This window comes from Aegilops tauschii, chromosome 6 (assembly GCF_002575655.3).
Source record: "Aegilops tauschii subsp. strangulata cultivar AL8/78 chromosome 6, Aet v6.0, whole genome shotgun sequence".
NCBI lineage: Eukaryota > Viridiplantae > Streptophyta > Magnoliopsida > Poales > Poaceae > Aegilops > Aegilops tauschii.
The window spans coordinates 2788049-2932227 of NC_053040.3; the positions used below are offsets into that span (position 1 = coordinate 2788049).

A 144179-nucleotide genomic window follows, 5' to 3' on the forward strand; every position below is an offset into this window, starting at 1 on the left:
AACTCTGTAGAGAGGTCGTAGTTTCGATCTTAGTGCCCTGAGGGGCTGTTCGAGAGTGCCTCCCGAAGGGCTGTCCAAGTGACGGTCCGAGTTCTGTGGGTCCTCTCGGAGGGCTGTCCGAGTGACCGTTCGAGTTTCGAAGGTCCTCCCGAAGGGCTGTCCGTGACAGCGTCCGGGGGACTGTTCGACCGCCTCCCGGAGGGCTGTCCGTATGGCGGATGAGGGTATACATCCTCGCGGTTGGGAGGTTGTAAATCCTAGCTGCGGGGATCTGCACCGCCGATCGTCATCGACTCTACTTCCCGCTGCGCTACGAGTCGGTAACGAAAAAGATCAAACCTTGTATGCAGTCTCCATAGTGGTCCTGGGCTGGTGCGTAGGTCAGAAATTTTTTGTTTTCTGCTACGTTACCCTACAGCAAGAACATTGCATAACGACGGGACATCCGAGGCGACGTTGGGAAGGAATTGGGCTACGTGAAGACGAGTGTTTTTCCTACGAAAAACCAACCGACTTCCGTACGCCCAACCGGGAGGACCCCTCCTCCCCACAATACCGGAGGGTTTTAGCCACCCATGGGAACCGTGCCCTTCGGTTTGTGAAGGAGGGGTACACTGTTTTGAAATGTTGCAGTGGCAGCGTTTTTATGCCATGACATAGGTTTTAGTCGCCATGGCAGCGTTTCTGGCACTTTGGTAGCTAGTTTTGGCGTGGTTTCCATGGCGTATGAGCCGTTTTTCCCGGACCCCTCATACCTTATTTTCCAACAACGTTTCCACAAATCCAGAATGGTTCTCACATTGAAAACATAGTTTGAGTGACATTGCAACATTGTGTATTTATTTGATCATATATTTTCGGGGGAAAATTCATGTTTTTATGATTATATATTTTTGAGGGAATACTTATGATTACTTGGTTTACACTTGAGACGTCCTAAAACGAGGGTTGGCTTGTACCGTGGGGTGTTCGCGTGGGCGGACCTATCCTAGCGAACTAAAATGTTCGCTTGCCCCCCCCCCCCCCCCCCCCCCCCCGGGTGGATCGAACAAATCATTCAATCAGACACGCTCCCCTGGCGAACTTCATGCGTATTTTGCGGTCCTATTGTAAATCTCTTGTTCAAATTCTAGACCTAACTAATGTTATTGCTAAGAGTAATACAACATTTTCTCTAAAGAAAAAGTTGCTAAAAGTACTACACCATACAAGGCAATAAATATTGGAGAATTGATTACAATTCAGAAACATACAAATGTACACATAGGAGATAAGTCCGACAATCCTAACCCGCAAACGTATTTTGGCCGCCAAATTCAGGAACTTGTCTAAAAAAAGGAGAAAAATAGTCTTACTTGATTTATGCTTTTAATGAGGGTTCATATTATGGGATGAGATTAAATACAGTAAATCCAATTTTCTTGCTAGATGTTTACACGGCATAAGGATGACCGGTTCTCTCTTCTCTCAATCTCTCTATATATATGATCGACTCATGTGCTGATTGGTAACCCAACATTTCTCATCGACAACCATTACAAATTAAAAAATTGCCATTTAGAGAAAAAACTCATAAAATTTTCAGTTTTATTTTCAATCATGGCAAACCATGTGCACATTGTATATTTTTTATTTTCTATACACAATGTTTTTGCCATGTTATTCCTAACTGTTTTTTGCTTTGCACATGGAAAAATAAAGAGAAAATTATTTCACATAAATCATGGCTATTTTTGGCAAAACCGCATGGTAATTTTTTAGGATTTTTATAAAACATACAATCAAAATGGCAAATTTATTTGTTGTCACATGAAAAAGCAACTTTTCTTGATTTTTCATCTTGGCAAATTATATTCCAACCATAGCAAAGTCCTTCTGTTCTCTTACTTTTCCCATGATGGCAATTTTATTTTTGGTAACATGGCAAATTATACTATTGGACCATGGCAATTCTTTATTTTCTTACTTTTCATGATGGCAAAATTATTTTAGTTACATTGCAATTTTATTTCTTGTAACATGGTATATTATTTTCGTGTACTATGGCAAACTCATATTTGTACATACCTCACCATTTACATTTTTTGATAATGTCGTCGTAAATTCCTTTTTTAGTAAATTATTTGGAAACAAACAATGGAAAATTGATTTTCCTATTACCAATGGAAATTATTTGAACATGGCAACTTTGTGTTTTGTCTGTTTAAGATGAATGTTTTTAAATACATGAATCTTCAACATGGCCAAAACAGTTTTTTCAACATATAGGTGATTTTTATCATGGTAATAAAATCAAGGTAATGGCGGTTGGGCTGGACCGCTGGAGGACAAGTGAAGACGAATGATAAAACGAGGGTTGGACTGTATCGAGGGATGTTTGCGTGGGCTTACCTATCCTAGGGAAGTAAAATGTTCGCTTGTCCCCCCCCCCCCCCCAGGTGGATCGAGTGAATCGCTTGGTCGAACACCCTCCACTGGCAAACGCCAGGCGTTTATTGTGGTCCTAATATAAACCCCTCGTTCAAAAAATAGACCTAATTAATTCTATTGCTAACAGTAGTACACCGTTTTCTCAAAAGATTTCTTTTGCAAAAAGTACTAGACCATACAAGGCAATAAATATTGGAGATTTTTTTTGACGGATAAACCAAGTTTTATTCACCAAACACCACAGAATGCGGGATATAGTTCTAGCCATGGGATTGGTCAAGCCAAGTGTGATGTCTCGGACCTAACAAAAGTGAAAACCTGACTAGACTATGTGCTTCAACATTGACAGCATGACCTTCAAAATTAAAAATACAGTCAAAAGACGACGCGTGTAACTTGATCTCGCTAATAATTGATCCTTTGCTCGTCTCCCACCTTTCTGGATGTCCCCAATCACCTGTTTATCGTCAGAAGCGATGACCAACCGGTGGAGGTGAAGATCTGCAGCCAATGCTAATGCCTCACTGCATGCGATGGACTCGAACATTGCTGGATCGTCCACTCCTCCAATGATAAGTGCAGTACTTCCCAGGACCGTTACATCTCTATATCTACACACTGTTGTTGCCTGTTCCTCCTACTCCCTTTCGAACACCAACATCGACGTGTATCTTTGCATAGCCCATTGGCGGGACCTTTGGACGTTGGGCTGTAGTGACTGGAATGGAGGGTCACCCCTCCGTCGTTGATGTCGGCACTTCCTTGATCATCTCAAGCTCGTCAATAAATATGTTAATGAAACAATGAGTAGCTTGTGGACTTTGAAAGATACCATCGTGAATCGCCTTCCATCGAGCAGCCCATAAGGCCCATAGTGTGACTGAAAGCTTTACGAAATGCACATGTGATAATGAGTTCATCAGTGAGAATAGCCAATGACCAGCATTTGGTTCGGTCGTACAAATTATGGATTGAGCTAGCTCGTCATCGACCAGCGCCCACGTGCATCTAGCGATCGTACATTCAACAGGGGGTGACTCCATGAGTAAGTTGATCCACAAAAACCGCATGAGCTAGAGTCCGCCATATGCCTGTGTGCCCCAACATCATTTGTTGGTATAGAATGTTTGGATAGATGCCAAAGGAACATCCTCACCTTTCCACCTGAACTTTCCATAAACTTTTCCATGAGCCCTCTTCAACAGCCGAGGTGGAGGAACCATCCCTTTCCTCTAACCACGACTATTGGAGAATTAATTACAATTATGAAATATACAAATATAGACATAGGAGATAAGTCCGACCAAATTTGGGAACTTGTCTAAAAAGGGAGAAAATTAGTCTGACTTAATTTATGCTTTTAATGAGGGTTCATATTATGGGATGATATTAAATAAATCCAATTTTATTGTTTGATGTTTACACGGGATAAGGATGACCGGTTCTCTCTTCTCTCAATATATACGATCGTTTCATGTGCAGATTGGTAACCAAACATTTCTCATCCACAACCAAAGTGATCTGAGTGCCTGTGTAGCTAGTGTTGTATCTGGTTGGGCATGGACAAGTACACGATTCGCATTCTTGCAATAGCAGCCCTAGTGTGTCTACATCTCGTATGCTCTGCTACTGTTGCTCAATGTAAGGCATCTAGCACACCAATATTTCTCTATCTTCACAACGCTTAATTTTTTCTTCACTTCTCCTTGCTGGAAGTATGTACGTAGTATAGCTATCGAATGCCTTTCTATTTTGCTTTGTAACCGTTTGCGTTGTTTATAACGATGGTTGTTCGTTTGTTATTATTCCATAATATACAGGCCGAATCATGGCTGACATGGACAGCAAGAAGATCGAACTACCAGACGGGCTATGCGTTGAAGTAGCTCATGAGGATTGTTGGAACCGCGCTGGTTGCTTCCATTGTTTGGTAACTGACGTCTTCTACCCCACTATGGATGACTGCAAGAGCAAGTGTAATACATCCTCGTCTTTACAAGACATGCTAGTTGCCATGACGACCTCCCCTCCTCCTCCTTTACCTGCTCCTTAATTTTCCGGCCTAGACAATGGTTATATGTACAAGATTGTCCCCTGAAAATAATGCCTATCTGCGGAAACCAGTTATGCAATGAGAGTAATATACTGCAGCAGTTGTTGCTGAGTATTTTGGTTTGGCAAATCGCATTTGAACCTTTACTAGCAATTGTTGGGAGAGCGATGAAATGACTCGCAAGCGCGGATGCTCCGGAAATCTGAGTGGTATAGCTTAGCTTGGGATCTGTGTCAGTTAACTCTTGTCACATATACATTTTAGAATACATAGGTGAATACATCTGCAGGTGGGCCATACTGGACCGTAGTACTCAGTCCTCGCACGTCTCCTCTCTTCAAGTCCATAGATATCCCATGCAAAATAAAATAAAAAAACTCCATCGATCTCTCGCTTAAAAAAAGTCCTATGGCTATGGATGACCAGGGGAGGCCGCCCTTGGCCAATATCCGGCGACGGTGAGTTCTTCTACCCTGTCATGGAGGGTTTCGCATCTATCCTGCCTCTCATGAGGCGTCCGGTTCTTGTCTTCCCCGAGCTCACATTCCCAAATCAGCCCTCGGCCAGCCTTGGCGATGTCATCTTCATCCACTCCCGTGCTGCACACACCTATTTCTCTGATCTCTTAGAGCAACTCTAGCCGACCCCTTAAAAATTAGAGGAGTATTTGGCCGAGTAAACCTTAGTGGAGTAAATTTACACCACTAAGTTTTGGTCGGTTCTAGCCGATCCCCTAAATTTAGCGGAGTAAAAATCAAATTTGGTTAAGATGAACATAGTTTCGATCTAAAGAAACTTTTAAACCGAAATTCGACACATAATTTACATTACCATCCGCCGAAACATAGTTCAAACCGATACTAAAACTTGAACTTAAACATAAACTAATTTAAATCTAACGAAAATTTTTAGTCGCTATTCGACTTTGCGAGGGAGAGCCAGTCCTCCCTAGAGATGCCACCGCCCATGGGGTCAGTCCCTAGGCCGTCGTCGTCGCAGCCGGGAAGGTCCTTCACCACTCTTCGATGTTGAAGTTGTCGTCATTGCCACCTCCGCTACCACCATCATTGCCGCCACTGTCGTCCTCCTTGTCGCTTCGAGAGGACGATGATGTTCGCCCCAGCCGTCCGGTCGCTCCTCGTAGAGCTTGTGCTCCGCCTCCACTAGCTCAGGGTACTTCTAGCGGAAGTCAGCCATGTACGCCTCGGCGGCGGCCTCCGGCCCGAGCCACCGCAGCATTCACCACCCCCAGCAACAGCGGATCGAGCAACGACATCTCGCCCCACACAAAGTTCAGGCGGGCATCGAAGCCGTGCTGCTGGACCGACCAAAGGTCGTACTCGCAGGCGGCAAACTCGGCGGAGTGAAACGACCCAAGCCAAAGCTTCTTGTGGGTGCCCGGTCGGTGATTTTAGCCACCCATGTCCCCCACGCCCGCTGCCGAACTCCACGGTACTTCCTCTGTGGCAAAGACGGCACAAGGAGATCGGGAAAGCCGGCGACCCGACCGTATGGGGTTGCAGTGGCGTGGCGGCAGCGGCGTGAGGAGGACACGCCCGCGCTGCTCTTGTGGCGGCATGGATCCACGCTGCGGATGGGCGGCGGGGAATGGCGGCCATGGGATTCGGCCATGGCGGCAGCGATGGGGGTGCGGGAATGCAGGGATTAGGGAGGAGGAGAGGCAAACAAGGAGTGGGGAGTTTTACTCCGAGGCCGAGCAGTGGAGTATATTTACTCGCCGGTTAAGTGGTGGAGTAAATTTTATACTCCTCTATGGATTTTAGAAGATCAGCTAGGTCCTGGTTAGAGTTAAACTGGAGTTTTACTCCTCTAACATGTTTTAGCGGATCAGCTAGAGTTGCTCTTAGCCGCTATCTCATAGGAAGCGACTGATAATCTAGAGGATGTTGTCAAAAAGCCATCTTCTTCCAAAACCATGCTCACAGAATATTTTTGGTTGAACCGGAAGGATCCTTACATGAAGTACTTCTTGTACAAAGAGTTCCTAGAATTCTTCCGGTGTATTAAGAATAAGAAAAGGCGACAAAGAAGAAAACAGAGGGTACAAGTTGATAAAATTGTGTATGCGAAGCCAGCTTAAGGCGAAAGATACTTCTTGGGAGTTCTCCTTGGTCATGTAAGAGGTGCGACTTGTTAGACTTCGTATTGTAGTCTTACTGTGTAATCCATACCATATTGGTATAGGACTTGTATGACACCATTATATATATGTGATAGGCCACCCCATAGAGGGTTGAGCCAGTTCCCCCAAAACCTTTGTTTTACATGGTATCGAGTCTAACCTAGGTCCTCCACCCCACCCCACCGCCGCTGCCGCCGAAACCCTAAACCCTAGGGCCGCGCCGGCGGTGCCATGACTGCTTCCGCTTCGGGCGCCGCCAGCTCCGGGTCGATCCCCGCGTCGCTTGCCGCCCTCCTCAACCTACCACCCCATCCCCTGGCTCCGTCGGTGCCCCAGTTCTTTGGCACCACTACTGTTGGCTCCATGTTTTCGGCGCCGATCCCGCCGCCGTCGCCCGCAACCTCCGGTGCCGCGTCGACGGGTCTTTCCGCGCCACCTGCGGCCTCCACCGGCTCCTCCCCGACACTCGCCATCATCCCGGCGGCCTCGGGGGAGGTACTTTCCGCGGTGCCACCCGCGGCCTCGGTCCCGGCCCCGCCCGCCGCTCCGATGCCACCCGCGGCCTCGTCGTCACCCGCGGCGTCGGTCGCTGCCGTGGTTCCTGTCACGGTTCCGCCGCCCATCGCCCCTGCTGCTGGCGTCATTACGCCCACCGGGCCATTCCACTTCGACAATTTGATAGCCATCCGCCTCACGCCGGACAACTACTTGTTCTGGCGCGCCAAGGTCTTACCGCTGCTCCGCAGCCGGTCTCTCCTAGGGTTTGTCGATGGTTCTCTACCGTGTCCTCCGCAGGTCATCCCTACCGTCCACGGTCCGACCATCAACCCGGAACACCGTATGTGGGTGCAGCAGGATCAGGCGATTCTTTCTGCCATCCAGGGTTCCCTCGGCGACGGGGTCGCCTGCCTCTGCCTCTTCCCTCGGCAACGGGGTCGTAGTAGTTAGGTCCATGGAGCCCGGTTGTGAGGACCGGGTGGAGGACCAAAACAAGCCTAAACGCAAGTGGAAGCGGAAGATCTATCCTGCGTCGGCGGTGCGTAGGAGTGCTAGGATCCGAACTACTAAAAAATTTCATGATGGAATATGAAAGGAATCTTTTGGAATAGCAGAGGTCTGAAAGACTTGGCTAAGAGAAGGTTCCTTGCAGATGCGTCTATCGAGCATAGGTTGGATTTCATTGCACTTTCGGAAACTGGTAGAGATAATTTCTCTCCCCAGTTTCTTAGTACTTTATCGGGCGGTGTCGATTTTGATTGGCATTGCTTGCCTCCGAGAGGAAGATCGGGTGGGATCTTACTTGGAGTTAGATGCAATTCGCTGGAAGTCCGAAGTGTAGTGATGGGTGACTTTGCAGTTAAGTTCTGGGTTAAGTCGAAGGCCGATGGGTTTAATTGGGCTCTAGTGGCGGTTTACGGTGCCACACAGCCCAAACTCAAACCAGAGTTTTTGGCGGACCTTGTTCGAATTTGCGGTTCCGAGCAGCTTCCAATCCTGGTTGGGGGTGATTTCAACATTATTAGAAGAAGAGAGGAAAAGAACAATGATAACTTCGACGACAGTTGGTCGTTCATGTTTAATACCATTATTGAAAGCTTGGATCTGCGAGAGATAGAGCTTTCGGGTAGAAAGTATACCTGGGCTAATACTTTGCCAAATCCGACGTTTGAGAAGCTGGATCGAGTCCTTGCGAGCGTCGAATGGGAACAGAAATTCCCTTGGTTACGGTCCAGGCGCTTTCGCGCGGTATTTCTGACCACACGCCTCTGCTCGTGGACTCTGGTGAGGCCACTCGCATGGGGAACAAAAAATCATTCTCGTTCAAAATGGCTTGGTTTGAACGTGAAGGATTTTTGGATCTGGTAGCCAGGGAATGGGCTAAGGATGCAGGAGGTAGGACTGCGGTCGAGCGTTGGCAGAATAAGATAAGGCACTTGAGAAGTTTCTTGCGTGGGTGGGCTAAGCATCTTAGTGGGATTTATAAGGTTGAAAAGGAAAGGCTCCTTACACTTATTCAGTCCCTGGATCTAAAAGCCGAGTCCACGATTCTTCAAGCCACAGAGCTTCATGCAAAGCTTGAGGCGAAGATGAGATTGAAAGAGCTTCTCCGTAAGGAGGAATTGAAGTGGGCACTGCGGGCTAAGGTTCGCAAAGTCGTCCAGGGGGACGCAAATACTCAATTCTTTCACATGATCGCTAATGGCAAGCATAGAAAGAAGAGAATCTTTCAGCTTGAACAAGACGAAGGGATGATTCTAGGACAGGAAAACCTAAAACTTTACATAACCGAATACTATAAGCATTTGTTTGGGCCTCCGGAGTATAATTGTGTATCCCTGGATGAGTCTTGGATTGAGGATGTGCCTCAACTTGCTGTTGATGAGAATGAACTTTTGACCGCTCCATTTTGGGAGAAGGAGGTGTTTGAAGCTATTTCTCAGATGAAAAATAATAAAGCTCTAGGGCCGGATGGATTTTCGGCGGAGTTCTATAAAAAGTGCTGGCATATTATTAAGGGGGATTTGTTACCGATGTTCCATGATTTATTCTCTAGACAACTTCAGCTATTTCACCTGAATTTTGGAACGATAACCCTGGTTCCTAAGAAAATAGAGGCTGTGAGGATTGAGCAGTTCAGGCCGATCTGTCTTCTTAATGTTAGTTTCAAAAATTTTACCAAGGTTGGGACTAATAGGCTCACGTAGATTGCACATTCTGTGGTGCAGCACTCCCGAACTGCTTTCATGCCTGACAGAAACATCCTAGAAGGGGTTGTGGTCCTTCATGAAACGCTACACGAAATCCCCATGAAAAAACTCGATGGAGTGGTTTTTAAGGTGGATTTCGAGAAGGCGTACGATAAAGTCAAATGGCCTTCCCTTCAACAAGCCCTACGCATGAAAGGTTTCGACGAAGCCTAGCGACGCCAGGTAGAATCTTTCACACAAAAAGGGAGTGTTGGAATTAAAGTGAATGACGACATAGGTCATTATTTCCAGACACATAAGGGCCTGAGACAAGGTGACCCGATGTCTCCTATTTTGTTCAACATTGTAGTTGATATGTTGGCAATTCTAATAGGAAGGGCTAAAGAGCTGGTCAGGTGGGTGGTCTGGTGCCTCACCTAGTGGATGAAGGTGTCTCTATCCTACAGTACACCGATGATACAATCATCTTTATGGAGCATGACTTGGCAAATGCGAGAAATATGAAGCTGGTTTTATGCTTATTTGAACAATTGACCGGGTTAAAGATTAACTTTCATAAAAGCGAATTGTTCTGTTTTGGAAGGGCCAATGACGAACAAGAGGCTTATAAGAAATTGTTTGGGTGCGAATTGGGGACTCTACCTTTTACGTATTTAGGTATACCAATTCACCATCGTAAGCTAACAAACAGAGAATGGAAGTGCATCGAGGATCGATTCGAGAAGAAACTGAGTTGCTGGAAGGGCAAGCTTATGTCATACGGAGGACGATTAATTCTTATTAATTCGGTTCTCACGAGTATGCCTATGTTTCTCTTGTATTTTTTTGAGGTTCCAGTTGGAGTAAGGAAAAGGCTGGACTTCTATCGATCCCGCTTCTTCTGGCAGAGTGATGAGCTAAAAAGAAAAATACAGACTCGCCAAATGGGATATCATTTGTCGACCAAAAGACCAAGGGGGTCTTGGTATTGAAAATATTGAAGTCAAGAACAGATGTCTTCTCAGCAAGTGGCTGTATAAGTTATCTGTTGAGACCAAGGCCACATGGGCGCAGATTCTCCGTAGTAAGTATCTTCAGTCCAAAACATTGTCCCAAGTGACAGAGAGACCGATGGACTCGCCTTTTTCGAAAGGGATCATGAGAGTCAAAGCAGCCTTTTTCAATAGGACAAAGTTTATTATCGGAAATGGCGCTAACACGCGATTCTGGGAGGATACTTGGCTAGGAGAGTCACCTCTAGCGCTTCAATACCTGTCTCTTTATAGTATTGTTCAACGACGCGATGTTTACATTGCAACAGTACTTCAGTCTGCCCCCCTTAATATTCAATTCAGAAGGACGCTAGTTGGCAATCGTTGGGAAGCGTGGCTCCATCTAGTGAGTAGACTGATGGAGGTTCAGCTGTCTCAACAGCCCGATAAGTTGCGCTGGAAGCTTACTAGGAATGGGGAGTTGCTACCTCTTGAGCACTGCGTTGGTTTTCCCTTGAAGAGGAAAGGGTGATGCAGTAAAGTAGCATAAGTATTTCCCTCAGTTTTTGAGAACCAAGGTATCAATCCAGTAGGAGGCCACGCCCAAGTCCCTCGCACCTACACAAACAAATATAAACCTCGCAACCAACGCAATAAAGGGGTTGTCGATCCCTTCACGGTCACTTACGAAAGTGAGATCTGATAGATATGATAAGATAATATTTTTGGTATTTTTATAATAAAGATGCAAAGTAAAATAAAAGGCAATGAAAATAACTAAGTGTTGGAAGATTAATATGATGGAAAATAGACCCGGGGGCCATAGGTTTCACTAGTGGCTTCTCTTGAGAGCATAAGTATTACGGTGGGTGAACAAATTACCGTTGAGCAATTGATAGAATTGAGCATAGTTATGAGAATATCTAGGTATGATCATGTATATAGGCATCACGTCCGTGACAAGTAGACCGACTCCTGCCTGCATCTACTACTATTACTCCACACATCGACCGCTATCCAGCATGCATCTAGAGTATTAAGTTCAAAAGAACAGAGTAACGCTTTAAGTAAGATGACATGATGTCGAGGGATAAACTCATGCAATATGATATAAACCCCATCTTGTTATCCTCGATGGCAACAATTGAAGGAAATATGCCCTAGAGGCAATAATAAAGTTATTATTTATTTCCTTATTTCATGATAAATGTTTATTATTCATGCTAGAATTGTATTAACCGGAAACATAATACATGTGTGAGTACATAGACAAACAGAGTGTCACTAGTATGCCTCTACTTGACTAGCTTGTTGATCAAAGATGGTTATGTTTCCTAGCCATAGACATGAGTTGTCATTTGATTAACGGGGTCACATCATTACGAGAATGATGTGATTGACTTGACCCATTCCGTTAGCTTAGCACTTGATCGTTTAGTATGTTGCTATTGCTTTCTTCATGACTTATACATGTTCCTACGACTATGAGATTATGCAACTCCCGTTTACCGGAGGAACACTTTGTGTGCTACCAAACGTCACAACGTAACTGGGTGATTATAAAGGTGCTCTACAGGTGTCTCCGAAGGTACTTGTTGGGTTGGCGTATTTCGAGACTAGGATTTGTCACTCCGATTGTCGGAGAGGTATCTCTGGGCCCTCTCGGTAATGCACACCACTATAAGCCTTGCAAGCATTGTGACTAATGGGTTAGTTGCGAGATGATGTATTACGGAACGATTAAAGAGACTTGCCGGTAACGAGATTGAACTAGGTATTGAGATACGGACGATCGAATCTCGGGCAAGTAACATACCGATGACAAAGGGAACAACGTATGTTGTTATGCGGTCTGACCGATAAAGATCTTCGTAGAATATGTGGGAGCCAATATGAGCATCCAGGTTCCGCTATTGGTTATTGACCGGAGACGTGTCTCGGTCATGTCTACATAGTTCTCGAACCCGTAGGGTCCGCACGCTTAAAGTTTCGATGACGGTTATATTATGAGTTTATGAGTTTTGATGTACCGAAGGTAGTCCGGAGTTCCGGATGAGATCGGGGACATGACGAGGAGTCTCGAAATGGTCGAGACGTAAAGATCGATATATTGGACGACTATATTCGGACATCGGAAAGGTTCCGAGTGATTCGGGTATTTTTCGGAGTACCGGAGAGTTACGGGAATTCGCCGGGGAGTATATGGGCCTTATTGGGCTTTAGGGGAAAGAGAGAGGAGAGGTTGGGCGCCCCCCCAAGGCCTAGTCCGAATTGGACTAGGGGGAGGGGCTGCGCCCCCTCCTTCCTTCTCTTCTCTCTCCCCTTTCCTTGACTCCTACTACTTGGAAGGGGGGGGGGGAATCCTACTCCCGGTGGGAGTAGGACTCCTCCTAGGCCGCGCCATAGAGAGGGCTGGCCCGCCCCCTCCTCCACTCCTTTATATACGGGGGGGGGGGGGACCCCTTGGAGACACAACAATTGATCATTGATCTTTTAGCCGTGTGCGGTGCCCCCCTCCACCATAGTCCACCTCGATAATATCGTAGCGGTGCTTAGGCGAAGCCCTGCATTGGTAGAACATCATCATCGTCACCACGCCGTCACGCTGACGAAACTCTCCCTCAACACTCGGCTGGATCAGAGTTCGAGGGACGTCATCGGGCTGAATGTGTGCTAAACTCGGAGGTGCCGTGCGTTCGGTACTTGATCGGTCGGATCGTGAAGACGTACGACTACATCAACCGCGTTGTGCTAACGCTTCCGCTTTTGGTCTACGAGGGTACGTGGACAACACTCTCCCCTCTCATTGCTATGCATCACCATGATCTTGCGTGTGCGTAGGAATTTTTTTGAAATTACTACGTTCCCCAACAGTAGCATCCGAGCCTGGTTTTATGCGTAGATGTCATATGCACGAGTAGAACACAAGTGAGTTGTGGGCGATACAAGTCATACTGCTTACCAGCATGTTATACTTTGGTTCGGCGGTATTGTTGGATGAAGCGGCCTGGACTGACATTACGCGTACGCTTACGCGAGACTGGTTCTACCGACGTGCTTTGCACACAGGTGGCTGGCGGGTGTCAGTTTCTCCAACTTTAGTTGAACCGAGTGTGGCTACGCCCGGTCCTTGCGAAGGTTAAAACAGCACCAACTTGACAAACTATCGTTGTGGTTTTGATGCGTAGGTAGAACGGTTCTTGCTAAGCCCGTAGCAGCCACGTAAAATTTGCAACAACAAAGTAGAGGACGTCTAACTTGTTTTTGCAGGGCATGTTGTGATGTGATATGGTCAAGACATGATGCTAAATTTTATTGTATGAGATGATCATGTTTTGTAACCGAGTTATCGGCAACTGGCAGGAGCCATATGGTTGTCGCTTTATTGTATGCAATGCAATCGCCCTGTAATGCTTTACTTTGTCACTAAGCGGTAGCGATAGTCGTAGAAGTATAAGATTGGCGAGACGACAACGATGCTACGATGGAGATCAAGGTGTCGCGCCGGTGACGATGGTGATCATGACGGTGCTTCGGAGATGGAGATCACAAGCACAAGATGATGATGGCCATATCATATCACTTATATTGATTGCATGTGATGTTTATATTTTATGCATCTTATCTTGCTTTGATTTACGATAGCATTTTAAGATGATCTCTCACTAAATTATCAAAGTATAAGTGTTCTCCCTGAGTATGCACCGTTGCGAAAGTTCTTCATGCTGAGACACCACGTGATGATCGGGTGTGATAGGCTCTACGTTCAAATACAACGGGTGCAAAACAGTTGCACACGCGCAATACTCAGGTTAAACTTGACGAGCCTAGCATACACTAGTAGAAAACTGGGCTTTGGTCACAGGGCAATATTCACATTAGTCCCGGTTCAGTCATGAACCGGGACTAATGTGAGCATTGGTCCCGGTTCGTGCAGCCAGGGGCCTCCCGGGCCTTGTGGGGGCATTGGTCCCGGTTCGTTCGGACCCTTTGGTCCCGGTTGGTGGGACAAACCGGGACCAATGGGCCACGCTCCTGGCCCACCACCCTTTAGTCCCGGTTCATACCACAAACCGGGACTAAAGAGCTGGTCCTAGTTGCGGCCATTGTTTAGTCCCACCTCGCCAACCGAAGGGCGCTCACACCAGTTTATAATCCCGTCCCTCTCTGCCTTGTTGAGCTCCCCTTAAAGTGAAAATAGATGCCCTTATACAGGGAATTTGACCTAAATTCACAGTAAATTTCATAGAAATTTATTATGAATTTAGGTTGAATTTCCTCTATAAGCGCATCTATGTTCATTTTTTTATAGTAAATAAAATAAATAAACCTTAATAAAATAAATAAAAATAAATAAACCTTAATAAAATAAAATAAACTATAGTAACTAAAATAAACAAACCTTAATAAATTAAATAAAAATAGTAGCAGTAAAATAAATAAAAATAGCAGCAGTAAAATAAATAAAAATAAAATAATTAAAGTAAAATACATAAGTAATTAGAAATAAAATAAATAAGTTTTTTGTTGTAAGTAGAAACAAAACAAAACAAATAAAGCAAAAGAGAAAACAAAAAACAGAGAAAAAAATTATGCCACCTACTGGGCCACCACGGCCTGAATACGACTTGAAACCCATCACTGGGCCATGATTCAGGCCCGCAGAAGGCCCAGTAGGCCCCACAGGCAAAGAGAACGGTTAGGCCCGAAAGCCTGCAGTTGAGAGGAGCTCGAGAGGGTGGGCGCAGCAGCGCTTATAAACCACTCTCGATCCCTCTCAACTAGCGAGGTGGGACTAAACTTTTGACGCGGGGCAGCACAAGGCCTTTGGTCCCGGTTGGTGCCACCAACCGGGACTAAAGGGGGCATTGGTCCCGGTTCGTGGCACCAACCGGGACCAAAGGCCTTTAGTCCCGGTTGGTGCCACGAACCGGGACCAAAGAGTTCCCTATATATACCCCATCGCCACAGCAGAGCACTCCACAGTGCTCTGTTTTTTCTGGCCAGCGAGGGGAGGGCATTTGGGTGCTCTAGCTCACCTCCTATGCACATGAGGTGTTCGATGAAATGTCTGAGCCACACTAGTTAATGTTTCTCCTCTCGAAACTCGACCTCCGAGCTCCATTTTCCCCGAGATTTGTCTAGGTTTAGCGGTCCGTCACGTCCCGTCCCCGTCTTCACCGCCGTCGATCGCCCGCACCGATCTCGTCGCCAGCACCACCGTGGTGAGCCTCTTGTTCTTATCTTCTTTCTGAAAGGAAAAAAATTCTTACTTTAGATAGTTACTTGTCTAATTTTGTTACTTTTATTATTCCTTCTTATTACATAGTGCGATGGTTTTGGTATCCGCCCCCGTCGGCCCTCGTCCTGTCTATGATTCGGATGTGGTATATATTATCTTTTTATAACTATTTGGTTCATTTATTGTTTATGACAAATATACCGACCAACGTGACATAGATTTTATTTATCTAGGAGGTGGTTGAACCGGAAATTCTAACCGACCCTATTGTCGAGAGGTTAAATTTAGTTGAAGAAGAAAACAATTACTTGAAGGAAAAAATAAAAAAAAATTGAGGAGGAGAAGATGATGTTGGAGTTGCATGTTGCGGATGTCGTCGATGATCACAAGATCAAGATGGATGCAATGCTCTTGAAGATTAGAAAGATTAGAAAATATGCCATTCATACCGAGGCTTGGTATCATTATGCCGTTGGATCAATTGTTACCTTGGTTGCGATTATGATCGCATTTGTTTTCGCATTGAAATGTTTTACATAGTTTCAATGTATGGTTTAATTAATTAGATGCTCTGGAGAGCTATATATATGTTGTTAGATGAGAACTATGTATGTACTTTGGTTTTAATGTGATGATGAACTTCTATTAATTTGGTCACTTAATTATCTATTCATGATGTTCTGTAATGGTTTTTGACACACTTAATTATATATAATGCACGCAGATGAACTGGCAATGGATGTACGGTGACAGACACACCTCCGAGTACATTAAGGGCGTGCATGATTTTCTCGAAGTGGCTGAGGCAAACAAGCAGAATGGTTTTATGTGTTGTCCATGCCCTATATGTGGGAATACGAAGTCTTACTCTGACCGGAAAATCCTTCACACCCACCTGCTTTACAAGGGTTTCATGCCACACTATAATGTTTGGACGAGGCACGGAGAAATAGGGGTTATGATGGAAGACGGCGAAGAAGAAGAGGACGATGACAACTATGTGCCCCCTGAATACGGTGATGCTGCAACGGGGGAAGCTGCTGAAGATCAAGAGGAACCAGACGATGTGCCCAATGATGCTGCAAGGGGGGAAGCTGCTGAAGATGAAGATGAACCAGTGCCCGATGATGATGATCTCCGCCGGGTCATTGTCGATGCAAGGACGCAATGCGAAAGTCAAAAGGAGAAGCTGAAGTTCGATCGCATGTTAGAGGATCACAAAAAAGGGTTGTAACCCAATTGCGAAGATGGAAACACAAAGCTCGGTACCGTACTGGAATTACTGCAGTGGAAGGCAGAGAATGCTGTGCCTAACAAAGGATTTGAGAAGCTATTGAAAATATTGAAGAAGAAGCTTCCAAAGGATAACGAATTGCCCGACAGTACATACGCAGCAAAGAAGGTCGTATGCCCTCTAGGATTGGAGGTGCAGAAGATACATGCATGCCCTAATGACTGCATCCTCTACCGCGGTGCGTACAAGGATCTGAACGCATGCCCAGTATGCGGTGCATTGCGGTATATGATCAGATCAGATGACCCTGGTGATGTTGACGGCGAGCCCCCCAGGAAGAGGGTTCCTGCGAAGGTGATGTGGTATGCTCCTATAATACCACGGTTGAAACGTCTGTTCAGAAACGAAGAGCATGCCAAGTTGATGCGATGGCACAGTGAGGACCGTAAGAAAGACGGGAAGTTGAGAGCACCCGCTGACGGGTCGCAGTGGAGAAAAATCGAGAGAAAGTACTGGGCTGAGTTTGCAGCTGACCCAAGGAACGTATGGTTTGGTTTAAGCGCGGATGGCATTAATCCTTTCGGGGAGCAGAGCAGCAATCACAACACCTGGCCCGTGACTCTATGTATGTATAACCTTCCTCCTTGGATGTGCATGAAGCGGAAGTTCATTATGATGCCAGTTCTCATCCAAGGCCCTAAGCAACCCGGCAACGACATTGATGTGTACCTAAGGCCATTAGTTGAAGAACTTTTACAGCTGTGGAATGGAAACGGTGTACGTACGTGGGATGAGCACAACAGGAGGAATTGAACCTGCACGCGTTGCTGTTTGTAACCATCAACGATTGGCCCGCTCTCAGTAACCTTCCAGGACAGACAAACAAGGGATACCACGCATGCACGCACTGTTTAGATGACACTGAAAGTATATACCTGGACAAATGCAGGAAGAATGTGTACCTGGGCCATCGTCGATTTCTTCCGACCAACCATCAATGTCGAAAGAAAGGCAAGCATTTCAAAGGCAAGGCAGATCACCGGAAGAAGCCCGCCATGCGTACCGGTCATCACGTACTTGCTATGGTCAATGATTTACACGTAATCTTTGGAAAGGGTCCCGGCAGACTAGCTGTTCCGAATGACGCTGAGGGACACGCACCCATGTGGAAGAAGAAATCTATATTTTGGGACCTACCCTACTGGAAAGAGCTAGAGGTCCGCTCTTCAATCGACGTGATGCACGTGACGAAGAACCTTTGCATGAACCTGCTAGGCTTCTTGGGCGTGTATGGGAAGACAAAAGATACACCTGAGGCACGGGAGGACCTGCAACGTTTGCACGAAAAAGACGGCATGCCTCCGAAGCAGTATGAAGGTCCTGCCAGCTACGCTCTTACGAAAGAAGAGAAAGAAATCTTCTTTGAATGCCTGCTCAGTATGAAGGTCCCGACTGGCTTCTCGTCAAATATAAAGGGAATAATAAATATGTCAGAGAAAAAGTTCCAGAACCTAAAGTCTCATGGCTGCCACGTGATTATGACGCAACTGCTTCCGGTTGCATTGAGGGGGCTTCTACCGGAAAACGTCCGATTAGCCATTGTGAAGCTATGTGCATTCCTCAATGCAATCTCTCAGAAGGTGATCGATCTAGAAATCATACCAAGGCTAAGGAGTGATGTGGCGCAATGTCTTGTCAGTTTCGAGCTGGTGTTCCCGTATTTCTACACAATATGTTCCCCTTTGAGAGGTTCATGGGAGTCCTAAAGAAATATGCCCGTAACCGCACTAGGCCAGAAGGAAGCATCTCCATGGGCCATCAAACAGAGGATGTCATTGGGTTTTGTGTTGACTTCATTCCTGGCCTTAAGAAGATAGGTCTCCCTAAATCGCGGTATGAGGGGAGACTGACTGGAAAAGGCACGCTTGGAGGGGACTCAATAATATGCAGGGACGGATATTCTTGGTCTCAAGCACACTACACAGTTCTACAGAACTCTACCTTGGTGACCCCGTATGTCGATGAACACAAGAACAGTCTGCGCTCCAAACACCCGGAGCAGTGTGACGACTGGATTACATGTGAACACATCAGGACTTTCAGCAGTTGGTTGGAAACATGTCTCAGAGGTGACACCACTGTTTGTGATGAGTTGTACTCGTTGTCCAGGGGACCATCTTCGACTGTATTGACTTACAAAGGATACGAGATAAATGGGAATACATTTTACACGATCGCCCAAGATCAAAAGAGCACCAACCAAAACAGCGGTGTCCGCTTTGATGCAGCAACCGAGAGGGGAAAGGACACATATTATGGTTACATAATGGACATATGGGAACTTGACTACGGACATGATTTTAAGGTCCCTTTGTTTAAGTGCAAATGGGTCAATCTGTCAGGAGGCGGGGTACAGGTAGACCCACAGTACGGAATGACAACAGTGGATCTGAACAATCTTGGGTACACTGACGAACCGTTCGTCCTAGCCAATGATGTGGCACAGGTTATCTATGTGAAGGACATGTCTACCAGACCGAGAAAAAGAAAAGATAAGGAAGCGAATACATCATACGATGAGCCAAAGCGCCACATAGTTCTTTCAGGAAAAGGGACATTGTGGGAGTGGAGGGCAAGACAGACATGTCTGAAGATTATGAAAAGTTTCATGAAATTCCTCCCTTCAAAGTCAAGGCTGACCCAAGCATCCTGATAAACGATGAAGATTATCCATGGTTACGGCGCAATAAGCAAATGACACAAGCGAAGAAAAAGTGAAGACTTTCTCCCGCAACTATTATGATGATACCATGCCAACTTTGTAACAGACGAGTATGATACCATTGTCCGTTTTGTACACGAAGTGCATCTAGTTTTTGCCGTAACCCTCTCAACTTTCTTGCACATGCTATGTGGATGAAATGATGATACCATGCCAACTTTCAACCTTTTCAGAGTTCATTTGAAATGCTTTTCAATTTTAGGGTCTTATAGCTCAAAATAATTAGTAAATGCATGAAAAATAACAGGCAAAAAATTAAAAATTATGCCACCTACTGGGCCACCACGGCCTGAATACGATTAGAAACCCATCCATGGGCCAGGATTCAGGCCCGCAGAAGGCCCAGTAGGCACACAGGCATGTACAGAGAGGTTAGGCCCGTAAGCCTGCTTTAGAGAGGAGCTCGACAGCTCAGGCGCACCGCACCTTATAAGCAGGTGCGGCTCTCTCTCAGCTAGCGAGGTGGGACTAAACTCACCACCACGCCGCTGTGCAAGGCCATTGGTCCTGGTTGGTGGCACGAACGGGGACCAATTCCACCGTTTGGTCCCGGTTGGTGCCACGAACCGGTACTAATGAGGCTGTGGCCCCACGAGCACCTTTAGTACCGGTTCGTGGCACGAACCGGTACTAGAGTTTCTTACTAAGCAGTTTTTTAGTCCCACCTCGCTAGCTGAGAGGCACTAGGAGCGGTTTATAAGCCCAGAGTGCAGAGACGATGAAGAAGAGGCGCAATGCTCACGTTGCTTAGCTTCAAGCCTTGAGGAATAAAGTAGACTGCATGGAGCTATGTGCGGTGCAGTCTACACTATTCCGAAAGGCTTGAAGAAAATCAACGAGCATTGCGCCTCTTTTTTATTTTTAATAACTTATTACAACTCCGAATTCTTGTGTTCCGACAAACACTAGTAGAAAAAGAGGCTTCCATACGCCCCATTAGTCCCCAAAACAATCGAACCGCGACAAAAGGGGCCTTTAGTCGCGGTTCGGGAGGAGACCCGCGACCAACTATCTGGGCCCAGCGCGCTCGGTCGACAGCTGGCGGACGGGAGGGGCTTTAGTCCCGGTTGGCCTGGCCAACCGGGACTAAAGGTCCCCGAAGGCCTTTAGTCGCGGTTGGCCAGGCCAACCGGGACTAAAGGCCCATCCAGCTGGCGGACGGGAGGGGCTTTAGTCCCGGTTGGCCTGGCCAACCGCGACTAAAGGCCCATCCCTATATATAGGACTCAGCTCACTTCACTTCACTCAGCTCACTTCACAATTTTCAGAAGGGGGTGGTGGGTTTGCTTTTGGTTTCTCCTATGCACACAAGGTGTTTGATGAAATGCCCGAGAGCCTGAAACAAACATGATATGAAGTGTCCGAGCCACACTTGAGCTTTCTCATTTATTTTTCCTCCGCGATCGCGGTTAGCAACTTGAACCTTTCATGTGTCATTGATAAAATACGCATGTGTGTAGTTCATTGTTTAATTTGTATTATTTCTAGCTAGTTAGTTTAACAAATGCATGATGGTTAATTATATAGTTTATATAATAATAATGCAGATGAATCGGCAATGGATGTACGGTCCCCGACTCTCCGGCGAGTTCACTACGGGTTTGAAAGATGTCCTCGTAGTGGCAAATGCGAACAAGCAGCAAGGTTTTATTATCTGTCCATGTGCTGTCTGTAAGAATCAGAAGGGTTACTCCTCCTCAAGAGACGTTCACATGCACCTGCTTCGGCACGGTTTCATGCCAAGCTATAATTGTTGGACCAAGCATGGAGAAAGAGGGGTTAGAATGGAAGAAGATGAAGAAGGGGATGATATCGATGACAACTATCATGATCATTTCGGTGATACTTTCATGGAGGATGATGCTGAAGGTGGGGAAGGGTTAGGTGAAGGTGAAGAAGAGGCACATGATGAGCCCGCTGATGATCTTGGTCGGACCATTGCTAATGCACGGAGACGCTGCGAAACTGACAAGGATAGGGAGAATTTGGATCGCATGTTAGAGGATCACAAAAAGTCGTTGTATCCAGGATGCGATAATAGTATGAAAAAGCTGGGCTGCACACTGGATTTGCTAAAATGGAAGGCACAGGAAGGTGTAGGTGACTCATCATTTGAAAATTTGCTGAAAATGTTGAAGAATATGTTTCCGAAGAATAACGAGTTGCCCGCCAGTACGTACGAAGCAAAGAAGGTTGTCTGCCCTCTAGGTTTAGAGGTTCTGAAGATACATGCATGCATTAACGACTGCATCCTCTACCGCGGTGAATACGAGAATTTGAATGAATGCCCTGTATGCACTGCATTGCATTATAAGATCAGAGGCGATGACCCTGGTGACGATGTTGAGGGCGAGAAACCCAGGAAGAGGGTTCCCGCCAAGGTGATGTGGTATGCTCCTATAATACCACGGTTGAAACGTCTGTTCATGAACAAAAAGCATGCCAAGTCGTTGCGATGGCACAAAGAGGACCGTAAGTCCGACGGGGAGTTGAGACACCCCGCTGATGGAACGCAATGGAGAAAGATCGACAGAGTGTTCAAAGATTTTGCAGCTGACGCAAGGAACATAAGATTTGGTCTAAGTACTGATGGCATGAATCCTTTTGGCGAGCAGAGCTCCAGCCATAGCACTTGGCCCGTGACTCTATGCATCTACAACCTTCCTCCTTGGTTGTGCATGAAGCGGAAGTTCATTATGATGCAAGTGCTCATCCAAGGTCCAAAGCAACCCGGGAACGACATCGATGTGTACCTAAGGCCATTAGTTGATGAACTTTTACAGTTGTGGGCCAGACCTGGTGTACGTGTCTGGGATGAGCACAAAGGAGAGGAATTTGACCTACGAGCGTTGCTTTTTGTAACCATCAACGATTGGCCTGCTCTCAGTAACCTTTCGGGACAGACAAATAAGGGATACAATGCATGCACGCACTGCTTACATGAGACTGAAAGTGTACGTTTGGTTAATTGTAAGAAGAACGTGTACCTGGGTCATCGTCGATTTCTTCCCCGAAATCATAACGTAAGAAAGAAAGGCAAGCATTTCAACGGCAAGGCAGATCACCGGCCGAAGCCTGCGGAACGTACTGGTGCTGAGATATTTGATATGGTCAAGGATTTGAAAGTCATCTTTGGAAAGGGTCCTGGCGGACAATCAGTTCCGCGGGGAGTTGACGGGCACGCACCCATGTGGAAGAAGAAATCTATATTTTGGGAGCTAGAATATTGGAAAGTCCTAGATGTCCGCTCTGCAATCGACGTGATGCATGTTACGAAGAATATTTGCGTGAACCTGCTAAGCTTCTTGGGCGTGTATGGGAAGACAAATGATACAAAGGAAGCACGGCAGGACCAGCAACTTTTGAAAGACCCAGATGACCGGCATCTGTAATGGTTTCAAGGTCGTGCCAGCTACGCTCTTACCAAAGAAGAGAAGGTCATTTTTGTTTGAATGCCTGAGCAGTATGAAGGCCCCGTCTGGCTTCTCGTCGAATATAAAGGGAATAATAAACATGGCGGAGAAAAAGTTCCAAAACCTGAAGTCTCACGACTGCCACGTGATTATGACGCAATTGCTTCCGATTGCTTTGAGGGGGCTCCTACCGGAAAATGTTCGAGTAGCCATTGTGAAGCTATGTGCATTCCTCAATGCAATCTCTCAGAAGGTAATCAATCCAGAAGATCTACCACGGTTACAGAACGATGTGGTCCAATGCCTTGTCAGTTTCGAGTTGGTGTTCCCACCATCCTTCTTCGATATTATGACGCACCTCCTGCTCCACCTAGTCGAAGAGATTTCCATTCTCGGTCCTGTATTTCTACACAATATGTTCCCCTTTGAGAGGTTCATGGGAGTATTAAAGAAATATGTTCGTAACCGTGCTAGGCCAGAAGGAAGCATCGTCAAGGGCTATGGAAATGAGGAGGTAATTGAGTTCTGTATTGACTATGTTCCTGACCTTAAGCCGATTGGTATTCCTCAATCGCGGCACGAGGGGAGACTAAGTGGAAAAGGCAAGATCGGAAGGAAATCCATGATATGTATGGACGGTCATTCTATGACTGAAGCACACCACACAGTTCTGCAAAATTCCAGCTTTGTGGCTCCGTACTTCGAGCAACACAAGAATATTTTACGCTCGGACAACCCGGGGAAGCCTGAATCCTGGATTAGAAAGGCCCACATGGAGACTTTCGGCAGTTGGTTGCGAAAACATTTAATGAATGACAATGATGTTGGAGATCAGCTGTACATGTTGGCCAAGAAACCATCTTCGACTATAACGATTTTCCAAGGGTATGAGATAAATGGGAATACATTTTACACCATCGCCCAAGATAAAAAGAGCACCAACCAAAACAGTGGTGTCCGCTTTGATGCAGCAACCGAGAATGGGCGAAAGGTCACATATTATGGTTACATAGAGGAGATATGGGAACTTGACTATGGACCCTCCTTTAAGGTCCCTTTGTTCCGGTGCAAATGGTTCAAGCTAACAGGAGGTGGGGTAAAGGTGGACGAGCAATACGGAATGACAATGGTGGATTTCAACAATCTTGGTTACCTTGACGAACCATTCGTCCTTGCCAAAGATGTCGCTCAGGTTTTTTATTTGAAGGACATGAGTAGCAAACCGAGGAAATCGAAAGATAAGAAAACAATCAGTACATCATGCGATGATCCAAAGCGCCACATTGTTCTTTCAGGGAAAAGAAACATCGTGGGAGTGGAGGACAAGACAGACATGTCAGAAGATTATAATATGTTTGGTGAAATTCCGCCCTTCAAAGTGAACACTGACCCAAGCATTAAGTTAAATGATGAGGATGCTCCATGGATACGGCACAATCGTAAGCAAGCAGGGACACAAGGGAAGAATTGATGTGTAATAATTTATTGTACCAAACTTTGTATTTGGTCGATGAACTGAATGATGTATCAAACCTTTTGTCAAACCTTCAAGGGATTTTAAAATGAATTAGTTTTATTTTTCTGATTTTTTTGATATATAATTGTATTTTTAAGATTTTAAAATGAATTAGTTTTATTTTTCTGATTTTTTGATATATTATTTGTATTTTTAAGATTTTAAAATGAATTAGTTTTATTTTCTGATTTTTTTGATATATAATTGTATTTTTAAGATTTTAAAATGAATTAGAAACAAAATAATATAAACTTTAATAAAATATATAAGTACAAACAAAATAAAATAAATTTTAATAACATAAATAAAATTTATGAAACTAAAATTATCAAAGTATTTTCTGTTCAAAACATTATAAGCAACCTCTAGTATTTTTGAAACTAAAATTATATAAAATGATTCAACTAAAATTATCGAAGTATTTTCTGTTCAAAATCATTGAAAGGTAAAAGAATTTTCATAAAGAACTTTTTTTGTTAGAAACTTTAATAGCAAAAATAATTATCATAAAGTAAAATAAATAAGTAATTAGAAACAAAATAAAATAAAATAAATAAGTTTTTTGTTGTAAGTAGAAACAAAACAAAATAAAGCAAAAAAGAAAACAAAAAACAGGCAAAAAATAAAAAATATGCCACCTACTGGGCGACCACGGCCTGAATACGACTAGAAACCCATCGACGGGCCAGGATTCAGGCCCGCAGAAGGCCTAGTAGGCCCATCAGGTATAGCAGTGACAATTAGGCCCGTAAGCCTGCAATGGAGAGGAGCTCAAGAGGGGAGCGGCAGTGGGGATTATAAACCACTGCGCGCCCCTCTCAACTAGCGAGGTGGGACTAAACTTTCGACGCGGGCGTAGCAGCACAATGCCTTTAGTCCCGGTTGGGGAGGCGGACCGGGACTAAAGGGTACCCTTTAGTCGCGGTTGTTGTCCCCAACCGCGACTAAAGGCTCTTTCTGCGCGGGAACGAAAGCGGCGCCAAAACCCTTTAGTCCCGGTTGGGGAGGCGGACCGCGACTAAAGGTACCCTTTAGTCGCGGTTGGTGTGGCCAACCGCGACTAAAGGGTACCTTTAGTCGCGGTCCGCCTCCCCAACCGGGACTAAAGGTATGTGTATATATACTGCACTTAGCAGTTTCCGCCACTTCCCATTCTCCTCTCTCGACGCCGAAGCCCTGCCCCGACGCCGAAGCCTTGCCCCGACGCCGACGCCGACGCCGAAGCCCTGCCCCGACGCCGACGCCGACGCCCTGCGCGCCGACGCCCCCGTCCCCAGTGAGCGCCGCCGCCGCCCCCTGCCCTTCGCGCTCCGCCGCCGCCGCAGCGTGCCCCTACCCTTGCCCGCCGCAGCCCCTGCCCTTGCCCGCCACCCGCCGCCCGCCGCCCGACGCCCTGCGCGCCGCCGCCCCTGTCCCCAGTGAGCGCCGCCGCCGCCCGTGCCCTGCCGCCCGCCCGCTGCCCCTGCCCGCCGCCCGCCGCCCGCTGCCCTGCCAAAAGAAACCAAAAAGAAAGAAGAAAGAAAGAAGATTGAAAAAGGAAGAAGAAAGAAAAAGGAAGAAGAAAAAAAAGAAAAGAAAACAAAACCAAAAGAAAGAAGAAAAAAAGGAAGAAGAAAAAAAAGGAAGAAGAAAAAAGGAAGAAGAAAAAAAGGAAGAAGAAAAAAGGAAGAAGAAAAAAAGGAAGAAGAAAAAAAGAAAGAAGGAAGAAAGAAGAAAGAAAAAGGAAGAAGAAAAAAGTGAAAACAAAACAAAACCAAAAGAAAGAAGAAAAATAAAGGAAGAAGAAAAAAAAGGAAGAAGAAAAAAGGAAGAAGAAAAAAAGGAAGAAGAGAAAAAAAGGAAGAAGAAAAAAAGAAAGAAGAAAGAAAGAAGAAAGAAAAAGGAAGAAGAAAAAAAGAAGAAAGAAAAAGGAAGAAGAAAAAAAATGAAAACCAAAAGAAAGAAGAAAGAAAAAGGAAGAAGAAAAAAAGAAGAAGAAAGGAAGAAGAAAGGAAGAAGAAAGAAAAAGGAAGAAGAAGAAAGAAAGAAGAAAGAAACCAAATGAAAAAAGAAGAAAAGAAAGAAGAAAAAAAGAAGAAAGAAAAAGGAAGAAGAAAAAAGGAAGAAGAAAGAAAAAGGAAGAAGAAAAAAAAGAAAAAAAAACAAAAGAAACCAAAAAGAAAGAAGAAAGAAAACCAAATGAAAACCAAAAGAAAGAAGAGAAAAAAAAGGAAGAAGAAAAAAAAGGAAGAAGAAAAAAGGAAGAAGAAAAAAAGGAAGAAGAAAAAAAGAAGAAGAAAGGAAGAAGAAAGGAAGAAGAAGAAAGAAAGAAGAAAGAAAAAGGAAGAAGAAGAAAGAAAGAAGAAAGAGGAAGAAGAAAGGAAGAAGAAGAAAAAAAGAAGAAAAAAGGAAGAAGAAAGAAACCAAATGAAAACCAAAAAGAAAAACAAAGAAAACAAAACAAAATACTTGGCAGTGCTCAATAATCTTATTTTTTAATTCCTCCTCCTCTATGTCCCCTTAATCTTATTTTTTAATTCCTTTATACTTAAAGAATTTTTACTACATGCAGGAGTGACATATGACGGACGATAGAGCCGAGCCGCTTAGGGATCCGGAGGCTGAACGTTATTTAATGGGCATCATCAACAACGAGATTCCTTATGTGCCGGGCTCAGAATATGAGCAAGAAGAGGATGTAGTCTCTTCTTTTCTGAACCTTGACTGTGGAACAGAGATTTTCGATGATCAAGAAGGTGAAGGAACGGACATTGTCGACGGAGGTCAACCATCAACAAACGACGATCTCGAATTGCAAGTAGCAACCACCTCCGGCGAGGTATATATATACATTGAGCCTCTCGTGATACAAACTTACTGAAATGTGAATACATATGTATTAACGCGCGCGACTCTCTTTCTTTTTTTAGCCCTCCGGATCGAGTACGACAAAGCGTGGCAAATCCAAGGCGATGAAAACAGGAGAAACATATGCCATTGAGTTTGTCAGTGAAACCGGCAAGCCCCTACAGCACACCTCAAAGTTTATCAACCAATGCGGAGTCGTTGTTAGAGACAACGTCCCGATCACCGTCCAGGAATGGAAGGAGCCAAAGAAGGCACGTCTTGGTTTCAGTTTTGTCGACAAGAGAACGAAAAAGGATTGCTGGAGAAAGCTTATGGAACATTTCATTCTACCTCCGGAATACAACAAAGTCGATGAATTCGGTAACGAGGTTCCGGGTGGACGTCAGAGGAGGAGGCTAGTTAAAGAGTTCGCTCTTCAGAAGATGGGCGAAGCATTCCGGAACTTCAAGAAAAATTTAACCCGTGACTATGTCAACAAGGGCAAGACTCCGGATTTCAATGGACAACATGAGAAACTGAAAGATGATTGGCCAGAATTTGTGAGGCAAAAGCAATCGGAGCATTTCAAGGAAATATCGAAAAAAATAAGGATAATGCGAGTAAGAAAAAGTTCCATCATATTATGGGGCCAGGAGGATACCGCCTTTCGGAGCCTAGGTGGCATTAGATGGAGGAGGACCTGAGGGTGCGAGGAATCCCTCTAGGTACAGAGGGATGGGACCCAAGGGCCAAAAGCTGGTGGTACGGGCATGGGGGATCGCTAGACCCGGAGACAGGGGTGTGCGTTCACCGGCAGAGACAGTTTGCTCCCACCCAAGCCCTTATTGATGCAATGACCCAAGCTCAAGAGGGCTTGATCAAGTTCAACAGAGAGAAAGACGCACTGACAACACCCCTCGGGAATGATGAACACGGAGGACGTGTACGAGGCAAAGGCAAAGTTCCGTGGAAAGTAGGGTTTTCCCAGGACAATGACCCGTACTGTTACAGAAGCCGTAAGAGAAAGACGGACCGGGATGCAGATCTTATGACGAAGTTTGCATCGGAACTCCATGAGTTGAAGCAGACCGTGCATGAACTAGTAAAAGAAAAATCGGCTGCAGGGCCGCATGAAGATCATGAAGCGGATCGCGGAAGCCAGCAGCGGAGAAGCAGCGTGGCTTCCACGGATGCCCCGCCTGGTGCTAGTGCACCGATGATCGAGATTCGTGCACCGGAGCCTCACTACCCCGTGGATGATGTAAAGGAGATGAAAGAATGTGATCTGCATTATCCCGTGGGGAACGTTTCCACGAAGGTAGCTAGCGGCAGTGCTTTACCCTGTACACCTGGAGCACTCCACCACAACAACCCCATTGCATATGGCTATGCTCGTGTCATGGTGGAAGACATAGTCCAAGGGTTTGAGGACCTGGAGATTGACAAACCTACACTCGAAGGGGAGAGAAGACTTGGAGATGTCAAGCGCCAGATCATTCTATGGAAAAAGAAGTACATAGTGTTTCCAGGCGAGGCGCCAAGGCTAGCAAGTCCACCCCCCTCCGATGGTGGTGGTGGTGGTGGTGGTGGCGGTGGTGGCGGCGGTGGTGGTGGTTCACCTACACCTCCTTCACGCCATTCGACGCCGTCCCCCGATCCACAACCTCCGGCGGGTACGGCGCCCCCCAATCCTCCTCCGGCGGGTACGACGCCCCCAATCCACCTCCGGCGAAGAAGCAGAAGCAGGCGGACAACAAGGAAACCCGCTCCTGGACTATTAACCCGGACCCTTATGTACCTAAGACCACAAGGGTACCGGAGCCATCACTGAAGCCTCTCCTCCCAAGGCCTGGGGAACTTAGTGAAGCTGAAACCAAATTGGCCGCGTCTGCTGATTTTGAGAAATGGAAGGCGGATATGAAGGCGATAAAAGAGCCTGAGCCTAAGCAAGTATTCACTGAGAAGCAAAAGAAGTGGGCTAAGGATTTTTTGACGACACCGTCCCAAGCCGAGCTGAATATGCCTGACGACTATGGACATGAACTTCGTAGGCAAGCAAAAATATTGAAGGAGGAGAAAGAAAAAAGTAAAAAAAGCGGGAAACAAGTTGACCAGCTCGGGATGCAGAAGAAACAATCGATCCCCCCGCTCATAGTGAAAGCCGGTCCGGAAGAGGACCCCGAGATCATAGCAGCTGCGGCAGCACTTGGATTGACTGTAGCGAGTGCCATGAAACAAGTGTCCGAGATGGGTTTGACTCTTCATGCCTTCTTAGGCCTTGAGGATGCGCCAGTATGTGAGATAGCATTACAATATGTGCGGAATGGGCCTCTCATCGAGCCTGCGCGGGAAAAGAGTCTACCACCACAAATGCGAAATCTGCTACGTTGGTACAAGCAATTCATAACATGGGCCGACAAAGAATATGTTTATGCGGATGTTACAGATGAGCATCACACCAAACGGTACTCTGTACAAGTTCATATGAGTGAATTGTTCCAGCTGTTCAATCTGCGCGACCTCGACAAATCTATGCTGAGTTGCTACGTTCTGTAAGTGATTTATTTCTACCTCATCTCGTTCTTCATTGCCTGCACTATATATATATATATATATATTGTCCTAACTATATTGTTGCGTACGCTATTATGCAGATTGAAGATTTGGGAATGCAAAATAAGAAACATCCATGATGTTGGGTTCATTGACCCACATATCGTTAATGGACATGTGTTACAACATCACCCCGAAGACGTGGAGAAAGACTTGTACAAGTTTCTTAGAAAGCATCAACTCAAAAGTCATATTCTATTTCCTTACCATTTTGGGTGAGTGTTTCTCTCTTGTGCCCATTCTCTTTTGTTTACTCCATGCATGGTATGTCTAATCGATGAGTTATGCATGACTGTGCATGTAACGTGTCCGCAGGTTCCACTGGATTCTGCTAAATATTGAACTTCACACCTCCAGAGTTCTAATCATGGACTCTATGGATTCGGATCCAAAGCGTTGGGCCGACATGAGAAAAATGCTGCAAAAGTAATTATTTTCAATCATTTGAGCTCTATATCGATCGGTCTCTTTCGTTCATTTCCTAATATCAAGTAACTAATAACTCCCTTGTTCATTTAATTTTCTTTGCCCTGTAGGGTTTGGAGACGGTTCTGAGAAGAAATTGTCGGTGAATTCAAACATGAGCTAGATTTCAGAAGGTTAGTTAATGTGGATAAGCAGCCACCGGGGACCAATCTATGTGGATACTATGTTTGTGAGAACATCCGGAGACACACCTCTGAGCGGAAGGCATCGGATAGCGTGCGGAATGCGACGGATAACTTCCGGAGGAGGCTTAGTCCAGAAGCTCGCTTCCGACCAATTCAAGAAGAATTAGCAGGATTTTTCATGAGGGAAGTCATCAATCCTAAAGGAGAACACTATACCGAGGACGAAGAAATTTATATGCATACCCGAGATTGAAACTTGTTCGAAGTTGTATATGGTCATCCATCCTAATTGTGTATGGAAACTTGTTCGAAGTTGTATATGGTCACCCGAGATTGAATATATATTATATATTCTTCTTGAATTCTTCTTGTTTGAAATTTCATATGCATGTATATAGTAGCATAGAATATGTGTACTGAAACTTCATCAAAATTAAAATAAAACACAAAATAAAATATAAAAGAAATAAAACACTCCAAACTAAAAAGAAACCAGGTTTAGGGGGGCTAAAACCCTAAACCTGCGGAGGAGGCCTTTAGTCCCGGTTGGCCACGAGAACCGGGACTAAAGGTCCTCCGCCCCGACGGACCACTGGCGCCCACGTGGACGGGCCTTTAGTCCCGGTCAGCCACAAGAACCGGGACTAAAGCCTTTAGTCGCGGTCCGTAAGAGGCGCGACTAAAGGGGGGGGGGTCTTTAGTCGCGCATATTTAGTCCCGGTTGCACAACCGGGACTAAAGGCTGTTGCGAACCGGGACTAAAGGGCTTTTTTCTACCAGTGAAAATAAAATAAACTTTAATAAAATTTATGAAACTAAAATTAACAAAGTATTTTCTGTTCAAAACATTATAAGAAACCTCTAGTATTATTGAAACTTAAATCATATAAATTTGATGCAACTAAAATTATCGAAGTATTTTCTGTTCAAAATCATTAAAAGCAAAAAGAATTTTCATAAAGAACTTTTTTTATAGAAACTTTAATAGCAAAAAGAATTATCATAAAAGTAAAATAAATAAGTAATTAGAAACAAAATAAAATAAAATAAATAAGTTTTTTGTTGTAAATAGAAACAAAACAAAATAAATAAAGCAAAAAATAAAACAAAAAACTAAATACAGCAAAAAGAATTTTCATAAAGAACTTTTTTTGACAGAAACTTTAATAGCAAAAAGAATTATCATAAAGTAAAATAAATAAGTAATTAGAAACAAAATAAAATAAAATAAATAAGTTTTTTGTTGTAAGTAGAAACAAAACAAAATAAATAAAGCAAAAAAGAAAACAAAAAAACTAAATACAACAAAAAATATTGTTGGGGCGCTGTCCGCTGGGCCCTCCAACCCTCGGGTTTGCAAATACAGGCCAGAAGGGCTAGAGGGCTCAATGGGCAGCGCGCCAAAGTTAGGCCCAGAAGCCTGCTATAGAGAGGAGTTGGAGACAGCAGCCGCAGCGGGGCTTATAAACCACTCCGAGCCCTTCTCAACTAGCGAGGTGGGACTAAACTTTTGGCCGCGACGCGGGCAGCAAGAGGCCTTTGGTCCCGGTTGGTGGCACCAACCGGGACTAAAGGGGTGCATTGGTACCAGTTCGTGGCACCAACCGGGACCAATGCCCCCCCTTTAGTCCCGGTTGGTGCCACCAACCGGGACCAAAGGCCGCCGCTTCCCGCCCTTTGCGCTGCTGAAAAGAGGGCGCCACCAACCGGGACTAATGCCTACCTTTAGTCCCGGTTGGTGCCACGAACCGGGACTAAAGGCTTTGCTATATAAGTTCACACTTAGGAAATTTTCAGAGTTACCTACCAGTTGCCACCCCGACGACGCCGACGCCGCCCGCCGCCCCCGCCGTCGCCGTCGCCGTCGCCGTCGCCCGTGCCCGTCGTCGCCGTCGCCGTTGCCCGCGCCCTCGCCGTCAGCCGCGCCCCTGCCCCGACGCGCGCCGCCCCGGCCCGTCCCTGTCGTCGCCGTCGCCCTGCCCCGCCCTTCGCCGCCGACGCCTCTGCCCCTGCCCCGACCACGCCGCCGCCTCTGCCCCTGCCCCGACGCGCCGCCGTCGCCTTGGTCAGGGCCGGCACTGCCCCCTAATTCCTCCCTATTTTTTCTGCACATTTATATGCTTATATGTATATGTATGAGTATATGTATGTGTGTATATCTGTTTATATGTCCTTTTTTAGATCTTTTTTTGCATTTTCTCTGTGTATATGTATGTATATATGTTCTCTGTGTATATATATGTTCATGTATATATGCAAAAGATAGATTTTTAGAAAAGTTAGGATTTTTTTTCTGTTCATAGATTTTTTTGGTGATATTAATTATTGTAGAATATGCAAATGTTTGTATATTCATATGAACAATGCATTAGGCAAAACCTTTAATTTTTTATCGAAATTTTCTATTTGAACATTTTTTTATGAATGAGAGGAAAAAGGAAAATAAGAAGAGGGAGAAAGGAGAAGAAGAGGAGAGGAAGAAGAGGAGAAATAAATAAGAAGAGGAAAAAGAAGAAAAAGAAGAGGAGAAGAAGAAAGGAATAGAAGAGAAGAAGAAGAAAGGAATAGAAGAGAAGACAAAAAATAGAAAAAATTCTATTTTTTCTTCTTCTCTCCTCTATTCCTTTCTTCTTCTCCTCTTTTTTTTTCTTCGATCTTCTCCTCTATTCCTTTTCTTCTTCTCCTCTTTTTGTTTCTTCTTCGTTTTCTTATGTTTTATCGGGTCTGTCGTCGTCGATATACCCCTCTCCCGATAACTTCAACACGAGGGGGGGTCGATATACCCCCTCCCCGATAATATTGTTTTCCCATGTACGTTCATTGTCGTTGTCGATATAACCCCCTCCCGATAACTTCAACACGTGGGGGGGGGGTCGATATACCCCCTCCCCGATAACATTATTTTCCCATGTATGTATGTCGTCGTTGTCGATATATATAACTCCCTCCCAGATAACTTCGACATGATGGACGGTCGATATTTATACCCCCTCTCGACGGTGATAACTTATACCACGGGAGCACCCCCCGGCCCTCTCGCTCGACCAAAACTCTCGATCACACCCAAACCATAGAAAAAAACGATGTCGGTCTCCTACCCCCTCCCGCCGCGCCCCTACCCTTGAAGCATTGCTGAGGCCACCCCAAACCCGGAATAAGCTAGGTCTACGTTTGCACTAACCACCTGCTGTCATGTTTGTGTAATGATTGCCATGTTATAATATTTGCAGAAACAATGGAGCACGGACGAGACGAGCAAGCAGAAGAGGTGTTGGGGGACATAATCTTAGCCGGAGGTGATATCTTGTCGTATCTTAACGACAATGATGGTCTGGAAGAACAGGGTGAAGAAGCAGGCTATGGTGATCGAAGAGTGGAGGAGGAAAGACATGATTATGATGGCTCCGGTGACCCAATGCTGGTGCAAGAAGGAGCCCGTGGTGACGGCTCCGGTGACCGAACAGAGTCCGGCCAGGTAAATATATTAGTTAAGCCTGTGCTGACTAGCTAATTGATGCATTCATTGTTTTGGTATGTACACATATTAATTAACACTCGTCTTTCTTCTTTTTTCTAGCCCTCCGAATCGAGCACAACTGCGGTAAAGAGACGAGGCCCGAAGAGAAAGTTGCGCTCGGATGAAAGGTTTGAGATCACAGCAATCGCGCGCGACGGCCAACCGATTGAACCCATCCAGACAAAGGATGCATTTGCTGCTCAGTGCGGGGTTCTAGTTAGGGACAAGATCCCGATCAGCATCCACCAATGGTATAAGCCTAAGAAGGAAGACCCTGAGGTGTCTTATGTCAATGATATGCAGAAAGATGATCTTTGGACTGAGCTGAAGGCAAATTTCACCCTACCGCCAGAGGAGGATCCGGAGAAGCCAGTTAAAGAGCAATTAATCAAGTCTCATGCTCTTAAGAAGATGGCAGACCTATTCAGGAGGTGGAAGAATGAGCTGAAAACGTTTGTCGACAAAGAAGAGACACCAGAATTCATCGGCCGGTATGAGAAGATCAGAGATCACTGGCCCGCATTTGTGGCCCACAAGACATCGGAAAAGAGTAAGAAGATGTCAGCGACAAACAAGAAGAATGCTGCGAAGAAGAAGCTTCACCATCGCACGGGGTCAGGTGGCTACCTCAAAGCCCGGCCTTAGTGGGCCAAGGCTGAGAATGATCTGCTTGAAAAAGGGATCGAACCATAGACAATGAACTGGACAGACCGTTGCCGGACTTGGTTCTTCGGGGCTGGCGGAACCTTGGACCCTGTATCAGGGAGGTGCGTTTGGACGAACGAGCTTTTGAGAATACCAGTCAAGAAGATTCAGCAATATATCGATGCAGCGCAGGAAGGGACGTTCGTTCCAGACAGAGAGAACGACGAGCTCACAATGGCCCTCGGGAATCCTGAGCACCCTGGACGGACACGAGGCACGCCAGGCTCCGTTCCGTGGAAGGCTGGTTTTCCGGACGCAGGCGGTTACAAAAGCCAGGAGAGGAGGAAAAAAATGGAGCAGACCCAAATTCAGAAGCTACATGAAAGGGTTCAAGCGCTAGAGGAACGAGACAGCAATCGACATGCCGAAACTACCCCCGAAGCTACCCTGCCATCTCAGCGGAGAAGCAGCGTGGCTTCCACCGAGCTGCTTCAGCTGGAGCATGTCTTGACGGCTCCTGCTAGCTACCCCGTGGATGCTATCACGGAGTCTCAACATTGCCATCTTATGGTGCAATGGCAGAACTTCAAAGTCAAGGTGGCTGTTGGCTCTGTTTTACCTCCTGAACCCGGCGCAACCTACCATTGCTGGCCGATTCCAGAAGGATATGCTAGGGTGATGGTGGATGAAATAACGGAGGGATTTGAGGACCTCCAGCTTGACCACCCTACCGGTGAAGGGGAGACTCGGCTGGGTTTAGCTCTGAAGACTCCGTGCCTATGGCGGAAGGAGCTCATCAACCTTCCGAACTGGACGACTCCGGCGAGTAAGGGCAGTCCGCCTCCTCCTCCGCCTCCTCCTCCGGCGAGTGATCAGGGCACTCTGCCTCCTTCTCCGGCGCGTGGCGGCACTCCGCCTCCTCCTCCGCCTCCTCCTCAGGCGAGTGATCAGGGCACTCAGCCTCCTTCTCCGGCGCGTGGCGGCACTCCGCCTCCTTCTCCGCCTGCGCCGGCGCGCCAGAGCAGCCAGCCTCCTCCTTCTCCACCTCGTCAGCAAGGGCGGAAGAGACCCGCCGCCGCTGCGGCTGCTCCGACGCGTCGTAGTCCTTCTCCTCCGCCTCGCAAGCAAGGAAAGAAGACAGCCGCAGCCGCTCCATCTGCTCTGCCGGTGTCTAGCAGTACAGCTGCCAGAGGCGGGAGGCAATACAGATTCGGTCCTTCTCTGAAGACTCCAGAGAAGTTACCATACGAGAGGACCGAGGAGGAAACCAGGAAGATCGTGTGAGCCGAAGTGACAAACTTCTTTGAAGGGGTGAAAGCAAAGAAGCATCCACCTCCGGAGGAGAAGGTAGATCCGGTGAAAGCAAAGCGCACTCTGGCTGCCCTGACAAAACCAGCAAAGTCTCCGCCGAGAGGCAACTATGAGCGCATTCTTGCAAAGACATATGCCAAAGCGGAGCGGTCGGGAAGTACTGTCAATGATCAAAGGTTAAAAGAACGACGAGCTGGGAAAAAATTGCCCAGCTCGGCCAACAAGCGAACCAATCGTGCCCCCCGCTCAAGGTGTCAAAAGACATCGTCGCTAATGATCCGAGGATGGTGCCCGGTTATAGCAATCTTGGAGATTACCTGCCCGACGATGTACATTATGAAATCATGGAGGTGGACGAACACAAATACCATTACGGGAAGCCTCTCGTCAAAGATGAAAGATCTCTAACAACGATGATGCGAAGATTACATGATTGGTACATGAAAACCTGCAGAGAGTCTGATGGGACGAGTACTTTGACGCTGAGAGTTAAACCGGAGCATGACCTCATTGGAATTGAACTGCTGAATGTTCCATTTGAGGATTTCTTCCAGATTTACAATCAAAAGGCCCTCGATAAAACAACGATCACTTGCTACTGTCTGTAAGTAGTACTACTTCTGTCATTAAGGCTCTCTATATAGGTCAGCTCTTTCATTGCATGTATTTATAATTATCCTCACTATATTATGCAGATTGAAGATCGCCGAATTGAAGAAAAGACAAATCGGTGATATTGGGTTCATTAACACAAATCTCATAGATGCATATACGGTTGAAAAACATCCCAAAGAAGCCGAGGCCAACTTGCTATAATCGTTGGTATTAAATCAAAACAAAGATATAATACTCTTTCCTTACAACTTCAAGTGAGTGTTACTGCCTTGTGCATATTCGGTTTCCCTTATTAGTCCAGGTTATGGTAATGTAATTGATGACTTATGCATGCATGCGCAGCTTCCACTATATTCTCCTAGAGATTAAGCTTGAGCAGGGAGTAGTAACCGTCTTAGACTCGAGACGAAAAGATCCCCAGGACTATGCGAACATGACTCAAATGCTCGAGAAGTAAGTTAAATCGATCATTATCCACCATATCAGCAACTTTGTTCATTTCCTGATATCAAGTAATTATTTTCTTTGCCTGGCAGGGTTTGGAGAAAATTCACCACAAAAGCTCCGGGACTGCCGAAGAAGCTGCAATTTAAACACCCGAAAGTAGGTACTATAGTAGCATGTTCCGCGCATCTCCTAGTGATTCAAGCGCTAGTTTCATCAATACCATTTAGCATGCTTGCTTATCAGTTTGATTGACCTCTATTTCTTGTAAAGTGGTTGTGGCAGGAACTCGGGAATAATTACTGTGGATACTACGTTTGCGAGTCCATCCGCTACACGACCTGTGAGCGGGGCTACTCTGAAGAACAATATGAAGTGCGTAAGCAATAATATTCACAATTTTATTTTATTACCATCATTTGTGTTGAGTTTCATTTATTCATATATATATGTATTGACCCCCTTCTTCAAATTAGATGTTTCGGAAGCGGGATGAACTCCTAGCACCAGATCGTATGCGAGGAATTCAAGAGGAATTGGCGGCATTCTTCCTTGACCACGTGATCGCTGAAAACAGAGAATACTATGTGGACCCTGTGTTCTTACAATTTAGTTACGAGATTGTATTGTAAGAGATAATTATTGTATATATGTAGCCGGTAGTGTCGGATAGATATACGAGAACTTGTTGTTCGACCAATCTCTCGGAGAAGGAGAGGTGGTCGATATCACTTCTCTCTGTATGCATATGTTCATGACGATCTTCTGTTTCCTTCATTTGATTACTAGCTAGCGTGTCTAGTCCTCTCCATACGTATATAGTACGTAGCGTTGACCAAGCACGGAGATAAGAGAGGACACTTCTCTCTATTAATTAGCTAGCTAACACAATATATGAAACACCTAAATTAACCCCCCAACCCCCCCCCTTTCAAAAAAAAAACAAAAACCCCAGCCCCTGAAATGCTGACGCGTGGATGCCTATTGGTCCCGGTTGGTGACACCAACCGGGACAAAAGGCCCTTCCTATTGGTCCCGGTTGGTGGCACCAACCGGGACCAAAGGCCCCCCTGCCTGGGTTGGCAGCAGCGGCCATGTGGAGGACCTTTTGTCCCGGTTCGTGTAAGAACCAGGACTAAAGGGTTAGGGCTTTAGTAACGACCCTTTAGCCCCGGTTCGAAAACCGGGATAAAAGGCCCTTACAAACCGGGGTAAAAGCCCCTTTTCCTACTAGTGATATAACAGATATGGCCTCGGAACACTGAGACCGAATGATCGAGCGTGAATCATATAGTAGATATGATCAACATAAATGATGTTCACCATTGAAACTACTCCATCTCACGTGATGATCGGACATGGTTTAGTTGATATGGATCACGTGATCACTTAGAGGATTAGAGGGATGTCTATCTAAGTGGGAGTTCTTAAGTAATATGATTAAATTGAACTTTAAGTTATCATGAACTTAGTCCTGGTAGTATTAGCATATCTATGTTGTAGATCAATAGCTCGCGTTTAGTTCCCCTGTTTTAATTTTGATATGTTCCTAGAGAAAAACTGAGTTGAAAGATGTTAGTAGCAATGATGCGGATTGGATCCGTGATCTGAGGATTATCCTCATTACTGCACAGAAGAATTATGTCCTTGATGCACCGCTAGGTGACAGACCTATTGCAGGAGCAGATGCAGACGTTATGAACGTTTGGCTAGCTCAATATGATGACTACTTGATAGTTTAGTGCAACATGCTTAACGGCTTAGAATCGGGACTTCAAAGACGTTTTGAACGTCATGGACCATATGAGATGTTCCAGGAGTTGAAGTTAATATTTCAAGCAAATACCCGAGATGAGAGATATGAAGTCTCCAACAAGTTCTATAGCTAAAAGATGGAGGAGAATAGCTCAAGCAGTGAGCATGTGCTCAGACTGTCTGGGTACTACAATCGCTTGAATCAAGTGGGAGTTAATCTTCCAGATAAAATAGTGATTGACAAAGTTCTCTAGTCACTATCACCAAGTTAATAGAACTTCGTGATGAACTATAATATGCAAGGGATGACGAAAGTAATTCCTGAGCTCTTCGCGATGCTGAGATCGGCGAAGGTAGAAATCAAGAAAAGAGCATCAAGTGTTGATGGTTAACAAGATCACTAGTTTCAAGAAAAGGGCAAAGGGAAAGAACGGGAACTTCAAGAAGAACGGCAAGCAAGTTGCTACTCAAGTGAAGAAGCCCAAGTTTGGACCTAAGCCTGATACTGAGTGCTTCTACTGCAAAAAGGACTGGTCACCGGAAGCGGAACTACCCCAAATAATTGGCAGATAAGAAGGATGGCAAAGTGAACAAAAGTACATTTGATATACATGTTATTGATGTGTACTTTACTAGTGTTTATAGCAACCCCTCGGTACTTGATACTGGTTCAGGTTCTAAAGAGTAGTAACTCGAAATGGGAGTTGCATAATGAACAGAAACTAGTTAAAGATGAAGTGACAATGTGTGTTGGAAGTGGTTCCAAGATTGATATGATCATCATCACACACTCCCTATACTTTAGGGATCAGTGTTGAACCTAAATAAGTGTTATTTGGTGTTTGCGTTGAGCATGAATATGATTTGATCATGTTTATTGCAATACAGTTATTCATTTAAGTTAGAGAATAATGGTTGTTCTGTTTACATGAATAAAACCTTATATGGTTACACACCCAATGGAAATGGTTCGTTGGATCTCGATCGTAGTGATACACATATTCATAATATTGAAGCCAAAAGATGCAAAGTTAATAATGACAGTGCAACTTATTTGTGGCACTTCCGTTTAGGTCATATTGGTGTTAAGTGCATGAAGAAACTCCATGCTGATGGACTTTTGGAATCACTTGATTATGAATCACTTGATGTTTGCGAACCATGCCTCATGGGCAAGATGACTAAGACTCCATTCTCCGGAACAATGGAGCGAGCATCTAACTTATTGGAAATAATACATACTGATGTATGCTGTCCGATGAGTGTTAAGGCTCACGGCAAGTATCGTTATTTTCTGACCTTCACAGATGATTTGAGCAGATATGCGTATATCTACTTGATGAAACACAAGTCTGAAACATTTGAAAAGTTCAAAGAATTTCAGAGTGAAGTGGAGAATCATCGTAACAAGAAAATAAAAGTTTCTATGATATGATCGCAGAGGTAAAATATTTGAGTTACGAGTTTGGCCTTCAGTTAAAACAATGTGAAATAGTTTCACTACTCACGCCACCTGGAACACCACAGTGTAATGGTGTGTCCGAATGTCATAACCGTACTTTATTAGATATGGTGCGATCTATGATGTCTCTTACCGATCTACCACTATCGTTTTGGGGTTATGCATTAGAGACAGCTACATTCACGTTAAATAGGGCACCATCTAAATCCGTTGAGACGACACCGTATGAACTATGGTTTGGCAAGAAACCTAAGCTGTCGTTTCTTAAAGTTTGAGGTTGCAATGTGAAAAAGTTTCAACCTGATAAGCTCAAACCCAAATCAGAGAAATGTGTCTTCATAGAATACCCAAAGGAGACAGTTGGGTACACCTTCTATCACAGATCCGAAGGCAAGATATTCGTTGCTAAGAATGGATCATTTCTAGAGAAGGAGTTTCTCTCGAAAGAAGTGAGTGGGAGGAAAGTAGAACTTGATGAGGTAACTGTACCTGCTCCCTTATTGGAAAGTAGTTCATGACAGAAATCTGTTCCTGTGACTCCTACACCAATTAGTGAGGAAGCTAATGATGATGATCATGTAACTTCAGATCAAGCTACTACCGAACCTCGTAGGTCAACCAGAGTGAGATCCGCACCAGAGTGGTACGGTAATCCTATTCTGGAGGTCATGTTACTTGACCATGACGAACCAACGAACTATGAGGAAGCGATGATGAGCCCAGATTCCGCGAAATGGTTTGAGGCCATGAAATCTGAGATGGGATCCATGTATGAGAACAAAGTATGGACTTTGATTGACTTTCCCAAATGATCGGCGAGCCATTGAGATTAAATGGATCTTCAAGAGGAAGACGGACGCTGATAGTAGTGTTACTATCTACAAAGCTAGAATTGTCGCAAAAGGTTTTCGACAAGTTCAAGGTGTTGACTACGATGAGAGTTTCTCACTCGTATCTATGCTTAAGTCTGTCCGAATCATGTTAGCAATTGCCGCATTTTATGAAATCTGGCAAATGGATAAACAAAACTGCATTCCTTAATGGAGTTATTAAAGAAGAGTTGTATATGATGCAACCAGAAGGTTTTGTCGATACTAAAGGTGTTAACAAAATGTGCAAGCTCCAGCGATCCATCTATGGACTGGTGCAAGCATCTCAGAGTTGGAATATAAGCTTTGATGAGTTGATCAAAGCATATAGTTTTATGCAGACTTGCGGTGAAGCCTGTATTTACAAGAAAGTGAGTGGGAGCACTACAACATTTATGATAAGTATATGTGAATTGATCGGAAATAATGTAGAATTATTCTTCAAAGCATAAAGAAGTGTTTGAAAGGAGTTTTTCAAAGGAAGACCACGGTGAAGCTGCTTACATATTGAGCATCAAGATCTATAAAGGTAGATCAAGACGCTTGATAAGTTTTTTTCAATGAGTGCATACCTTGACAAGATTTTGAAGTAGTTCAAAATGGAACAGTCAAAGAAAGAGTTCTTGCCTGTGTTACAAGGTGTGAAATTGAGTAAGACTCAAAGCCCGACCACGGCAGAAGATAGAAAGAGAATGAAAGTCATTCCGTATGCCTCAGCCATAGGTTCTACAAAGTATGCCATGCTGTGTACCCGATCTATTTTATACCCTACCACTGAGTTTGGCAAGGGAGTACAATAGTGATCTAGGAGCAGATCACTGGACAACGGTCAAAATTATCCTTAGTAGAATAAGGATATGTTTCTCGATTATGGAGGTGAAAAAAGGTTCATCGTAAAGGGTTACGTCGATGCAAGTTTTTGACACTGATCCAGATGACTCTAAGTCTCAGTCTGGATACATATTGAAAGTGAGAGCTATTAGCTAGAGTAGCTCCGTGCAGAGCATTGTAGACATAGAATTTGCAAAATACTTACGGATCTGAATGTGACAGACCCGTTGACTAAAACTATCTCACAAGCAAAACATGATCACACCTTAGTACTCTTTGGGTGTTAATCACATAGCGATGTGAACTAGATTATTGACTCTAGTAAACCCTTTGGGTGTTGGTCACATGACGATGTGAACTATGGGTGTTAATCACATGGTGATGTGAATTATTGGTGTTAAATCACATGGCGATGTTTACTAGATTATTGATTCTAGTGCAAGTGGGAGACTGAAGGAAATATGCCCTAGAGGCAATACTAAAGTTATTATTTATTTCCTTATTTCATGATAAATGTTTATTATTCATGCTAGAATTGTATTAACCGGAAACATAATACATGTGCGAGTACATAGACAAACAGAGTGTCACTAGTATGCCTCTACTTGACTAGCTCGTTGATCAAAGATGGTTATGTTTCCTAGCCATAGACATGAGTTGTCATTTGATTAACGCGGTCACATCATTAGGAGAATGATGTGATTGACTTGACCCATTCCGTTAGCTTAGCACTTGATCATTTAGTATGTTGCTATTGCTTTCTTCATGACTTATACATGTTCCTATGACTATGAGATTATGCAACTCCCGTTTACCGGAGGAACACTTTGTGTGCTACCAAACGTCACAATGTAACTGGGTGATTATAAAGGTGCTCTACAGGTGTCTCCGAAGGTACTTGTTGGGTTGGCGTATTTTGAGATTAGGATTTGTCACTCCGATTGTCGGAGAGGTATCTCTGGGCCCTCTCGGTAATGCACATCACTATAAGCTTTGCAAGCATTGTGACTAATGGGTTAGTTGCGAGATGATGTATTACGGACCGAGTAAAGAGACTTGCCGGTAACGAGGTTGAACTAGGTATTGAGATACCGACGATCGAATCTCGGGCAAGTAACTTACCGATGACAAAGGGAACAAAGTATGTTGTTATGCGGTCTGACCGATAAAGATCTTCGTAGAATATGTGGGAGCCAATATGAGCATCCAGGTTCCGCTATTGGTTATTGACCGGAGACGTGTCTCGGTCATGTCTACATAGTTCTCGAACCCGTAGGGTCCGCACGCTTAAAGTTTCGATGACGGTTATATTATGAGTTTATGAGTTTTGATGTACCGAAGGTAGTCCGGAGTTCCGGATGAGATCGGGGACATGACGAGGAGTCTTGAAATGGTCGAGATGTAAAGATCGATATATTGGACGACTATATTCGGACATCGGAAAGGTTCCGAGTGATTCGGGTATTTTTCGGAGTACCGGAGAGTTACGGGAATTCGCCGGGGAGTATATGGGCCTTATTGGGCTTTAGGGGAAAGAGAGAGGAGAGGTTGGGCGCCCCCCAAGGCCTAGTCCGAATTGGACTAGGGGGAGGGGCTGCGCCCCCTCCTTCCTTCTCTTCTCTCTCCCCTTTCCTTGACTCCTACTCCTACTACTTGGAACACTGGTAGAAAAAGAGGCTTCCATACGCCCCCATTAGTCCCCAAAACAATCGAACCGCGACCAAAGGGGTCTTTAGTCGCGGTTCGGGAGAAGACCCGCGACCAACTATCTGGGCCCAGCGCGCTCGGTCGACAGCTGGCGGACGGGAGGGGCTTTAGTCCCGGTTGGCCTGGCCAACCGGGACTAAAGGTCCCCGAAGGCCTTTAGTCGCGGTTGGCCAGGCCAACCGGGACTAAAGGCCCATCCAGCTGGCGGACGGGAGGGGCTTTAGTCCCGGTTGGCCTGGCCAACCGCGACTAAAGGCCCATCCCTATATATAGGACTCAGCTCACTTCACTTCACTCAGCTCACTTCACAATTTTCAGAAGGGGGTGGTGGGTTTGCTTTTGGTTTCTCCTATGCACACAAGGTGTTTGATGAAATGCCCGAGAGCCTGAAACAAACATGATATGAAGTGTCCGAGACACACTTGAGCTTTCTCATTTATTTTTCCTCCGCGATCGCGGTTAGCAACTTGAACCTTTCATGTGTCATTGATAAAATACGCATGTGTGTAGTTCATTGTTTAATTTGTATTATTTCTAGATAGTTAGTTTAACAAATGCATGATGGTTAATTATATACTTTATATAATAATAATGCAGATGAATCGGCAATGGATGTACGGTCCCCGACTCTCCGGCGAGTTCACTACGGGTTTGAAAGATTTCCTCGTAGTGGCAAATGCGAACAAGCAGCAAGGTTTTATTATCTGTCCATGTGCTGTCTGTAAGAATCAGAAGGGTTACTCCTCCTCAAGAGACGTTCACATGCACCTGCTTCGGCACGGTTTCATGCCAAGCTATAATTGTTGGACCAAGCATGGAGAAAGAGGGGTTAGAATGGAAGAAGATGAAGAAGGGGATGATATCGATGACAACTATCATGATCATTTCGGTGATACTTTCATGGAGGATGATGCTGAAGGTGGGGAAGGGTTAGGTGAAGGTGAAGAAGAGGCACATGATGAGCCCGCTGATGATCTTGGTCGGACCATTGCTGATGCACGGAGACGCTGCGAAACTGACAAGGATAGGGAGAATTTGGATCGCATGTTAGAGGATCACAAAAAGTCGTTGTATCCAGGATGCGATAATAGTCTGAAAAAGCTGGGCTGCACACTGGATTTGCTAAAATGGAAGGCACAGGAAGGTGTAGGTGACTCATCATTTGAAAATTTGCTGAAAATGTTGAAGAATATGTTTCCGAAGAATAACGAGTTGCCCGCCAGTACGTACGAAGCAAAGAAGGTTGTCTGCCCTCTAGGTTTAGAGGTTCTAAAGATACATGCATGCATTAACGACTGCATCCTCTACCGCGGTGAATACGAGAATTTGAATGAATGCCCTGTATGCACTGCATTGCGTTATAAGATCAGAGGCGATGACCCTGGTGACGATGTTGAGGGCGAGAAACCCAGGAAGAGGGTTCCCGCCAAGGTGATGTGGTATGCTCCTATAATACCACGGTTGAAACGTCTGTTCATGAACAAAAAGCATGCCAAGTCGTTGCGATGGCACAAAGAGGACCGTAAGTCCGACGGGGAGTTGAGACACCCCGCTGATGGAACGCAATGGAGAAAGATCGACAGAGTGTTCAAAGATTTTGCAGCTGACGCAAGGAACATAAGATTTGGTCTAAGTACTGATGGCATGAATCCTTTTGGCGAGCAGAGCTCCAGCCATAGCACTTGGCCCGTGACTCTATGCATCTACAACCTTCCTCCTTGGTTGTGCATGAAGCGGAAGTTCATTATGATGCCAGTGCTCATCCAAGGTCCAAAGCAACCCGGGAACGACATCGATGTGTACCTAAGGCCATTAGTTGATGAACTTTTATAGTTGTGGGCCAGACCTGGTGTACGTGTCTGGGATGAGCACAAAGGAGAGGAATTTGACCTACGAGCGTTGCTTTTTGTAACCATCAACGATTGGCCTACTCTCAGTAACCTTTCGGGACAGACAAATAAGGGATACAATGCATGCACGCACTGCTTACATGAGACTGAAAGTGTACGTTTGGTTAATTGTAAGAAGAACGTGTACCTGGGTCATCATCGATTTCTTCCCCGAAATCATAACGTAAGAAAGAAAGGCAAGCATTTCAACGGCAAGGCAGATCACCGGCCGAAGCCTGCGGAACGTACTGGTGCTGAGATATTTGATATGGTCAAGGATTTGAAAGTCATCTTTGGAAAGGGTCCTGGCGGACAATCAGTTCCGCGGGGAGTTGACGGGCACGCACCCATGTGGAAGAAGAAATCTATATTTTGGGAGCTAGAATATTGGAAAGTCCTAGATGTCCGCTCTGCAATCGACGTGATGCATGTTACGAAGAATATTTGCGTGAACCTGCTAAGCTTCTTGGGCGTGTATGGGAAGAAAAATGATACAAAGGAAGCACGGCAGGACCAGCAACTTTTGAAAGACCCAGATGACCGGCATCCGGAATGGTTTCAAGGTCGTGCCAGCTACGCTCTTACCAAAGAAGAGAAGGTCATTTGTTTTGAATGCCTGAGCAGTATGAAGGTCCCGTCTGGCTTCTCGTCGAATATAAAGGGAATAATAAACATGGCAGAGAAAAAGTTCCAAAACCTGAAGTCTCACGACTGCCACGTGATTATGACGCAATTGCTTCTGATTGCTTTGAGGGGGCTCCTACCGGAAAATGTTCGAGTAGCCATTGTGAAGCTATGTGCATTCCTCAATGCAATCTCTCAGAAGGTAATCAATCCAGAAGATCTACCACGGTTACAGAACGATGTGGTCCAATGCCTTGTCAGTTTCGAGTTGGTGTTCCCACCATCCTTCTTCGATATTATGACGCACCTCCTGCTCCACCTAGTCGAAGAGATTTCCATTCTCGGTCCTGTATTTCTACAAAATATGTTCCCCTTTGAGAGGTTCATGGGAGTATTAAAGAAATATGTTCGTAACCGTGCTAGGCCAGAAGGAAGCATCGTCAAGGGCTATGGAAATGAGGAGGTAATTGAGTTCTGTATTGACTATGTTCCTGACCTTAAGCCGATTGGTATTCCTCAATCGCGGCACGAGGGGAGACTAAGTGGAAAAGGCAAGATCGGAAGGAAATCCACGATATGTATGGACGGTCATTCTATGACTGAAGCACACCACACAGTTCTGCAAAATTCCAGCTTTGTGGCTCCGTACTTCGAGCAACACAAGAATATTTTACGCTCGGACAACCCGGGGAAGCCTGAATCCTGGATTAGAAAGGCCCACATGGAGACTTTCGGTAGTTGGTTGCGAAAACATTTAATGAATGACAATGATGTTGGAGATCAGCTGTACATGTTGGCCAAGAAACCATCTTCGACTATAACGATTTTCCAAGGGTACGAGATAAATGGGAATGCATTTTACACCATCGCCCAAGATAAAAAGAGCACCAACCAAAACAGTGGTGTCCGCTTTGATGCAGCAACCGAGAATGGGCGAAAGGTCACATATTATGGTTACATAGAGGAGATATGGGAACTTGACTATGGACCCTCCTTTAAGGTCCCTTTGTTCCGGTGCAAATGGTTCAAGCTAACAGGAGGTGGGGTAAAGGTGGACGAGCAATACGGAATGACAATGGTGGATTTCAACAATCTTGGTTACCTTGACGAACCATTCGTCCTTGCCAAAGATGTCGCTCAGGTTTTTTATTTGAAGGACATGAGTAGCAAACCGAGGAAACGGAAAGATAAGAAAACGATCAGTACATCATGCGATGATCCAAGCGCCACATTGTTCTTTCAGGGAAAAGAAACATCGTGGGAGTGGAGTGGAGGACAAGACAGACATGTCAGAAGATTATAATATGTTTGGTGAAATTCCGCCCTTCAAAGTGAACACTGACCCAAGCATTAAGTTAAATGATGAGGATGCTCCATGGATACGGCACAATCGTAAGCAAGCAGGGACACAAGGGAAGAATTGATGTGTAATAATTTATTGTACCAAACTTTGTATTTGGTCGATGAACTGAATGATGTATCAAACCTTTTGTCAAACCTTCAAGGGATTTTAAAATGAATTAGTTTATTTTTCTGATTTTTTTGATATATTATTGTATTTTTAAGATTTTAAAATGAATTAGTTTTATTTTTCTGATTTTTTGATATATTATTTGTATTTTTAAGATTTTAAAATGAATTAGTTTTATTTTCTGATTTTTTTGATATATAATTGTATTTTTAAGATTTTAAAATGAATTAGAAACAAAATAATATAAACTTTAATAAAATATATAAGTACAAACAAAATAAAATAAATTTTAATAACATAAATAAAATTTATGAAACTAAAATTATCAAAGTATTTTCTGTTCAAAACATTATAAGCAACCTCTAGTATTTTTGAAACTAAAATTATATAAAATGATTCAACTAAAATTATCGAAGTATTTTCTGTTCAAAATCATTGAAAGGTAAAAGAATTTTCATAAAGAACTTTTTTTGTTAGAAACTTTAATAGCAAAAATAATTATCATAAAGTAAAATAAATAAGTAATTAGAAACAAAATAAAATAAAATAAATAAGTTTTTTGTTGTAAGTAGAAACAAAACAAAATAAAGCAAAAAAGAAAACAAAAAACAGGCAAAAAATAAAAAATATGCCACCTACTGGGCGACCACGGCCTGAATACGACTAGAAACCCATCGACGGGCCAGGATTCAGGCCCGCAGAAGGCCTAGTAGGCCCATCAGGTATAGCAGTGACAATTAGGCCCGTAAGCCTGCAATGGAGAGGAGCTCAAGAGGGGAGCGGCAGTGGGGATTATAAACCACTGCGCGCCCCTCTCAACTAGCGAGGTGGGACTAAACTTTCGACGCGGGCGTAGCAGCACAATGCCTTTAGTCCCGGTTGGGGAGGCGGACCGGGACTAAAGGGTACCCTTTAGTCGCGGTTGTTGTCCCCAACCGCGACTAAAGGCTCTTTCTGCGCGGGAACGAAAGCGGCGCCAAAACCCTTTAGTCCCGGTTGGGGAGGCGGACCGCGACTAAAGGTACCCTTTAGTCGCGGTTGGTGTGGCCAACCGCGACTAAAGGGTACCTTTAGTCGCGGTCCGCCTCCCCAACCGGGACTAAAGGTATGTGTATATATACTGCACTTAGCAGTTTCCGCCACTTCCCATTCTCCTCTCTCGACGCCGAAGCCCTGCCCCGACGCCGACGCCGAAGCCCTGCCCCGACGCCGACGCCGACGCCCTGCGCGCCGACGCCCCCGTCCCCAGTGAGCGCCGCCGCCGCCCGTGCCCTGCCCTTAGCGCTCCGCCGCCGCCGCAGCGTGCCCCTACCCTTGCCCGCCGCAGCCCCTGCCCTTGCCCGCCACCCGCCGCCCGCCGCCCGACGCCCTGCGCGCCGCCGCCCCCGTCCCCAGTGAGCGCCGCCGCCGCCCGTGCCCTGCCGCCCGCCCGCTGCCCCTGCCCGCCGCCCGCCGCCCGCTGCCCTGCCAAAAGAAACCAAAAAGAAAGAAGAAAGAAAGAAGATTGAAAAAGGAAGAAGAAAAAAGGAAGAAGAAAGAAAAAGGAAGAAGAAAAAAAAGAAAAGAAAACAAAACCAAAAGAAAGAAGAAAAAAAGGAAGAAGAAAAAAAGGAAGAAGAAAAAAAGAAAGAAGAAAGAAAGAAGAAAGAAAAAGGAAGAAGAAAAAAGTGAAAACAAAACAAAACCAAAAGAAAGAAGAAAAAAAAAGGAAGAAGAAAAAAAAAGGAAGAAGAAAAAAGGAAGAAGAAAAAAAGGAAGAAGAGAAAAAAAGGAAGAAGAAAAAAAGAAAGAAGAAAGAAAGAAGAAAGAAAAAGGAAGAAGAAAAAAAGAAGAAAGAAAAAGGAAGAAGAAAAAAAATGAAAACCAAAAGAAAGAAGAAAGAAAAAGGAAGAAGAAAAAAAGAAGAAGAAAGGAAGAAGAAAGGAAGAAGAAAGAAAAAGGAAGAAGAAGAAAGAAAGAAGAAAGAAACCAAATGAAAAAAGAAGAAAAGAAAGAAGAAAAAAAGAAGAAAGAAAAAGGAAGAAGAAAAAAGGAAGAAGAAAGAAAAAGGAAGAAGAAAAAAAAGAAAAAAAACAAAAGAAACCAAATGAAAACCAAAAAGAAAGAAGAAAGAAAACCAAATGAAAACCAAAAGAAAGAAGAGAAAAAAAGGAAGAAGAAAAAAAAGGAAGAAGAAAAAAGGAAGAAGAAAAAAAGGAAGAAGAAAAAAAGAAGAAGAAAGGAAGAAGAAAGGAAGAAGAAGAAAGAAAGAAGAAAGAAAAAGGAAGAAGAAGAAAGAAAGAAGAAAGAGGAAGAAGAAAGGAAGAAGAAGAAAAAAAGAAGAAAAAAGGAAGAAGAAAGAAACCAAATGAAAACCAAAAAGAAAAACAAAGAAAACAAAACAAAATACTTGGCAGTGCTCAATAATCTTATTTTTTAATTCCTCCTCCTCTATGTCCCCTTAATCTTATTTTTTAATTCCTTTATACTTAAAGAATTTTTACTACATGCAGGAGTGACATATGACGGACGATAGAGCCGAGCCGCTTAGGGATCCGGAGGCTGAACGTTATTTAATGGGCATCATCAACAACGAGATTCCTTATGTGCCGGGCTCAGAATATGAGCAAGAAGAGGATGTAGTCTCTTCTTTTCTGAACCTTGACTGTGGAACAGAGATTTTCGATGATCAAGAAGGTGAAGGAACGGACATTGTCGACGGAGGTCAACCATCAACAAACGACGATCTCGAATTGCAAGTAGCAACCACCTCCGGCGAGGTATATATATACATTGAGCCTCTCGTGATACAAACTTACTGAAATGTGAATACATATGTATTAACGCGCGCGACTCTCTTTCTTTTTTTAGCCCTCCGGATCGAGTACGACAAAGCGTGGCAAATCCAAGGCGATGAAAACAGGAGAAACATATGCCATTGAGTTTGTCAGTGAAACCGGCAAGCCCCTACAGCACACCTCAAAGTTTATCAACCAATGCGGAGTCGTTGTTAGAGACAACGTCCCGATCACCGTCCAGGAATGGAAGGAGCCAAAGAAGGCACGTCTTGGTTTCAGTTTTGTCGACAAGAGAACGAAAAAGGATTGCTGGAGAAAGCTTATGGAACATTTCATTCTACCTCCGGAATACAACAAAGTCGATGAATTCGGTAACGAGGTTCCGGGTGGACGTCAGAGGAGGAGGCTAGTTAAAGAGTTCGCTCTTCAGAAGATGGGCGAAGCATTCCGGAACTTCAAGAAAAATTTAACCCGTGACTATGTCAACAAGGGCAAGACTCCGGATTTCAATGGACAACATGAGAAACTGAAAGATGATTGGCCAGAATTTGTGAGGCAAAAGCAATCGGAGCATTTCAAGGAAATATCGAAAAAAATAAGGATAATGCGAGTAAGAAAAAGTTCCATCATATTATGGGGCCAGGAGGATACCGCCTTTCGGAGCCTAGGTGGCAGAAGATGGAGGAGGACCTGAGGGTGCGAGGAATCCCTCTAGGTACAGAGGGATGGGACCCAAGGGCCAAAAGCTGGTGGTACGGGCATGGGGGATCGCTAGACCCGGAGACAGGGGTGTGCGTTCACCGGCAGAGACAGTTTGCTCCCACCCAAGCCCTTATTGATGCAATGACCCAAGCTCAAGAGGGCTTGATCAAGTTCAACAGAGAGAAAGACGCACTGACAACAGCCCTCGGGAATGATGAACACGGAGGACGTGTACGAGGCAAAGGCAAAGTTCCGTGGAAAGTAGGGTTTTCCCAGGACAATGACCCGTACTGTTACAGAAGCCGTAAGAGAAAGACGGACCGGGATGCAGATCTTATGACGAAGTTTGCATCGGAACTCCATGAGTTGAAGCAGACCGTGCATGAACTAGTAAAAGAAAAATCGGCTGCAGGGCCGCATGAAGATCATGAAGCGGATCGCGGAAGCCAGCAGCGGAGAAGCAGCGTGGCTTCCACGGATGCCCCGCCTGGTGCTAGTGCACCGATGATCGAGATTCGTGCACCGGAGCCTCACTACCCCGTGGATGATGTAAAGGAGATGAAAGAATGTGATCTGCATTATCCCGTGGGGAACGTTTCCACGAAGGTAGCTAGCGGCAGTGCTTTACCCTGTACACCTGGAGCACTCCACCACAACAACCCCATTGCATATGGCTATGCTCGTGTCATGGTGGAAGACATAGTCCAAGGGTTTGAGGACCTGGAGATTGACAAACCTACACCCGAAGGGGAGAGAAGACTTGGAGATGTCAAGCGCCAGATCATTCTATGGAAAAAGAAGTACATAGTGTTTCCAGGCGAGGCGCCAAGGCTAGCAAGTCCACCCCCCTCCGATGGTGGTGGTGGTGGCGGTGGTGGCGGTGGTGGCGGTGGTGGTGGTGGTTCACCTACACCTCCTTCACGCCATTCGACGCCGTCCCCCGATCCACAACCTCCGGCGGGTACGGCGCCCCCCAATCCTCCTCCGGCGGGTACGACGCCCCCAATCCACCTCCGGCGAAGAAGCAGAAGCAGGCGGACAACAAGGAAACCCGCTCCTGGACTATTAACCCGGACCCTTATGTACCTAAGACCACAAGGGTACCGGAGCCATCACTGAAGCCTCTCCTCCCAAGGCCTGGGGAACTTAGTGAAGCTGAAACCAAATTGGCCGCGTCTGCTGATTTTGAGAAATGGAAGGCGGATATGAAGGCGATAAAAGAGCCTGAGCCTAAGCAAGTATTCACTGAGAAGCAAAAGAAGTGGGCTAAGGATTTTTTGACGACACCGTCCCAAGCCGAGCTGAATATGCCTGACGACTATGGACATGAACTTCGTAGGCAAGCAAAAATATTGAAGGAGGAGAAAGAAAAAAGTAAAAAAAGCGGGAAACAAGTTGACCAGCTCGGGATGCAGAAGAAACAATCGATCCCCCCGCTCATAGTGAAAGCCGGTCCGGAAGAGGACCCCGAGATCATAGCAGCTGCGGCAGCACTTGGATTGACTGTAGCGAGTGCCATGAAACAAGTGTCCGAGATGGGTTTGACTCTTCATGCCTTCTTAGGCCTTGAGGATGCGCCAGTATGTGAGATAGCATTACAATATGTGCGGAATGGGCCTCTCATCGAGCCTGCGCGGGAAAAGAGTCTACCACCACAAATGCGAAATCTGCTACGTTGGTACAAGCAATTCATAACATGGGCCGACAAAGAATATGTTTATGCGGATGTTACAGATGAGCATCACACCAAACGGTACTCTGTACAAGTTCATATGAGTGAATTGTTCCAGCTGTTCAATCTGCGCGACCTCGACAAATCTATGCTGAGTTGCTACGTTCTGTAAGTGATTTATTTCTACCTCATCTCGTTCTTCATTGCCTGCACTATATATATATATATATATATATATTGTCCTAACTATATTGTTGCGTACGCTATTATGCAGATTGAAGATTTGGGAATGCAAAATAAGAAACATCCATGATGTTGGGTTCATTGACCCACATATCGTTAATGGACATGTGTTACAACATCACCCCGAAGACGTGGAGAAAGACTTGTACAAGTTTCTTAGAAAGCATCAACTCAAAAGTCATATTCTATTTCCTTACCATTTTGGGTGAGTGTTTCTCTCTTGTGCCCATTCTCTTTTGTTTACTCCATGCATGGTATGTCTAATCGATGAGTTATGCATGACTGTGCATGTAACGTGTCCGCAGGTTCCACTGGATTCTGCTAAATATTGAACTTCACACCTCCAGAGTTCTAATCATGGACTCTATGGATTCGGATCCAAAGCGTTGGGCCGACATGAGAAAAATGCTGCAAAAGTAATTATTTTCAATCATTTGAGCTCTATATCGATCGGTCTCTTTCGTTCATTTCCTAATATCAAGTAACTAATAACTCCCTTGTTCATTTAATTTTCTTTGCCCTGTAGGGTTTGGAGACGGTTCTCAGAAGAAATTGTCGGTGAATTCAAACATGAGCTAGATTTCAGAAGGTTAGTTAATGTGGATAAGCAGCCACCGGGGACCAATCTATGTGGATACTATGTTTGTGAGAACATCCGGAGACACACCTCTGAGCGGAAGGCATCGGATAGCGTGCGGAATGCGACGGATAACTTCCGGAGGAGGCTTAGTCCAGAAGCTCGCTTCCGACCAATTCAAGAAGAATTAGCAGGATTTTTCATGAGGGAAGTCATCAATCCTAAAGGAGAACACTATACCGAGGACGAAGAAATTTATATGCATACCCGAGATTGAAACTTGTTCGAAGTTGTATATGGTCATCCATCCTAATTGTGTATGGAAACTTGTTCGAAGTTGTATATGGTCACCCGAGATTGAATATATATTATATATTCTTCTTGAATTCTTCTTGTTTGAAATTTCATATGCATGTATATAGTAGCATAGAATATGTGTACTGAAACTTCATCAAAATTAAAATAAAACACAAAATAAAATATAAAAGAAATAAAACACTCCAAACTAAAAAGAAACCAGGTTTAGGGGGGCTAAAACCCTAAACCTGCGGAGGAGGCCTTTAGTCCCGGTTGGCCACGAGAACCGGGACTAAAGGTCCTCCGCCCCGACGGACCACTGGCGCCCACGTGGACGGGCCTTTAGTCCCGGTCAGCCACAAGAACCGGGACTAAAGCCTTTAGTCGCGGTCCGTAAGAGGCGCGACTAAAGGGGGGGGGGGTCTTTAGTCGCGCATATTTAGTCCCGGTTGCACAACCGGGACTAAAGGCTGTTGCGAACCGGGACTAAAGGGCTTTTTTCTACCAGTGAAAATAAAATAAACTTTAATAAAATTTATGAAACTAAAATTAACAAAGTATTTTCTGTTCAAAACATTATAAGAAACCTCTAGTATTATTGAAACTTAAATCATATAAATTTGATGCAACTAAAATTATCGAAGTATTTTCTGTTCAAAATCATTAAAAGCAAAAAGAATTTTCATAAAGAACTTTTTTTATAGAAACTTTAATAGCAAAAAGAATTATCATAAAAGTAAAATAAATAAGTAATTAGAAACGAAATAAAATAAAATAAATAAGTTTTTTGTTGTAAATAGAAACAAAACAAAATAAATAAAGCAAAAAATAAAACAAAAAACTAAATACAGCAAAAAGAATTTTCATAAAGAACTTTTTTTGACAGAAACTTTAATAGCAAAAAGAATTATCATAAAGTAAAATAAATAAGTAATTAGAAACAAAATAAAATAAAATAAATAATTTTTTTGTTGTAAGTAGAAACAAAACAAAATAAATAAAGCAAAAAAGAAAACAAAAAAACTAAATACAACAAAAAATATTGTTGGGGCGCTGTCCGCTGGGCCCTCCAACCCTCGGGTTTGCAAATACAGGCCAGAAGGGCTAGAGGGCTCAATGGGCAGCGCGCCAAAGTTAGGCCCAGAAGCCTGCTATAGAGAGGAGTTGGAGACAGCAGCCGCAGCGGGGCTTATAAACCACTCCGAGCCCTTCTCAACTAGCGAGGTGGGACTAAACTTTTGGCCGCGACGCGGGCAGCAAGAGGCCTTTGGTCCCGGTTGGTGGCACCAACCGGGACTAAAGGGGTGCATTGGTACCAGTTCGTGGCACCAACCTCGACCAATGCCCCCCCTTTAGTCCCGGTTGGTGCCACCAACCGGGACCAAAGGCCGCCGCTTCCCGCCCTTTGCGCTGCTGAAAAGAGGGCGCCACCAACCGGGACTAATGCCTACCTTTAGTCCCGGTTGGTGCCACGAACCGGGACTAAAGGCTTTGCTATATAAGTTCACACTTAGGAAATTTTTAGAGTTACCTAGCAGTTGCCACCCCGACGACGCCGACGCCGCCCGCCGCCCCCGCCGTCGCCGTCGCCGTCGCCCGTGCCCGTCGTCGCCGTCGCCGTTGCCCGCGCCCTCGCCGTCAGCCGCGCCCCTGCCCCGACGCGCGCCGCCCCGGCCCGTCCCTGTCGTCGCCGTCGCCCTGCCCCGCCCTTCGCCGCCGACGCCTCTGCCCCTGCCCCGACCACGCCGCCGCCTCTGCCCCTGCCCCGACGCGCCGCCGTCGCCTTGGTCAGGGCCGGCACTGCCCCCTAATTCCTCCCTGTTTTTTCTGCACATTTATATGCTTATATGTATATGTATGAGTATATGTATGTGTGTATATCTGTTTATATGTCCTTTTTTAGATCATTTTTTGCATTTTCTCTGTGTATATGTATGTATATATGTTCTCTGTGTATATATATGTTCATGTATATATGCAAAAGATAGATTTTTAGAAAAGTTAGGATTTTTTTCTGTTCATAGATTTTTTTGGTGATATTAATTATTGTAGAATATGCAAATGTTTGTATATTCATATGAACAATGCATTAGGCAAAACCTTTAATTTTTTATCGAAATTTTCTATTTGAACATTTTTTTATGAATGAGAGGAAAAAGGAAAATAAGAAGAGGGAGAAAGGAGAAGAAGAGGAGAGGAAGAAGAGGAGAAATAAATAAGAAGAGGAAAAAGAAGAAAAAGAAGAGGAAAAGAAGAAAGGAATAGAAGAGAAGAAGAAGAAAGGAATAGAAGAGAAGACAAAAAATAGAAAAAATTCTATTTTTTCTTCTTCTCTCCTCTATTCCTTTCTTCTTCTCCTCTTTTTTTTTCTTCGATCTTCTCCTCTATTCCTTTTCTTCTTCTCCTCTTTTTGTTTCTTCTTCGTTTTCTTATGTTTTATCGGGTCTGTCGTCGTCGATATACCCCTCTCCCGATAACTTCAACACGAGGGGGGGGTCGATATACCCCCTCCCCGATAATATTATTTTCCCATGTACGTTCATTGTCGTTGTCGATATAACCCCCTCCCGATAACTTCAACACGTGGGGGGGGGGGTCGATATACCCCCTCCCCGATAACATTATTTTCCCATGTATGTATGTCGTCGTTGTCGATATATATAACTCCCTCCCAGATAACTTCGACATGATGGACGGTCGATATTTATACCCCCTCTCGACCGTGATAACTTATACCACGGGAGCACCCCCCGGCCCTCTCGCTCGACCAAAACTCTCGATCACACCCAAACCGTAGAAAAAAACGATGTCGGTCTCCTACCCCCTCCCGCCGCGCCCCTACCCTTGAAGCGTTGCTGAGGCCACCCCAAACCCGGAATAAGCTAGGTCTACGTTTGCACTAACCACCTGCTGTCATGTTTGTGTAATGATTGCCATGTTATAATATTTGCAGAAACAATGGAGCACGGACGAGACGAGCAAGCAGAAGAGGTGTTGGGGGACATAATCTTAGCCGGAGGTGATATCTTGTCGTATCTTAACGACAATGATGGTCTGGAAGAACAGGGTGAAGAAGCAGGCTATGGTGATCGAAGAGTGGAGGAGGAAAGACATGATTATGATGGCTCCGGTGACCCAATGCTGGTGCAAGAAGGAGCCCGTGGTGACGGCTCCGGTGACCGAACAGAGTCCGGCCAGGTAAATATATTAGTTAAGCCTGTGCTGACTAGCTAATTGATGCATTCATTGTTTTGGTATGTACACATATTAATTAACACTCGTCTTTCTTCTTTTTTCTAGCCCTCCGAATCGAGCACAACTGCGGTAAAGAGACGAGGCCCGAAGAGAAAGTTGCGCTCGGATGAAAGGTTTGAGATCACAGCAATCGCGCGCGACGGCCAACCGATTGAACCCATCCAGACAAAGGATGCATTTGCTGCTCAGTGCGGGGTTCTAGTTAGGGACAAGATCCCGATCAGCATCCACCAATGGTATAAGCCTAAGAAGGAAGACCCTGAGGTGTCTTATGTCAATGATATGCAGAAAGATGATCTTTGGACTGAGCTGAAGGCAAATTTCACCCTACCGCCAGAGGAGGATCCGGAGAAGCCAGTTAAAGAGCAATTAATCAAGTCTCATGCTCTTAAGAAGATGGCAGACCTATTCAGGAGGTGGAAGAATGAGCTGAAAACGTTTGTCGACAAAGAAGAGACACCCGAATTCATCGGCCGGTATGAGAAGATCAGAGATCACTGGCCCGCATTTGTGGCCCACAAGACATCAGAAAAGAGTAAGAAGATGTCAGCGACAAACAAGAAGAATGCTGCGAAGAAGAAGCTTCACCATCGCACGGGGTCAGGTGGCTACCTCAAAGCCCGGCCTTAGGGGGCCAAGGCTGAGAATGATCTGCTTGAAAAAGGGATCGAACCACAGACAATGAACTGGACAGACCGTTGCCGGACTTGGTTCTTCGGGGCTGGCGGAACCTTGGACCCTGTATCAGGGAGGTGCGTTTGGACGAACGAGCTTTTGAGAATACCAGTCAAGAAGATTCAGCAATATATCGATGCAGCGCAGGAAGGGACGTTCGTTCCAGACAGAGAGAACAACGAGCTCACAATGGCCCTCGGGAATCCTGAGCACCCTGGACGGACACGAGGCACGCCAGGCTCCGTTCCGTGGAAGGCTGGTTTTCCGGACGCAGGCGGTTACAAAAGCCAGGAGAGGAGGAAAAAAATGGAGCAGACCCAAATTTAGAAGCTACATGAAAGGGTTCAAGCGCTAGAGGAACGAGACAGCAATCGACATGCCGAAACTACCCCCGAAGCTACCCTGCCATCTCAGCGGAGAAGCAGCATGGCTTCCACCGAGCTGCTTCAGCTGGAGCATGTCTTGACGGCTCCTGCTAGCTACCCCGTGGATGCTATCATGGAGTCTCAACATTGCCATCTTATGGTGCAACGGCAGAACTTCAAAGTCAAGGTGGCTGTTGGCTCTGTTTTACCTCCTGAACCCGGCGCAACCTACCATTGCTGGCCGATTCCAGAAGGATATGCTAGGGTGATGGTGGATGAAATAACGGAGGGATTTGAGGACCTCCAGCTTGACCACCCTACCGGTGAAGGGGAGACTCGGCTGGGTTTAGCTCTGAAGACTCCGTGCCTATGGCGGAAGGAGCTCATCAACCTTCCGAACTGGACGACTCCGGCGAGTAAGGGCAGTCCGCCTCCTCCTCCGCCTCCTCCTCCGGCGAGTGATCAGGGCACTCTGCCTCCTTCTCCGGCGCGTGGCGGCACTCCACCTCCTCCTCCGCCTCCTCCTCAGGCGAGTGATCAGGGCACTCAGCCTCCTTCTCCGGCGCGTGGCGGCACTCCGCCTCCTTCTCCGCCTGCGCCGGCGCGCCAGAGCAGCCAGCCTCCTCCTTCTCCACCTCGTCAGCAAGGGCGGAAGAGACCCGCCGCCGCTGCGGCTGCTCCGACGCGTCGTAGTCCTTCTCCTCCGCCTCGCAAGCAAGGAAAGAAGACAGCCGCAGCCGCTCCATCTGCTCTGCCGGTGTCTAGCAGTACAGCTGCCAGAGGCGGGAGGCAATACAGATTCGGTCCTTCTCTGAAGACTCCAGAGAAGTTACCATACGAGAGGACCGAGGAGGAAACCAGGAAGATCGTGCGAGCCGAAGTGACAAACATCTTTGAAGGGGTGAAAGCAAAGAAGCATCCACCTCCGGAGGAGAAGGTAGATCCGGTGAAAGCAAAGCGCACTCTGGCTGCCCTGACAAAACCACCAAAGTCTCCGCCGAGAGGCAACTATGAGCGCATTCTTGCAAAGACATATGCCGAAGCGGAGCGGTCGGGAAGTACTGTCAGTGATCAAAGGTTAAAAGAACGACGAGCTGGGAAAAAATTGCCCAGCTCGGCCAACAAGCGAACCAATCGTGCCCCCCGCTCAAGGTGTCAAAAGACATCGTCGCTAATGATCCGAGGATGGTGCCCGGTTATAGCAATCTTGGAGATTACCTGCCCGACGATGTACATTATGAAATCATGGAGGTGGACGAACACAAATACCATTACGGGAAGCCTCTCGTCAAAGATGAAAGATCTCTAACAACAATGATGCGAAGATTACATGATTGGTACATGAAAACCTGCAGAGAGTCTGATGGGACGAGTACTTTGACGCTGAGAGTTAAACCGGAGCATGACCTCATTGGAATTGAACTGCTGAATGTTCCATTTGAGGATTTCTTCCAGATTTACAATCAAAAGGCCCTCGATAAAACAACGATCACTTGCTACTGTCTGTAAGTAGTACTACTTCTGTCATTAAGGCTCTCTATATAGGTCAGCTCTTTCATTGCATGTATTTATAATTATCCTCACTATATTATGCAGATTGAAGATCGCCGAATTGAAGAAAAGACAAATCGGTGATATTGGGTTCATTAACACAAATCTCATAGATGCATATACGGTTGAAAAACATCCCAAAGAAGCCGAGGCCAACTTGCTATAATCGTTGGTATTAAATCAAAACAAAGATATAATACTCTTTCCTTACAACTTCAAGTGAGTGTTACTGCCTTGTGCATATTCGGTTTCCCTTATTAGTCCAGGTTATGGTAATGTAATTGATGACTTATGCATGCATGCGCAGCTTCCACTATATTCTCCTAGAGATTAAGCTTGAGCAGGGAGTAGTAACCGTCTTAGACTCGAGACGAAAAGATCCCCAGACTATGCGAACATGACTCAAATGCTCGAGAAGTAAGTTAAATCGATCATTATCCACCATATCAGCAACTTTGTTCATTTCCTGATATCAAGTAATTATTTTCTTTGCCTGGCAGGGTTTGGAGAAAATTCACCACAAAAGCTCCGGGACTGCCGAAGAAGCTGCAATTTAAACACCCGAAAGTAGGTACTATAGTAGCATGTTCCGCGCATCTCCTAGTGATTCAAGCGCTAGTTTCATCAATACCATTTAGCATGCTTGCTTATCAGTTTGATTGACCTCTATTTCTTGTAAAGTGGTTGTGGCAGGAACCCGGGAATAATTACTGTGGATACTACGTTTGCGAGTCCATCCGCTACACGACCTGTGAGCGGGGCTACTCTGAAGAACAATATGAAGTGCGTAAGCAATAATATTCACAATTTTATTTTATTACCATCATTTGTGTTGAGTTTCATTTATTCATATATATATGTATTGACCCCCTTCTTCAAATTAGATGTTTCGGAAGCGGGATGAACTCCTAGCACCAGATCGTATGCGAGGAATTCAAGAGGAATTGGCGGCATTCTTCCTTGACCACGTGATCGCTGAAAACAGAGAATACTATGTGGACCCTGTGTTCTTACAATTTAGTTACGAGATTGTATTGTAAGAGATAATTATTGTATATATGTAGCCGGTAGTGTCGGATAGATATACGAGAACTTGTTGTTCGACCAATCTCTCGGAGAAGGAGAGGTGGTCGATATCACTTCTCTCTGTATGCATATGTTCATGACGATCTTCTGTTTCCTTCATTTGATTACTAGCTAGCGTGTCTAGTCCTCTCCATACGTATATAGTACGTAGCGTTGACCAAGCACGGAGATAAGAGAGGACACTTCTCTCTATTAATTAGCTAGCTAACACAATATATGAAACACCTAAATTAACCCCCCAACCCCCCCCCCTTTCAAAAAAAAACAAAAACCCCAGCCCCTGAAATGCTGACGCGTGGATGCCTATTGGTCCCGGTTGGTGACACCAACCGGGACAAAAGGCCCTTCCTATTGGTCCCGGTTGGTGGCACCAACCGGGACCAAAGGCCCCCCTGCCTGGGTTGGCAGCAGCGGCCACGTGGAGGACCTTTTGTCCCGGTTCGTGTAAGAACCAGGACTAAAGGGTTAGGGCTTTAGTAACGACCCTTTAGCCCCGGTTCGAAAACCGGGATAAAAGGCCCTTACAAACCGGGGTAAAAGCCCCTTTTCCTACTAGTGATATAACAGATATGGCCTCGGAACACTGAGACCGAATGATCGAGCGTGAATCATATAGTAGATATGATCAACATAAATGATGTTCACCATTGAAACTACTCCATCTCACGTGATGATCGGACATGGTTTAGTTGATATGGATCACGTGATCACTTAGAGGATTAGAGGGATGTCTATCTAAGTGGGAGTTCTTAAGTAATATGATTAAATTGAACTTTAAGTTATCATGAACTTAGTCCTGGTAGTATTAGCATATCTATGTTGTAGATCAATAGCTCGCGTTTAGTTCCCCTGTTTTAATTTTGATATGTTCCTAGAGAAAAACTGAGTTGAAAGATGTTAGTAGCAATGATGCGGATTGGATCCGTGATCTGAGGATTATCCTCATTACTGCACAGAAGAATTATGTCCTTGATGCACCGCTAGGTGACAGACCTATTGCAGGAGCAGATGCAGACGTTATGAACGTTTGGCTAGCTCAATATGATGACTACTTGATAGTTTAGTGCAACATGCTTAACGGCTTAGAATCGGGACTTCAAAGACGTTTTGAACGTCATGGACCATATGAGATGTTCCAGGAGTTGAAGTTAATATTTCTAGCAAATACCCGAGATGAGAGATATGAAGTCTCCAACAAGTTCTATAGCTAAAAGATGGAGGAGAATAGCTCAAGCAGTGAGCATGTGCTCAGACTGTCTGGGTACTACAATCGCTTGAATCAAGTGGGAGTTAATCTTCCAGATAAAATAGTGATTGACAAAGTTCTCTAGTCACTATCACCAAGTTAATAGAACTTCGTGATGAACTATAATATGCAAGGGATGACGAAAGTAATTCCTGAGCTCTTCGCGATGCTGAGATCGGCGAAGGTAGAAATCAAGAAAAGAGCATCAAGTGTTGATGGTTAACAAGATCACTAGTTTCAAGAAAAGGGCAAAGGGAAAGAACGGGAACTTCAAGAAGAACGGCAAGCAAGTTGCTACTCAAGTGAAGAAGCCCAAGTTTGGACCTAAGCCTGATACTGAGTGCTTCTACTGCAAAAAGGACTGGTCACCGGAAGCGGAACTACCCCAAATAATTGGCAGATAAGAAGGATGGCAAAGTGAACAAAAGTACATTTGATATACATGTTATTGATGTGTACTTTACTAGTGTTTATAGCAACCCCTCGGTACTTGATACTGGTTCAGTTGCTAAAGAGTAGTAACTCGAAATGGGAGTTGCATAATGAACAGAAACTAGTTAAAGATGAAGTGACAATGTGTGTTGGAAGTGGTTCCAAGATTGATATGATCATCATCACACACTCCCTATACTTTAGGGATCAGTGTTGAACCTAATAAGTGTTATTTGGTGTTTGCGTTGAGCATGAATATGATTTGATCATGTTTATTGCAATACAGTTATTCATTTAAGTTAGAGAATAATGGTTGTTCTGTTTACATGAATAAAACCTTATATGGTTACACACCCAATGGAAATGGTTCGTTGGATCTCGATCGTAGTGATACACATATTCATAATATTGAAGCCAAAAGATGCAAAGTTAATAATGACAGTGCAACTTATTTGTGGCACTGCCGTTTAGGTCATATTGGTGTTAAGCGCATGAAGAAACTCCATGCTGATGGACTTTTGGAATCACTTGATTATGAATCACTTGATGTTTGCGAACCATGCCTCATGGGCAAGATGACTAAGACTCCATTCTCCGGAACAATGGAGCGAGCATCTAACTTATTGGAAATAATACATACTGATGTATGCTGTCCGATGAGTGTTAAGGCTCACGGCAAGTATCGTTATTTTCTGACCTTCACAGATGATTTGAGCAGATATGCGTATATCTACTTGATGAAACACAAGTCTGAAACATTTGAAAAGTTCAAAGAATTTCAGAGTGAAGTGGAGAATCATCGTAACAAGAAAATAAAAGTTTCTATGATATGATCGCAGAGGTAAAATATTTGAGTTACGAGTTTGGCCTTCAGTTAAAACAATGTGAAATAGTTTCACTACTCACGCCACCTGGAACACCACAGTGTAATGGTGTGTCCGAATGTCATAACCGTACTTTATTAGATATGGTGCGATCTATGATGTCTCTTACCGATCTACCACTATCGTTTTGGGGTTATGCATTAGAGACAGCTACATTCACGTTAAATAGGGCACCATCTAAATCCGTTGAGACGACACCGTATGAACTATGGTTTGGCAAGAAACCTAAGCTGTCGTTTCTTAAAGTTTGAGGTTGCAATGTGAAAAAGTTTCAACCTGATAAGCTCAAACCCAAATCAGAGAAATGTGTCTTCATAGAATACCCAAAGGAGACATTTGGGTACACCTTCTATCACAGATCCGAAGGCAAGATATTCGTTGCTAAGAATGGATCCTTTCTAGAGAAGGAGTTTCTCTCGAAAGAAGTGAGTGGGAGGAAAGTAGAACTTGATGAGGTAACTGTACCTGCTCCCTTATTGGAAAGTAGTTCATGACAGAAATCTGTTCCTGTGACTCCTACACCAATTAGTGAGGAAGCTAATGATGATGATCATGTAACTTCAGATCAAGCTACTACCGAACCTCGTAGGTCAACCAGAGTGAGATCCGCACCAGAGTGGTACGGTAAACCTATTCTGGAGGTCATGTTACTTGACCATGACGAACCAACGAACTATGAGGAAGCGATGATGAGCCCAGATTCCGCGAAATGGTTTGAGGCCATGAAATCTGAGATGGGATCCATGTATGAGAACAAAGTATGGACTTTGATTGACTTTCCCAAATGATCGGCGAGCCATTGAGATTAAATGGATCTTCAAGAGGAAGACGGACGCTGATAGTAGTGTTACTATCTACAAAGCTAGAATTGTCGCAAAAGGTTTTCGACAAGTTCAAGGTGTTGACTACGATGAGAGTTTCTCACTCGTATCTATGCTTAAGTCTGTCCGAATCATGTTAGCAATTGCCGCATTTTATGAAATCTGGCAAATGGATAAACAAAACTGCATTCCTTAATGGAGTTATTAAAGAAGAGTTGTATATGATGCAACCAGAAGGTTTTGTCGATACTAAAGGTGTTAACAAAATGTGCAAGCTCCAGCGATCCATCTATGGACTGGTGCAAGCATCTCAGAGTTGGAATATATGCTTTGATGAGTTGATCAAAGCATATAGTTTTATGCAGACTTGCGGTGAAGCCTGTATTTACAAGAAAGTGAGTGGGAGCACCACAACATTTATGATAAGTATATGTGAATTGATCGGAAATAATGTAGAATTATTCTTCAAAGCATAAAGAAGTGTTTGAAAGGAGTTTTTCAAAGGAAGACCACGGTGAAGCTGCTTACATATTGAGCATCAAGATCTATAAAGGTAGATCAAGACGCTTGATAAGTTTTTTTCAATGAGTGCATACCTTGACAAGATTTTGAAGTAGTTCAAAATGGAACAGTCAAAGAAAGAGTTCTTGCCTGTGTTACAAGGTGTGAAATTGAGTAAGACTCAAAGCCCGACCACGGCAGAAGATAGAAAGAGAATGAAAGTCATTCCGTATGCCTCAGCCATAGGTTCTACAAAGTATGCCATGCTGTGTACCCGATCTATTGTATACCCTACCACTGAGTTTGGCAAGGGAGTACAATAGTGATCTAGGAGCAGATCACTGGACAGCGGTCAAAATTATCCTTAGTAGAATAAGGATATGTTTCTCGATTATGGAGGTGACAAAAGGTTCATCGTAAAGGGTTACGTCGATGCAAGTTTTTGACACTGATCCAGATGACTCTAAGTCTCAGTCTGGATACATATTGAAAGTGAGAGCTATTAGCTAGAGTAGCTCCGTGCAGAGCATTGTAGACATAGAATTTGCAAAATACTTACGGATCTGAATGTGACAGACCCGTTGACTAAAACTATCTCACAAGCAAAACATGATCACACCTTAGTACTCTTTGGGTGTTAATCACATAGCGATGTGAACTAGATTATTGACTCTAGTAAACCCTTTGGGTGTTGGTCACATGACGATGTGAACTATGGGTGTTAATCACATGGTGATGTGAATTATTGGTGTTAAATCACATGGCGATGTTTACTAGATTATTGACTCTAGTGCAAGTGGGAGACTGAAGGAAATATGCCCTAGAGGCCATACTAAAGTTATTATTTATTTCCTTATTTCATGATAAATGTTTATTATTCATGCTAGAATTGTATTAACCGGAAACATAATACATGTGCGAGTACATAGACAAACAGAGTGTCACTAGTATGCCTCTACTTGACTAGCTCGTTGATCAAAGATGGTTATGTTTCCTAGCCATAGACATGAGTTGTCATTTGATTAACGGGGTCACATCATTAGGAGAATGATGTGATTGACTTGACCCATTCCGTTAGCTTAGCACTTGATCGTTTAGTATGTTGTTATTGCTTTCTTCATGACTTATACATGTTCCTATGACTATGAGATTATGCAACTCCCATTTACCGGAGGAACACTTTGTGTGCTACCAAACGTCACAATGTAACTGGGTGATTATAAAGGTGCTCTACAGGTGTCTCCGAAGGTACTTGTTGGGTTGGCGTATTTTGAGATTAGGATTTGTCACTCCGATTGTCGGAGAGGTATCTCTGGGCCCTCTCGGTAATGCACATCACTATAAGCTTTGCAAGCATTGTGACTAATGGGTTAGTTGCGAGATGATGTATTACGGACCGAGTAAAGAGACTTGCCGGTAATGAGGTTGAACTAGGTATTGAGATACCGACGATCGAATCTCGGGCAAGTAACTTACCGATGACAAAGGGAACAACGTATGTTGTTATGCGGTCTGACCGATAAAGATCTTCGTAGAATATGTGGGAGCCAATATGAGCATCCAGGTTCCGCTATTGGTTATTGACCGGAGACGTGTCTCGGTCATGTCTACATAGTTCTCGAACCCGTAGGGTCCGCACGCTTAAAGTTTCGATGACGGTTATATTATGAGTTTATGAGTTTTGATGTACGAAAGGTAGTCCGGAGTTCCGGATGAGATCGGGGACATGACGAGTTGTCTTGAAATGGTCGAGATGTAAAGATCGATATATTGGACGACTATATTCGGACATCGGAAAGGTTCCGAGTGATTCGGGTATTTTTCGGAGTACCGGAGAGTTACGGGAATTCGCCGGGGAGTATATGGGCCTTATTGGGCTTTAGGGGAAAGAGAGAGGAGAGGTTGGGCGCCCCCCCCAAGGCCTAGTCCGAATTGGACTAGGGGGAGGGGCTGCGCCCCCTCCTTCCTTCTCTTCTCTCTCCCCTTTCCTTGACTCCTACTCCTACTACTTGGAACACTGGTAGAAAAAGAGGCTTCCATACGCCCCCATTAGTCCCCAAAACAATCGAACCGCGACCAAAGGGGTCTTTAGTCGCGGTTCGGGAGAAGACCCGCGACCAACTATCTGGGCCCAGCGCGCTCGGTCGACAGCTGGCGGACGGGAGGGGCTTTAGTCCCGGTTGGCCTGGCCAACCGGGACTAAAGGTCCCCGAAGGCCTTTAGTCGCGGTTGGCCAGGCCAACCGGGACTAAAGGCCCATCCAGCTGGCGGACGGGAGGGGCTTTAGTCCCGGTTGGCCTGGCCAACCGCGACTAAAGGCCCATCCCTATATATAGGACTCAGCTCACTTCACTTCACTCAGCTCACTTCACAATTTTCAGAAGGGGGTGGTGGGTTTGCTTTTGGTTTCTCCTATGCACACAAGGTGTTTGATGAAATGCCCGAGAGCCTGAAACAAACATGATATGAAGTGTCCGAGCCACACTTGAGCTTTCTCATTTATTTTTCCTCCGCGATCGCGGTTAGCAACTTGAACCTTTCATGTGTCATTGATAAAATACGCATGTGTGTAGTTCATTGTTTAATTTGTATTATTTCTAGCTAGTTAGTTTAACAAATGCATGATGGTTAATTATATACTTTATATAATAATAATGCAGATGAATCGGCAATGGATGTACGGTCCCCGACTCTCCGGCGAGTTCACTACGGGTTTGAAAGATTTCCTCGTAGTGGCAAATGCGAACAAGCAGCAAGGTTTTATTATCTATCCATGTGCTGTCTGTAAGAATCAGAAGGGTTACTCCTCCTCAAGAGACGTTCACATGCACCTGCTTCGGCACGGTTTCATGCCAAGCTATAATTGTTGGACCAAGCATGGAGAAAGAGGGGTTAGAATGGAAGAAGATGAAGAAGGGGATGATATCGATGACAACTATCATGATCATTTCGGTGATACTTTCATGGAGGATGATGCTGAAGGTGGGGAAGGGTTAGGTGAAGGTGAAGAAGAGGCACATGATGAGCCCGCTGATGATCTTGGTCGGACCATTGCTGATGCACGGAGACGCTGCGAAACTGACAAGGATAGGGAGAATTTGGATCGCATGTTAGAGGATCACAAAAAGTCGTTGTATCCAGGATGCGATAATAGTCTGAAAAAGCTGGGCTGCACACTGGATTTGCTAAAATGGAAGGCACAGGAAGGTGTAGGTGACTCATCATTTGAAAATTTGCTGAAAATGTTGAAGAATATGTTTCCGAAGAATAACGAGTTGCCCGCCAGTACGTACGAAGCAAAGAAGGTTGTCTGCCCTCTAGGTTTAGAGGTTCTGAAGATACATGCATGCATTAACGACTGCATCCTCTACCGCGGTGAATACGAGAATTTGAATGAATGCCCTGTATGCACTGCATTGCGTTATAAGATCAGAGGCGATGACCCTGGTGACGATGTTGAGGGCGAGAAACCCAGGAAGAGGGTTCCCGCCAAGGTGATGTGGTATGCTCCTATAATACCACGGTTGAAACGTCTGTTCATGAACAAAAAGCATGCCAAGTCGTTGCGATGGCACAAAGAGGACCGTAAGTCCGACGGGGAGTTGAGACACCCCGCTGATGGAACGCAATGGAGAAAGATCGACAGAGTGTTCAAAGATTTTGCAGCTGACGCAAGGAACATAAGATTTGGTCTAAGTACTGATGGCATGAATCCTTTTGGCGAGCAGAGCTCCAGCCATAGCACTTGGCCCGTGACTCTATGCATCTACAACCTTCCTCCTTGGTTGTGCATGAAGCGGAAGTTCATTATGATGCCAGTGCTCATCCAAGGTCCAAAGCAACCCGGGAACGACATCGATGTGTACCTAAGGCCATTAGTTGATGAACTTTTACAGTTGTGGGCCAGACCTGGTGTACGTGTCTGGGATGAGCACAAAGGAGAGGAATTTGACCTACGAGCGTTGCTTTTTGTAACCATCAACGATTGGCCTACTCTCAGTAACCTTTCGGGACAGACAAATAAGGGATACAATGCATGCACGCACTGCTTACATGAGACTGAAAGTGTACGTTTGGTTAATTGTAAGAAGAACGTGTACCTGGGTCATCGTCGATTTCTTCCCCGAAATCATAACGTAAGAAAGAAAGGCAAGCATTTCAACGGCAAGGCAGATCACCGGCCGAAGCCTGCGGAACGTACTGGTGCTGAGATATTTGATATGGTCAAGGATTTGAAAGTCATCTTTGGAAAGGGTCCTGGCGGACAATCAGTTCCGCGGGGAGTTGACGGGCACGCACCCATGTGGAAGAAGAAATCTATATTTTGGGAGCTAGAATATTGGAAAGTCCTAGATGTCCGCTCTGCAATCGACGTGATGCATGTTACGAAGAATATTTGCGTGAACCTGCTAAGCTTCTTGGGCGTGTATGGGAAGACAAATGATACAAAGGAAGCACGGCAGGACCAGCAACTTTTGAAAGACCCAGATGACCGGCATCCGGAATGGTTTCAAGGTCGTGCCAGCTACGCTCTTACCAAAGAAGAGAAGGTCATTTGTTTTGAATGCCTGAGCAGTATGAAGGTCCCGTCTGGCTTCTCGTCGAATATAAAGGGAATAATAAACATGGCAGAGAAAAAGTTCCAAAACCTGAAGTCTCACGACTGCCACGTGATTATGACGCAATTGCTTCTGATTGCTTTGAGGGGGCTCCTACCGGAAAATGTTCGAGTAGCCATTGTGAAGCTATGTGCATTCCTCAATGCAATCTCTCAGAAGGTAATCAATCCAGAAGATCTACCACGGTTACAGAACGATGTGGTCCAATGCCTTGTCAGTTTCGAGTTGGTGTTCCCACCATCCTTCTTCGATATTATGACGCACCTCCTGCTCCACCTAGTCGAAGAGATTTCCATTCTCGGTCCTGTATTTCTACAAAATATGTTCCCCTTTGAGAGGTTCATGGGAGTATTAAAGAAATATGTTCGTAACCGTGCTAGGCCAGAAGGAAGCATCGTCAAGGGCTATGGAAATGAGGAGGTAATTGAGTTCTGTATTGACTATGTTCCTGACCTTAAGCCGATTGGTATTCCTCAATCGCGGCACGAGGGGAGACTAAGTGGAAAAGGCAAGATCGGAAGGAAATCCACGATATGTATGGACGGTCATTCTATGACTGAAGCACACCACACAGTTCTGCAAAATTCCAGCTTTGTGGCTCCGTACTTCGAGCAACACAAGAATATTTTACGCTCGGACAACCCGGGGAAGCCTGAATCCTGGATTAGAAAGGCCCACATGGAGACTTTCGGTAGTTGGTTGCGAAAACATTTAATGAATGACAATGATGTTGGAGATCAGCTGTACATGTTGGCCAAGAAACCATCTTCGACTATAACGATTTTCCAAGGGTACGAGATAAATGGGAATACATTTTACACCATCGCCCAAGATAAAAAGAGCACCAACCAAAACAGTGGTGTCCGCTTTGATGCAGCAACCGAGAATGGGCGAAAGGTCACATATTATGGTTACATAGAGGAGATATGGGAACTTGACTATGGACCCTCCTTTAAGGTCCCTTTGTTCCGGTGCAAATGGTTCAAGCTAACAGGAGGTGGGGTAAAGGTGGACGAGCAATACGGAATGACAATGGTGGATTTCAACAATCTTGGTTACCTTGACGAACCATTCATCCTTGCCAAAGATGTCGCTCAGGTTTTTTATTTGAAGGACATGAGTAGCAAACCGAGGAAACGGAAAGATAAGAAAACGATCAGTACATCATGCGATGATCCAAGCGCCACATTGTTCTTTCAGGGAAAAGAAACATCGTGGGAGTGGAGGACAAGACAGACATGTCAGAAGATTATAATATGTTTGGTGAAATTCCGCCCTTCAAAGTGAACACTGACCCAAGCATTAAGTTAAATGATGAGGATGCTCCATGGATACGGCACAATCGTAAGCAAGCAGGGACACAAGGGAAGAATTGATGTGTAATAATTTATTGTACCAAACTTTGTATTTGGTCGATGAACTGAATGATGTATCAAACCTTTTGTCAAACCTTCAAGGGATTTTAAAATGAATTAGTTTATTTTTCTGATTTTTTTGATATATAATTGTATTTTTAAGATTTTAAAATGAATTAGTTTTATTTTTCTGATTTTTTGATATATTATTTGTATTTTTAAGATTTTAAAATGAATTAGTTTTATTTTCTGATTTTTTTGATATATAATTGTATTTTTAAGATTTTAAAATGAATTAGAAACAAAATAATATAAACTTTAATAAAATATATAAGTACAAACAAAATAAAATAAATTTTTAATAACATAAATAAAATTTATGAAACTAAAATTATCAAAGTATTTTCTGTTCAAAACATTATAAGCAACCTCTAGTATTTTTGAAACTAAAATTATATAAAATGATTCAACTAAATTATCGAAGTATTTTCTGTTCAAAATCATTGAAAGGTAAAAGAATTTTCATAAAGAACTTTTTTTGTTAGAAACTTTAATAGCAAAAATAATTATCATAAAGTAAAATAAATAAGTAATTAGAAACAAAATAAAATAAAATAAATAAGTTTTTTGTTGTAAGTAGAAACAAAACAAAATAAAGCAAAAAAGAAAACAAAAAAAGGCAAAAAATAAAAAATATGCCACCTACTGGGCGACCACGGCCTGAATACGACTAGAAACCCATCGACGGGCCAGGATTCAGGCCCGCAGAAGGCCTAGTAGGCCCATCAGGTATAGCAGTGACAATTAGGCCCGTAAGCCTGCAATGGAGAGGAGCTCAAGAGGGGAGCGGCAGTGGGGATTATAAACCACTGCGCGCCCCTCTCAACTAGCGAGGTGGGACTAAACTTTCGACGCGGGCGTAGCAGCACAATGCCTTTAGTCCCGGTTGGGGAGGCGGACCGGGACTAAAGGGTACCCTTTAGTCGCGGTTGTTGTCCCCAACCGCGACTAAAGGCTCTTTCTGCGCGGGAACGAAAGCGGCGCCAAAACCCTTTAGTCCCGGTTGGGGAGGCGGACCGCGACTAAAGGTACCCTTTAGTCGCGGTTGGTGTGGCCAACCGCGACTAAAGGGTACCTTTAGTCGCGGTCCGCCTCCCCAACCGGGACTAAAGGTATGTGTATATATACTGCACTTAGCAGTTTCCGCCACTTCCCATTCTCCTCTCTCGACGCCGAAGCCCTGCCCCGACGCCGACGCCGACGCCGAAGCCCTGCCCCGACGCCGACGCCGACGTCCTGCGCGCCGACGCCCCCGTCCCCAGTGAGCGCCGCCGCCGCCCGTGCCCTGCCCTTAGCGCTCCGCCGCCGCCGCAGCGTGCCCCTACCCTTGCCCGCCGCAGCCCCTGCCCTTGCCCGCCACCCGCCGCCCGCCGCCCGACGCCCTGCGCGCCGCCGCCCCCGTCCCCAGTGAGCGCCGCCGCCGCCCGTGCCCTGCCGCCCGCCCGCTGCCCCTGCCCGCCGCCCGCCGCCCGCTGCCCTGCCAAAAGAAACCAAAAAGAAAGAAGAAATAAAGAAGATTGAAAAAGGAAGAAGAAAAAAGGAAGAAGAAAGAAAAAGGAAGAAGAAAAAAAAGAAAACATTATAAGAAACCTCTAGTATTATTGAAACTTAAATCATATAAATTTGATGCAACTAAAATTATCGAAGTATTTTCTGTTCAAAATCATTAAAAGCAAAAAGAATTTTCATAAAGAACTTTTTTTATAGAAACTTTAATAGCAAAAAGAATTATCATAAAAGTAAAATAAATAAGTAATTAGAAACAAAATAAAATAAAATAAATAAGTTTTTTGTTGTAAATAGAAACAAAACAAAATAAATAAAGCAAAAAATAAAACAAAAAACTAAATACAGCAAAAAGAATTTTCATAAAGAACTTTTTTTGACAGAAACTTTAATAGCAAAAAGAATTATCATAAAGTAAAATAAATAAGTAATTAGAAACAAAATAAAATAAAATAAATAAGTTTTTTGTTGTAAGTAGAAACAAAACAAAATAAATAAAGCAAAAAAGAAAACAAAAAAACTAAATACAACAAAAAATATTGTTGGGGCGCTGTCCGCTGGGCCCTCCAACCCTCGGGTTTGCAAATACAGGCCAGAAGGGCTAGAGGGCTCAATGGGCAGCGCGCCAAAGTTAGGCCCAGAAGCCTGCTATAGAGAGGAGTTGGAGACAGCAGCCGCAGCGGGGCTTATAAACCACTCCGAGCCCTTCTCAACTAGCGAGGTGGGACTAAACTTTTGGCCGCGACGCGGGCAGCAAGAGGCCTTTGGTCCCGGTTGGTGGCACCAACCGGGACTAAAGGGGTGCATTGGTACCAGTTCGTGGCACCAACCGGGACCAATGCCCCCCCTTTAGTCCCGGTTGGTGCCACCAACCGGGACCAAAGGCCGCCGCTTCCCGCCCTTTGCGCTGCTGAAAAGAGGGCGCCACCAACCGGGACTAATGCCTACCTTTAGTCCCGGTTGGTGCCACGAACCGGGACTAAAGGCTTTGCTATATAAGTTCACACTTAGGAAATTTTTAGAGTTACCTAGCAGTTGCCACCCCGACGACGCCGACGCCGCCCGCCGCCCCCGTCCCCAGTGAGCGCCGCCGCCGCCCGTGCCCTGCCCTTAGCGCTCCGTCGCCGCCGCAGCGTGCCCCTACCCTTGCCCGCCGCAGCCCCTGCCCTTGCCCGCCACCCGCCGCCCGCCGCCCGACGCCCTGCGCGCCGCCGCCCCCGTCCCCAGTGAGCGCCGCCGCCGCCCGTGCCCTGCCGCCCGCCCGCTGCCCCTGCCCGCCGCCCGCCGCCCGCTGCCCTGCCAAAAGAAACCAAAAAGAAAGAAGAAAGAAAGAAGATTGAAAAAGGAAGAAGAAAAAAGGAAGAAGAAAGAAAAAGGAAGAAGAAAAAAAAGAAAAGAAAACAAAACCAAAAGAAAGAAGAAAAAAGGGAAGAAGAAAAAAAAGGAAGAAGAAAAAAGGAAGAAGAAAAAAAGGAAGAAGAAAAAAAGGAAGAAGAAAAAAAGAAAGAAGATAGAAAGAAGAAAAAAGTGAAAACAAAACAAAACCAAAAGAAAGAAGAAAAAAAAAGGAAGAAGAAAAAAAAGGAAGAAGAAAAAAGGAAGAAGAAAAAAAGGAAGAAGAGAAAAAAAGGAAGAAGAAAAAAGGAAAGAAGAAAGAAAGAAGAAAGAAAAAGGAAGAAGAAAAAAAGAAAAAGAAAAAGGAAGAAGAAAAAAAATGAAAACCAAAAGAAAGAAGAAAGAAAAAGGAAGAAGAAAAAAAGAAGAAGAAAGGAAGAAGAAAGGAAGAAGAAAGAAAAAGGAAGAAGAAGAAAGAAAGAAGAAAGAAACCAAATGAAAAAAGAAGAAAAGAAAGAAGAAAAAAAGAAGAAAGAAAAAGGAAGAAGAAAAAAGGAAGAAGAAAGAAAAAGGAAGAAGAAAAAAAAAAGAAAAAAAAACAAAAGAAACCAAATGAAAACCAAAAAGAAAGAAGAAAGAAAACCAAATGAAAACCAAAAGAAAGAAGAGAAAAAAAAGGAAGAAGAAGAAGAAGAAAAGGAAGAAGAAAAAAAGAAGAAGAAAGGAAGAAGAAAGGAAGAAGTAGAAAGAAAGAAGAAAGAAAAAGGAAGAAGAAGAAAGAAAGAAGAAAGAGGAAGAAGAAAGGAAGAAGAAGAAAAAAAGAAGAAAAAAGGAAGAAGAAAGAAACCAAATGAAAACCAAAAAGAAAAACAAAGAAAACAAAACAAAATACTTGGCAGTGCTCAATAATCTTATTTTTTAATTCCTCCTCCTCTATGTCCCCTTAATCTTATTTTTTAATTCCTTTATACTTAAAGAATTTTTACTACATGCAGGAGTGACATATGACGGACGATAGAGCCGAGCCGCTTAGGGATCCGGAGGCTGAACGTTATTTAATGGGCATCATCAACAACGAGATTCCTTATGTGCCGGGCTCAGAATATGAGCAAGAAGAGGATGTAGTCTCTTCTTTTCTGAACCTTGACTGTGGAACAGAGATTTTCGATGATCAAGAAGGTGAAGGAACGGACATTGTCGACGGAGGTCAACCATCAACAAACGACGATCTCGAATTGCAAGTAGCAACCACCTCCGGCGAGGTATATATATACATTGAGCATCTCGTGATACAAACTTACTGAAATGTGAATACATATGTATTAACGCGCGCGACTCTCTTTCTTTTTTTAGCCCTCCGGATCGAGTACGACAAAGCGTGGCAAATCCAAGGCGATGAAAACAGGAGAAACATATGCCATTGAGTTTGTCAGTGAAACCGGCAAGCCCCTACAGCACACCTCAAAGTTTATCAACCAATGCGGAGTCGTTGTTAGAGACAACGTCCCGATCACCGTCCAGGAATGGAAGGAGCCAAAGAAGGCACGTCTTGGTTTCAGTTTTGTCGACAAGAGAACGAAAAAGGATTGCTGGAGAAAGCTTATGGAACATTTCATTCTACCTCCGAAATACAACAAAGTCGATGAATTCGGTAACGAGGTTCCGGGTGGACGTCAGAGGAGGAGGCTAGTTAAAGAGTTCGCTCTTCAGAAGATGGGCGAAGCATTCCGGAACTTCAAGAAAAATTTAACCCGTGACTATGTCAACAAGGGCAAGACTCCGGATTTCAATGGACAACATGAGAAACTGAAAGATGATTGGCCAGAATTTGTGAGGCAAAAGCAATCGGAGCATTTCAAGGAAATATCGAAAAAAATAAGGATAATGCGAGTAAGAAAAAGTTCCATCATATTATGGGGCCAGGAGGATACCGCCTTTCGGAGCCTAGGTGGCAGAAGATGGAGGAGGACCTGAGGGTGCGAGGAATCCCTCTAGGTACAGAGGGATGGGACCCAAGGGCCAAAAGCTGGTGGTACGGGCATGGGGGATCGCTAGACCCGGAGACAGGGGTGTGCGTTCACCGGCAGAGACAGTTTGCTCCCACCCAAGCCCTTATTGATGCAATGACCCAAGCTCAAGAGGGCTTGATCAAGTTCAACAGAGAGAAAGACGCACTGACAACAGCCCTCGGGAATGATGAACACGGAGGACGTGTACGAGGCAAAGGCAAAGTTCCGTGGAAAGTAGGGTTTTCCCAGGACAATGACCCGTACTGTTACAGAAGCCGTAAGAGAAAGACGGACCGGGATGCAGATCTTATGACGAAGTTTGCATCGGAACTCCATGAGTTGAAGCAGACCGTGCATGAAATAGTAAAAGAAAAATCGGCTGCAGGGCCGCATGAAGATCATGAAGCGGATCGCGGAAGCCAGCAGCGGAGAAGCAGCGTGGCTTCCACGGATGCCCCGCCTGGTGCTAGTGCACCGATGATCGAGATTCGTGCACCGGAGCCTCACTACCCCGTGGATGATGTAAAGGAGATGAAAGAATGTGATCTGCATTATCCCGTGGGGAACGTTTCCACGAAGGTAGCTAGCGGCAGTGCTTTACCCTGTACACCTGGAGCACTCCACCACAACAACCCCATTGCATATGGCTCTGCTCGTGTCATGGTGGAAGACATAGTCCAAGGGTTTGAGGACCTGGAGATTGACAAACCTACACCCGAAGGGGAGAGAAGACTTGGAGATGTCAAGCGCCAGATCATTCTATGGAAAAAGAAGTACATAGTGTTTCCAGGCGAGGCGCCAAGGCTAGCAAGTCCACCCCCCTCCGATGGTGGTGGTGGTGGCGGTGGTGGCGGTGGTGGTGGTGGTGGTGGTTCACCTACACCTCCTTCACGCCATTCGACGCCGTCCCCCGATCCACAACCTCCGGCGGGTACGGCGCCCCCCAATCCTCCTCCGGCGGGTACGACGCCCCCAATCCACCTCCGGCGAAGAAGCAGAAGCAGGCGGACAACAAGGAAACCCGCTCCTGGACTATTAACCCGGACCCTTATGTACCTAAGACCACAAGGGTACCGGAGCCATCACTGAAGCCTCTCCTCCCAAGGCCTGGGGAACTTAGTGAAGCTGAAACCAAATTGGCCGCGTCTGCTGATTTTGAGAAATGGAAGGCGGATATGAAGGCGATAAAAGAGCCTGAGCCTAAGCAAGTATTCACTGAGAAGCAAAAGAAGTGGGCTAAGGATTTTTTGACGACACCGTCCCAAGCCGAGCTGAATATGCCTGACGACTATGGACATGAACTTCGTAGGCAAGCAAAAATATTGAAGGAGGAGAAAGAAAAAAGTAAAAAAAGCGGGAAACAAGTTGACCAGCTCGGGATGCAGAAGAAACAATCGATCCCCCCGCTCATAGTGAAAGCCGGTCCGGAAGAGGACCCCGAGATCATAGCAGCTGCGGCAGCACTTGGATTGACTGTAGCGAGTGCCATGAAACAAGTGTCCGAGATGGGTTTGACTCTTCATGCCTTCTTAGGCCTTGAGGATGCGCCAGTATGTGAGATAGCATTACAATATGTGCGGAATGGGCCTCTCATCGAGCCTGCGCGGGAAAAGAGTCTACCACCACAAATGCGAAATCTGCTACGTTGGTACAAGCAATTCATAACATGGGCCGACAAAGAATATGTTTATGCGGATGTTACAGATGAGCATCACACCAAACGGTACTCTGTACAAGTTCATATGAGTGAATTGTTCCAGCTGTTCAATCTGCGCGACCTCGACAAATCTATGCTGAGTTGCTACGTTCTGTAAGTGATTTATTTCTACCTCATCTCGTTCTTCATTGCCTGCACTATATATATATATATATATATATTGTCCTAACTATATTGTTGCGTACGCTATTATGCAGATTGAAGATTTGGGAATGCAAAATAAGAAACATCCATGATGTTGGGTTCATTGACCCACATATCGTTAATGGACATGTGTTACAACATCACCCCGAAGACGTGGAGAAAGACTTGTACAAGTTTCTTAGAAAGCATCAACTCAAAAGTCATATTCTATTTCCTTACCATTTTGGGTGAGTGTTTCTCTCTTGTGCCCATTCTCTTTTGTTTACTCCATGCATGGTATGTCTAATCGATGAGTTATGCATGACTGTGCATGTAACGTGTCCGCAGGTTCCACTGGATTCTGCTAAATATTGAACTTCACACCTCCAGAGTTCTAATCATGGACTCTATGGATTCGGATCCAAAGCGTTGGGCCGACATGAGAAAAATGCTGCAAAAGTAATTATTTTCAATCATTTGAGCTCTATATCGATCGGTCTCTTTCGTTCATTTCCTAATATCAAGTAACTAATAACTCCCTTGTTCATTTAATTTTCTTTGCCCTGTAGGGTTTGGAGACGGTTCTCAGAAGAAATTGTCGGTGAATTCAAACATGAGCTAGATTTCAGAAGGTTAGTTAATGTGGATAAGCAGCCACCGGGGACCAATCTATGTGGATACTATGTTTGTGAGAACATCCGGAGACACACCTCTGAGCGGAAGGCATCGGATAGCGTGCGGAATGCGACGGATAACTTCCGGAGGAGGCTTAGTCCAGAAGCTCGCTTCCGACCAATTCAAGAAGAATTAGCAGGATTTTTCATGAGGGAAGTCATCAATCCTAAAGGAGAACACTATACCGAGGACGAAGAAATTTATATGCATACCCGAGATTGAAACTTGTTCGAAGTTGTATATGGTCATCCATCCTAATTGTGTATGGAAACTTGTTCGAAGTTGTATATGGTCACCCGAGATTGAATATATATTATATATTCTTCTTGAATTCTTCTTGTTTGAAATTTCATATGCATGTATATAGTAGCATAGAATATGTGTACTGAAACTTCATCAAAATTAAAATAAAACACAAAATAAAATATAAAAGAAATAAAACACTCCAAACTAAAAAGAAACCAGGTTTAGGGGGGCTAAAACCCTAAACCTGCGGAGGAGGCCTTTAGTCCCGGTTGGCCACGAGAACCGGGACTAAAGGTCCTCCGCCCCGACGGACCACTGGCGCCCACGTGGACGGGCCTTTAGTCCCGGTCAGCCACAAGAACCGGGACTAAAGCCTTTAGTCGCGGTCCGTAAGAGGCGCGACTAAAGGGGGGGGGGTCTTTAGTCGCGCATATTTAGTCCCGGTTGCACAACCGGGACTAAAGGCTGTTGCGAACCGGGACTAAAGGGCTTTTTTCTACCAGTGAAAATAAAATAAACTTTAATAAAATTTATGAAACTAAAATTAACAAAGTATTTTCTGTTCAAAACATTATAAGAAACCTCTAGTATTATTGAAACTTAAATCATATAAATTTGATGCAACTAAAATTATCGAAGTATTTTCTGTTCAAAATCATTAAAAGCAAAAAGAATTTTCATAAAGAACTTTTTTTATAGAAACTTTAATAGCAAAAAGAATTATCATAAAAGTAAAATAAATAAGTAATTAGAAACAAAATAAAATAAAATAAATAAGTTTTTTGTTGTAAATAGAAACAAAACAAAATAAATAAAGCAAAAAATAAAACAAAAAACTAAATACAGCAAAAAGAATTTTCATAAAGAACTTTTTTTGACAGAAACTTTAATAGCAAAAAGAATTATCATAAAGTAAAATAAATAAGTAATTAGAAACAAAATAAAATAAAATAAATAAGTTTTTTGTTGTAAGTAGAAACAAAACAAAATAAATAAAGCAAAAAAGAAAACAAAAAAACTAAATACAACAAAAAATATTGTTGGGGCGCTGTCCGCTGGGCCCTCCAACCCTCGGGTTTGCAAATACAGGCCAGAAGGGCTAGAGGGCTCAATGGGCAGCGCGCCAAAGTTAGGCCCAGAAGCCTGCTATAGAGAGGAGTTGGAGACAGCAGCCGCAGCGGGGCTTATAAACCACTCCGAGCCCTTCTCAACTAGCGAGGTGGGACTAAACTTTTGGCCGCGACGCGGGCAGCAAGAGGCCTTTGGTCCCGGTTGGTGGCACCAACCGGGACTAAAGGGGTGCATTGGTACCAGTTCGTGGCACCAACCGGGACCAATGCCCCCCCTTTAGTCCCGGTTGGTGCCACCAACCGGGACCAAAGGCCGCCGCTTCCCGCCCTTTGCGCTGCTGAAAAGAGGGCGCCACCAACCGGGACTAATGCCTACCTTTAGTCCCGGTTGGTGCCACGAACCGGGACTAAAGGCTTTGCTATATAAGTTCACACTTAGGAAATTTTTAGAGTTACCTAGCAGTTGCCACCCCGACGACGCCGACGCCGCCCGCCGCCCCCGTCCCCAGTGAGCGCCGCCGCCGCCCGTGCCCTGCCCTTAGCGCTCCGTCGCCGCCGCAGCGTGCCCCTACCCTTGCCCGCCGCAGCCCCTGCCCTTGCCCGCCACCCGCCGCCCGCCGCCCGACGCCCTGCGCGCCGCCGCCCCCGTCCCCAGTGAGCGCCGCCGCCGCCCGTGCCCTGCCGCCCGCCCGCTACCCCTGCCCGCCGCCCGCCGCCCGCTGCCCTGCCAAAAGAAACCAAAAAGAAAGAAGAAATAAAGAAGATTGAAAAAGGAAGAAGAAAAAAGGAAGAAGAAAGAAAAAGGAAGAAGAAAAAAAAGAAAACAAAACAAAACCAAAAGAAAGAAGAAAAAGGGAAGAAGAAAAAAAAGGAAGAAGAAAAAAGGAAGAAGAAAAAAAGGAAGAAGAAAAAAAGAAAGAAGATAGAAAGAAGAAAAAAGTGAAAACAAAACAAAACCAAAAGAAAGAAGAAAAAAAAAGGAAGAAGAAAAAAAAGGAAGAAGAAAAAAGGAAGAAGAAAAAAAGGAAGAAGAGAAAAAAAGGAAGAAGAAAAAAGGAAAGAAGAAAGAAAGAAGAAAGAAAAAGGAAGAAGAAAAAAAGAAAAAGAAAAAGGAAGAAGAAAAAAAATGAAAACCAAAAGAAAGAAGAAAGAAAAAGGAAGAAGAAAAAAAGAAGAAGAAAGGAAGAAGAAAGGAAGAAGAAAGAAAAAGGAAGAAGAAGAAAGAAAGAAGAAAGAAACCAAATGAAAAAAGAAGAAAAGAAAGAAGAAAAAAAGAAGAAAGAAAAAGGAAGAAGAAAAAAGGAAGAAGAAAGAAAAAGGAAGAAGAAAAAAAAAAGAAAAAAAACAAAAGAAACCAAATGAAAACCAAAAAGAAAGAAGAAAGAAAACCAAATGAAAACCAAAAGAAAGAAGAGAAAAAAAAGGAAGAAGAAGAAGAAGAAAAGGAAGAAGAAAAAAAGAAGAAGAAAGGAAGAAGAAAGGAAGAAGAAGAAAGAAAGAAGAAAGAAAAAGGAAGAAGAAGAAAGAAAGAAGAAAGAGGAAGAAGAAAGGAAGAAGAAGAAAAAAAGAAGAAAAAAGGAAGAAGAAAGAAACCAAATGAAAACCAAAAAGAAAAACAAAGAAAACAAAACAAAATACTTGGCAGTGCTCAATAATCTTATTTTTTAATTCCTCCTCCTCTATGTCCCCTTAATCTTATTTTTTAATTCCTTTATACTTAAAGAATTTTTACTACATGCAGGAGTGACATATGACGGACGATAGAGCCGAGCCGCTTAGGGATCCGGAGGCTGAACGTTATTTAATGGGCATCATCAACAACGAGATTCCTTATGTGCCGGGCTCAGAATATGAGCAAGAAGAGGATGTAGTCTCTTCTTTTCTGAACCTTGACTGTGGAACAGAGATTTTCGATGATCAAGAAGGTGAAGGAACGGACATTGTCGACGGAGGTCAACCATCAACAAACGACGATCTCGAATTGCAAGTAGCAACCACCTCCGGCGAGGTATATATATACATTGAGCCTCTCGTGATACAAACTTACTGAAATGTGAATACATATGTATTAACGCGCGCGACTCTCTTTCTTTTTTTAGCCCTCCGGATCGAGTACGACAAAGCGTGGCAAATCCAAGGCGATGAAAACAGGAGAAACATATGCCATTGAGTTTGTCAGTGAAACCGGCAAGCCCCTACAGCACACCTCAAAGTTTATCAACCAATGCGGAGTCGTTGTTAGAGACAACGTCCCGATCACCGTCCAGGAATGGAAGGAGCCAAAGAAGGCACGTCTTGGTTTCAGTTTTGTCGACAAGAGAACGAAAAAGGATTGCTGGAGAAAGCTTATGGAACATTTCATTCTACCTCCGGAATACAACAAAGTCGATGAATTCGGTAACGAGGTTCCGGGTGGACGTCAGAGGAGGAGGCTAGTTAAAGAGTTCGCTCTTCAGAAGATGGGCGAAGCATTCCGGAACTTCAAGAAAAATTTAACCCGTGACTATGTCAACAAGGGCAAGACTCCGGATTTCAATGGACAACATGAGAAACTGAAAGATGATTGGCCAGAATTTGTGAGGCAAAAGCAATCGGAGCATTTCAAGGAAATATCGAAAAAAATAAGGATAATGCGAGTAAGAAAAAGTTCCACCATATTATGGGGCCAGGAGGATACCGCCTTTCGGAGCCTAGGTGGCAGAAGATGGAGGAGGACCTGAGGGTGCGAGGAATCCCTCTAGGTACAGAGGGATGGGACCCAAGGGCCAAAAGCTGGTGGTACGGGCATGGGGGATCGCTAGACCCGGAGACAGGGGTGTGCGTTCACCGGCAGAGACAGTTTGCTCCCACCCAAGCCCTTATTGATGCAATGACCCAAGCTCAAGAGGGCTTGATCAAGTTCAACAGAGAGAAAGACGCACTGACAACAGCCCTCGGGAATGATGAACACGGAGGACGTGTACGAGGCAAAGGCAAAGTTCCGTGGAAAGTAGGGTTTTCCCAGGACAATGACCCGTACTGTTACAGAAGCCGTAAGAGAAAGACGGACCGGGATGAAGATCTTATGACGAAGTTTGCATCGGAACTCCATGAGTTGAAGCAGACCGTGCATGAACTAGTAAAAGAAAAATCGGCTGCAGGGCCGCATGAAGATCATGAAGCGGATCGCGGAAGCCAGCAGCGGAGAAGCAGCGTGGCTTCCACGGATGCCCCGCCTGGTGCTAGTGCACCGATGATCGAGATTCGTGCACCGGAGCCTCACTACCCCGTGGATGATGTAAAGGAGATGAAAGAATGTGATCTGCATTATCCCGTGGGGAACGTTTCCACGAAGGTAGCTAGCGGCAGTGCTTTACCCTGTACACCTGGAGCACTCCACCACAACAACCCCATTGCATATGGCTATGCTCGTGTCATGGTGGAAGACATAGTCCAAGGGTTTGAGGACCTGGAGATTGACAAACCTACACCCGAAGGGGAGAGAAGACTTGGAGATGTCAAGCGCCAGATCATTCTATGGAAAAAGAAGTACATAGTGTTTCCAGGCGAGGCGCCAAGGCTAGCAAGTCCACCCCCCTCCGATGGTGGTGGTGGTGGCGGTGGTGGCGGTGGTGGCGGTGGTGGTGGTGGTGGTGGTTCACCTACACCTCCTTCACGCCATTCGACGCCGTCCCCCGATCCACAACCTCCGGCGGGTACGGCGCCCCCCAATCCTCCTCCGGCGGGTACGACGCCCCCAATCCACCTCCGGCGAAGAAGCAGAAGCAGGCGGACAACAAGGAAACCCGCTCCTGGACTATTAACCCGGACCCTTATGTACCTAAGACCGCAAGGGTACCGGAGCCATCACTGAAGCCTCTCCTCCCAAGGCCTGGGGAACTTAGTGAAGCTGAAACCAAATTGGCCGCGTCTGCTGATTTTGAGAAATGGAAGGCGGATATGAAGGCGATAAAAGAGCCTGAGCCTAAGCAAGTATTCACTGAGAAGCAAAAGAAGTGGGCTAAGGATTTTTTGACGACACCGTCCCAAGCCGAGCTGAATATGCCTGACGACTATGGACATGAACTTCGTAGGCAAGCAAAAATATTGAAGGAGGAGAAAGAAAAAAGTAAAAAAAGCGGGAAACAAGTTGACCAGCTCGGGATGCAGAAGAAACAATCGATCCCCCCGCTCATAGTGAAAGCCGGTCCGGAAGAGGACCCCGAGATCATAGCAGCTGCGGCAGCACTTGGATTGACTGTAGCGAGTGCCATGAAACAAGTGTCCGAGATGGGTTTGACTCTTCATGCCTTCTTAGGCCTTGAGGATGCGCCAGTATGTGAGATAGCATTACAATATGTGCGGAATGGGCCTCTCGTCGAGCCTGCGCGGGAAAAGAGTCTACCACCACAAATGCGAAATCTGCTACGTTGGTACAAGCAATTCATAACATGGGCCGACAAAGAATATGTTTATGCGGATGTTACAGATGAGCATCACACCAAACGGTACTCTGTACAAGTTCATATGAGTGAATTGTTCCAGCTGTTCAATCTGCGCGACCTCGACAAATCTATGCTGAGTTGCTACGTTCTGTAAGTGATTTATTTCTACCTCATCTCGTTCTTCATTGCCTGCACTGTATATATATATTGTCCTAACTATATTGTTGCGTACGCTATTATGCAGATTGAAGATTTGGGAATGCAAAATAAGAAACATCCATGATGTTGGGTTCATTGACCCACATATCGTTAATGGACATGTGTTACAACATCACCCCGAAGACGTGGAGAAAGACTTGTACAAGTTTCTTAGAAAGCATCAACTCAAAAGTCATATTCTATTTCCTTACCATTTTGGGTGAGTGTTTCTCTCTTGTGCCCATTCTCTTTTGTTTACTCCATGCATGGTATGTCTAATCGATGAGTTATGCATGACTGTGCATGTAACGTGTCCGCAGGTTCCACTGGATTCTGCTAAATATTGAACTTCACACCTCCAGAGTTCTAATCATGGACTCTATGGATTCGGATCCAAAGCGTTGGGCCGACATGAGAAAAATGCTGCAAAAGTAATTATTTTCAATCATTTGAGCTCTATATCGATCGGTCTCTTTCGTTCATTTCCTAATATCAAGTAACTAATAACTCCCTTGTTCATTTAATTTTCTTTGCCCTGTAGGGTTTGGAGACGGTTCTCAGAAGAAATTGTCGGTGAATTCAAACATGAGCTAGATTTCAGAAGGTTAGTTAATGTGGATAAGCAGCTACCGGGGACCAATCTATGTGGATACTATGTTTGTGAGAACATCCGGAGACACACCTCTGAGCGGAAGGCATCGGATAGCGTGCGGAACGCGACGGATAACTTCCGGAGGAGGCTTAGTCCAGAAGCTCGCTTCCGACCAATTCAAGAAGAATTAGCAGGATTTTTCATGAGGGAAGTCATCAATCCTAAAGGAGAACACTATACCGAGGACGAAGAAATTTATATGCATACCCGAGATTGAAACTTGTTCGAAGTTGTATATGGTCATCCATCCTAATTGTGTATGGAATCTTGTTCGAAGTTGTATATGGTCACCCAAGATTGAATATATATTATATATTCCTCTTGAATTCTTCTTGTTTGAAATTTCATATGCATGTATATAGTAGCATAGAATATGTGTACTGAAACTTCATCAAAATTAAAATAAAACACAAAATAAAATATAAAAGAAATAAAACACTCCAAACTAAAAAGAAACCAGGTTTAGGGGGGCTAAAACCCTAAACCTGCGGAGGAGGCCTTTAGTCCCGGTTGGCCACGAGAACCGGGACTAAAGGTCCTCCGCCCCGACGGACCACTGGCGCCCACGTGGACGGGCCTTTAGTCCCGGTCAGCCACAAGAACCGGGACTAAAGCCTTTAGTCGCGGTCCGTAAGAGGCGCGACTAAAGGGGGGGGGTCTTTAGTCGCGCATATTTAGTCCCGGTTGCACAACCGGGACTAAAGGCTGTTGCGAACCGGGACTAAAGGGCTTTTTTCTACCAGTGAAAATAAAATAAACTTTAATAAAATTTATGAAACTAAAATTAACAAAGTATTTTCTGTTCAAAACATTATATGAAACCTCTAGTATTATTGAAACTTAAATCATATAAATTTGATGCAACTAAAATTATCGAAGTATTTTCTGTTCAAAATCATTAAAAGCAAAAAGAATTTTCATAAAGAACTTTTTTTGATAGAAACTTTAATAGCAAAAAGAATTATCATAAAAGTAAAATAAATAAGTAATTAGAAACAAAATAAAATAAAATAAATAAGTTTTTTGTTGTAAATAGAAACAAAACAAAATAAATAAAGCAAAAAATAAAACAAAAAACTAAATACAGCAAAAAGAATTTTCATAAAGAACTTTTTTTGACAGAAACTTTAATAGCAAAAAGAATTATCATAAAGTAAAATAAATAAGTAATTAGAAACAAAATAAAATAAAATAAATAAGTTTTTTGTTGTAAGTAGAAACAAAACAAAATAAATAAAGCAAAAAAGAAAACAAAAAAACTAAATACAACAAAAAATATTGTTGGGGCGCTGTCCGCTGGGCCCTCCAACCCTCGGGTTTGCAAATACAGGCCAGAAGGGCTAGAGGGCTCAATGGGCAGCGCGCCAAAGTTAGGCCCAGAAGCCTGCTATAGAGAGGAGTTGGAGACAGCAGCCGCAGCGGGGCTTATAAACCACTCCGAGCCCTTCTCAACTAGCGAGGTGGGACTAAACTTTTGGCCGCGACGCGGGCAGCAAGAGGCCTTTGGTCCCGGTTGGTGGCACCAACCGGGACTAAAGGGGTGCATTGGTACCAGTTCGTGGCACCAACCGGGACCAATGCCCCCCCTTTAGTCCCGGTTGGTGCCACCAACCGGGACCAAAGGCCGCCGCTTCCCGCCCTTTGCGCTGCTGAAAAGAGGGCGCCACCAACCGGGACTAATGCCTACCTTTAGTCCCGGTTGGTGCCACGAACCGGGACTAAAGGCTTTGCTATATAAGTTCACACTTAGGAAATTTTCAGAGTTACCTAGCAGTTGCCACCCCGACGACGCCGACGCCGCCCGCCGCCCCCGCCGTCGCCGTCGCCGTCGCCCGTGCCCGTCGTCGCCGTCGCCGTTGCCCGCGCCCTCGCCATCAGCCGCGCCCCTGCCCCGACGCGCGCCGCCCCGGCCCGTCCCTGTCGTCGCCGTCTCCCTGCCCCGCCCTTCGCCGCCGACGCCTCTGCCCCTGCCCCGACCACGCCGACGCCTCTGCCCCTGCCCCGACGCGCCGCCATCGCCTTGGTCAGGGCCGGCACTGCCCCCTAATTCCTCCCTGTTTTTTCTGCACATTTATATGCTTATATGTATATGTATGAGTATATGTATGTGTGTATATCTGTTTATATGTCCTTTTTTAGATCTTTTTTTGCATTTTCTCTGTGTATATGTATGTATATATGTTCTCTGTGTATATATATATGTTCATGTATATATGCAAAAGATAGATTTTTAGAAAAGTTAGGATTTTTTTCTGTTCATAGATTTTTTTGGTGATATTAATTATTGTAGAATATGCAAATGTTTGTATATTCATATGAACAATGCATTAGGCAAAACCTTTAATTTTTTATCGAAATTTTCTATTTGAACATTTTTTTATGAATGAGAGGAAAAAGGAAAATAAGAAGAGGGAGAAAGGAGAAGAAGAGGAGAGGAAGAAGAGGAGAAATAAATAAGAAGAGGAAAAAGAAGAAAAAGAAGAGGAAAAGAAGAAAGGAATAGAAGAGAAGAAGAAGAAAGGAATAGAAGAGAAGAAGAAGAAAGGAATAGAAGAGAAGACAAAAAATAGAAAAAATTCTATTTTTTCTTCTTCTCTCCTCTATTCCTTTCTTCTTCTCCTCTTTTTTTTCTTCGATCTTCTCCTCTATTCCTTTTCTTCTTCTCCTCTTTTTGTTTCTTCTTCGTTTTCTTATGTTTTATCGGGTCTGTCGTCGTCGATATACCCCTCTCCCGATAACTTCAACACGAGGGGGGGGGGGTCGATATACCCCCTCCCCGATAATATTATTTTCCCATGTACGTTCATTGTCGTTGTCGATATAACCCCCTCCCGATAACTTCAACACGTGGGGGGGGGTCGATATACCCCCTCCCCGATAACATTATTTTCCCATGTATGTATGTCGTCGTTGTCGATATATATAACTCCCTCCCAGATAACTTCGACATGATGGACAGTCGATATTTATACCCCCTCTCGACCGTGATAACTTATACCACGGGAGCACCCCCCGGCCCTCTCGCTCGACCAAAACTCTCGATCACACCCAAACCGTAGAAAAAAACGATGTCGGTCTCCTACCCCCTCCCGCCGCGCCCCTACCCTTGAAGCGTTGCTGAGGCCACCCCAAACCCGGAATAAGCTAGGTCTACGTTTGCACTAACCACCTGCTGTCATGTTTGTGTAATGATTGCCATGTTATAATATTTGCAGAAACAATGGAGCACGGACGAGACGAGCAAGCAGAAGAGGTGTTGGGGGACATAATCTTAGCCGGAGGTGATATCTTGTCGTATCTTAACGACAATGATGGTCTGGAAGAACAGGGTGAAGAAGCAGGCTATGGTGATCGAAGAGTGGAGGAGGAAAGACATGATTATGATGGCTCCGGTGACCCAATGCTGGTGCAAGAAGGAGCCCGTGGTGACGGCTCCGGTGACCGAACAGAGTCCGGCCAGGTAAATATATTAGTTAAGCCTGTGCTGACTAGCTAATTGATGCATTCATTGTTTTGGTATGTACACATATTAATTAACACTCGTCTTTCTTCTTTTTTCTAGCCCTCCGAATCGAGCACAACTGCGGTAAAGAGACGAGGCCCGAAGAGAAAGTTGCGCTCGGATGAAAGGTTTGAGATCACAGCAATCGCGCGCGACGGCCAACCGATTGAACCCATCCAGACAAAGGATGCATTTGCTGCTCAGTGCGGGGTTCTAGTTAGGGACAAGATCCCGATCAGCATCCACCAATAGTATAAGCCTAAGAAGGAAGACCCTGAGGTGTCTTATGTCAATGATATGCAGAAAGATGATCTTTGGACTGAGCTGAAGGCAAATTTCACCCTACCGCCAGAGGAGGATCCGGAGAAGCCAGTTAAAGAGCAATTAATCAAGTCTCATGCTCTTAAGAAGATGGCAGACCTATTCAGGAGGTGGAAGAATGAGCTGAAAACGTTTGTCGACAAAGAAGAGACACCAGAATTCATCGGCCGGTATGAGAAGATCAGAGATCACTGGCCCGCATTTGTGGCCCACAAGACATCGGAAAAGAGTAAGAAGATGTCAGCGACAAACAAGAAGAATGCTGCGAAGAAGAAGCTTCACCATCGCACGGGGTCAGGTGGCTACCTCAAAGCCCGGCCTTAGTGGGCCAAGGCTGAGAATGATCTGCTTGAAAAAGGGATCGAACCACAGACAATGAACTGGACAGACCGTTGCCGGACTTGGTTCTTCGGGGCTGGCGGAACCTTGGACCCTGTATTAGGGAGGTGCGTTTGGACGAACGAGCTTTTGAGAATACCAGTCAAGAAGATTCAGCAATATATCGATGCAGCGCAGGAAGGGACGTTCGTTCCAGACAGAGAGAACGACGAGCTCACAATGGCCCTCGGGAATCCTGAGCACCCTGGACGGACACGAGGCACGCCAGGCTCCGTTCCGTGGAAGGCTGGTTTTCCGGACGCAGGCGGTTACAAAAGCCAGGAGAGGAGGAAAAAAATGGAGCAGACCCAAATTCAGAAGCTACATGAAAGGGTTCAAGCGCTAGAGGAACGAGACAGCAATCGACATGCCGAAACTACCCCCGAAGCTACCCTGCCATCTCAGCGGAGAAGCAGCGTGGCTTCCACCGAGCTGCTTCAGCTGGAGCATGTCTTGACGGCTCCTGCTAGCTACCCCGTGGATGCTATCACGGAGTCTCAACATTGCCATCTTATGGTGCAATGGCAGAACTTCAAAGTCAAGGTGGCTGTTGGCTCTGTTTTACCTCCTGAACCCGGCGCAACCTACCATTGCTGGCCGATTCCAGAAGGATATGCTAGGGTGATGGTGGATGAAATAACGGAGGGATTTGAGGACCTCCAGCTTGACCACCCTACCGGTGAAGGGGAGACTCGGCTGGGTTTAGCTCTGAAGACTCCGTGCCTATGGCGGAAGGAGCTCATCAACCTTCCGAACTGGACGACTCCGGCGAGTAAGGGCAGTCCGCCTCCTCCTCCGCCTCCTCCTCCGGCGAGTGATCAGGGCACTCTGCCTCCTTCTCCGGCGCGTGGCGGCACTCCGCCTCCTCCTCAGGCGAGTGATCAGGGCACTCAGCCTCCTTCTCCGGCGCGTGGCGGCACTCCGCCTCCTTCTCCGCCTGCGCCAGCGCGCCAGAGCAGCCAGCCTCCTCCTTCTCCACCTCGTCAGCAAGGGCGGAAGAGACCCGCCGCCGCTGCGGCTGCTCCGACGCATCGTAGTCCTTCTCCTCCGCCTCGCAAGCAAGGAAAGAAGACAGCCGCAGCCGCTCCATCTGCTCTGCCGGTGTCTAGCAGTACAGCTGCCAGAGGCGGGAGGCAATACAGATTCGGTCCTTCTCTGAAGACTCCAGAGAAGTTACCATACGAGAGGACCGAGGAGGAAACCAGGAAGATCGTGCGAGCCGAAGTGACAAACTTCTTTGAAGGGGTGAAAGCAAAGAAGCATCCACCTCCGGAGGAGAAGGTAGATCCGGTGAAAGCAAAGCGCACTCTGGCTGCCCTGACAAAACCACCAAAGTCTCCGCCGAGAGGCAACTATGAGCGCATTCTTGCAAAGACATATGCCGAAGCGGAGCCGTCGGGAAGTACTGTCAGTGATCAAAGGTTAAAAGAACGACGAGCTGGGAAAAAATTGCCCAGCTCGGCCAACAAGCGAACCAATCGTGCCCCCCGCTCAAGGTGTCAAAAGACATCGTCGCTAATGATCCGAGGATGGTGCCCGGTTATAGCAATCTTGGAGATTACCTGCCCGACGATGTACATTATGAAATCATGGAGGTGGACGAACACAAATACCATTACGGGAAGCCTCTCGTCAAAGATGAAAGATCTCTAACAACAGTGATGCGAAGATTACATGATTGGTACATGAAAACCTGCAGAGAGTCTGATGGGACGAGTACTTTGACGCTGAGAGTTAAACCGGAGCATGACCTCATTGGAATTGAACTGCTGAATGTTCCATTTGAGGATTTCTTCCAGATTTACAATCAAAAGGCCCTCGATAAAACAACGATCACTTGCTACTGTCTGTAAGTAGTACTACTTCTGTCATTAAGGCTCTCTATATAGGTCAGCTCTTTCATTGCATGTATTTATAATTATCCTCACTATATTATGCAGATTGAAAATCGCCGAATTGAAGAAAAGACAAATCGGTGATATTGGGTTCATTAACACAAATCTCATAGATGCATATACGGTTGAAAAACATCCCAAAGAAGCCGAGGCCAACTTGCTATAATCGTTGGTATTAAATCAAAACAAAGATATAATACTCTTTCCTTACAACTTCAAGTGAGTGTTACTGCCTTGTGCATATTCGGTTTCCCTTATTAGTCCAGGTTATGGTAATGTAATTGATGACTTATGCATGCATGCGCAGCTTCCACTATATTCTCCTAGAGATTAAGCTTGAGCAGGGAGTAGTAACCGTCTTAGACTCGAGACGAAAAGATCCCCAGGACTATGCGAACATGACTCAAATGCTCGAGAAGTAAGTTAAATCGATCATTATCCACCATATCAGCAACTTTGTTCATTTCCTGATATCAAGTAATTATTTTCTTTGCCTGGCAGGGTTTGGAGAAAATTCACCACAAAAGCTCCGGGACTGCCGAAGAAGCTGCAATTTAAACACCCGAAAGTAGGTACTATAGTAGCATGTTCCGCGCATCTCCTAGTGATTCAAGCGCTAGTTTCATCAATACCATTTAGCATGCTTGCTTATCAGTTTGATTGACCTCTATTTCTTGTAAAGTGGTTGTGGCAGGAACCCGGGAATAATTACTGTGGATACTACGTTTGCGAGTCCATCCGCTACACGACCTGTGAGCGGGGCTACTCTGAAGAACAATATGAAGTGCGTAAGCAATAATATTCACAATTTTATTTTATTACCATCATTTGTGTTGAGTTTCATTTATTCATATATATATGTATTGACCCCCTTCTTCAAATTAGATGTTTCGGAAGCGGGATGAACTCCTAGCACCAGATCGTATGCGAGGAATTCAAGAGGAATTGGCGGCATTCTTCCTTGACCACGTGATCGCTGAAAACAGAGAATACTATGTGGACCCTGTGTTCTTACAATTTAGTTACGGGATTGTATTGTAAGAGATAATTATTGTATATATGTAGCCGGTAGTGTCGGATAGATATACGAGAACTTGTTGTTCGACCAATCTCTCGGAGAAGGAGAGGTGGTCGATATCACTTCTCTCTGTATGCATATGTTCATGACGATCTTCTGTTTCCTTCATTTGATTACTAGCTAGCGTGTCTAGTCCTCTCCATACGTATATAGTACGTAGCGTTGACCCAGCACGGAGATAAGAGAGGACACTTCTCTCTATTAATTAGCTAGCTAACACAATATATGAAACACCTAAATTAACCCCCCAACCCCCCCCCCTTTCAAAAAAAAACAAAAACCCCAGCCCCTGAAATGCTGACGCGTGGATGCCTATTGGTCCCGGTTGGTGACACCAACCGGGACAAAAGGCCCTTCCTATTGGTCCCGGTTGGTGGCACCAACCGGGACCAAAGGCCCCCCTGCCTGGGTTGGCAGCAGCGGCCACGTGGATGACCTTTTGTCCCGGTTCGTGTAAGAACCAGGACTAAAGGGTTAGGGCTTTAGTAACGACCCTTTAGCCCCGGTTCGAAAACCGGGATAAAAGGCCCTTACAAACCGGGGTAAAAGCCCCTTTTCCTACTAGTGATATAACAGATATGGCCTCGGAACACTGAGACCGAATGATCGAGCGTGAATCATATAGTAGATATGATCAACATAAATGATGTTCACCATTGAAACTACTCCATCTCACGTGATGATCGGACATGGTTTAGTTGATATGGATCACGTGATCACTTAGAGGATTAGAGGGATGTCTATCTAAGTGGGAGTTCTTAAGTAATATGATTAAATTGAACTTTAAGTTATCATGAACTTAGTCCTGGTAGTATTAGCATATCTATGTTGTAGATCAATAGCTCGCGTTTAGTTCCCCTGTTTTAATTTTGATATGTTCCTAGAGAAAAACTGAGTTGAAAGATGTTAGTAGCAATGATGCGGATTGGATCCGTGATCTGAGGATTATCCTCATTACCGCACAGAAGAATTATGTCCTTGATGCACCGCTAGGTGACAGACCTATTGCAGGAGCAGATGCAGACGTTATGAACGTTTGGCTAGCTCAATATGATGACTACTTGATAGTTTAGTGCAACATGCTTAACGGCTTAGAATCGGGACTTCAAAGACGTTTTGAACATCATGGACCATATGAGATGTTCCAGGAGTTGAAGTTAATATTTCAAGCAAATACCCGAGATGAGAGATATGAAGTCTCCAACAAGTTCTATAGCTAAAAGATGGAGGAGAATAGCTCAAGCAGTGAGCATGTGCTCAGACTGTCTGGGTACTACAATCGCTTGAATCAAGTGGGAGTTAATCTTCCAGATAAAATAGTGATTGACAAAGTTCTCTAGTCACTATCACCAAGTTAATAGAACTTCGTGATGAACTATAATATGCAAGGGATGACGAAAGTAATTCCTGAGCTCTTCGCGATGCTGAGATCGGCGAAGGTAGAAATCAAGAAAAGAGCATCAAGTGTTGATGGTTAACAAGATCACTAGTTTCAAGAAAAGGGCAAAGGGAAAGAACGGGAACTTCAAGAAGAACGGCAAGCAAGTTGCTACTCAAGTGAAGAAGCCCAAGTTTGGACCTAAGCCTGATACTGAGTGCTTCTACTGCAAAAAGGACTGGTCACCGGAAGCGGAACTACCCCAAATAATTGGCAGATAAGAAGGATGGCAAAGTGAACAAAAGTACATTTGATATACATGTTATTGATGTGTACTTTACTAGTGTTTATAGCAACCCCTCGGTACTTGATACTGGTTCAGTTGCTAAAGAGTAGTAACTCGAAATGGGAGTTGCATAATGAACAGAAACTAGTTAAAGATGAAGTGACAATGTGTGTTGGAAGTGGTTCCAAGATTGATATGATCATCATCACACACTCCTTATACTTTAGGGATCAGTGTTGAACCTAATAAGTGTTATTTGGTGTTTGCGTTGAGCATGAATATGATTCGATCATGTTTATTGCAATACAGTTATTCATTTAAGTTAGAGAATAATGGTTGTTCTGTTTACATGAATAAAACCTTATATGGTTACACACCCAATGGAAATGGTTCGTTGGATCTCGATCGTAGTGATACACATATTCATAATATTGAAGCCAAAAGATGCAAAGTTAATAATGACAGTGCAACTTATTTGTGGCACTGCCGTTTAGGTCATATTGGTGTTAAGCGCATGAAGAAACTCCATGCTGATGGACTTTTGGAATCACTTGATTATGAATCACTTGATGTTTGCGAACCATGCCTCATGGGCAAGATGACTAAGACTCCATTCTCCGGAACAATGGAGCGAGCATCTAACTTATTGGAAATAATACATACTGATGTATGCTGTCCGATGAGTGTTAAGGCTCACGGCAAGTATCGTTATTTTCTGACCTTCACAGATGATTTGAGCAGATATGCGTATATCTACTTGATGAAACACAAGTCTGAAACATTTGAAAAGTTCAAAGAATTTCAGAGTGAAGTGGAGAATCATCGTAACAAGAAAATAAAAGTTTCTATGATATGATCGCAGAGGTAAAATATTTGAGTTACGAGTTTGGCCTTCAGTTAAAACAATGTGAAACAGTTTCACTACTCACGCCACCTGGAACACCACAGTGTAATGGTGTGTCCGAATGTCATAACCGTACTTTATTAGATATGGTGCGATCTATGATGTCTCTTACCGATCTACCACTATCGTTTTGGGGTTATGCATTAGAGACAGCTACATTCACGTTAAATAGGGCACCATCTAAATCCGTTGAGACGACACCGTATGAACTATGGTTTGGCAAGAAACCTAAGCTGTCGTTTCTTAAAGTTTGAGGTTGCAATGTGAAAAAGTTTCAACCTGATAAGCTCAAACCCAAATCAGAGAAATGTGTCTTCATAGAATACCCAAAGGAGACAGTTGGGTACACCTTCTATCACAGATCCGAAGGCAAGATATTCGTTGCTAAGAATGGATCCTTTCTAGAGAAGGAGTTTCTCTCGAAAGAAGTGAGTGGGAGGAAAGTAGAACTTGATGAGGTAACTGTACCTGCTCCCTTATTGGAAAGTAGTTCATGACAGAAATCTGTTCCTGTGACTCCTACACCAATTAGTGAGGAAGCTAATGATGATGATCATGTAACTTCAGATCAAGCTACTACCGAACCTCGTAGGTCAACCAGAGTGAGATCCGCACCAGAGTGGTACGGTAAACCTATTCTGGAGGTCATGTTACTTGACCATGACGAACCAACGAACTATGAGGAAGCGATGATGAGCCCAGATTCCGCAAAATGGTTTGAGGCCATGAAATCTGAGATGGGATCCATGTATGAGAACAAAGTATGGACTTTGATTGACTTTCCCAAATGATCGGCGAGCCATTGAGATTAAATGGATCTTCAAGAGGAAGACGGACGCTGATAGTAGTGTTACTATCTACAAAGCTAGAATTGTCGCAAAAGGTTTTCGACAAGTTCAAGGTGTTGACTACGATGAGAGTTTCTCACTCGTATCTATGCTCAAGTCTGTCCGAATCATGTTAGCAATTGCCGCATTTTATGAAATCTGGCAAATGGATAAACAAAAATGCATTCCTTAATGGAGTTATTAAAGAAGAGTTGTATATGATGCAACCAGAAGGTTTTGTCGATAGTAAAGGTGTTAACAAAATGTGCAAGCTCCAGCGATCCATCTATGGACTGGTGCAAGCATCTCGGAGTTGGAATATACGCTTTGATGAGTTGATCAAAGCATATAGTTTTATGCAGACTTGCGGTGAAGCCTGTATTTACAAGAAAGTGAGTGGGAGCACTACAACATTTCTGATAAGTATATGTGAATTGATCGGAAATAATGTAGAATTATTCTGCAAAGCATAAAGAAGTGTTTGAAAGGAGTTTTTCAAAGAAAGACCACGGTGAAGCTGCTTAAATATTGAGCATCAAGATCTATAAAGATAGATCAAGACGCTTGATAAGTTTTTTTTCAATGAGTGCATACCTTGATAAGATTTTGAAGTAGTTCAAAATGGAACAGTCAAAGAAAGAGTTCTTGCCTGTGTTACAAGGTGTGAAATTGAGTAAGACTCAAAGCCCGACCACGACAGAAGATAGAAAGAGAATGAAAGTCATTCCCTATGCCTCAGCCATAGGTTCTACAAAGTATGCCATGCTGTGTACCAGATCTATTGTATACCCTACCACCGAGTTTGGCAAGGGAGTACAATAGTGATCTAGGAGCAGATCACTGGACAGGGGTCAAAATTATCCTTAGTGGAATAAGGATATGTTTCTCGATTATGGAGGTGACAAAAGGTTCATCGTAAAGGGTTACGTCGATGCAAGTTTTTGACACTGATCCAGATGACTCTAAGTCTCAGTCTGGATACATATTGAAAGTGAGAGCTATTAGCTAGAGTAGCTCCGTGCAGAGCATTGTAGACATAGAATTTGCAAAATACTTACGGATCTGAATGTGACAGACCCGTTGACTAAAACTATCTCACAAGCAAAACATGATCACACCTTAGTACTCTTTGGGTGTTAATCACATAGCGATGTGAACTAGATTATTGACTCTAGTAAAACCTTTGGGTGTTGGTCACATGACGATGTGAACTATGGGTGTTAATCACATGGTGATGTGAATTATTGGTGTTAAATCACATGGCGATGTGAACTAGATTATTGACTCTAGTGCAAGTGGGAGACTGAAGGAAATATGCCCTAGAGGCAATAATAAAGTTATTATTTATTTCCTTATTTCATGATAAATGTTTATTATTCATGCTAGAATTGTATTAACCGGAAACATAATACATGTGCGAGTACATAGACAAACAGAGTGTCACTAGTATGCCTCTACTTGACTAGCTCGTTGATCAAAGATGGTTATGTTTCCTAGCCATAGACATGAGTTGTCATTTGATTAACGCGGTCACATCATTAGGAGAATGATGTGATTGACTTGACCCATTCCGTTAGCTTAGCACTTGATCATTTAGTATGTTGCTATTGCTTTCTTCATGACTTATACATGTTCCTATGACTATGAGATTATGCAACTCCCGTTTACCGGAGGAACACTTTGTGTGCTACCAAACGTCACAATGTAACTGGGTGATTATAAAGGTGCTCTACAGGTGTCTCCGAAGGTACTTGTTGGGTTGGCGTATTTTGAGATTAGGATTTGTCACTCCGATTGTCGGAGAGGTATCTCTGGGCCCTCTCGGTAATGCACATCACTATAAGCTTTGCAAGCATTGTGACTAATGGGTTAGTTGCGAGATGATGTATTACGGACCGAGTAAAGAGACTTGCCGGTAACGAGGTTGAACTAGGTATTGAGATACCGACGATCGAATCTCGGGCAAGTAACTTACCGATGACAAAGGGAACAACGTATGTTGTTATGCGGTCTGACCGATAAAGATCTTCGTAGAATATGTGGGAGCCAATATGAGCATCCAGGTTCCGCTATTGGTTATTGACCGGAGACGTGTCTCGGTCATGTCTACATAGTTCTCGAACCCGTAGGGTCCGCACGCTTAAAGTTTCGATGACGGTTATATTATGAGTTTATGAGTTTTGATGTACCGAAGGTAGTCCGGAGTTCCGGATGAGATCGGGGACATGACGAGGAGTCTTGAAATGGTCGAGATGTAAAGATCGATATATTGGACGACTATATTCGGACATCGGAAAGGTTCCGAGTGATTCGGGTATTTTTCGGAGTACCGGAGAGTTACGGGAATTCGCCGGGGAGTATATGGGCCTTATTGGGCTTTAGGGGAAAGAGAGAGGAGAGGTTGGGCGCCCCCCAAGGCCTAGTCCGAATTGGACTAGGGGGAGGGGCTGCGCCCCCTCCTTCCTTCTCTTCTCTCTCCCCTTTCCTTGACTCCTACTCCTACTACTTGGAACACTGGTAGAAAAAGAGGCTTCCATACGCCCCCATTAGTCCCCAAAACAATCGAACCGCGACCAAAGGGGTCTTTAGTCGCGGTTCGGGAGAAGACCCGCGACCAACTATCTGGGCCCAGCGCGCTCGGTCGACAGCTGGCGGACGGGAGGGGCTTTAGTCCCGGTTGGCCTGGCCAACCGGGACTAAAGGTCCCCGAAGGCCTTTAGTCGCGGTTGGCCAGGCCAACCGGGACTAAAGGCCCATCCAGCTGGCGGACGGGAGGGGCTTTAGTCCCGGTTGGCCTGGCCAACCGCGACTAAAGGCCCATCCCTATATATAGGACTCAGCTCACTTCACTTCACTCAGCTCACTTCACAATTTTCAGAAGGGGGTGGTGGGTTTGCTTTTGGTTTCTCCTATGCACACAAGGTGTTTGATGAAATGCCCGAGAGCCTGAAACAAACATGATATGAAGTGTCCGAGACACACTTGAGCTTTCTCATTTATTTTTCCTCCGCGATCGCGGTTAGCAACTTGAACCTTTCATGTGTCATTGATAAAATACGCATGTGTGTAGTTCATTGTTTAATTTGTATTATTTCTAGATAGTTAGTTTAACAAATGCATGATGGTTAATTATATACTTTATATAATAATAATGCAGATGAATCGGCAATGGATGTACGGTCCCCGACTCTCCGGCGAGTTCACTACGGGTTTGAAAGATTTCCTCGTAGTGGCAAATGCGAACAAGCAGCAAGGTTTTATTATCTGTCCATGTGCTGTCTGTAAGAATCAGAAGGGTTACTCCTCCTCAAGAGACGTTCACATGCACCTGCTTCGGCACGGTTTCATGCCAAGCTATAATTGTTGGACCAAGCATGGAGAAAGAGGGGTTAGAATGGAAGAAGATGAAGAAGGGGATGATATCGATGACAACTATCATGATCATTTCGGTGATACTTTCATGGAGGATGATGCTGAAGGTGGGGAAGGGTTAGGTGAAGGTGAAGAAGAGGCACATGATGAGCCCGCTGATGATCTTGGTCGGACCATTGCTGATGCACGGAGACGTTGCGAAACTGACAAGGATAGGGAGAATTTGGATCGCATGTTAGAGGATCACAAAAAGTCGTTGTATCCAGGATGCGATAATAGTCTGAAAAAGCTGGGCTGCACACTGGATTTGCTAAAATGGAAGGCACAGGAAGGTGTAGGTGACTCATCATTTGAAAATTTGCTGAAAATGTTGAAGAATATGTTTCCGAAGAATAACGAGTTGCCCGCCAGTACGTACGAAGCAAAGAAGGTTGTCTGCCCTCTAGGTTTAGAGGTTCTGAAGATACATGCATGCATTAACGACTGCATCCTCTACCGCGGTGAATACGAGAATTTGAATGAATGCCCTGTATGCACTGCATTGCGTTATAAGATCAGAGGCGATGACCCTGGTGACGATGTTGAGGGCGAGAAACCCAGGAAGAGGGTTCCCGCCAAGGTGATGTGGTATGCTCCTATAATTCCACGGTTGAAATGTCTGTTCATGAACAAAAAGCATGCCAAGTCGTTGCGATGGCACAAAGAGGACCGTAAGTCCGACGGGGAGTTGAGACACCCCGCTGATGGAACGCAATGGAGAAAGATCGACAGAGTGTTCAAAGATTTTGCAGCTGACGCAAGGAACATAAGATTTGGTCTAAGTACTGATGGCATGAATCCTTTTGGCGAGCAGAGCTCCAGCCATAGCACTTGGCCCGTGACTCTATGCATCTACAACCTTCCTCCTTGGTTGTGCATGAAGCGGAAGTTCATTACGATGCCAGTGCTCATCCAAGGTCCAAAGCAACCCGGGAACGACATCGATGTGTACCTAAGGCCATTAGTTGATGAACTTTTACAGTTGTGGGCCAGACCTGGTGTACGTGTCTGGGATGAGCACAAAGGAGAGGAATTTGACCTACGAGCGTTGCTTTTTGTAACCATCAACGATTGGCCTACTCTCAGTAACCTTTCGGGACAGACAAATAAGGGATACAATGCATGCACGCACTGCTTACATGAGACTGAAAGTGTACGTTTGGTTAATTGTAAGAAGAACGTGTACCTGGGTCATCGTCGATTTCTTCCCCGAAATCATAACGTAAGAAAGAAAGGCAAGCATTTCAACGGCAAGGCAGATCACCGGCCGAAGCCTGCGGAACGTACTGGTGCTGAGATATTTGATATGGTCAAGGATTTGAAAGTCATCTTTGGAAAGGGTCCTGGCGGACAATCAGTTCCGCGGGGAGTTGACGGCACGCACCCATGTGGAAGAAGAAATCTATATTTTGGGAGCTAGAATATTGGAAGGTCCTAGATGTCCGCTCTGCAATCGACGTGATGCATGTTACGAAGAATATTTGCGTGAACCTGCTAAGCTTCTTGGGCGTGTATGGGAAGACAAATGATACAAAGGAAGCACGGCAGGACCAGCAACTTTTGAAAGACCCAGATGACCGGCATCCGGAATGGTTTCAAGGTCATGCCAGCTACGCTCTTACCAAAGAAGAGAAGGTCATTTGTTTTGAATGCCTGAGCAGTATGAAGGTCCCGTCTGGCTTCTCGTCGAATATAAAGGGAATAATAAACATGGCGGAGAAAAAGTTCCAAAACCTGAAGTCTCACGACTGCCACGTGATTATGACGCAATTGCTTCTGATTGCTTTGAGGGGGCTCCTACCAGAAAATGTTCGAGTAGCCATTGTGAAGCTATGTGCATTCCTCAATGCAATCTCTCAGAAGGTAATCAATCCAGAAGATCTACCACGGTTACAGAACGATGTGGTCCAATGCCTTGTCAGTTTCGAGTTGGTGTTCCCACCATCCTTCTTCGATATTATGACGCACCTCCTGCTCCACCTAGTCGAAGAGATTTCCATTCTCGGTCCTGTATTTCTACAAAATATGTTCCCCTTTGAGAGGTTCATGGGAGTATTAAAGAAATATGTTCGTAACCGTGCTAGGCCAGAAGGAAGCATCGTCAAGGGCTATGGAAATGAGGAGGTAATTGAGTTCTGTATTGACTATGTTCCTGACCTTAAGCCGATTGGTATTCCTCAATCGCGGCACGAGGGGAGACTAAGTGGAAAAGGCAAGATCGGAAGGAAATCCACGATATGTATGGACGGTCATTCTATGACTGAAGCACACCACACAGTTCTGCAAAATTCCAGCTTTGTGGCTCCATACTTCGAGCAACACAAGAATATTTTACGCTCGGACAACCCGGGGAAGCCTGAATCCTGGATTAGAAAGGCCCACATGGAGACTTTCGGTAGTTGGTTGCGAAAACATTTAATGAATGACAATGATGTTGGAGATCAGCTGTACATGTTGGCCAAGAAACCATCTTCGACTATAACGATTTTCCAAGGGTACGAGATAAATGGGAATACATTTTACACCATCGCCCAAGATAAAAAGAGCACCAACCAAAACAGTGGTGTCCGCTTTGATGCAGCAACCGAGAATGGGCGAAAGGTCACATATTATGGTTACATAGAGGAGATATGGGAACTTGACTATGGACCCTCCTTTAAGGTCCCTTTGTTCCGGTGCAAATGGTTCAAGCTAACAGGAGGTGTGGTAAAGGTGGACGACCAATACGGAATGACAATGGTGGATTTCAACAATCTTGGTTACCTTGACGAACCATTCGTCCTTGCCAAAGATGTCGCTCAGGTTTTTTATTTGAAGGACATGAGTAGCAAACCGAGGAAACGGAAAGATAAGAAAACGATCAGTACATCATGCGATGATCCAAAGCGCCACATTGTTCTTTCAGGGAAAAGAAACATCGTGGGAGTGGAGGACAAGACAGACATGTCAGAAGATTATAATATGTTTGGTGAAATTCCGCCCTTCAAAGTGAACACTGACCCAAGCATTAAGTTAAATGATGAGGATGCTCCATGGATACGGCACAATCGTAAGCAAGCAGGGACACAAGGGAAGAATTGATGTGTAATAATTTATTGTACCAAACTTTGTATTTGGTCGATGAACTGAATGATGTATCAAACCTTTTGTCAAACCTTCAAGGGATTTTAAAATGAATTAGTTTTATTTTTCTGATTTTTTGATATATAATTGTATTTTTAAGATTTTAAAATGAATTAGTTTTATTTTTCTGATTTTTTGATATATTATTTGTATTTTTAAGATTTTAAAATGAATTAGTTTTATTTTCTGATTTTTTTGATATATAATTGTATTTTTAAGATTTTAAAATGAATTAGAAACAAAATAATATAAACTTTAATAAAATATATAAGTACAAACAAAATAAAATAAATTTTAATAACATAAATAAAATTTATGAAACTAAAATTATCAAAGTATTTTCTGTTCAAAACATTATAAGCAACCTCTAGTATTTTTGAAACTAAAATTATATAAAATGATTCAACTAAAATTATCGAAGTATTTTCTGTTCAAAATCATTGAAAGGTAAAAGAATTTTCATAAAGAACTTTTTTTGTTAGAAACTTTAATAGCAAAAATAATTATCATAAAGTAAAATAAATAAGTAATTAGAAACAAAATAAAATAAAATAAATAAGTTTTTTGTTGTAAGTAGAAACAAAACAAAATAAATAAAGCAAAAAAGAAAACAAAAAACAGGCAAAAAATAAAAAATATGCCACCTACTGGGCGACCACGGCCTGAATACGACTAGAAACCCATCGACGGGCCAGGATTCAGGCCCGCAGAAGGCCTAGTAGGCCCATCAGGTATAGCAGTGACAATTAGGCCCGTAAGCCTGCAATGGAGAGGAGCTCAAGAGGGGAGCGGCAGTGGGGATTATAAACCACTGCGCGCCCCTCTCAACTAGCGAGGTGGGACTAAACTTTCGACGCGGGCGTAGCAGCACAATGCCTTTAGTCCCGGTTGGGGAGGCGGACCGGGACTAAAGGGTACCCTTTAGTCGCGGTTGTTGTCCCCAACCGCGACTAAAGGCTCTTTCTGCGCGGGAACGAAAGCGGCGCCAAAACCCTTTAGTCCCGGTTGGGGAGGCGGACCGCGACTAAAGGTACCCTTTAGTCGCGGTTGGTGTGGCCAACCGCGACTAAAGGGTACCTTTAGTCGCGGTCCGCCTCCCCAACCGGGACTAAAGGTATGTGTATATATACTGCACTTAGCAGTTTCCGCCACTTCCCATTCTCCTCTCTCGACGCCGAAGCCCTGCCCCGACGCCGAAGCCCTGCCCCGACGCCGACGCCGACGCCGAAGCCCTGCCCCGACGCCGACGCCGACGCCCTGCGCGCCGACGCCCCCGTCCCCAGTGAGCGCCGCCGCCGCCCGTGCCCTGCCCTTAGCGCTCCGCCGCCGCCGCAGCGTGCCCCTACCCTTGCCCGCCGCAGCCCCTGCCCTTGCCCGCCACCCGCCGCCCGCCGCCCGACGCCCTGCGCGCCGCCGCCCCCGTCCCCAGTGAGCGCTGCCGCCGCCCGTGCCGTGCCACCCGCCCGCTGCCCCTGCCCGCCGCCCGCCGCCCGCTGCCCTGCCAAAAGAAACCAAAAAGAAAGAAGAAAGAAAGAAGATTGAAAAAGGAAGAAGAAAAAAGGAAGAAGAAAGAAAAAGGAAGAAGAAAAAAGAGAAAAGAAAACAAAACCAAAAGAAAGAAGAAAAAAAGGAAGAAGAAAAAAAAGGAAAAAGAAAAAAGGAAGAAGAAAAAAAGGAAGAAGAAAAAAGGAAGAAGAAAAAAAGGAAGAAGAAAAAAAGAAAGAAGAAAGAAAAAGGAAGAAGAAAAAAGTGAAAACAAAACAAAACCAAAAGAAAGAAGAAAAAAAAGGAAGAAGAAAAAAAAAGGAAGAAGAAAAAAGGAAGAAGAAAAAAGGAAGAAGAAAAAAAGGAAGAAGAGAAAAAAAGGAAGAAGAAAAAAAGAAAGAAGAAAGAAAGAAGAAAGAAAAAGGAAGAAGAAAAAAAGAAGAAAGAAAAAGGAAGAAGAAAAAAAATGAAAACCAAAAGAAAGAAGAAAGAAAAAGGAAGAAGAAAAAAAGAAGAAGAAAGGAAGAAGAAAGCAAGAAGAAAGAAAAAGGAAGAAGAAGAAAGAAAGAAGAAAGAAACCAAATGAAAAAAGAAGAAAAGAAAGAAGAAGAAAAAGAAGAAAGAAAAAGGAAGAAGAAAAAAGGAAGAAGAAAGAAAAAGGAAGAAGAAAAAAAAGAAAAAAAAACAAAAGAAACCAAATGAAAACCAAAAAGAAAGAAGAAAGAAAACCAAATGAAAACCAAAAGAAAGAAGAGAAAAAAAGGAAGAAGAAAAAAAAGGAAGAAGAAAAAAAGGAAGAAGAAAAAAAGAAGAAGAAAGGAAGAAGAAAGGAAGAAGAAGAAAGAAAGAAGAAAGAAAAAGGAAGAAGAACAAAGAAAGAAGAAAGAGGAAGAAGAAAGGAAGAAGAAGAAAAAAAGAAGAAAAAAGGAAGATGAAAGAAACCAAATGAAAACCAAAAAGAAAAACAAAGAAAACAAAACAAAATACTTGGCAGTGCTCAATAATCTTATTTTTTAATTCCTCCTCCTCTATGTCCCCTTAATCTTATTTTTTAATTCCTTTATACTTAAAGAATTTTTACTACATGCAGGAGTGACATATGACGGACGATAGAGCCGAGCCGCTTAGGGATCCGGAGGCTGAACGTTATTTAATGGGCATCATCAACAACGAGATTCCTTATGTGCCGGGCTCAGAATATGAGCAAGAAGAGGATGTAGTCTCTTCTTTTCTGAACCTTGACTGTGGAACAGAGATTTTCGATGATCAAGAAGGTGAAGGAACGGACATTGTCGACGGAGGTCAACCATCAACAAACGACGATCTCGAATTGCAAGTAGCAACCACCTCCGGCGAGGTATATATATACATTGAGCCTCTCGTGATACAAACTTACTGAAATGTGAATACATATGTATTAACGCGCGCGACTCTCTTTCTTTTTTTAGCCCTCCGGATCGAGTACGACAAAGCGTGGCAAATCCAAGGCGATGAAAACAGGAGAAACATATGCCATTGAGTTTGTCAGTGAAACCGGAAAGCCCCTACAGCACACCTCAAAGTTTATCAACCAATGCGGAGTCGTTGTTAGAGACAACGTCCCGATCACCGTCCAGGAATGGAAGGAGCCAAAGAAGGCACGTCTTGGTTTCAGTTTTGTCGACAAGAGAACGAAAAAGGATTGCTGGAGAAAGCTTATGGAACATTTCATTCTACCTCCGGAATACAACAAAGTCGATGAATTCGGTAACGAGGTTTCGGGTGGACGTCAGAGGAGGAGGCTAGTTAAAGAGTTCGCTCTTCAGAAGATGGGCGAAGCATTCCGGAACTTCAAGAAAAATTTAACCCGTGACTATGTCAACAAGGGCAAGACTCCGGATTTCAATGGACAACATGAGAAACTGAAAGATGATTGGCCAGAATTTGTGAGGCAAAAGCAATCGGAGCATTTCAAGGAAATATCAAAAAAAATAAGGATAATGCGAGTAAGAAAAAGTTCCATCATATTATGGGGCCAGGAGGATACCGCCTTTCGGAGCCTAGGTGGCAGAAGATGGAGGAGGACCTGAGGGTGCGAGGAATCCCTCTAGGTACAGAGGGATGGGACCCAAGGGCCAAAAGCTGGTGGTACGGGCATGGGGGATCGCTAGACCCGGAGACAGGGGTGTGCGTTCACCGGCTGAGACAGTTTGCTCCCACCCAAGCCCTTATTGACGCAATGACCCAAGCTCAAGAGGGCTTGATCAAGTTCAACAGAGAGAAAGACGCACTGACAATAGCCCTCGGGAATGATGAACACGGAGGACGTGTACGAGGCAAAGGCAAAGTTCCGTGGAAAGTAGGGTTTTCCCAGGACAATGACCCGTACTGTTACAGAAGCCGTAAGAGAAAGACGGACCGGGATGCAGATCTTATGACGAAGTTTGCATCGGAACTCCATGAGTTGAAGCAGACCGTGCATGAACTAGTGAAAGAAAAATCGGCTGCAGGGCCGCATGAAGATCATGAAGCGGATCGCGGAAGCCAGCAGCGGATAAGCAGCGTGGCTTCCACGGATGCCCCGCCTGGTGCTAGTGCACCGATGATCGAGATTCGTACACCGGAGCCTCACTACCCCGTGGATGATGTAAAGGAGATGAAAGAATGTGATCTGCATTATCCCGTGGGGAACGTTTCCACGAAGGTAGCTAGCGGCAGTGCTTTACCCTGTACACCTGGAGCACTCCACCACAACAACCCCATTGCATATGGCTATGCTCGTGTCACGGTGGAAGACATAGTCCAAGGGTTTGAGGACCTGGAGATTGACAAACCTACACCCGAAGGGGAGAGAAGACTTGGAGATGTCAAGCGCCAGTTCATTCTATGGAAAAAGAAGTACATAGTGTTTCCAGGCGAGGCGCCAAGGCTAGCAAGTCCACCCCCTCCGATGGTGGTGGCGGTGGTGGCGGTGGTGGTGGTCGTGGCGGTTCACCTACACCTCCTTCACGCCATTCGACGCCGTCCCCCGATCCACAACCTCCGGCGGGTACGACGCCCCCCAATCCTCCTCCGGCGGGTACGACGCCCCCCAATCCACCTCCGGCGAAGAAGCAGAAGCAGGCGGACAGCAAGGAAACCCGCTCCTGGACTATTAACCCGGACCCTTATGTACCTAAGACCACAAGGGTACCGGAGCCATCACTGAAGCCTCTCCTCCCAAGGCCTGGGGAACTTAGTGAAGCTGAAACCAAATTGGCCGCGTCTGCTGATTATGAGAAATGGAAGGCGGATATGAAGGCGAAAAAAGAGCCTGAGCCCAAGCAAGTATTCACTGAGAAGCAAAAGAAGTGGGCTAAGGACTTTTTGACGACACCGTCCCAAGCCGAGCTGAATATGCCTGACGACTATGGACATGAACTTCGTAGGCAAGCAAAAATATTGAAGGAGGAGAAAGAAGAAAGTAAAAAAAGCGGGAAACAAGTTGACCAGCTCGGGATGCAGAAGAAAAAATCGATCCCCCCGCTCTAGTGAAAGCCGGTCCGGAAGAGGACCCCGAGATCATAGCAGCTGCGGCAGCACTTGGATTGACTGTAGCGGGTGCCATGAAACAAGCGTCCGAGATGGGTTTGACTCTTCATGCCTTCTTAGGCCTTGAGGATGCGCCAGTATGTGAGATAGCATTACAATATGTGCGGAATGGGCCTCTCGTCGAGCCTGCGCGGGAAAAGAGTCTACCACCACAAATGCGAAATCTGCTACGTTGGTACAAGCAATTCATAACATGGGCCGACAAAGAATATGTTTATGCGGATGTTACAGATGAGCATCACACCAAACGGTACTCTGTAGAAGTTCATATGAGTGAATTGTTCCAGCTGTTCAATCTGCGCGACCTCGACAAATCTGTGCTGAGTTGCTACGTTCTGTAAGTGATTTATTTCTACCTCATCTCGTTCTTCATTGCCTGCACTATATATATATATATATATATTGTCCTAACTATATTGTTGCGTACGCTATTATGCAGATTGAAGATTTGGGAATGCAAAATAAGAAACATCCATGATGTTGGGTTCATTGACCCACATATCGTTAATGGACATGTGTTACAACATCACCCCGAAGACGTGGAGAAAGACCTGTACAAGTTTCTTAGAAAGCATCAACTCAAAAGTCATATTCTATTTCCTTACCATTTTGGGTGAGTGTTTCTCTCTTGTGCCCATTCTCTTTTGTTTACTCCATGCATGGTATGTCTAATCGATGAGTTATGCATGACTGTGCATGTAACGTGTCAGCAGGTTCCACTGGATTCTGCTAAATATTGAACTTCACACCTCTAGAGTTCTAATCATGGACTCTATGGATTCGGATCCAAAGCGTTGGGCCGACATGAGAAAAATGCTGCAAAAGTAATTATTTTCAATCATTTGAGCTCTATATCGATCGGTCTCTTTCGTTCATTTCCTAATATCAAGTAACTAATAACTCCCTTATTCATTTAATTTTCTTTGCCCTGTAGGGTTTGGAGACGGTTCTCAGAAGAAATTGTCGGTGAATTCAAACATGAGCTAGATTTCAGAAGGTTAGTTAATGTGGATAAGCAGCCACCGGGGACCAATCTATGTGGATACTATGTTTGTGAGAACATCCGGAGACACACCACTGAGCGGAAGGCATCAGATAGCGTGCGGAACCCGACGGATAACTTGCGGAGGAGGCTTAGTCCAGAAGCTCGCTTCCGACCAATTCAAGAAGAATTAGCAGGATTTTTCATGAGGGAAGTCATCAATCCTAAAGGAGAACACTATACCGAGGACGAAGAAATTTATATGCATACCCGAGATTGAAACTTGTACGAAGTTGTATATGGTCATCCATCCTAATTGTGTATGGAAACTTGTTCGAAGTTGTATATGGTCACCCGAGATTGAATATATATTATATATTCCTCATGAATTCTTCTTGTTTGAAATTTCATATGCATGTATATAGTAGCGTAAAATATGTGTACTGAAACTTTATCAAAATTAAAATAAAACACAAAATATAATATAAAAGAAATAAAACACTCCAAACTAAAAAGAAACCAGGTTTAGGGGGGCTAAAACCCTAAACCTGCGGAGGAGCCCTTTAGTCCCGGTTGGCCACGAGAACCGGGACTAAAGGTCCTCCGCCCCGACGGACCACGGGCGCCCACGTGGACGGGCCTTTAGTCCCGGTCAGCCACAAGAACCGGGACTAAAGCCTTTAGTCGCGGTCCGTAAGAGGCGCGACTAAAGGGGGGGGGTCTTTAGTCGCGCATATTTAGTCCCGGTTGCACAGCCGGGACTAAAGGCTGTTGCGAACCGGGACTAAAGGGCTTTTTTCTACCAGTGGAAGAGGGGGGGGATCCTATTCCCAGGAGTAGGACTCCTCCTAGGGCGCGCCATCGAGAGGGTCGGCCCTCCCCCTCCTCCACTCCTTTATATACGGGGAGGGGGGCACCCCTTGGAGACACAACAATTGATCATTGATCTTTTAGCCGTGTGTGGTGCCCCCCTCCACCATAGTCCACCTCGATAATATCGTAGCGGTGCTTAGGCGAAGCCCTGCGTCGGCAGAACATCATCATCGTCACCACGCCGTTGCGCTGACAAAACTCTCCCTCAACACTCGGTTGGATCGGAGTTCGAGGGACGTCATCGGGCTAAACGTGTGCTGAACTCGGAGGTGCCGTGCGTTCGGTACTTGATCGGACGGATCGTGAAGACGTACGACTACATCAACCGCGTTGTGCTAACGCTTCCGCTTTCGGTCTACGAGGGTACGTGGACAACACTCTCCCCTCTCATTGCTATGCATCACCATGATCTTGCGTCTGCGTAGGATTTTTTTTGAAATTACTACGTTCCCCAACAACAATACAATACGTGCCTTGCTGCCCCTGCTGTCACTGGGAAAGGACACCGCAAGATTGAACCCAAAGCTAAGCACTTCTCCCATTGCAAGAAAGATCAATCTAGTAGGCCAAACCAAACTGATAATTCGAAGAGACTTGCAAATATAACCAATCATACATAAAAGAATTCAGAGGAGATTCAAATATTTTTCATAGATAAACTTGATCATAAACCCACAATTCATCGGTCTCAACAAACACACGGCAAAAGAAGATTACATCGAATAGATCTCCACGAGAATCGGGGAGAACTTTGTATTGAGATCCAAAAAGAGAGAAGAAGCCATCTAGCTAATAACTATGGACCCGAATGTCTGAGGTAAACTACTCACACATCATCGGAGAGGCTATGGTGTTGATGTAGAAGCCCTCCGTGATCAATGCCCCCTCCGGCAGGACGCCGGAAAAGGCCCCAAGATGGGATCTCACGGGTACAGAAGGTTGCGGCGGTGGAATTAGGTTTTCGTGGATGCTTCTGTTGGTTTGGGGGTACGTAGGTATATATAGGAGGAAGAAGTACGTCGGTGGAGCAACGTGGGCCCCACGAGGGTGGAGGGCGCGCCCAGGGGGGTAGGCGCGCCCCTGCCTCGTGCTCTCCTGGTTGATGTCTTGACGTGGACTCCAAGTCCTCTGGATCACGTTTGTTCCGAAAATCACGTTCCCGACGGTTTCATTCTGTTTGGATTCTGTTTGATATTCTTTTTCTGCGAAACTCTGAAAGAGGCAAAAAAACAGCAATTTGGGATGGGCCTCCGGTTAATAGGTTAGTCCCAAAAATAATATAAAAGTGTATAACAAAGCCCATTAATCATCCAAAACAGAATATAATATAGCATGAAGCAATCAAAAATTATAGATACGTTGGAGACGTATCAGGAGTTTACAGTTAAATCAATGTATCTTGATGTTATCAATTCTAGCTCCATTCCTAGTTCCAAATATGTTTGGAAAGTCAAGGTTCCGTTGAAAATTAAAGTGTTTATGTGGTTTGTACATAAACAAGTCATCTTAACTAAGGACAATCTGGCAAAGCGTAACTGGACAGGACCTACTAGGTGTAGCTTATGTGATCGGGATGAAACTATCAAACACCTCTTTCTGGATTGCCTGTTGGCTAAGGTTCTATGGCGGACGGTGCACATAGCTATTAACATTACTCCTCTGAGTTCTGTCAGTTCTTTATTTGGAACGTGGCTTCACGGGATAGAGTCCAAAACAGCGAGCCACATTCGCTTAGGAGTATGTGCTTTATTGTGGGCAGTCTGGAACTGTAGAAATGATTTGGTCTTTAACACAACATCAAACATTCATTTTTTGCTGGTTATCTTCCGGGCCACTGTGATGATCCGTATGTGGTCGCTACTCACTCCGACGGAGGCTAGGGAGCATTTGGTTACTTGATCTATCCGGTGGGAGATGGTAGCACGGGATATCTTCAACCGGTTTGAATGGCGGTCATGTAATAGGATAAGCAATTAGTTTTCCTACCTTTGTTGTGTCAGCCGGTTGTGGCCTTTTTTGGCCTTTTTTATTGGCTCTTTGTGAGCTTTTCTTTACTTGTTTCGAGACTTTAAAACCTTGTTGAACCTTTTTGCTTGTATTAAAGGTGGCCGTATGCATCGTTCTGATGCAGAGGCCGGGGAGCCCCCCCTTTTCTAAAAAAAAGATTTAGCTGCTGATCGCTAATTACCATGTATTCTTTATATGATTGCTACTTGCTAAAGATTTAGCCGGTGATTGCCACTTGCCATAAGATTTAGCCGCTGATTGCCGATTGCCAGTTATTGCTAATATTGATTGCGTTGTATATTAATTTATTTGGTATGTCAATGAATAAAGCAATTAAAGCGCAGAAGAAAAGCGATGTGAGAAAAATCAGGTGGGCAAGGAAAATCGGGATTGAAAAGTACGAATGGGAGGTCGGAGAAAACATGAGACGGGAGAGGCAACCTTACGTTTCTTTTAGGTAGTATATAGATATAGATATAGATAGATATAGATATAAATACAGATATAGATATAAAGATAGAGAAGATAGAGAAGTGCCAGCAGGCTTTCCCTAAAAAAAACAAAATGTTCGCTTGTCCCCCCTAGGTGGATTGGATAAACCGTTCGAACGTCACGTGTATATTGTGGTCCTAATATTTTTTTTGCGGGGATATTGTTATCCTAATATAAATCTCTCATTAAAAAACTAGGCCTAGTTAATGCTATTGCTAAAATTAGTACACCGTTTTCTCAAAAGAAAAAATTGCAAAAGGTACTAGACCATACAAGGCAATAAATATTGGAGAATTAATTACAATTCAAAAATATACAAACATAGACACAGGGGATATATCCGACACTCCTAACCCGCGTGGACGAGACTTGCCTGCTGCCTTCCCATGCTCCCATCCGTGCTCCCGCATACGTGGCTTGATTTGATTGGAAGAAAATAAGGCCCGGCCCCACCCCCTGAAAATCAGGGGGGGAGATGATTAGATTAGAAAAGAAAAAGGGAAAAGAACAGCCGTAGGATGAAGTGGGAGCACAGATGGGAGCATGGAGAGGGAGCAGGCAAGCCGGATCCAACCCGCGTACCTATTCTGCCACCAAAATTTCGGAACGTGTCTAAAAAAAGGAGAAAATTGATCTTACTTGATTTATGAATTTAATGAGGGTTCATATTATGGGATGATATTAAATAATTCCAATTTTATTGATTGATGTTTACACGGGATATGGATGACCAGTTCTCTCTTCTCTCAATCCCTCTCTATATATTGGTAGCCAAACATTTCTCATCGTCAACCAAAGTGATCGAGTGCCCGCCCAGCTAGTGTTGCATCAGGTGGGGCATGGACAAGTACACGATTCGCATCCTTGCAATAGCAGCCCTAGTCTGTCTACATCTCGTATGCTCTGCTACTGTTGCTCAATGTAAGGCAGCTAGCACACCAATACTTCTGTATCTGCACAACGCTTAATTTTCTTCACTTGTCCATTTTGTATAGCTAGTGAATGCCTTTCTATTTTGCTTCTTGTCTAATCTGTTGCGTCCTTTATTTATATTTGTCTAAAATAATTGCATAACGATGATTGTTTGTTCGTTATTATTCCATATTGTACAGGCCGAATCATGGCTGACACGGATAGCAAGAAGATCGTTATACCGCACGGGCTATGTGTTGATGTAGGTCCTAACAATTGTGGGGACGGTGGTTGCTTCCATTGTTTGGTAAATAGTGTCTTCTACCGCACCATGGATGAGTGCAAGAGAAAGTGTAACACATCCTCGTCTTTACAAGACATGCTAGTGGCCATGAGCGCCCATGACTAGCTAGTCCCCTCGTCCTCCTTTACTCGCTCCTTAAATTTCCAGCCTAGCTAGTCAAATTGGCTTACATATGTTCAAGATTGTCCCAAGAAATAATGTCTGATGTGTGAAAATACAGTTCTGCGATAAGAGGAATATATACTCCGGCAGTTAATTGTTGCTGAGTATTTTGGTTTGGCAAATTGCATTTGAACTTTTACTAGCAATTGTTGGGAGAGCGACGAAATGACTCCCAAGCGCAGATGCTTTAGAAATCTGAGTGGTACAACTTAGCTTGGGATCTGTGCCAGTTAACTTTTTGCTACATATACGTTTTAGAATACAGAGGTGAACACGTCTACAGGTGGTCCATAATGTACCGATGTACAAAGTCACCGCACCTCCTCTCTTCAAGTCCATGGATCACTCGCGTACAAAAAAGTCCATCGATCTCTCTGTCCTATGGCTATGGAGGATGACCAGGGGAGGCCGCCCCTGTCCAAGATCCGGCGACGGTGAGTTCTTCTACCCTGTCATGAGGGTTCGCATCTACACTGGCTCTCATGAGCCGTCCTATTCTTGTCTTCCCCAAGCTCCCATTCCCAAACCAGCACTCGGCCGGCCTTGGCGACGCCGTCTTCATCCACTCTGGTGCTGCGCGCACCCATGTTCTCCGATGACCCCCGCTAGGGCACAGATTTTCTTAGCCGTTTTCTAGTTGCAAGCGACTGATAATCCAGAGGATGTCATCAGAAAGCTATCTTCTTCCAGAACCATGCTCGCAGAATATATTTGGATGAACTGGAAGGATCCTTACGCGAAGAAATTCTTGTACAAAGAGTTCCTAGAATTCTTCCGGTGGATTAAGAATAAAAAGGCGTCAAAGAAGAAAGCAAAGGGGACAAGTTGGTAGAAATTCTGTATGCCAACCTAGCTGAAGGTGAGAGATACTTCTTGAGAGTCCTCCTAGTCATGTTAGAGGTGTGCCTTAATATGACGATTTGAAAATTGTACATGGAAAGCTCTCCTTGACCTTTAGACAATTCCCTTGATGGATATTGCCTCACTGAGGTTGCTACTTTCCAGATGCCTTGTTCTCTAAGAAGGCTTTTTGCGACTATTTTAGTGTTCCGCGAGGCGATTAACATCAGAGAATGTTGGGTGAAACGTCTAGAGTCAATGCTCGAGGATTGCTGTCGTAGCCATCCGAACCAGACCACATTGGGAAACTGATGGTGCTTAGATACATCCAACATATTGCTCACTAGATGGGGAAGGATATCAAAACTTATGGCCTTCCAGAGGTGATGGAAATAGATGGTGATTGTTCTAGCGACCACTTGAGAGAGGTATGGAAGGAGCTGTCATTCGGTGTTGACTACGAGCCTCTTGATATGTTTACATCTTTGAACATCGAGCAACATGCTGGATTTGATGAAACATAGGATCACATGGTCAATAATAGGAGCCAAATTTTCTCGACGGTCTAAGTGGCACGGGGAAACTTATCTGTATAAGTGTTATGGGGCCAAGCCCTTGCTAGTGATCTTTTCACTGTTGGAGGAGGGGAAAGGAGAAATCAAGGGGAAAAACACAAAGAGGAAACACTCAGGACAAAGATCCAATCACGCATCCACTAAATCCACATACACATATGAAGATCCAAGATCCAAATCCAACAAACGTAGGACAAATAAGTAGCTAGTTCATCCCAATCTCAAGGAGAGACGGGCCTTGTATCCAAGATGAATCTTCCCTTAGACTGGCCTTGAATCCTAAAGGATCTTCTCACATGGAGGCCTTGATGGGTAGATAGGAGAAAATATCTCAAGATCTCATAATATGATTTGCTAACCCTAGTTCGTCCAAGTGAAGGGGTGTTTATATTCTAGGGGTAGAGAGGGGGATACATGGGTCAAAACCTGAGTGTCTGTGCACATGCAGTGTTGGACGTCTGACGATTGTTGGCTGTCCGGAGGGCTCCGGACTTTCGACGATTTGGCCCTGGACGAATAGCGTCGGGTTTTCCGAGGACGATGGTCGTCCAAGGGCTTGGGGAGGACCGGGTGTCTGGTGGTCGTCGGAATTCCAATGTTTTGCTTCTGCACTCCGATGATCGGATTTGCGGAGATGGCCGGTCGTTCGGGCATTGGAGTGTGTCGGACGTCCGTTGTGCTATTGGTTGTCCGCCCTTTGTAGAGTTCCTCGGTTGCGGTCTTTTTGGCTAGAGGTTCTGCTTCATGTAGGAAGTCTGGTGTGCCGTCGGACGTTTGGATCCTGTAGCGAGCCGGCAGCTCCTCCTCTTGCTTCTCGCACCCTGTTTCCTAGTCGTCTTGTACATAGCTCATAGCTTCTCCATGGCTTCCTGATGGGTGATATTTTTACACTCATTTCACCTTTGTTGAAATCGAGATATTTCAATTAAAAAGAGATATCCGCTCCGATATTGGTACAAATGACTAATAAATGCAAAGGATTACACAAACCATCTCTTTGATGTGTTTCCACAGGAAATGGGCTAAAAAGGGAAGAAGTCACGTGTCGAAATGGAATGGAAGGAGAATGGAGGAAGAAGGAATCAACAGGAGGCGTCTGCGCGAAGATAGCACAAAAGTCGGCGTTCCATAGCGCCCGTATGATGGCCCGTATGGCATGAATTCTGAGGCAGATCGTCCACCTAAGCAACTTTGGTGAAAGGGACCCGTCGAAATGTCAACAGAGAGACGAGCACAAAAGCCAGAACCTTTTCATCATCATCATCATCCTCATCCGCAAACCTAGCCGCCGCCATCTCCATAGCCATCTCCACCACCACCATAGTGCTCATCCATCCCATTCATACTTGTAATCGTCAATCGCACAAGGCATCCATTGTAAGACATATTGCAATCAATCAATCTCAAGATGTGTTCTTCAATCAATCTCAAGATGTGTTCTTCAATGTTCCATATTGCAAAGCCTAGCCGCCGCCTTCCATAAGTATGCTCAGGTCACCTTGTCTCTTTCTTTATGTTTTTGCGAGGCTTCAAAGCACAAAACATATAAAAATGTCATATCATAATAAGCTGAAAACATTTATCGATCATGACATGTAGATCCTTTTGAGACCTTTTCTACCAACTCAATGCTCAACTGTAACAAAATCATATCAGCAAGAATGTTCTGACCTACGTGTGTATCAGCTTTTGCCAATGCCACATCTTTTTTAACAATATGTGTAAATTAAAATTAATATACATGAGTGAGGCTAAAAAAGTGTCAAGGTCACACAAACATAGTTTCACAAACAAGTCACATATACTTGTCGATATATGTCGGTGATATTGTTCAAGGACTATATAAACTAGAGAATGCCCGACGCGTTGCTGCGGAAATTGATTGCAATATATTTCAGTGATTTGATTGTATGAAGCTTACATTATTGAATTAATAATATATGAACTAAAGATAAAAATAAATATTACATATAATTATTGTGTAGTCAGAAAATATTTTGAACATAAATGGCATAAGGTAATGAAAAACCTTTTTCATGCATATTGAGTGGACCTTTCATGAGGTGGCATGTGTGGTTAGGTGAAAGGTGTGCATGAGATCAACTAATAATGAAAAGCTTTTATCATGCATGTAGTGGTGGGTCTTTGGTGAGGTGGCATGTGTGCATGTTGAGATAAATAGGATAGTGGGGATCAACTTCTTATGTATATAGGATAACTTAATGAATACATTGTAAATATAAGAGTCAATTACACAAAAGGTGGCTGAACTTGGCGAGAAAAGTCAGTTTGGTGCTAAAACTTGCGGCACACATTGAACTGATGAAAGAACTTGGCTTGGGCGTGCATATACGGTGCAAATCGTGTTTGTATACAAACACATTGGTGACTAGGCGCACCCGCATAGCGTGGGACCCACAGTCAGTGACCGGAAACGTTGGTGAGGGCGTGTGGCCTGCTTTTTTTTTGCAAAGAAAAAACCCTGGTATTATTTTTTTGCCACGAAAATCCCCTTGAATTTTCCTTTCTTAAAGAAAGCTCTTAAGGTTGGTTTCTATGACAGTTGGGGCCCACCCGTCAAGAAACAGTAGAAGCAGAAATCTACATGCAGCTAAAAAGAATGCCAGCCACGCTAGTTCGAACGAACAAACTATCGCTAAAAGACAGCAACGCTAGCCACCCCACGAAGTCAAGCTGATTGTATGCATAGGATAGCTATATGTAATGGCCTATAGGCGAACACGCACATGAGGCTTAAATGAGCTAAAGCCACCTCGACCAATTTTTAACATGATAGTTTGTTAAATTCGTACCCAAAAAACCCTACTATTTTAATTCATAATTATTATTTAGCTATGTAAATATTCTTTTCCAAATAATAAATTAATATTTTCTAGAATTACTTGAAAATTATTTTAAATAATAATATTTCTTGTAAGGGAAATACATGTTGTTTTTGTGAATGCATGAATATACCCTAATATTCATTAATACATGAATATTTTGATGAATACATAATAATAAATTATAATTCACTAACATTATCTTAGTTCTGTAAACATTGCCAAATAATATATGAATATTTTTAGGATTACATGTAGATTGTTTAAATAAGAATACTTTATTTGTATGTATATTAATTTTAATTTACATATATTGAAATAATATGTGAATATTTATAAATATTTTTTTGTATGTATATGACTTATTATTTTAAATTATAATATACTTATTTTAACTAAATTATAAGTATATTTATAATTTACATGAACATATTTTTAGAATTACATGATTTTTTATAGAATTCTAAGAAATGTAAAAAATAAACATGTGAAAAATAGGCGGCGGTTACTGCAACCCATTAAAGCTTACATGTGTGGTTGGTTCTAGGCCATTAGGACTTGCTGGCCCAGTTCTTTCGGCCGATTCTCCCAGAATCTTGAGAATCTACCCTCCACCCAGCTACTCCCAGAATCTTGCATCCATATTTTTTTGATAATCCTAGTTTTTTACATCCTAACTAGGTAAGATTGTAAAAAATACTCCTCCTGTCCCAAAATAAGTGTCACAACTTTGTACTAACATTAGTACAAAGTTGTACTAAAGTTCAGACACTTATTTTGAGACGGAGAGAGTATATGGGTTCAAAATTCTGGGAGAAGCTGGAGCAAGCCTCGATTCTCAAGATTCTAAGAGAATCGGCCAAAAGAACTGGGCCGCTATCTGATATGATGTCAACTGGTAGTTGGTCTGTTGGCTAGCCTTATTGGACCGGTAGCATGAGTTCGTGGGTTCGAACGGCAACAACGCAAGTTTTTCCATGTTTGTTTGTTGTTTGACGTTCTGTGGTTTTTTAAAGAAAAAACAAATTCTAAGAAATGTAAAAAATAAACATGTGAAAAATAGGCGGCGGTTACTGCAACCCATTAAAGCTTAGTGTGTGGTTGGTTCTAGGCCATTAGGACTTGCTGGCCCAGTTCTTTCGGCCGATTCTCCCAGAATCTTAAGAATCGACCCTCCACCCAGCTACTCCCAGAATCTTGCATCCATATTTTTTTGATAATCCTAGTTGTTTACATCCTAACTAGGTAAGATTGTAAAAAATACTCCTCCCGCCCAAAATAAGTGTCACAACTTTGTACTAACATTAGTACAAAGTTGTACTAAAGTTCAGACACTTATTTTGGGACGGAGAGAGTATATGGGTTCAAAATTCTGGGAGAAGCTGGGGCAAGCCTCGATTCTCAAGATTCTAAGAGAATTGGCTAAAAGAACTGGGCCGCTATCTGATATGATGTCAATTGGTAGTTGGTCCGTTGGCTAGCCTTACTGGACCGGAAGCATGAGTTCGTGGGTTCCAACGGCAACAACGCAAGTTTTTTCATGTTTGTTTGTTGTTTGACGTTCTGTGGTTTTTTAAAGAAAAAACAAATTCGAGGTCTTTTTCATGAGAAAATAAAATTTCAGATTTTTTTTTTGCAAAAAACCATGGCACAAGACCTCACCGTGCCATCCAGCCAGTGACAGTGGGTCCCCCCGCCACGCTGGCATGCCCTGTCAGCACCTTGTGTGTACACAAATGTGATTAGCGGTGTAGATGTACGTCCAAACCAAGTTTTGTCACCGGTTCAATGTATGCCACACGTTTTAGCAACAAACTGACTTTTCATGCCAAGTGCAGGCACTTGTGATGTAATTGACTCGAAAAATAATCATCACAGATTGCTTCTATGGCATATTTCCAACAATATTCGCATGTTGAGAGATATACGTTAGTCGAGATCATAGTGTTGTGGTGTGAATTTGTTACTATTATTTCAGTGGGATTTGATTGTACAAAACATTAATAGGTGGAAGAGAGAGTGGGGGAGGGGAATTTGGGGGTGCATGGACGCGTTCAAGACAAGACAAATAGGTGATGGGGGCTCGTTCACGGTATGAACGACCGGACCGAACGATTCTCCATGCTGAGATGGCAGGGGGATGTGCCCTAAGATTCGTGCATCATAACCAATGCTCCTCAGGTCGCTCGCATGAAAGACACAAAAAATTAACGTCAGATATATAGCATTTGGGAATATAAAAATAGTAGATAAATCCAACATTCCTAACTCGCATACGTATTTTGCCACTAAAATTTTGAAACCTGTATAAAAGGGAAGAAAATTAATGTTCCTTAATCTATGCTTTTAATGAGGGTTCATACTATGAGAAGATATTAAACAGTTCCAATTTATTGCTTGATGTTAACTGCAAGGGATAGGGATGACTGGCTCTCTATTCTCTCAAATCTCTCTCTATATATATACGATCGAGTCATGAGTTGATTGGTAGCAAAATATTTCTCATCGACAGCCAAGTGATTGAGTGCTTGGCTAGCTAGTGTTGTATCGAGTGGGGGTATGGGCAAGCACACGATTCGCATGCTTGCACTAGCAGCCCTAGTGTCTCTACATCTCGTATGCTCTGCCAGTGTTGCTCAATGTAAGGCATCCAACACATTAATATTTCTGTATCTGCACAATGCTTAGTCTTTGTTCACTGGTTAATGTACTTAGTATAGTTAGTAAGGCCTTTCTCTTTTGCTTCTTGTCTAATCTACTGCGTCGTTTATTTATACTACTCTAAACTAGTTAATCTACTGTATCTCAGGGGGGCGGCTCGGGTGACCTAACCTCGCCGCCGCCGCCACCCCCTCCTGCTCCCTCCCCCTCGCCGCTGTCGGGCGTCCCCGCCGGGCAAAGCCCGTGCGGCTGCCGGCGGCGGCGGGCCTTTTCTCTCCCGTCACGCATGGAGGCCAGCCCTGGACGGCGCGTCGTGCGTCGCGGAGCTGCACGCCGGCGTGGATCTGGCCCTCCGGCCTCTTCTACGGCGTGGTGGCGCTGGATGCTAGGGCGGCGGCCCCAGGGAGCGGCGCCCCCCTCCTCTCTTCCTCGCGGTGGAGGAGCGGCGGCTGACCGTTTTGGCGGCGGATCGGGGCATTTCTGCTCAGATCTGGTGGGCGCGCGCCGTCGGCGGGATGCGGTGGTGCTGGCCGTCCTGGGCCGCGTGGGTGGCAGGGCGGCTGCGCGTGGTGGAGGCCCCGGCGCCTCTGGCCCTTGGCGGCATGGAGGGCCTGGTGGTTGGGTCGGCGGGCATGGAGGGCCTGGTGGTTGGGCCTGGTGGTTTGCCCTCCGGACAGATCTGATCTGGCCGGTGCGACCTCAATGTGCGGCGGCTCAGGTCGGCGGCGACCCGTGCACACGATGCTTGATGGAGGTTCCTTCAGCGGATCCTAGTGAAAACCTAGTTCTCGGCTTGATGCCAAGACAGGCGTTGGCGGCACTCTTTTGTGTCATTACCTTCTTGAAGGCCTCGCCATGGAGAAGCTCCAGACCTCTATCTGCTACCTCCGGGGGAAACCCTAGATCAGTAGATCAGATGACGACGGCGCGTTGGTGTCGTTTCCGAAGGTAGTCCGGAGTTCCGGATGAGATCGGGGACATGACGAGGAGTCTCGAAATGGTCGAGACGTAAAGATCGATATATTGGATGACTATATTCGAACATCGGAATGGTTCCGAGTGATTCGGGTATTTTTCGGAGTACCGGAGAGTTACGGGAATTCGCCGGGAGTATATGGGCCTTATTGGGCTTTAGGGGAAAGAGAGAGGAGAGGTTGGGCGCCCCCCAAGGCCTAGTCCGAATTGGACAAGGGGGAGGGGCTGCGCCCCCTCCTTCCTTCTCTTCTCTCTCCCCTTTCCTTGACTCCTACTCCTACTACTTGGAGGGGGGGGGGGAATCCTACTCCCGGTGGGAGTAGGACTCCTCCTAGGCCGCGCCATAAAAAGGGCCGGCCCTCCCCCTCCTCCACTCCTTTATATACGGGGAGGGGGGCACCGCTTGGAGAGACAACAATTGATCATTGATCTTTTAGCCGTGTGCGGTGCCCCCCTCCACCATAGTCCACCTCGATAATATCGTAGCGGTGCTTAGGCGAAGCCCTGCGTCGGTAGAACATCATCATCGTCACCACGCCGTCACGCTGACGAAACTCTCCCTCAACACTCGGCTGGATCAGAGTTCGAGGGACGTCATCGGGCTGAACGTGTGCTACACTCGGAGGTGCCGTGCGTTCGGTACTTGATCGGTCGGATCGTGAAGACGTACGACTACATCAACCGCTTTGTGCTAACGCTTCCGCTTTTGGTCTACGAGGGTACGTGGACAACACTCTCCCCTCTCATTGCTATGCATCACCATGATCTTGCGTGTGCGTAGGAATTTTTTTGAAATTAATACGTTCCCCAACAGTGGCATCCGAGCCTGGTTTTATGCGTAGATGTCATATGCACGAGTAGAACACAAGTGAGTTGTGGGCGATACAAGTCATACTGCTTAGCAGCATGTTATACTTTGGTTCGGCGGTATTGTTGGATGAAGCGGCCTGGACCGACATTACGCGCACTCTTACGCGAGACTGGTTCTACCGATGTGCTTTGCACACAGGTGGCTGGCGGGTGTCAGTTTCTCCAACTTTAGTTGAACCGAGTGTGGCTACGACCGGTCCTTGCGAAGGTTAAAATAGCACCAACTTGACAAACTATCGTTGTGGTTTTGATGCGTAGGTAAGAACGGTTCTTGCTAAGCCCGTAGCAGCCACGTAAAATTTGCAACAACAAAGTAGAGGACGTCTAACTTGTTTCTGCAGGGCATGTTGTGATGTGATATGGTCAAGACATGATGCTAAATTTTATTGTATGAGATGATCATGTTTTGTAACCGAGTTATCGGCAACTGGCAGGAGCCATATGGTTGTCGCTTTATTGTATGCAATGCAATCGCCCTGTAATGCTTTACTTTATCACTAAGCGGTAGCGATAGTCGTAGAAGTATAAGATTGGCGAGACGACAACGATGCTACGATGGAGATCTAGGTGTCGCACTGGTGACGATGGTGATCATGACGGTGCTTCGGAGATGGAGATCACAAGCACAAGATGATGATGGCCATATCATATCACTTATATTGATTGCATGTGATGTTTATATTTTATGCATCTTATCTTGCTTTGATTTACGGTAGCATTTTAAGATGATCTCTCACTAAATTATCAAAGTATAAGTGTTCTCCCTGAGTATGCACCGTTGCGAAAGTTCTTCATGCTGAGACACCACGTGATGATCGGGTGTGATAGGCTCTACGTTCAAATACAACGGGTGCAAAACAGTTGCACACGCGGAATACTCAGGTTAAACTTGACGAGCCTAGCATATAACAGATATGGCCTCAGAACACTGAGACCGAAAGATCGAGCGTGAATCATATAGTAGATATGATCAACATAAATGATGTTCACCATTGAAACTACTCCATCTCACGTGATGATCGGACATGGTTTAGTTGATATGGATCACGTGATCACTTAGAGGATTAGAGGGATGTCTATCTAAGTGGGAGTTCTTAAGTAATATGATTAAATTGAACTTTAATTTATCATGAACTTAGTCCTGGTAGTATTAGCATATCTATGTTGTAGATCAATAGCTCGTGTTTAGTTCCCCTGTTTTAATTTTGATATGTTCCTAGAGAAAAACTGAGTTGAAAGATGTTAGTAGCAATGATGCGGATTGGATCCGTGATCTGAGGATTATCCTCATTGCTGCACAGAAGAATTATGTCATTGATGCACCGCTAGGTGACAGACCTATTGCAGGAGCAGATGCAGACGTTATGAATGTTTGGCTAGCTCAATATGATGACTACTTGATAGTTTAGTGCAACATGCTAACGGCTTAGAATCGGGACTTCAAAGACGTTTTGAACGTCATGGACCATATGAGATGTTCCAGGAGTTGAAGTTAATATTTCAAGCAAATACCCGAGTTGAGAGATATGAAGTCTCCAACAAGTTCTATAGCTAAAAGATGGAGGAGAATAGCTCAAGCAGTGAGCATGTGCTCAGACTGTCTGGGTACTACAATCGCTTGAATCAAGTGGGACTTAATCTTCCAGATGAAATAGTGATTGACAAAGTTCTCTAGTCACTATCACCAAGTTAATAGAACTTCGTGATGAACTATAATATGCAAGGGATGACGAAAGTAATTCCTGAGCTCTTCGCGATGCTGAGATCGGCGAATCAAGAAAAGAGCATCAAGTGTTGATGGTTAACAAGATCACTAGTTTCAAGAAAAGGGCAAAGGGAAAGAAGGGGAACTTCAAGAAGAACGGCAAGCAAGTTGCTACTCAAGTGAAGAAGCCCAAGTTTGGACCTAAGCCTGATACTAAGTGCTTCTACTGCAAAAAGGACTGGTCACCGGAAGCGGAACTACCCCAAATAATTGGCAGATAAGAAGGATGGCAAAGTGAACAAAAGTACATTTGATATACATGTTATTGATGTGTACTTTACTAGTGTTTATAGCAACCCCTCGGTACTTGATACTGGTTCAGTTGCTAAAGAGTAGTAACTCAAAACGGGAGTTGCATAATGAACAGAAACTAGTTAAAGATGAAGTGACAATGTGTGTTGGAAGTGGTTCCAAGATTGATATGATCATCATCGCACACTCCCTATACTTTCAGGATCAGTGTTGAACCTAAATAAGTGTTATTTGGTGTTTGCGTTGAGCATGAATATGATTTGATCATGTTTATTGCAATACAGTTATTCATTTAAGTTAGAGAATAATTGTTGTTCTGTTTACATGAATAAAACCTTATATGGTTACACACCCAATGAAAATGGTTCGTTGGATCTCGATCATAGTGATACACATATTCATAATATTGAAGCCAAAAGATGCAAAGTTAATAATGATAGTGCAACTTATTTGTGGCACTGCCGTTTAGGTCATATTGGTGTTAAGCGCATGAAGAAACTCCATGCTGATGGACTTTTGGAATCACTTGATTATGAATCACTTGATGTTTGCGAACCATGCCTCATGGTCAAGATGACTAAGATTCCGTTCTCCGGAACAATGGAGCGAGCATCTGACTTATTGGAAGTAATACATACTGATGTATGCTGTCCGATGAGTGTTAAGGCTCACGGCAAGTATCGTTATTTTCTGACCTTCACAGATGATTTGAGCAGATATGGGTATATCTACTTGATGAAACACAAGTCTGAAACATTTGAAAAGTTCAAAGAATTTCAGAGTGAAGTGGAGAATCATCATAACAAGAAAATAAAAGTATCTACGATATGATCGCAGAGGTAAAATATTTGAGTTAAGAGTTTGGCCTTCAGTTAAAACAATGTGAAATAGTTTCACTACTCACGCCACTTGGAACACCACAGTGTAATGGTGTGTCCGAATGTCATAACCGTACTTTATTAGATATGGTGCGATCTATGATGTCTCTTACCGATCTACCACTATCGTTTTGGGGTTATGCATTAGAGACAGCTACATTCACGTTAAATAGGGCACCATCTAAATCCGTTGAGACGACACCGTATGAACTATGGTTTGGCAAGAAACCTAAGCTGTCGTTTCTTAAAGTTTGAGGTTGCAATGTGAAAAAGTTTCAACCTGATAAGCTCAAACCCAAATCGGAGAAATGTGTCTTCATAGAATACCCAAAGGAGACAGTTGGGTACACCTTCTATCACAGATCCGAAGGCAAGATAATCGTTGCTAAGAATGGATCCTTTCTAGAGAAGGAGTTTCTCTCGAAAGAAGTGAGTGGGAGGAAAGTAGAACTTGATGAGGTAACTGTACCTGCCCCCTCATTGGAAAGTAGTTCATGACAGAAATCTGTTCCTGTGACTCCTACACCAATTAGTGAGGAAGCTAATGATGATGATCATGTAACTTCAGATCAAGCTACTACCGAACCTCGTAGGTCAACCAGAGTGAGATCCGCACCAGAGTGGTACGGTAATCCTATTCTGGAGGTCATGTTACTTGACCATGACGAACCAACGAACTATGAGGAAGCGATGATGAGCCCAGATTCCGCGAAATGGTTTGAGGCCATGAAATCTGAGATGGGATCCATGTATGAGAACAAAGTATGGACTTTGATTGACTTTCCCAAATGATCGGCGAGCCATTGAGATTAAATGGATCTTCAGGAGGAAGACGGACGCTGATAGTAGTGTTACTATCTACAAAGCTAGAATTGTCGCAAAAGGTTTTCGACAAGTTCAAGGTGTTGACTACGATGAGAGTTTCTCACTCGTATCTATGCTTAAGTCTGTCCGAATCATGTTAGCAATTGCCGCATTTTATGAAATCTGGCAAATGGATAAACAAAACTGCATTCCTTAATGGAGTTATTAAAGAAGAGTTGTATATGATGCAACCAGAAGGTTTTGTCGATAGTAAAGGTGTTAACAAAATGTGCAAGCTCCAGCGATCCATCTATGGACTGGTGCAAGCATCTCGGAGTTGGAATATACGCTTTGATGAGTTGATCAAAGCATATAGTTTTATGCAGACTTGCGGTGAAGCCTGTATTTACAAGAAAGTGAGTGGGAGCACTACAACATTTCTGATAAGTATATGTGAATTGATCGGAAATAATGTAGAATTATTCTGCAAAGCATAAAGAAGTGTTTGAAAGGAGTTTTTCAAAGAAAGACCACGGTGAAGCTGCTTACATATTGAGCATCAAGATCTATAAAGATAGATCAAGACGCTTGATAAGTTTTTTTTCAATGAGTGCATACCTTGATAAGATTTTGAAGTAGTTCAAAATGGAACAGTCAAAGAAAGAGTTCTTGCCTGTGTTACAAGGTGTGAAATTGAGTAAGACTCAAAGCCCGACCACGACAGAAGATAGAAAGAGAATGAAAGTCATTCCCTATGCCTCAGCCATAGGTTCTACAAAGTATGCCATGCTGTGTACCAGATCTATTGTATACCCTACCACCGAGTTTGGCAAGGGAGTACAATAGTGATCTAGGAGCAGATCACTGGACAGCGGTCAAAATTATCCTTAGTGGAATAAGGATATGTTTCTCGATTATGGAGGTGACAAAAGGTTCATCGTAAAGGGTTACGTCGATGCAAGTTTTTGACACTGATCCAGATGACTCTAAGTCTCAGTCTGGATACATATTGAAAGTGAGAGCTATTAGCTAGAGTAGCTCCGTGCAGAGCATTGTAGACATAGAATTTGCAAAATACTTACGGATCTGAATGTGACAGACCCGTTGACTAAAACTATCTCACAAGCAAAACATGATCACACCTTAGTACTCTTTGGGTGTTAATCACATAGCGATGTGAACTAGATTATTGACTCTAGTAAAACCTTTGGGTGTTGGTCACATGACGATGTGAACTATGGGTGTTAATCACATGGTGATGTGAATTATTGGTGTTAAATCACATGGCGATGTGAACTAGATTATTGACTCTAGTGCAAGTGGGAGACTGAAGGAAATATGCCCTAGAGGCAATAATAAAGTTATTATTTATTTCCTTATTTCATGATAAATGTTTATTATTCATGCTAGAATTGTATTAACCGGAAACATAATACATGTGTGAGTACATAGACAAACAGAGTGTCACTAGTATGCCTCTACTTGACTAGCTCGTTGATCAAAGATGGTTATGTTTCCTAGCCATAGACATGAGTTGTCATTTGATTAATGGGGTCACATCATTAGGAGAATGATGTGATTGACTTGACCCATTCCGTTAGCTTAGCACTTGATCGTTTAGTATGTTGCTATTGCTTTCTTCATGACTTATACATGTTCCTATGACTATGAGATTATGCAACTCCCGTTTACCGGAGGAACACTTTGTGTGCTACCAAACGTCACAACGTAACTGGGTGATTATAAAGGTGCTCTACAGGTGTCTCCGAAGGTACTTGTTGGGTTGGCGTATTTCGAGATTAGGATTTGTCACTCCGATTGTCGGAGAGGTATCTCTGGGCCCTCTCGGTAATGCACATCACTATAAGCCTTGCAAGCATTGTGACTAATGGGTTTGTTGCGAGATGATGTATTACGGAACGAGTAAAGAGACTTGCCGGTAATGAGATTGAACTAGGTATTGAGATATCGACGATCGAATCTCGGGCAAGTAACTTACCGATGACAAAGGGAACAACGTATGTTGTTATGCGGTCTGACCGATAAAGATCTTCGTAGAATATGTGGGAGCCAATATGAGCATCCAGGTTCCGCTATTGGTTATTGACCAGAGATGTGTCTCGGTCATGTCTACATAGTTCTCGAACCCGTAGGGTCCGCACGCTTAAAGTTTCGATGACGGTTATATTATGAGTTTATGATTTTTCATGTACCGAAGGTAGTTCGGAGTTCCGGATGAGATCGGGGACATGACGAGGAGTCTCGAAATGTTCGAGACGTAAAGATCGATATATTGGACGACTATATTCGGACATCGGAAAGGTTCCGAGTGATTCGAGTATTTTTCGGAGTACCGGAGAGTTACGGGAATTCGCCAGGGAGTATATGGGCCTTATTGGGCTTTAGGGGAAAGAGAAAGGAGAGGTTGGGCGCCCCCCAAGGCCTAGTCCGAATTGGACTAGGGGGAGGGGCTGCGCCCCTTCCTTCCTTCTCTTCTCTCTCCCCTTTCCTTGACTCCTACTCCTACTACTTGGAAAGGGGGGGATCCTACTCCCGGTGGGAGTAGGACTCCTCCTAGGGCGCGCCATAGAGAGGGCCGGCCCTCCCCCTCCTCCACTCCTTTATATACGGGGAGGGGGGCACCCCTTGGAGACACAACAATTGATCATTGATCTTTTAGCCATGTGCGGTGCCCCCCTCCACCATAGTCCACCTCGATAATATCGTAGCGGTGCTTAGGCGAAGCCCTGCGTCGGTAGAACATCATCCTCGTCACCACGCCATCGCGCTGACGAAACTCTCCCTCAACACTCGGCTGGATCGGAGTTCGAGGGACGTCATTGGGCTAAACGTGTGCTGAACTCAGAGGTGCCGTGCGTTCGGTACTTGATCGGTCGGATCGTGAAGACGTACGACTACATCAACCGCGTTGTGCTAACGCTTCCGCTTTCGTTCTACGAGGGTACATGGACAACACTCTCCCCTCTCATTGCTATGCATCACCATGATCTTGCGTGTGCATAGGAATTTTTTTGAAATTACTACGTTCCCCAACAACAATACAATACGTGCCTTGCTGCCCCTGCTGTCACTGGGAAAGGACACCGCAAGATTGAACCCAAAGCTAAGCACTTCTCCCATTGCAAGAAAGATCAATCTAGTAGGACAAACCAAACTGATAATTCGAAGAGACTTGCAAAGATAACCAATCATACATAAAAGAATTCAGAGGAGATTCAAATATTTTTCATAGATAAACTTGATCGTAAACCCACAATTCATCGGTCTCAACAAGCACACGGCAAAAGAAGATTACATCGAATAGATCTCCACGAGAATCGGGGAGAACTTTGTATTGAGATCCAAAAAGAGAGAAGAAGCCATCTAGCTAATAACTATGGACCCGAATGTCTGAGGTAAACTACTCACACATCATCGGAGAGGCTATGGTGTTGATGTAGAAGCCCTCCGTGATCAATGCCCCCTCCGGCAGGACGCCGGAAAAGGCCCCAAGATGGGATCTCACGGGTACAGAAGGTTGCGGCGGTGGAATTAGGTTTTCGTGGATGCTTCTGTTGGATTGGGGGTACGTAGGTATATATAGGAGGAAGAAGTACGTCGGTGGAGCAACGTGGGCCCCACGAGGGTGGAGGGCGCGCCCAGGGGGGTAGGCGCGCCCCTGCCTCGTGCTCTCCTGGTTGATGTCTTGACGTGGACTCCAAGTCCTCTGGATCACGTTTGTTCCGAAAATCACGTTCCCGACGGTTTCATTCCGTTTGGACTCTGTTTGATATTCTTTTTCTGCGAAACTCTGAAAGAGGCAAAAAAACAGCAATTTGGGATGGGCCTCCGGTTAATAGGTTAGTCCCAAAAATAATATAAAAGTGTATAACAAAGCCCATTAATCATCCAAAACAGAATATAATATAGCATGAAGCAATCAAAAATTATAGATACGTTGGAGACGTATCAGGAGTTTACAGTTAAATCAATGTATCTTGATGTTATCAATTCTAGCTCCATTCCTAGTTCCAAATATGTTTGGAAAGTCAAGGTTCCGTTGAAAATTAAAGTGTTTATGTGGTTTGTACATAAACAAGTCATCTTAACTAAGGACAATCTGGCAAAGCGTAACTGGACAGGACCTACTAGGTGTAGCTTATGTGATCGGGATGAAACTATCAAACACCTCTTTCTGGATTGCCTGTTGGCTAAGGTTCTATGGCGGACGGTGCACATAGCTATTAACATTACTCCTCTGAGTTCTGTCAGTTCTTTATTTGGAACGTGGCTTCACGGGATAGAGTCCAAAACAGCGAGCCACATTCGCTTAGGAGTATGTGCTTTATTGTGGGCAGTCTGGAACTGTAGAAATGATTTGGTCTTTAACACAACATCAAACATTCATTTTTTGCTGGTTATCTTCCGGGCCACTGTGATGATCCGTATGTGGTCGCTACTCACTCCGACGGAGGCTAGGGAGCATTTGGTTACTTGATCTATCCGGTGGGAGATGGTAGCACGGGATATCTTCAACCGGTTTGAATGGCGGTCATGTAATAGGATAGGCAATTAGTTTTCCTACCTTTGTTGTGTCAGCCGGTTGTGGCCTTTTTTGGCCTTTTTTATTGGCTCTTTGTGAGCTTTTCTTTACTTGTTTCGAGACTTTAAGACCTTGTTGAACCTTTTTGCTTGTATTAAAGGTGGCCGTATGCATCGTTCTGATGCAGAGGCCGGGGAGCTCCCTCTTTTCTAAAAAAAAGATTTAGCTGCTGATCGCTAATTACCATGTATTCTTTATATGATTGCTACTTGCTAAAGATTTAGCCGGTGATTGCCACTTGCCATAAGATTTAGCCGCTGATTGCCGATTGCCAGTTATTGCTAATATTGATTGCGTTGTATATTAATTTATTTGGTATGTCAATGAATAAAGCAATTAAAGCGCAGAAGAAAAGCGATGTGAGAAAAATCAGGTGGGCAAGGAAAATCGGGATTGAAAAGTACGAATGGGAGGTCGGAGAAAACATGAGACGGGAGAGGCAACCTTACGTTTCTTTTAGGTAGTATATAGATATAGATATAGATAGATATAGATATAAATACAGATATAGATATAAAGATAGAGAAGATAGAGAAGTGCCAACAGGCTTTCCCTAAAAAAAACAAAATGTTCGCTTGTCCCCCCTAGGTGGATTGGATAAACCGTTCGAACGTCACGTGTATATTGTGGTCCTAATATTTTTTTTGCGGGGATATTGTTATCCTAATATAATAATGCTATTGCTAAAATTAGTACACCGTTTTCTCAAAAGAAAAAATTGCAAAAGGTACTAGACCATACAAGGCAATAAATATTGGAGAATTAATTACAATTCAAAAATATACAAACATAGACACAGGGGATATATCCGACACTCCTAACCCGCGTGGACGAGACTTGCCTGCTCCCTTCCCATGCTCCCATCCGTGCTCCCGCATACGTGGCTTGATTTGATTGGAAGAAAATAAGGCCCGGCCCCACCCCCTGAAAATCAGGGGGGAGATGATTAGATTAGAAAAAAAAAAGGGAAAGGAACAGCCGTAGGATGAAGTGGGAGCACGGATGGGAGCATGGAGAGGGAGCAGGCAAGCCGGATCCAACCCGCGTACCTATTCTGCCACCAAAATTTCGGAACGTGTCTAAAAAAAGGAGAAAATTGATCTTACTTGATTTATGAATTTAATGAGGGTTCATATTATGGGATGATATTAAATAATTACAATTTTATTGATTGATGTTTACACGGGATATGGATGACCAGTTCTCTCTTCTCTCAATCCCTCTCTATATATTGGTAGCCAAACATTTCTCATCGTCAACCAAAGTGATCGAGTGCCCGCCCAGCTAGTGTTGCATCAGGTGGGGCATGGACAAGTACACGATTCGCATCCTTGCAATAGCAGCCCTAGTCTGTCTACATCTCGTATGCTCTGCTACTGTTGCTCAATGTAAGGCAGCTAGCACACCAATACTTCTGTATCTGCACAACGCTTAATTTTCTTCACTTGTCCATTTTGTATAGCTAGTGAATGCCTTTCTATTTTGCTTCTTGTCTAATCTGTTGCGTCCTTTATTTATATTTGTCTAAAATAATTGCATAACGATGATTGTTTGTTCGTTATTATTCCATATTGTACAGGCCGAATCATGGCTGACACGGATAGCAAGAAGATCGTTATACCGCACGGGCTATGTGTTGATGTAGGTCCTAACAATTGTGGGGACGGTGGTTGCTTCCATTGTTTGGTAAATAGTGTCTTCTACCGCACCATGGATGAGTGCAAGAGAAAGTGTAACACATCCTCGTCTTTACAAGACATGCTAGTGGCCATGAGCGCCCATGACTAGCTAGTCCCCTCGTCCTCCTTTACTCGCTCCTTAAATTTCCAGCCTAGCTAGTCAAATTGGCTTACATATGTTCAAGATTGTCCCAAGAAATAATGTCTGATGTGTGAAAATACAGTTCTGCGATAAGAGGAATATATACTCCGGCAGTTAATTGTTGCTGAGTATTTTGGTTTGGCAAATTGCATTTGAACTTTTACTAGCAATTGTTGGGAGAGCGACGAAATGACTCCCAAGCGCAGATGCTTTAGAAATCTGAGTGGTACAACTTAGCTTGGGATCTGTGCCAGTTAACTTTTTGCTACATATACGTTTTAGAATACAGAGGTGAACACGTCTCCAGGTGGTCCATAATGTACCGATGTACAAAGTCACCACACCACCTCTCTTCAATTCCATGGATCACTCGCGTACAAAAAAGTCCATCGATCTCTCTGTCCTATGGCTATGGAGGATGACCAGGGGAGGCCGCCCCTGTCCAAGATCCGGCGACGGTGAGTTCTTCTACCCTGTCATGAGGGTTCGCATCTACACTGGCTCTCATGAGCCGTCCTATTCTTGTCTTCCCCAAGCTCCCATTCCCAAACCAGCACTCGGCCGGCCTTGGCGACGCCGTCTTCATCCACTCTGGTGCTGCGCACACCCATGTTCTCCGATGACCCCTGCTAGGGCACAGATTTTCTTAGCCGTTATCTAGTTGCAAGCGACAGATAATCCAGAGGATGTCATCAGAAAGCTATCTTCTTCCAGAACCATGCTCGCAGAATATATTTGGATGAACTGGAAGGATCCTTACGCGAAGAAATTCTTGTACAAAGAGTTCCTAGAATTCTTCCGGTGGATTAAGAATAAGAAAAGGCGTCAAAGAAGAAAGCAAAGGGGACAAGTTGGTAGAAATTCTGTATGCCAACCTAGCAGAAGGTGAGAGATACTTCTTGAGAGTCCTCCTAGTCATGTTAGAGGTGTGCCTTAATATGACGATTTGAAAATTGTACATGGAAAGCTCTCCTTGACCTTTAGACAATTCCCTTGATGGATATTGCCTCACTGAGGTTGCTACTTTCCAGATGCCTTGTTCTCTAAGAAGGCTTTTTGCGACTATTTTAGTGTTCCGCGAGGCGATTAACATCAGAGAATGTTGGGTGAAACGTCTAGAGTCAATGCTCGAGGATTGCTGTCGTAGCCATCCGAACCAGACCACATTGGGAAACTGATGGTGCTTAGATACATCCAACATATTGCTCACTAGATGGGGAAGGATATCAAAACTTATGGCCTTCCAGAGGTGGTGGAAATAGATGGTGATTGTTCTAGCGACCACTTGAGAGAGGTATGGAAGGAGCTGTCATTCGGTGTTGACTACGAGCCTCTTGATATGTTTACATCTTTGAACATCGAGCAACATGCTGGATTTGATGAAATATTGGATCACATGGTCAATAATAGGAGCCAAATTTTCTCGACGGTCTAAGTGGCACGGGGAAACTTATCTGTATAAGTGTTATGGGGCCAAGCCCTTGCTAGTGATCTTTTCACTGTTGGAGGAGGGGAAAGGAGAAATCAAGGGGAAAAACACAAAGAGGAAACACTCAGGACAAAGATCCAATCACGCATCCACTAAATCCACATACACATATGAAGATCCAAGATCCAAATCCAACAAACGTAGGACAAATAAGTAGCTAGTTCATCCCTATCTCAAGGAGAGACGGGCCTTGTATCCAAGATGAATCTTCCCTTAGACTGGCCTTGAATCCTAAGGGATCTTCTCACATGGAGGCCTTGATGGGTAGATAGGAGAAAATATCTCAAGATCTCATAATATGATTTGCTAACCCTAGTTCGTCCAAGTGAAGGGGTATTTATATTCTAGGGGTAGAGAGGGGGATACATGGGTCAAAACCCGAGTGTCTGTGCACAGGCAGTGTTGGACGTCTGACGATTGTCGGCTGTCCGGAGGGCTCCGGACTTTCGACGATTTGGCCCTGGACGGATAGTGTCGGGTTTTCGGAGGACGATGGTCGTCCAAGGGCTTGGGGAGGACCGGGTGTCTGGTGGTCGTCGGAATTCCAATGTTTTGCTTCTGCACTCCGATGATCGGATTTGCGGAGATGGCCGGTCGTTCGGGCATTGGAGTGTGTCGGACGTCCGTTGTGCTATTGGTTGTCCGCCCTTTGTAGAGTTCCTCGGTTGCGGTCTTTTTGGCTAGAGGTTCTGCTTCATGTAGGAAGTCTGGTGTGCCGTCGAACGTCTGGATCCTGTAGCGAGGCGGCAGCTCCTCCTCTTGCTTTTCGCCCTCTGTTTCCTAGTCGTCTTGTACATAGCTCATAGCTTCTCCATGGCTTCCTGATGGGTGATATTTTTACACTCATTTCACCTTTGTTGAAATCGAGATATTTCAATTAAAAAGAGATATCCGCTCCGATATTGGTACAAATGACTAATAAATGCAAAGGATTACACAAACCGTCTCTTTGATGTGTTTCCACGGGAAATGGGCTAAAAAGGGAAGAAGTCACGTGTCGAAATGGAATGGAAGGAGAATGGAGGAAGAAGGAATCAACAGGAGGCGTCTGCGCGAAGATAGCACAAAAATCGGCGTTCCATAGCACCCGTATGATGGCCCGTATGGCATGAATTTCGAGGCAGATCGTCCACCTAAGCAACTTTCGTGAAAGGGACCCGTCGAAATTTCAACAGAGAGATGAGCACAAAAGCCAGGACCTTTTCATCATCATCATCATCCTCATCCGCAAACCTAGCCGCCGCCATCTCCATAGCCATCTCCACCACCACCATAGTGCTCATCCATCCCATTCATACTTGTACTCGTCAATCGCACAAGGCATCCATTGTAAGACATATTGCAATCAATCAATCTCAAGATGTGTTCTTCAATCAATCTCAAGATGTGTTCTTCAATGTTCCATATTGCAAAGCCTAGCCGCCGCCTTCCATAAGTATGCTCAGGTCACCTTGTCTCTTTGTTTATGTTTTTGCGAGGCTTCAAAGCACAAAACATATAAAAAAGTCATATCATAATAAGCTGAAAACATTTATCGATCATGACATGTAGATCCTTTTGAGACCTTTTCTACCAACTCAATGCTCAACTGTAACAAAATCATATCAGCAAGAATGTTCTGACCTACGTGTGTATCAGCTTTTGCAAATGCCACATCTTTTTTAACAATATGTGTAAATTAAAATTAATATACATGAGTGAGGCTAAAAAAGTGTCAAGGTCACACAAACATAGTTTCACAAACAAGTCACATATACTTGTCGGTGATATTGTTCAAGGACTATATAAACTAGAGAATGCCCGACGCGTTGCTGCGGAAATTGATTGCAATATATTTCAGTGATTTGATTGTATGAAGCTTACATTATTGAATTAATAATATATGAACTAAAGATAAAAATAAATATTACATATAATTATTGTGTAGTCAGAAAATATTTTGAACATAAATGGCATAAGGTAATGAAAAACCTTTTTCATGCATATTGAGTGGACCTTTCATGAGGTGGCATGTGTGGTTAGGTGAAAGGTGTGCATGAGATCAACTAATAATGAAAAGCTTTTATCATGCATGTAGTGGTGGGTCTTTGGTGAGGTGGCATGTGTGCATGTTGAGATAAATAGGATAGTGGGGATCAACTTCTTATGTATATAGGATAACTTAATGAATACATTGTAAATATAAGAGTCAATTACACAAAAGGTGGCTGAACTTGGCGAGAAAAGTCAGTTTGGTACTAAAACTTGCGGCACACATTGAACTGATGAAAGAACTTGGCTTGGGCGTGCATATACGGTGCAAATCGTGTTTGTATACAAACACATTGGTGACTAGGCGCGCCCGCATAGCGTGGGACCCACAGTCAGTGACCGGAAACGTTGGTGAGGGCGTGTGGCCTGCTTTTTTTTGCAAAAAAAAACCCTGGTATTATTTTTTTGCCACGAAAATCCCCTTGAATTTTCCTTTCTTAAAGAAAGCTCTTAAGGTTGGTTTCTATGACAGTTGGGGCCCACCCGTCAAGAAACAGTAGAAGCAGAAATCTACATGCAGCTAAAAAGAATGCCAGCCACGCTAGTTCGAACGAACAAACTATCGCTAAAAGACAGCAACGCTAGCCACCCCACGAAGTCAAGCTGATTGTATGCATAGGATAGCTATATGTAATGGCCTATAGGCGAACACGCACATGAGGCTTAAATGAGCTAAAGCCACCTCGACCAATTTTTAACATGATAGTTTGTTAAATTCGTACCCAAAAAACCCTACTATTTTAATTCATAATTATTATTTAGCTATGTAAATATTCTTTTCCAAATAATAAATTAATATTTTCTAGAATTACTTGAAAATTATTTTAAATAATAATATTTCTTGTAAGGGAAATACATGTTGTTTTTGTGAATGCATGAATATACCCTAATATTCATTAATACATGAATATTTTGATGAATACATAATAATAAATTATAATTCACTAACATTATCTTAGTTCTGTAAACATTGCCAAATAATATATGAATATTTTTAGGATTACATGTAGATTGTTTAAATAAGAATACTTTATTTGTATGTATATTAATTTTAATTTACATATATTGAAATAATATGTGAATATTTATAAATATTTTTTTGTATGTATATGACTTATTATTTTAAATTATAATATACTTATTTTAACTAAATTATAAGTATATTTATAATTTACATGAACATATTTTTAGAATTACATGATTTTTTATAGAATTCTAAGAAATGTAAAAAATAAACATGTGAAAAATAGGCGGCGGTTACTGCAACCCATTAAAGCTTACATGTGTGGTTGGTTCTAGGCCATTAGGACTTGCTGGCCCAGTTCTTTCGGCCGATTCTCCCAGAATCTTGAGAATCTACCCTCCACCCAGCTACTCCCAGAATCTTGCATCCATATTTTTTTGATAATCCTAGTTTTTTACATCCTAACTAGGTAAGATTGTAAAAAATACTCCTCCTGTCCCAAAATAAGTGTCACAACTTTGTACTAACATTAGTACAAAGTTGTACTAAAGTTCAGACACTTATTTTGAGACGGAGAGAGTATATGGGTTCAAAATTCTGGGAGAAGCTGGAGCAAGCCTCGATTCTCAAGATTCTAAGAGAATCGGCCAAAAGAACTGGGCCGCTATCTGATATGATGTCAACTGGTAGTTGGTCTGTTGGCTAGCCTTATTGGACCGGTAGCATGAGTTCGTGGGTTCGAACGGCAACAACGCAAGTTTTTCCATGTTTGTTTGTTGTTTGACGTTCTGTGGTTTTTTAAAGAAAAAACAAATTCGAGGTCTTTTTCGTGAGAAAATAAAATTTCAGATTTTTTTGCAAAAAACCATGGCACAAGACCTCACCCGTGCCATCCAGCCAGTGACAGTGGGTCCCCCGCCACGCTGGCACGCCCTGTCAGCACCTTGTGTGTACACAAATGTGATTAGCGGTGTAGATGTACGTCCAAACCAAGTTTTGTCACCGGTTCAATGTATGCCACACGATTTAGCAACAAACTGACTTTTCTTGCCAAGTGCAGGCACTTGTGATGTAATTGACTCGAAAAATAATCATCACAGATTGCTTCTATGGCATATTTCCAACAATATTTGCATGTTGAGAGATGTACGTTAGTCGTGATCATAGTGTTGTGGTGTGAATTTGTTACTATTATTTCAGTGGGATTTGATTGTACAAAACATTAATAGGTGGAAGAGAGAGTGGGGGAGGGGAATTTGGGGGTGCATGGACGCGTTCAAGACAAGACAAATAGGTGATGGGGGCTCGTTCACGGTATGAACGACCGGACCGAACGATTCTCCATGCTGAGGTGGCAGGGGGATGTGCCCTAAGATTCGTGCATCATAACCAATGCTCCTCAGGTCGCTCGCATGAAAGACACAAAAAATTAACGTCAGATATATAGCATTTGGGAATATAAAAATAGTAGATAAATCCAACATTCCTAACTCGCATACGTATTTTGCCACTAAAATTTTGAAACCTGTATAAAAGGGAAGAAAATTAATGTTCCTTAATCTATGCTTTTAATGAGGGTTCATACTATGAGAAGATATTAAACAGTTCCAATTTATTGCTTGATGTTAAGTGCAAGGGATAGGGATGACTGGCTCTCTATTCTCTCAAATCTCTCTCTATATATATACGATCGAGTCATGAGTTGATTGGTAGCAAAATATTTCTCATCGACAGCCAAGTGATTGAGTGCTTGGCTAGCTAGTGTTGTATCGAGTGGGGGTATGGGCAAGCACACGATTCGCATGCTTGCACTAGCAGCCCTAGTGTCTCTACATCTCGTATGCTCTGCCAGTGTTGCTCAATGTAAGGCATCCAACACATCAATATTTCTGTATCTGCACAATGCTTAGTCTTTGTTCACTGGTTAATGTACTTAGTATAGTTAGTAAGGCCTTTCTCTTTTGCTTCTTGTCTAATCTACTGCGTCGTTTATTTATACTACTCTAAAAGAATTGCATAACAATGATTGACCATTTCTTATTATTCCATGATATACAGGTCGAACCATGAATGGCATGGATAGCAAGAAGATCAATATACCATACGGGCTATGCGTTCATATAGCAGATGCCAAACTATGCGGGAGCAATGGGTGCTTCCATTGTTTGACAAATGACGTCCTCTACCTCAGTATGGATAGGTGCACGAGAGCGTGTAAGACATCCTCATCTTTACAAGACGTGCTAGTGGCCATGAGGACGTCCCCTCCTCGTCCTTTACATGCTCCTTAATTTTCCAGCCTAGCTAGTCAAATTGGCTTACATATTTACAAGATTGTCCCAAGAAATAATGTCTGATGTGCGGAAAGGCAGTTATGCAATAAGAGCTGAGTAGTTTGGTTTGGCAAATTGCATTTGAACTTTCACTAGCAGTTGTTGGGAGAGCTACGAAATGGCTCCCGAGCGCACATGCTACGGAAATCTGAGTGCTACAACTTACCTTGGGATCTGCCAGTTAACTTTTCTGCCACATATACGTTTTAGAATACAGAGGTCAATACACCTGCAGGTCTGGGCCATTACTGTACCGAAGTACTCAGTCCCCGCACGTCTCCTCTCTTTAAGTCCGCCCATCGATCTCTCTGTCCTGTGGCTATGGATGACCAGGGGAGGGTTCGCATCTACCCGGTCATGGAGGGTTCGCATCTACCCCGCCTCTCGCGAGGCGTCATGTTCTTGTCTTCCCCAAGCTCCCATACCCAAAGTCGGCTGATTGAGGTGTTGGTCTGGCTATTTCACTGAGATTCTTATGGATAAATGCAGGTTGTGGAACAGCCATGGAGAGGATCCTCGGTTGCAGCATTTAGTGGAATGTTGAGCATTTTTTCTTCTTTTTCACTGATGTAGGTTATGGATGATAGATACTAAAACATTTAACATCATGCAATTTTATCTTGTAAGTAGTACCTATATCACAGTCAATTTAATTTCCCTTGATGCATTTGGTTAGTACTATTGGGTCTCTTGCAGTTCTTGTTCTGAAGCCTGACTGTCGATGCTAGCATTGATGTTGCATTTCCTCTATTTGTAGCCTAAACTTAAGGTGTTGTTATGGTACTATATTGTAATGGACAACAAAAATATATTATGCAGTACCTAATTGTTCACTGCAAAATTCTAATTGCTCGCATTTTGGTTTTTGAATGCATCTAAATTTTCCAGTGGGGTTTTTGTTACAATATTGTAGGGTGATATGGATGAAGGAAAAGAGGCTAGCAGTGTTTGGCAAAAATGTTCAGGGAGGTATTGGATTGGCCTCTGCAGAAAGCTAAACAATTCAGGGAGGTATTAGATTGGTCTCCACAGGTTTCTGTTAGTCCATAGAAGTACAGGTTCATTAGTCCATAGAAGTACTGCATAGTGAAGGTCCAGAAACTTGTGGGTGCTGATGTTTGGGCAAGGGCACATATGCAAATTCATCTGAATCATTTATTGACTCAAGAAAGAGATGCAATAAATGTTTGCAAGAAAAAAGAGTAACAGAAATCCAAATGTTCATATCTCATTTTCCTTCCTTAGCATGCTTCTTACTTTTGGATTAATATGTTGTAGGCTGATAAGGGAAAATGGTCTAGATAGTGGATGGTCAATTATTCGGTAGTTGAATAAATTGAGGAGTTCATAATAATTTCATGCAAGCGACTATATTCCCTTTCTCGTGTTAGATTATTATGGTTTTTGATCTGTCATTATCTTAAAACTATTCTGATGTTGTATATCATGACTCGTGCAAATTTTGAATAATATGGAACATGAGACCATTTCTTTGAATGAAGAGTAGCTTTTCTCATGGAAGAGATGAATGGAATGGAAGCCCAAAGGAAGCAAGTGTATTCCAATATGGGCTCAATGGCTGAAACCAGTGATGCACTCTGTCAAAAGGGTCACATTGACGATCAAGGTGTTATTATAAAAGTGGCATCTTGTTAGTTTCGGTTTGGATTTCATCAAGTTTCATATTGACACGTGTTCTTTTTTCTAGACTTTGAAGAAGTAGGTTAACTTAAAAAAATGAAATCCCTTGATGAGAATAAAAGAATGATTTAAAAATCTTGTAAGAATGAGAAAGCGTTCCTACGAACATCAAATGATGAATTGTATGCGGCTAATGGAATATGTCAACAGGCCTATGAGAATTGGATTGGAAAAAAAATCTTGTCTTCAAGGGGTGCTTGTAGTGTTCATTTTGTAGTGCGATGTTTAATGCCAAATGGACAAAACCAACATGGTATTATTAGATTATTATTCCCAAGTTTTACACAATCTATAAATCGGAGCCTTATTGTTGTGTTAAAACATGAGAAAGCACAAATACTAAAGCAACTGGAGTGAAAAGCGATGTAGTATTAGTTTGAAACATGACTGATTATGCCGATTAATAGATTGACTTTATGTTAATAAACACATGGATACAAAAAGGAGACACACAACTTATTATTACAGAAAGACGTCACGTAAAAAAAAGGAGACACGCAACTTATTATTACAGAAAGACATCACGTAAAATAATTGTATTACTAATTAAAAAACACGTCCAACTTCCAAAAATAAGACGCGCCTTCTGCCTTTTGAATAAATAAAAGGAAAAAGGATGCGTACAAAAAATATTTTCTCATGTTAAAAGGAAGAGCCCACATACCACTTCTCACCTTATCAAAAATCACGTGCATGTCCGCTTGAAGGAAGTAAAAGGACACGTATAGATAAACAGCCCACAAGCCTCACGTTAATAAGAAAGCCTATGCCTGATTGAAAAAGCGATCTCAATCCCCACGTACAAAAAGAAGGCTCTGTAAGAATACACGAATGTACATAAATCTTTCCCTCATAGCTCCTACATATTATCACAACCCAGATTATTAATTTAATATGTGAAATAACCTAAGATGTAAACAAGAAGGAAAATATGTGTTGTCGCACGTCCACAAATATTATATGAAGTTGGAAAAGCTGGATATAAAAAATCAATGTGTCATATATATATATATATATTCATAAATCTCTCCCAAATGGATCACATATATCACCGTTTGCAAGGTCATTAGTTTATATGTGAAATCACCTAATTATAAGACAAGTAAAAGTTATGTGTAACTTTCACGCATTAAAAAATCATATATGAATATGAAGGAACATCATTGCTTTTTGTGATAGGGGTCGGCAAGGCAAGCCCTCAGTTTTTCACGTAGGGATATTTCACAATTGTACTATCTACTTTGTTATATCTAAACACATTCTCGAGTAATTCAAAAGAAAATATTGGAAGTTGAGGTAGGGCACTGTCCAATGCATTAGGAAGAACCATATTTAAATGGTAAGAGTAGAATTATTATTGCGGTACATATATATATACGGACCGCGGTGCATAGATAGTGGAAAAATCCATCACTGAATGGAACACATATCTATCACAAGTATATTATCATTAGAAAACACTCAGTACCACTTCTAATAAAAAAATCCAACTCTTTTGATATATACATTATTTTATAAAAAAACTTGCCCATAGTTCATGCCTCTCAATTCAAGTATTGTTGAGTGGTGGTTCTATGTAGTGTATCTTTCTCAAAACTTTTACAAAGACGTGATATATGCTACAATGTGGATCTATATGTTTAATTTTGTATTTTAGGAAGATATGTACATTGCCATATTGATCGAAAGATAACATATAATTTAGGAAGAGTTTTATTTTTCGATCATTATAGAAAAAGTTCATTCACACCAATGATAGCAGCTTGCAGAACAGGGAAAATAGACACACTCCATCCAAAAATAAAGCTCATACTACATGTACTTTTTCTGATTGTTTGAGTAATTTAGCATTTGTTCAACTGTATGATATCTGGAGTTTAACCTCCTACATTTTACATGATAATAGACTTTTGTTAATAATTATTTATCCCGGTAGTACCTATGCCGTGCAGGCGCACGGGTTGACGACTAGTTATAATTCATAATTATTATTTTACCTATGTTAATATTCTTTTCCAAACAATAAATTAATATTTTCAAGAATTACTTGAATATTATTTTAAATAATAATATTTCTCATAAAATGAATACTTGTTTTTTTTTGAATGCATGAATATAACCTAAAATACATTAATGCATGAATATTTTTATGGATATATAATAATATTTTATATTCACTAATACTATCTTATTTCTTTAAACATTGCCAAATAATATGTGAATATTTTTAAAATTACATGTACATCATTTTAAATAGAAATATTTTATTTGTATGTATGTTAATCTTAATTTACATATATTTAAATAATACGTGAATAGATGTAAATGATTTAATTTATTTGTATGTATATGATTTATTATTTTAAATTTTAATATATTTATTTTTAAACAAATTAGATGTATAGTTATAATTTACATGAACATATTTTTTAGAATTACATAAAAGCTGTTTTTACAGAATTTATATGAACATGTTTATTTTTTACCTTTCTTCGAATCCTGTAAAAACAATTTTTATGTAATTCAAAAAAATATGTTCATGTAACCACACAGGTAGCCTTTAATGGCCTGCAGTCACTGCAGATTATTTTTCACATGTTTATTTTTTTACCTTTCTACGAATTCTGTAAAAACTACTTTTATGTAATTCTAAAAAATATGTTCATGTAAATTATAACTATAAATATAATTTATTTAAAATAATAAAACATATACATACAAATAAATGAAATCATTGAAATATATTCACGTATTATTTCAATATATGTAAATTAAAATTAATATATATACAAATAAAGTACTGGACCTGTCGCATGAGTTCGTGGGTTCGAACTACAGCGTCGCAAGTTTGTAATGTTTGTAATGTTCGAACCGCAGCGGTCATACAAATGTATCCTGATGTTCTGTGGTTTTTTAAAGATATGTGTCATATAAATGCAGCGGTCATACCGCTCGTGCCATCCAGCCAGTGACAGTGGGTCCCCTGTATACAAATGTGATTAGCACCGTAGATACACGCCCAAGCATAGTTTTGTCACCGGTTCAATGTATGCCGCACATTTTAGCACCAAACGGACTTTTCTTGCCAAGTTCAAGCAATTGTGGTGTGATTGACTCGAAATATAATCATCACATGATTGCCTCTATGACATATTTCCAACAATATTCGCATGCTGAGAGATATACGTTAGTCAAGATCATAGTGTTGTGGTGTGAATTGGTTCTATTATTTTCCGTTGGATTTGATTGTATAAAACATTAATAGCTGGATTAACTATGAGAATTGAAACTAAGATCCATACAACTTATTATATATTATAGATGGAAGAGACAGTGGGGGAGGGGAATTTGGGGGTGCATGGATGCGTTCAAGACAAGACAAATAAGTGAGGGGGCCCTCGTTCATGGTATGAACGACCAGATTGAACGATTCTCCATGCTGAGGTGACAGGGGGATGTGCCCTAAGATTCATGCGTCAAGTCCAATGCTCCTCAGGTTGCTCGCACGAAAGATGCAAAAAATTAACACGATGTATAGCATTTGCAAATATAAAAATAGTAGATAACTCCAACATTCCTAACTTGCATACGTATTTTGCCACTAAAATTTTGAAACTTGTATAAAGGGAAGAAAATTAATGTTCGTTAATCTATGCTTTTAATGAGGGTTCATACTATGGGAAGATATTAAATAGTTCCAATTTTATTGGTTGATGTTAACTGCTCGGGATTGGGATGCCTGGCTCTCTATTCCCTCAATCTCTCTATATATACGATCGAGTCATGAGTCGATTGGTAGCAAAATATTTCTCATCGACAACCAAGTGATTGAGTGCTCGCCTAGCTAGTGTTGTATCGAGTGGGGGTATGGGCAAGCACACGATTCACATCCTTGCACTTGCAGCCCTAGTGTCTCTACATCTCGTATGCTCTGCCACTGTTGCTCAATGTAAGGCAGCCAACACACAAATATTTCTGTATCTGTACAATGCTTAATCTTTGTTCACTGGTTAATGTACGTAGTATAGTTAGTAAGGCCTTTCTCTTTTGCGTCTTGTCTAATCTACTGCGTCGTTTATTTATACCACTGTAAAATAGTTGCATAACAATGATTGTTCGTTTCTTGTTA

The 144179-nt window shown here is 43.9% G+C and overlaps 5 long non-coding RNA genes and 2 pseudogenes across 5 annotated transcripts in view; all 7 read left to right on the top strand.

Annotated features, from left to right (window-relative positions):
* The first annotated feature begins 3919 nt into the window (after nucleotides 1–3919).
* LOC120967267 (uncharacterized) lies at nucleotides 3920–4612 on the top strand. The gene is made up of 2 exons (XR_005761085.3): nucleotides 3920–4071; nucleotides 4251–4612. It is a non-coding gene; the product is annotated as an uncharacterized lncRNA (long non-coding RNA).
* Nucleotides 4613–8422: 3810 nt separating this feature from the next.
* Nucleotides 8423–95939, top strand: LOC141025427 (uncharacterized; annotated as a pseudogene).
* Nucleotides 95940–112044: 16105 nt separating this feature from the next.
* LOC120967268 (uncharacterized) lies at nucleotides 112045–112767 on the top strand. Its single transcript, XR_005761086.2, has 2 exons — nucleotides 112045–112188; nucleotides 112380–112767. It is a non-coding gene; the product is annotated as an uncharacterized lncRNA (long non-coding RNA).
* A 7312-nt stretch (nucleotides 112768–120079) lies between these two features.
* LOC141025429 (uncharacterized) lies at nucleotides 120080–125747 on the top strand (annotated as a pseudogene).
* A 5128-nt stretch (nucleotides 125748–130875) lies between these two features.
* On the top strand, nucleotides 130876–131678 carry LOC120967269 (uncharacterized). Its single transcript, XR_005761087.3, has 2 exons — nucleotides 130876–131099; nucleotides 131291–131678. It is a non-coding gene; the product is annotated as an uncharacterized lncRNA (long non-coding RNA).
* Nucleotides 131679–137734: 6056 nt separating this feature from the next.
* LOC141025463 (uncharacterized) lies at nucleotides 137735–138424 on the top strand. The gene is made up of 2 exons (XR_012186939.1): nucleotides 137735–137879; nucleotides 138075–138424. It is a non-coding gene; the product is annotated as an uncharacterized lncRNA (long non-coding RNA).
* A 5426-nt stretch (nucleotides 138425–143850) lies between these two features.
* LOC120966037 (uncharacterized) overlaps nucleotides 143851–144179 on the top strand; it is a 677-nt gene continuing 348 nt past the window's right edge. The window contains exon 1 of the long non-coding RNA XR_005759008.3: nucleotides 143851–143999. This is a non-coding gene — a long non-coding RNA (uncharacterized lncRNA). The remainder of the gene's footprint in view (nucleotides 144000–144179) is intronic.